Raw genomic sequence first — 122,139 nt, forward strand, 5'->3', positions numbered from 1 at the left:
GCTGTCCTCGCTGTGAAGGCCAGAAGCATTAAAAATGGCTAAAAGAATTACAGACATGAGACACATTCTTTCAAGTGGCTTTATTCCAATCCCTCATAGCTGCCAAACTGTCTGAGCGCTCCTCCTCTTCTCTTCTGCCTGCTTTTGTATTATTAATGCCTGCAGTGTGAATGACGACTGACAAGAGAGACAAAGGAAGATTGTGGGGTGTGCGAGTGTGTGTGTGCCTTGTGCAAACGGGGGTGGGGGGGGGGGGTGTTGTTGTTATGAAAACAGCACTCAAACTGCCCAATAAACCAAGATTGGTGGATTCACCCAATTTAGGAGAGTTTCGCCATTTGTCCCGACACCGCATAGATATTGCATGTCCATTGTTGGTCTTCCTTCCAAATTCTCTTTTGAACATCTCATGTCACACCGAGATCCCCGTGGCTCCATTCTTCACACATCCACATGCGCCTACTAGCTCAGATTATGGAAAACAACAAAATATGCTACATTAATTATGCAGATGACAGACAAATTTGCATAGGCATCTCTAAAGACGACTCTAATCCCATTCAACTGCTGAGCAACTGCAGCAAATGAAACAGTGATTAAATGTGCCAGATTTTTTTTCTCTCTCTCACTAAACAAAATCGAAAACTGAAGCCATTTTCTCTGGAGCAAAGAAAAGTGATTATAAATCAATGCCGTGCATTTTTTGCCACTGTGTTAAAGAACTTAAAAAAAAATAAATAAATACAAAATCCGGTCTTGGACGTAAAATTTGACACAGCTCTACATTATTACCACTTGAAGATTAGGATTTGCTTCTCAATAAGATTAAGAAAGGCTTGTTCATGTATTTTGAATCAGTAAGCTCAAACAGAAGCTTTTTTTTTTTTTTTTTTTTTTTGCTGTTAGAAATCAAGGCTAAAATATTGCCATGGCAATATGTTAAGTAATTTAGTGGCCAACTGAGAAACTTGGGGGCCGCCATAGCTTTATGTACAGTTCTGGTTCTGTCAAAAGCAATAATAATAATAATTATGGATGCGTGACTACTGATACCATGTATCGTTATCATGCCGATACCGGGCCTTATTTTGAGGTAATCGGTAGGTAACGGTATCGGTGACCACTCGAGTTGAGTACTTGTATTGGTATCGATCTGGGAAAAAAAAGTGGTATCTAACATTCCTAATAATAATAATAATAATAATAATAATAATTATAGGTAGAGACGGGCATGTCCCGATACCAGGTATGAGTATTGGGCTGATATCTAGCCTTATTTTAAGGTATCAATACTCACCAAGGCGGTCGATACCAGATATCAGCCATTTTAGTAGGAACTAGAAGAATAGAAAATTGCCATTAATTTCATGACAATTTATGAACATATGCTATATTGGAATACAGTATCTATATCTTTCCTTGAAATGATCTGCCATTGTTTTTTGTGGTCAATTTTATGTATCAGAAGTACTAGCAGTATCGCATCAGTGACTACTCAAGTTCAGCACTTGTATTTCTATCAGTCAGAAAAAGGTCATCGAACATCCCGAATTATATCCACATAAAAAAAAATAAAAAATCTTGTTTTGGGAAAACTGATTGTTCTGATGCTTGTTATACCCAAAACAAATATATTGAATGCTTTTTCTAGTCCCAAGCGTGTAACAGCAAAATGACTTATTTTGTGTGCTCACTGAAGTGTTCGTTTATTACTGAGCAAGCAGGAAAAAAAGGAAAAGTCAATCTGGTAATTGGGGTTTGTGTCATCAGGAAATTGCAGGGTATCAAATTGTTTTTAAAGCACTGCCAACAACACCAGCCCTGCGGTGCTAATAATACATCAATGGAAGACATTCACATGCTCCCGCACACCCACCAGCAAACTCGCACCCCACACACAGAAGAGGAAATGGAGGTGAATAATTGTCAGCATTTCACTTGCCAACATCATTTTCAAGATGTTAAAGTGGGACATGTTGGGACAACATGTTAAACTGGAGCCTGAGGGGACAAAACCCCGCATCACTTTCTATGAGTGCATGCCTGCTTGTTTTTTTCTTTTCTTTTCTTTCCTTTTTTTTTTTTTTTTTTTGAACAGAATGAAATAATATAGATTTCTACGCAGCTGTCAAACGGCACCTCCGTTGTGACACTGTTCTCATTGAGCATGCCCAGGAGAGTTGACCCACTTTCTGATGCAATTTGTCTCAGTGACATCCTCCTTCACGTCTGTTTTATCCTGCCAGTCACCACAAATGACTTCAGATGACCTTGAATGGAAGCAATAGTCAACTTTGGTGTCTCGTCAACATTGATTTTGTTCAAATGCAATTACATTCAGCGTGGATCAACAGGATTCAACTTAACGTTGGTTTGGTGCAAGTTATATACCGTGGGCTTGCAAACAAACTGGCTCAGTCATACTTGTGCTCTGAAATAACACAAGTTCCTTTGAGCATTTGAAATAAATGAGCAAATAAGCACAAAAGAATTCTATTAAACTTCAACCTCCATGTCAGGATGAATTCTAAAGACCAATCCTAAAAGACTCCATCTGTTTGGTGTATTGTATTTAGACTTTGACGATCGGGATTTCGGAGTCGATCACCAATCATAATAATAAAAATAACCGATCACGGATCCAATCAGTAGATGGACCAATATTTCTGTTTTTTAAAATGTTTATTTACATGTACACTCCACCCTCCTATTTGTGGGGGATTGGGACCAGCCCGGGCCACAAACAGCCAGAATTTGTGTGTAGTTGATGCTCATTGGGAAAAATAATCACAATTATACCCTTCAAATTTTCCCTAAAATGCTGATCAACATTCACGACACAGAAAATGGGAGGACCTCCTCGCTCTCCAAAAAAGGAATTGGGGGGGGGGGGGGGCGAGAGTATGTTCAAGTATTGCTGTGAAACCTTGGATGATTAACAATGGCAGCACAGAGCGTCCTTGGTGTGAACACAATTGTATTGTTTATTTTCGAAGATCCAATCATTGGCAACACTGATCAATTGGCAAATGATGTCATTACGACCGATCAATTTTGCAAAAAAAATGGAAGTAACTGCCAATCCAATCCAGTTGTTCAGATATGTGTAAAGTCATTTTTCCTTCAGAGGCTGCATACAGAAAAGGAAATTTTCTGACATTGTCCGACTTGATTAGACACGCTAAAACCAATCAATCAAGCAATTAGATTTTGTTGTTGTTGTTATTTTTAACACCTGTTAATGGTGATAAGACAAAAAGGGGATTTTTCAGGATTTTGGTGTGGACCACAGCTTCTGTCACTTCTGTCCTTAGCAAATCTCCACAGAGCTAATGCAAGACTAAGATGAACATTTGAGATGTTTTGTACAGCACTTTGGTTGACTGTGTTGTTTTTAAAGTAGGCTACTTTATTAAAAAGTTGGATTGGATGTTACATGTTATGCTAAGTGGTCTTCACTTGTATAGCGCTTTTCCACGTGCTAAGGCACTCAAAGCATTTCACAGTACTGACCTTGCATTCACCTACTGATGGCGTAGCATCAAGAGAAACTGGGGAGTTGAGTATCTCGCTCAAGGACACTTCAACATGGTCTCAAGGCCAGGAATCAAACCCACAACCTCCGGGTTGGGAGATGACAACGCTACCACTGAGCCATGCCGCCCCATGTTAGGTTAAATGAAGACTGTAAATTGTACTTATGGAGTGAATGTGATTGCCATGGGCTGCTTTTCTATCTCTCTCGGTGATTGGCTGGTGACCCGTTGAGGGTGTACCACACCTCTTGCACTAAATCAGCTGGGACAGGCTCCATAGGCACCCTGAAAGGGATTAGTGGTGTCGAAAATGATGAATAGAGGACTGATTGCTCAAGCAATTTCATTGTGAAGACTTGTGTATGCGCCGAGTTTGTATGGAAAGTATTATGGGTTGTTGTTTTTTTCTGAAGGCGGGATCGTGGTCCAACCTTGGTATAATACAAAACAGCATATTCATATAAATTGTTTGTCATTTCTGTAGGCATTTGTGTGGTTGATGCAAAGTGTATTTGATACTTTTAGTACTGAAGGAAGGATATTAAATGCCAATATGTTTTTCATGCTATATAGGAAATAAAAGGAGTTGTGTGTAGAGTTTCTTGAAGAGAAATAAAAAGCTGTTTAGTCAACATGGGCACAAGTTCATCTTAGGAGAAAAACACTGCCGCCCCTAGTACAGATCAACAGGAATCTATTTCAAATTGGATATGGGCACCGATGGACCAGTCCACACAGCCAAGAAAGGTGTAAATGTGTGAGAGACAAAACGATGCGGAAGATTCATCATCCTTGGGTCAAACGCAATTTCCGACATTCCTTATGAGAGCAGACACGACATATTGCTATTTCTGTGCAACCTCATTTAATCTGCAAGCAGAATCAGTTCACTCCAAAATCCAGAGATTTATGCTATGCAGAGAACATATCAGACGTTGTGTGCCTGCACACCTACACCTGCATCAATTCCAAGCTAATCCAGGATGCAATATGATTCCTCATAGGCGGTTTCCCAGACTAAAGAGTGCCAAAGCTGCCGTTTTCTTATTTTGCCTTTCCTCATTTTCCAGCATTCAGATTGAAAGACGTTCACACAATGCAGAGGTCATTTTTTTTGGAAAGCTTTGTGTTACCCGCAGGGCTCATGCAAATGTACTTCTGCTTGGATATCACCACACGACTCCAAAATCTCATATTCAGCCTTCAGCTCTGCTCAGTTATGGCAGCTTTCACACTCCTCCTGCATCTGCTGCATCTGTATGTACATAATAAATCAGCCACCACTAAATGGCCGCATCCACCACTGAGATACTAGAAACACATTTGCTCCCACTTCAATCAAATACTAATGAGCTGCCATTCAGGGTGCGGGACTCCAAGGAAACCTTTCGTACTGTCATATTAACTCGCCACATGAGCGCTGACTCACCTTTAGCATATTACTACATTTGGGAGAAAGGCTAAGTGATGCTTAGAGCTGAAGTCTCATTACCAGAAGGACGTGTTAGGGAGCGACCTCTTCTGTATGCACATCCCCGGCAGCCTTAAAGCCAGCTCCCAAGAATCCTTATGAAACAAAGGCAAGCGTGCAGCGTCCCAGCATCAAAAGCGCTCATCTGCATATGAATTGCTAGCAAGACATGCTCATTAGCATGCCAGTGAAGTGAAAAGCACAAGTAAATAGACGTGTTTAGACAAATCCTGGATGGAGTCGATATAAAGACAATCATGTTAAATGTTGTCACCAACACACAATGTGAGTTGATTTATTGGCTTCAACGCTGCCCTTCACGACGCAAATACAAACATTTCACATTTCTGTTACATGTCTTTAACATTTTTTGCATGGCCGTAGGTTAGAGCAACGCAGCACAGCGGGGCAATGTATCAAATCCGCCCGAAGACCGAATCATCCGATAAAGCCCAGATAAAGACAGAAAGTCTATGAGGAGCACCCAACGTGCATTTCACGACAAGAGATTCGTCTTACACAGTGAACACGTGCTTCAAGCAAGACAGCAACATCAGGGAAACAAGATGATGCATTTATCACAACAACTGACATTGTGTATACAGCTAGAGCTGGAAAGAAAATAGACACACAGCTTTGAGTACCAACTGTGATTATTAATATGGTAATGTGCGATCATTAAAAAAAAAATATATATATATATTTTACAATTTCTTACTGATTCAATACTACATGGCCCCATTAGGTTGCATTTTATGGTAATCTAAAAGTTTACTATGCTGCTTATTTCCATTTTCTTGCAGAGGTTAAGCTCTCATCATTCTAATCATTTCTCTTTCCAGTTAGCATCAGCATCATTTTGGAAAATCGACGCGGCTACAGCGCGGGTCATTTCATCACCACACTGGAACGTCCACAGTTGAATAAAGTTGTGCAAATTGAAACCACGGTCGCACAGGATGTCACTAAGACCTCAGCAGATCTGCTGAAAGCTCAGCAACTGATGTCAAAAGAGAGAAGAACATGAGAAGGGAAAATCTTCTCGAAAAAAGGATGCGAAGCAAGCAGACTTGCATTCAAAGCAGATGTCACCAGATGTGTCGCCACATGTAATCAAGGGATGGGATTAGATGCTTTTATCTTAAAATGTTGTGTTTTCACGGTAAAAAAAAAAAAAAAAAAAAAAAAAAAAAAAGACAAAATTACAAAGTTTTATTAATTAATCGTGTGGCTGGTTATTTCTTTAATTTCCTATGGCAAACATTTTTTTTTTTAAGGATTGGTGAGTGGTGAGTAACAGGCCTTATTTCAAGGTATCAGTGCTCCTGAGAGCAGCCGATACCAGTATCAGCCACCCTCTTGTGGCCGTTTTACCATCAGGAACTAGAAAATAGACATTTTAATTTGAAGGAAAATGCTATATTGGGATATATAGGCTATAGGTCTTGCTTTAAAACTATCTGTCATTGTTTTTGGGAGGAAGTTTATGTATTAAGAGTACTTGTGGTATCGGTATCGATGAATGCTCAGGAGTTGAGTCCTCGTACTGGTATGAAAGATATGGTATGAAATATTCCTCATGTTTTTAATAGAGCAACAATTTACCCAGGACCACACAAGGGCTTGTTGACCCTTAGAACTTACACTGTATATTATCCATCCATCCTTTTTCTGAACTGCTTATTTATCGCAAGGGTCGCGGGGGGCACTGGAACATATCCCAGCTGGCTTTGGGCAGTAGGTGTGGTCACTATGTATGAATGACTATTATTTTCGGTTGTTTTATTGATGAAGCACTTTCAAGAAACCATCACTGCATACAAAGTGCTGCGAAGCGCAATCGTTGGATCTCACTGTCTATCTGGAATAGCAGTGGAGATACGATCATAAGCGCACCTCCCTCTTAAACTGGAATGGGCAACTGGCAACCAAAAAAATCAAAAAAAAATCACTAATAAACATTAAAAAGAGAGGCAAACGGGGAGAAAAATCACATAAAAATATAGAATTAAAAAAATTTAATATAAGGGAAAAAAACAGAATTTGCAAATATGCATCAATTGTAGCTTTAAGTTGTAATATCACCATTGACTATTAGATGGCAGACATAGCTTAGTTGCACTTACACTGCCCTATTTTACATCATGAGGAGACCAAATCGTTTTTATGACGGGATTGGAATGATACACGGGACAAACATATGACCTCAAAATCTGTTATTGCACTTAACGTCGGTTTGCTATTCAGCAACTGGAGTTGCCCATCCCTGTTGTTGTCCAATATTTTAAACAGCTTCATGTTCCCTAGTTGACAAAGTGCTGCAGTGTGCTCGTCATGACGGATTCGTCATGTGAGTGCCAACATGAGTCAAACCCAATTAAGCGCTTTGTATTATTTTCAGCACCAAAGCTGTGACTTGACACGCACGCACGCCTGCGCTCATGAAATGTGATTGCATTCGCTTGATCTCCTTCACGGGGCACCAAAAGGAACAATAGAGCAAGTGAACATTTTGCCATCATACCAGAAGTAAAGCCAGTGACCCATACGACCATGCAAGCTCGTCAATTGCCGTGCAGAAGCATTTATTTAGTGCCTCCTGGCCTGGCCTGGCCTGGCCTGCGCTGTCCATGACTATATTGATCTGACAGCGCTCCATGCTCTGATTTAGAGGCAGTGATAGGTTTCGCCATCAGCCAAATAGGAAGGGACTATTGATGAACATGCCGCTCTGCTCAGGGCACTTGCACTCCTCTATGACGAGTCACCTAATTCACTTCCAAACCTCATGAGCATCGCATTCACATGTGTCGTGTTCCTGACTCTGCTCTCCTCCGTGCCCCAGCTGGGTCATCCGCTCTGACAATGCGGCCAATGTCGGGAAATCATCCACCCGCACCCCTACAATGCATCCCAATTGATTCGCAATAAGTGTGTGCCAGTGGTGCTTTCCTCAAACTCAGATTGAGTTATGCTATTGAGCGTGAGTGGGCATGTGTGCTTGCCCTGCACACTATATCAAATAAATGTGTGTCCAAAGACACACACGCACGCAAGATTTTCAATTTTGCAGATTTCTTTCGAGTTCTTTTCTGCTGCTATACTGCCACCAAGTGACGCCCACCTGCAAGGAAACAAATCATGAGTGCAACTTTTTTTTTTTTGACTAAGTTGACAGCACACATCCACTTCTCTATGATTGTGAAAAGTAATACAAACTACAATACAAAATGAATGATTTAATATACCTGCGATTGGCTGGCAACCAGTCCAGGGTGTCCCCCGCCTACTGGCCAGAGCCAGCTGAGATAGGCTCCAGCGACCCTTGTGGGAATAAGCGGTCAAGAAAATGGATGGATGGATGATTTCATATACGACGCTACATAAATGTGAATTTGCATGTAAATGGCATATCTGCTTCTAAAGGGCAAGTATTTGTTGCACATGATCATAAATAATGCAATGAGGTAATACAGTCATAAAAAATAATAAACACCACGTTGTTTGTGCAAAGGTACCCTCTGCTGTTAATTATTATCCATAACAATTACTTATGTGTCGTACCCACAATTTAAAATCCATGAAATAAACACCTGCATGAATATGTATTTATTGATTTATTTGTATTTGAAGCATATCAAAAAAATAATTCCGGATTTGGCAGGGCCCATTTTGATTATAGGGCGTTAAAAAAAAAACACAGAAATTCCTTTAGTTCCTTCAATGTTGTCAAGCTCTTTTTAGCTTTCTTCTCAACTTATCAATTTTCGATCCTTTTCTTGGTAATGTTACGGTTGTGCCATATTTTCTCGACTTGATAATGTAAGTTGTGACTACGAACGTGTAAGGAAAAGCCTATTAGAACATCTGAACTTTATTTGTGGGTAAATGGGGGGGGGGCAACGTGAGTTAGAATGTTACTGGTTAATTCTGGAAACATCCACAACTTCATAATTTGTTAGTTATGAGGCTGTGAATATTTGTGCAACTGTAAAATCTGCTATTTTTATTTCTCCTCTAAGTTTTTTTTTTCTTCAGTTTAACTTAACATCAATAAAGGAAAACGTTTTGAAATGATTTACATTGGTCTTTTTTTTTTATTTCACAAGGGGTGTGTAGACTTTTTTTAAAGCATAGATTTAGGTATTTATTTTATTTAGATTTAGAATTATAATTAATTGTGTGTGACGTGAATGAATTATCATAGAAAAGAAGTGAAATCTAAAATATGCATGAACAATACAGAAAAAAATATTGTTGTACTGGTATGAAATCAAAAACTAAATTAAATCTATTCGTAGTTGTTGGCAAAACAAAAATATATAATTTCAGAATTTTGTTTCAAGCTTTTGAGCATGTACATTCATTCGGTTTCAAAATAAAATATCTAAGCTATAAAAGCCTGTGCATGTGTCATTTTAGGTGACATGTTTGTGAATTTAGCAACACATTTAATTTCCTCCAAAAAAAAAAAAAAAAAAAGGCATTTTAACACAAATCTGTGTTCGTTAATCATGACTTGCAATTTGTCTTTCACAACGTACTGTATATGTTTAAGATGTATATGATATATATGGCTGCAGTATTGTATTTCTTTTTAACATATTCCTCCTACATTCGAGACAGCATCAGCATATTTTTGTTAGAAGATTCAGTTTTTGCATCACTATGAAGTCCTGTTTATGGGTGGCAGGTAAGGCATTTGAATGGATTTGCAGACATGTAAAAATATGAAAATGAAATGCAAAAAACATTTGCATTCACAAGCACTCACTTTCTAGTCAGGTTCAATAACACAATTTGGATTTCTAGACGACGAAATGTGCTTGTCACTTGATATGTCAAGTAAGATATTTCAGAATGTGTGTGGAGTTTAAACCTTGAGCTGCAATGACTAATTACATAATGACAAAAAAAAAAAAAGAGATGCACAGTTGTTAAATATCAGAGTGTTGTGTCCACGTGTTCAGTTGACGTTTCAAGCACGGTGTTGCCAAGTTTTTGTTTTTCAGGCAGAAGATCCTCAACAGCCAGCTCTACTGTGGTAGTCACAGCTGTTCTCAGTCTCTAAAAAGAAGAAAGCCAATATTGAAAATGCTGCTCCAGCTCAAGCGCTTGCGCTATGCGCTCCTCCGTCACATTGGATGCACCTGACACATCCTATCCATCCCTTTTCGATACTGCTTGTCCTCATCCCAGCTGATTATGGGCAAGAGGTGGCGTGTAAACCCTGAAGTGATTTCAGCAAATCTCAGAGCAACTAAAAAAGAAAAAAAAAACATCACACCCCTATGGACAATTTAGCGTCTTCATGGTCAATGAAGTTTTGTTTTGTTTTTTCTTTTGTCTCTCTTGAATGTGGGAGGAGTACCTGAAGAACCCCATGCAAGGACACGGAGAACATGCAAACTCCACAGAGGAAGGCCAATTCTGTAGCTGTATTCAAATTTCTGCCTTAACAGTGTGAACGTAACATGCAATCCAAGTGTAACGGTTCCACTTTGGCTCTGTAGGTGGCAGTGTCGCACATTACAAAGTGGAAGCCAACTCCAAATTGCATGCCTTCTTTCTTGACCCATAGGCCCGCTAACTCGACAAAGCTTGATTAAAGAACTTGTAGAGGCAAGTTATGATATGCAACACTTGATTTGCCCCCTTGTCAAAAAATATTAGCTGCAGACTGAGAAGTTTGATCTTTGTCAAGGCTCGCTTCCTTTGATCTGACTAGAATGGGCAGCTGCTGTCCTAAATCTCTGCAATGGGGAAATCATTTCCTGAGAAATGAGCTTGTCTTTCCTTGTCAGGAGCAAAGCAAAACAGGAAATACAGCACTGCTTCAAATACAACACTTTGTACTCAAGTCCCAGTGAAGTTACAATTCAACTCTTGTTATCTAGGTATGCTATGTGTACGCAACAGTATGTTGGAACATCAATATTATTAAACAAATCATGAAATTCTCACGACACTTTACGATCACGGTCAGACGATAAAACATTTGTCTGAAGAAATTGTGCATAGGCTGCTAAAACGAAAGTTTTAGCAACAACATATCAGTGAAACGGTTGATTTTTAGCAGGTGCACTTGCACTGAAAAGGGACAACAGTCAGACAGAAGAGCCAAATAAAGGCACAACTATTTTGCACAGTCATGATCCCAACCATACTCACCGTGTGAAAGGGGCCTTTGTTGTTCCAGATCTCGTGAATGGCTCCAATGGGAATCCATATCAGAGAGACCAGTGACACCCCCCAACCTACCCATTCGGCCCACAATGGGTACCGATAGGTCCCATATTTCACAGGAGTGTACTGGATGATACTGGCCACCAGTATGCACTGCGAATGGAAAACATCAGCTTTAGGTGGACAATCTTTTTGGACAATATTTCAAGATGCTATATGGAATTGTTTTTGCCTCAATTTTCTTTTTCTTTCTTTACAATAGTCTTTTTATTTGACCATTTATGACTGAAACATCTTCTCATTAGTAGATTAACATCTTAGCTGTGGGACTCCTGCAAGCCTCTGGCCAATAGTTTTCGGACTGGATTCGGGTTCGAATTGTGAAGAAGTGTATGTGCAGTTTCATTTGTCACCATTTGTCAGGTATTCTACGGTCTGTAGCTTTAAATAAATATTACACGATTGTGCTTAGTTTTTTGTTTGTTTGTGTGGTTGGGAGGAGCCAATCCTGTTTTTCAGGGAAAATGCTTATTGGTTGTATTGTTTATCCCCGTTTTTATTCCCAAGAATTTTTCGAGGGTGGGCCCAGCAACCTATTCTGCATGAATAATAGCGAGATCCACTGTATGCATTTAGATCGGATTAACAGACAGACAGAGAGAGAAAGAAATGAATGAAAGAATGTATTTATGTTCAACGAGAACCTCACCAGCACCAGCAAAGGGCAGATGATGAACCAGCAGATGCGAAAGTAGATGTTGGCAGGCTTCCCGAGCATCTTCTTAATCATATATGAGATGCGGCGGACCCCTAATGGAAAATGACAAGTTCTCATGACATAAATGACAAAGCAATAAATCTCTCCTCGTGCCGCCTGCTTGTCAGTTGAATGCGGCTCCCACAACAGCCAGTCGTAACCATTTCACATTCACATGACGACACATAACCGGGATCTTACCAAAAAACCAGCAGACTGCTACAACCTCAAAGAAAGCCAAGAACATGAGGGAGACAACAGCAGTGTAGTGGTCCATCAGCTGAAACACATAAATGCCTCCCTGAGAAAAGAAAACGAAAAAACAAAACTGTCACTGGCGGTACATTTGTAGGACAGCAATTGAAGAGACCAGAAATGGGACACATTTGTTTGTGCATGATTCAAAGCACATTTTCAATACCTTAGTAACGTGTGGAAGTCCAAGAAGAAAGCTGACAAAACAGACAACCAGGGCCAGCAGTTCTTCCCTCTTGAAAAAGTGCAGAACTTGGGCTCTAAATTCATCTTTTATGAACGTCAAAGCCACCTCGACAGTGGCAAACTGCAACAGAAAGTTACGTTGTCTTACTTTCTGGCGGGAGTGGGACTTTACCTTTAGTGACACAATCATCGTGCAAATATTTACGGGCCTTTGGAATGAATGACAACCTGTGAAAAGCAGGAAGTGCTATTTGCACATCTGGAAGTGTTATGTCGGCAATTATCGGGCCAAGAACGCAATTCGCGCAAGAGCTTGATTAGCATGATTGTAAGGGTGGGGAATGTTTACCTGGCTGTCCAGACCAAGACAAAGCAGCATAAAAAAGAAGAGAGGAACCCACAGCTGAAACGCGGGCATGGTGGAGAGGACTTCGGGGTACACAACAAACACAAGACCAGGACCTAAAACACAAAAGAAATACAACATTTAAAAGCACACTCAGAATTTTGTTTGTATTAGAAGACATTTAATTATTGATGCCATCAAATCTTTCCATTTTTGTTTCCGCAGGCAGCCATCTTTGATGCTAATGAGTGTATAAATACAATTTAAATACTGTACGATAATAATTTTTTCATTTGATTTCTTAATCCATCCAAAGGTACTTGAAGGATTAAATCACCTCCATCTGAGCAAGATCTGTGGCCATTTTCTTGGGGGTTATCAATGTCATGATTTGACCTCATTATTACAATTTAGTTCGAAGACATAACAGCCACCTGAGTAGCGCTTTAAGATCCATCTTCAGCCAGCCAGATCTGTGCACCATCTATACTAACTTTTGTAATCTTGGAAAAAAAAAAAGACTCACTCAGACACTGTGCCAACATGCAAACTCCACACAGGAAGGCCGGAGACCAGTTGCATACTCACAACCTCAGAACTGTGCTGTGATGTGCTCAGAGGTTTTCAGAAAGGTATCCTTGGTGCCTACCATCGGTAGATATGTTGTCCACGGGGAGGTTATGTATGTGTGCCATGTAGCCAATAGCTGAGAAGATCACAAAGCCAGCCAGAATGCTTGTGAAGGAGTTGATGAACGATACAATCAAAGCATCTCTGCAAGGGGGGTTCCAAAAAAAAAAGACAATTACTTGTGGCTGAAACGATGAAGGAGATGCACTGGCCTTGCTGGGGTTCTTTGCCCTACATTGTACTGGCCTAGATTCATGTTACAAGTTTAGAATATAACATTTCTATTGGGAGTAAAAGAGGAAAAACATTATTGAGAACTCCTACAATAGGCTTTACATTACCTCACAATGTTGTTGTTGAACTTGTTGTAACTTGCCATTGAAATCATGGAACCAAAAGCAATTCCCAGAGAATTGAACACTTGGGCAGCTGCGTTTACCCAAACCTGCGTGTGAAGCCAGGAGATTATTTTAGCTCACCAAAACTGATGAAATAACAAACATTGAACAAGGCATTTTTAAAATCAAAACAAAAATGTTTAAAATAAATAAATAAATAAATAAAATAGAATGAATTATAATTACAGCTAAAATGTCCTTCATTTTCATCTATGGAAAATTGGCAATTTTTTTTGAATACATGAGCCTTTGGGGTTCATTTTACACGTAATTTTAGATGCATTTATTTGAAATGTCAGTCATCTGGGACTTGTGGTCCTTTAAACAATGTGCTTCGCATTGAAACGACGCCATTAAAGCACCACCAGATGATGTCGCTCCCAGGCAACAGACGGAATTGCAGATGCGACACATGAAAATATATGTACAGTATATGTATATATATATATATGTATATGAAAAAATAGTAGAGAGTAAAAGGGGTTTGATACTTCAACAGGAATTCAAACCATAAATCCACTTAAGTTGTCAACATGACAAACAAGAGATGGAAAACGAGATCAGTTAAATCTTGCACACAAGAAATACACACTTAAAAAAACAAATACTAAATCTAATAAAAGTTAAAATATAACGAAGCATTTTTGAAAAATAAAAAACCTCATAAAAACTGCCAAACCCACTCTGTAAAATAATGAACACTAATTTAAATAAATAAATGAATAAAGGCTGACTACAGTATAATGAAAATGACAAACTATTAATTCACAACTGTCTTGATTGCTTCATAAGTTCATATTACTGTACACGTAATACTTAAGGAATGAATTAATAATGAACTTATGTAAGCAGTGTGTCGTGCGGTTATTTGAGCAGGGGACTTCGTGGAAGAACGCGTCATGGCGCTAACACGGTACTTCAAATCTTCTCAGCTCAACATTTTCAACCTTTTTTTTCTCTCTCCCAAACCTCACTTGTACAAACGATGTTATTTTCTAACATTAAATTGCTGATTTGCATGTTCATCTTGCAGCCAAAGATGATCTTCACCTTTATGAAACTATTTGGACATATACACCACCCACACACAGCCAAGTTACAGATAAGATCGAACTTTCTGAGGTCAAACATTCTAACTATGCAGTCAAATGAATTCACCTTAATTTCAAAAAGTTTCTTCCAGACAGGAGTCACAAAGTACAAGACGCCCTCCTTGGCACCGGGCAGCTGCATATTGTTAATAAGCAGGGCAAACAAGATGAAGTATGGAAATGTAGCTGTGAAATAAACAACCTGTAGGATGGAATCAACAGGGGAAGCATCAAAAAAGCTTTTATGGTAAGGTTGTAAACATTTGGAATTGAGAATTTTTGTTATTTTTTTTTTTTTCATCTACACTGCTTCTGAAAATACCTTCTTTTCTTTTCTTTTTTTTTATTTAATTTGTTCAACTTTTAAGTAAACAATTAAGCAGACCAGTTATCCAGCAAGGATAATCCTGCAAAACATATCTTGCTTGTTCTGACCTTGCCAGATGATTTGACGCCTTTAAAAATGCAAAAATACACAACGGCCCAGGCAAGGAACAGACAGCCAAAGAGTTCCCACTGAAGGCCACCGACATCTTCAATGCCGTCGGTTTTCTCCAGAAGCCTGTGACTGGTCAAAATACAAATGATTCCTTCATTCATCCATATTTACAACAACACTTTATGTACAGTATGTAACATCATATATGTGCAAAGAAGAATTCCCATTCAGCGCTTCACATTTTCCCGATTGCCGCGTCTTGACCTATGACTGTGGGAAATGTTTATCTTTCAGCAGAACAGCGAGCCCGAGTACAGGGCCAAAAAATAATAATATACTGTACAAGACTGGCTTTAGGACAACTCTGTGAATGTCCTTGAGTGGCCCAGCCAGAGGAAAAACTTGAATGGAACCCGTGGAGGGACCCGGAAATGCGCAGGCGCAGCCCATCCGACCAGCTGCTGTCAAGATATCGCAGGTGTGCTAATCATCTGATCGTATCACATTCCAAAAGACTTTTTTAAGGCTGTGATGATCGCCAAAGGTGCATAAATAATGTTGGAAATATTTATGTATATACTGTAATACTTCTTAGTTTTGTATTTGTAATCAATTTGCAAAAAAAAAAAAAAAAAAAATGTGTAGAATTTTAAAGAAAAATGTAAATGAATTCCATTTTGTGACATAACAAAATGTGCAAAAAGTGAAGCACTGTGGGTGACAGGCAAAACAAATGAAAATGCAATGAATGCCTCTCACTCAAAGTACTGTTGGCTGGCTGACTGCAGATCTGTGGCGTTGCCAGGGAAACCACTGGAACACTTCTCAAAGACATTCCAGCTGTTGTTGCACGTCTTCCAAGGAGGTGTTGCGCGAAAGGAGTTGAACAAATAGAAGAGTGCCCAGCTCATCAGCACGTTGTAGTAGGTGCTGAAGACGTAGGCGATAACCACAGTGGCAAGGCCGACACCTGCGCTCAAAGGTTGGTTGCCAAACAACAAACAGTATCATTGAACTTGTCACTTAAAGCCAAACGTACACCTGCCTCAGTCTTTAATGTACAGTGGATATATATATATATATACACACATATATATATGTCTTGTTTTAATAAAAGACGAGACCAAGTGAAATCATTTGAAAACTTGACTTCATGCAGTGCTTCTCAAATAGTAAAAAATGCAACATGACAAACGAAAACAAATCTGCACTTTTCCACAGAGGAACAACTCATATTTATGCATGTATGATTGAGGTCTTACTGGTTTGAAAACATGAAGTGTACAGTTGATAAATGTATTACAAGGAATGAATGTGCCCTTACTTGGATTTCAGGCAAAGCACTCTGATACAAATGATCATCCTGACCGCACTTGATATTTGGAAGCTAATTTTGCATGCATGCAACAGCATCAAGTGACAGTGCAGCTTGCTTTGCCAAACGCTGACGACATGCGGTTCGGTTCGCACTTTCTAGGTCAGAAGATGATCCCATCTAACACACTGACTCGGACTTGACGAGTAGACCAAATTCAAAGTCCGCACTGCATCACTTCACTCGAGGGCTCGAGAGAAATGAGTTTCGGCTCCTTAGTATTGCTCAGCTACTGAACATGAGACTTAATTCGTGCAAGCCAATCTCAATGTCACCTCCCAATAAGGTGACAGGCAGCAATGAGCAGTGGAGTCAATAAATGACTGGATGAATCTTCACACTGAGAAAAATGTTCAAGTCATAAAAAAACAAGTAGGGGACAGTAGGACAGAAAATCCTTCAAATGAGTAACTCACCTTTTAACAGAGGGCAGACTTTGGCTAGGACGTGCACTGGCCCCAGATGAGTGAACTGGCCAATCGCAAACTCCATGAGAAGCAGTGGGATGCCACACAAGAATAACATGAGGAGATAGGGAACCAAAAAAGCTCCTGGAAAAAAAGAAAAGAGAACAAAATTCGAGCTGATACTTCAGTCAGTGAGTTCACCACTTGCACTCTTGTGGTTTCTTTCATTTGAATGAAATGAATGAATTTTTTTTTTAAATTGATATAGCACATTTCAGGTCAATCAATATGGGGATTGGGGGGAGATGCAAATGACATCACGGTGCCTAAGAAGGGCTCATCTGATTTCTGCCTTTTGTCATGTGACATTGACAAGGAGAGCCCTGAGACACTGTGATGTCATTTTCAATTGACAGCAAGTGTCAAAATGGCCACCCCCTGGGATGCATAGAAAACAGACGGATTTTGCGGCTTAATTCATATTCCACAAACATAATATTCACCGAAATACAGTGTTTAGATTAGTAGGGGTGCATAGTAGGGACATTTTTTTACTTGGCTTTCCCTTTCAAAGCATTATCAAAGAAAAGAAATAAAGACATTCGAAAACAAAGTAAAGAAATAACAAGTAGCTTCAAATTACTAACAGAACATACAGTACAAGAAAAAGATTTGGGAAAATGTATTTTAAAAATGTCTCAATCATAGGCATGGGTGGGGGGGGAAAGGCACAGTTTTTAACCTGCATTTAAAAGTCTCACACTTGCCTTCACTTCATTTGTGTGCAGCATAACAGCTAAATGATGCTTCACCGTGTTTGCTTTGAACTCTGGGATCCACTAAGTGACCCACTTCTGCACATCTCAGAGCCTTACTTGGTTTATAGGGGCCATTTCTGGCTTGCATGATGATATTTTGAGGGTCCCACATTTTTATTTATGTATGTATTTATTTTTATTATTTATTTGTCATTGCCCTGGGCGTACAGTCAAGGATCCTCACAGATTTCGGAAAATCGCAATTCTGAAGTGACACCAAGTGGAACGAAAAGAAATCTTGTCACAGTTTCAGTCCATATCTTGTTCAAAACCTGCCATGAGGAGAAGCAACGAGAATTGCAAGAAAATTTATTGCGCACTGGGGCACCGTGACATGTCTTAAATGCACGAGATATTTGTGGTACTCGAGAAATCACATTTCTCAACTGTACTCAAGCAGACATGTCGAGGAGTATGCAAAGTCTCGGGGAAATGAGAAAGAGGACCAGCAGGCCATCCGCCAATCTTGTTGACGCTCGGAAGATCATTAATGTTCTCAACTGTTATTAATAAAGGTTGAGAAAATTGGATTACAGTAGTTGTATTTTTTTCATGCTTGAGCGAGCCCCTTTTTTGGGGCGTCATACTTGATGTGGGTCAGACACACCCACACTCTCTCCAGCGTCCCCACACAACTTGCGTTTGCGATGCACTGATTTCAATGCATTCAAGACCTCAAGCATTCGCTGATTGACGGTACAGACCAGGAACAGAACTTGAAAGACGCACGCTGGCATTCCATCAGTCTGCCCCAGGGCAGATCGTCGCCACCAGCGTGTCAATGCGTGAGTACGTGAATAGTAGGGGTGTGAAAAAAAAATCGATTCGGCAATATATCGCGATATTACAGGACGCAATTCTCGAATCGATTCAATAGGCGGCCAAATCGATTTTTAAACATTCATTTTTGGTGGAAAAATATTCAACAAAATGTCTTAGGGTTAGTCATGGAAGATGACTTGACTTGAAGTTTCAGATAAATAAATACATTTCCATGCAAATCTTACAGTGTACATGTACAAGTTTACTGATTAGTATTTTCTGAGTAAAAAAATCGCAACAATCGACTTATAATTTCGTATCGGGATTAATTGGTATCGAATCAAATCGTGACCTATGAATCGTGATGCGAATCGAATCGTCGGGTACTAGACAATTCACACCCCTAATTATTACTATTATTATTTCATGTCTATTCTACAACTGACAGAGATTTTATATGAACATATAGGCAAAGTAAACTACCGTTTATTATTATTATTATTATTATTATTATTTAATCTCTATTCTACAGCTGACAGAATTTTTTATGAACATATAGGCAAAGTAAACTAACACTCCTTATTATTATTATTATTATTATTATTATTATTACTTTATGTCTATTCTACAGCTGACAGAATTATTTTATGTACAGATAGGCAAAGTAAACTAAGGTTTTTTGTTTGTATGTTTGTTTGTTTTTTTAAACAATAATAACTAACTCAAATAAAATAAAATAAAACTCGTGAGTTCAATGTTTTGAGTCTACTCCGGTGCATTTTGTACTTAAATAAACAGTACATTAAAATTTGCGCTTATTGGTGAACTTTGTAGAATGGAAGCAAACTACAGTACAACCTGAAAAACAAAAACTGATTTTTTTTTTTCATTAGGGCCCGAGCAGCGACCGCTGCGAGGTCCCTATTGTTTTTGTAAAAATTATTATTATTATTATTATTATTATTATTATTATTATTATTATTATTCTTCTTCTTCTTCTTTATTCTCCGCAAACGATCCCGATTTTGGGTACCTGAACATTCACGAAAACTCACCGAACTTTGCACACTCCTCAGGCCCGGCGAAAAATTTGATATTATGAAGTCGTCATAACAACGCGACTCTATAGCGCCCCCTAGCGTAGAAAAATAAAAACCAAGCCCGGCACGTTTGAGCTAGAGCAACGAAAATTGGCAGGCACGTGTAGCACCCGGAGACGCACAAAAAAGTCTATTGGGACCATGTAGCTAAAATGTACAGGAAGTGAGCTATGAATTTTTTTATGTCCAATTCTGGCCTATTTTGGCACATTCACTGTGGTCATGCTTTTTCCCCCTTTGCAAACATTTTTCATCCAATTGACTTCAAACTTGGCATTTATCATCTCAAGACCTGAGAGAACAACTGGGCAAAACATCTTGCCTTTTTGAAATACTATATGACGGGGGCGGGGCATCAAATATTGCCTTTAAAATTTCATTTGTCCAGAAAGAGCAAATGCTTAATAACTCCCATGTTCAAGCTCCAAAAAATCTCAAACTTCTCAGGCAACGTAATAGTCACGGCCTGAAAACATCTATATGATAAAATTCAGTTATACATATAGCGCCACCTAGTGGTTACAATAAATGTCATACTTTACGTTTTTAGCTACTGTGCTGAGGTTGTTGAAGGGATCCATTTGAAAATTGGTCAGAAAAGCCTTAAGATGTTGATCATGCCCCACACCGAATATTGTAACTTTTCGCCAAAGGGCGTGGCCGCTACGGTGACGCAAAGTCTGAAGATTTTTCGTGAAAATAAAAGCTGCATTAACTTGACCGAGATGATCCTATCTTCTCAAAATTTCACACATTTGATGAGAGTCCAGCCCTAAAGACATCTACTGACTTATATTTCATCTAACTGATAGCGCCACCTAGTGGCAATTTTTTTTCTTACGAATTTTCTTCTACGTTTTTCTCCAAACACGTTAACTGGACCTACCTCATATTTGCTCAGATGAGGGTTTCGGCCTTCATGATGTCACAACACGAAGTTTGTGAGTTTTCGCGAATTGCTGTGGGTGTGGCTAAGCGCTGTTCGCCAAGAAAACAACGCCAGTTTTGAGGGTCTAAACATGCACAGAAACTCATGAAACTTGGCACACACATCTGGCCTGGTAAAATGAGCAATATTTTATTGTTGATTGTGCTATTTTTACAAAAATGACTCAATAGCGCCCCCTAGAAGTTTTTAACGAAGCAGCCCCGGTTGTACGTTTAAGCAAGAACGACGAATATTTTTAGGTGTATGAGGGAGCCCAAGACCTACAAAAAAGTCTCTTGGACCCATTTGCTAAAATGAACAGGAAGTGAGCTATGAATTTTTGAATGTCCCATTTTTGACAATTTTTGCACATTCACAGGGGGCAGACTTTTGCCCACTTCTCCTACACGTTTCATCTGACTGAGTTAAGACTTGACCTGGACCATGTCAAGACCTGAGCCAACGACAGGGGGAAAAATCTTGACTTTTCGAAATACTATATGATGAAGGCGGGGCATAAAAATTTGTGTTTCGCACTGAAAAAGGATATGCTTGATAACTCCCCGGTACATGCTCCAAAAAATCCCAAACTTGACATGTATGTTTATCGTCAAGGCCTGAAGCTATCTCTATGACAACATTCAGTTATATATGCAGCGCCACCTAGCCCTTGAGGCATGAAAAAAAAATACCCCACATACGGTATTTTGTACAAAAAATGTAAACTCATTCTAAGTGTGATAACTAAGTCATTTATGAATATTCTTTTAGTTTCCACCACTCAAAATGTTCACTGGCATCAGACTTATCCAAACATATATATATTTTTATTTATTTTTGATAGCCTCTATGGACATTAAAAGCAATATCGTGAATGAAGGATATGCTTAATAACTCCACGGTACATGCTCCAAAAAAAAATCCCACACTTGACATGTATGCTTATAATCAAGGCCTGAAGGTATCTCTATGACAACATTCAGTTATAAATACAGCGCCACCTAGCCCTTGAGGCTTATATATAAAAAAAAAATAAATACCCCACATACGGTATCTTGTACAAAAAAATGTACACTCATTCTAAGTGTGATAACTAAGTCATTTATGAATATTCTTTTAGTTTCCACCACTCAAATTGTTCACTGGCTTCACACCGATCCAAACGTATGTATGTTTCCATTTTGTTTTATTCATTTTTGATTGCCCCTTTGGACAATAAAAGTAACATTGTGCAATGAGTACAACGAGCGATGATGTGTATATACACTTTTACAAAAAAATACCAATCAGGGCAACTCATTGCCTAAAAATAAAAAAGGACGCTGATTTTTGCAGGTCTTAACAATCACCAAAACCCGTTGAGCTTGACACACACACTGGCAAAAAAATATTCTACATGTAAACGTTTATTATGCCATTTTCAAAGAAATTTTGCTTCCAATATGCCAGTACCCCAACGTGCCAGTACCCCAACGTGCAAGTACCCCAACGTGCAAGGACCCCAACGTGGCCCGGGCTGCGAGGGCCCTTTATAGCTGCTCGCAGCTCTAGTTTTATTTGTTTTTTATTTATTTTTTGTTTTTTTTATTTAAATGAATGAAGCACACGTTATTACAAAACGCGTTCTCGTTGAGGCCATCACGTTCTGATAGTTTAGAATTTATGTTTATGTTGCAAGTGAAAAACCACTAAAACAGCAACAACAACAAAATAATTGGAACACATTCCTCCCATCAGCGTGTGTAACATTTTGTCTATGAACTCTCCTCATATGATATCATTGGGCATAATTGTACCTCCACCGCTGCTGTAGCACAGGTAGGGGAACCTCCAGACATTGCCAAGTCCAACCGCGTAGCCCACCGTGGCCAGAATAAACTCGAGCCGCCCGCTCCATGTGGGTCTGGCCGCGTCCGATTCCCCGCGGTTCATTTGGTCATCAGAGGTTAACAAAGCTTTCGTTTTCTCGCAACTCATGGTCAACTCACCCGCGGCACCGATCGCTGCCCAGTGAGCTGATGAGAATCAATTATTTTTACGCGACTCAACTGTAATATCCACGGCCAAAAAAAACAACAAACAAGCAAACAAAAATTGATCCGGCGGTTACACACAAAAAGTAAAACCGGTTGTATTAATAGGATGTGGTCGTTATGGTCCAGTACGAAAAGGCGTGCATTTGGTAATGATCACATCTTTGTCAAGCTAGGGAGTTATGGTCAAGCTTAATTTCAAAATAAAATATGCCTGATGAGAATTTGGAATTTACACAGGTATACTGGCAACACTTAACAACCTGTGCTTTTGCTCTGAAAACATTAATTTTGTGCCGGAAAATTAAAATCCACTTTTGGTTGCTAACTTGTAGTCGAAGCTTGTTAACCTCGTGGAGACCGGGGAATAAACTTGTAGATATGCCACATTTCGCACTATAGAATCAACGCCATCGCCATATTGGATGTGGAATAGAGAAGCGATCGTTTCAGATCCAATTCTTTTGTTGCTTTCTAATGTCTACAACATCAGTTTGCGAATAGAATTTAATTAGATGACTTTGTGGCTCATACTAAGATGATCAGCGATTTCGCCGAGTTAATGTCCCAATTGTTAAATGCTTAGCAAACTTTTAACTCATTCAACAGGTTTGTAGTTACCAAAAAATAAATAAAAGGCTGAGATAGCAGTAGGAACCAACTGAGAAGGGAAAGCTTTTTTGCTGTTATCTGTCACCACTGCCTGCCATTATTTCGACACTAGTTAAATTGATTTAAATTTACTGAATGTAAAGCCATTCATTTAAAAATCAGTTATCTATTAACATTATTACATTTAATGGCGTGTCCTCTCCAGGTCGGGGGTGAGATCCTGCCCCAAGTGGAGGAGTTCAAGTATCTTGGTGTCTTGTTCACGAGTGAGGGCAGGATGGAGCGGGAGATCGGTGCAGCGTCTGCAGTGATGCGGACTCTGTATCGGCCCGTCGTGGTGAAGAAAGAGCTGAGCCAAAAGGCGAAGCTCTCCATTTACCGGTCGATCTATGTTCCAACCCTCACCTATGGTGACGAGCTGTGGGTGGTGACCGAAAGAACGAGATCCCGGATACAAGCGGCCCAAATGAGTTTCCTCCGCAGGGTGTCCGGGCTCTCCCCGAGACATAGGGTGAGAAGCTCGCTCATCCGGGAGGGACTCAGAGTCGAGCCGCTGCTCCTCCGCGTAGAGAAGGAGCCAGCTGAGGTGGCTCGGGCATCTGGTTCGGATGCCTCCTGATCGCCTCGCTGGGGAGGTGTTCCGGGCATGTCCCACCGGCGGGAGGCCCCGGGGACGACGACCCAGGACACGCTGGAGAGACGTCTGTCTCTCGGCTGGCCTGGGAACGCCTTGGGATCCCGCCGGAGGAGCTGGTCGAAGTGGCTGGGGAGTGGGAGCTCTGGGTTTCCCTCCTAAAGCTGCTGCCCCCGCGACCCGACCTCAGATAAGCGGAAGAAGATGGATGGATGGATTATTACATTTATTCAGAAAACCCAAATGCAATATCACATTTTCATTTTAGAATATGGTGATTATCGACACAGATTGAATATAATATAATATAATATAATATAATATAATATAACATAATATAATATAATATAATATAATATAATATAATATAATATATCACCACAGTAACATTGTTAGCGGTAATATTGCTTGTAGCTAACTAGTTAACTAAACTTTTTGTGCCCATGAGCGGAGGGGTTAGTGACCGACACGGCAGATGTGCCACATCCAATATGGCGGACGTACTAACGTACGATAACACTACAGTCAACAAGCTCAATGTGGCCGCAATATATATATGTCTATGCTCAAGCTGCTTAACACAAGTTGTTCACATATGCAAGAAGAAACGCCACAACTGCGAGAACATGCAGTTTAAACATAACGTACAAATAAATAAATACAAATAAATTTTCTTGACCGCTTATTCCTCACAAGGGTCGCGGGGGGTGCTGGCGCCTATCTCAGCTGGCTCTGGGCAGTAGGCGAGGGACACCCTGGACTGGTTGCCAGCCAATCGCAGGGCACACAGAGACAAACTACCATCCACACTCACAAGCACACCGACGGGACAATTCGGAGCGCCCAATTAACCTGCCATGCATGTCTTTGGAATGTGGGAGGAGACCGGAGTACCCGGAGAAGACCCACGCGGGCACGGGGAGAACATGCAAACTCCACCCAGGAAGGTCCGAGCCTGGACTCGAACCGGAGACCTCAGAACTGGGAAGCGGACGTGCTAACCACTCGACTACCGTGCCGCCCCGATTTGTGATTAATCAAAAAAAATAATGTATTCCGGTACAGTAACTAGTTACATGGAAATACAAGTAGCAATAACAATATTCATTTAATTTGATTATTCTCATGTGTCTATATGTGGAATGTAACTTTGGAATTGACTGAATAATGGCCTGCAACAATGTCCAAACATACATCAGTTTAAAAGAAATTTAAAATAAGTATTTTTGAGAAGTATAAGAAGGAAGAAGGGCTTGATTAATAGGTGTGGAAAATAATGGTTATATTATGGGAAATGCTTTGGTTACAATATAGTGGTGATGTCATTATTATATTACTATTGCTGTTATGTAAAAGCCTATATGGTATATTACTTATTTTATATATATATATAAAATTCTGACCATACCATACCCTTCCCTCCTCCACTGTGTGAATCTACACTTTTCAGCCACTGAGGGAAAAAAAAAAAACATAATTTGGAAGAGGGATTATTTTATTGTTACGGGTATTGCTAGACTTTGACTAAAATGTGATGTGCATGTGTAGTGGGGAGATGCACTGCTCAGTGGGAGACGAGACAGTGTGGACTGTGTGTGTCATAGTTTGTGTTTTGTTTGGTTTCCTTGTGACCCCCTTTGTTGTTGTTTTATCATGTCCGCGTGTGCTTGCTTTCCCGGTCCCGAGTGTCACCCAATCAGCTCCCTCAGTCACCTGTGTCTTGTTGTCCCAGCTTTCGTTCAGTCCTTGTCGGTTTGTTGTCCTGTCATAAGCCTTGCCAATTGCCATGTCTTGTTGTTGCTCTTAATCAAGTGTAGCACCTCCGCTTGCTCCCATTTGCGTTTGTCAAACATGACGGTGAGGGATGCCGTCAAGTCAAGCGCTTGCAAAGACAAACATTGGTCATCAACTGAAAATTGGTCATGCGAAGCAAAGGAACAGTTAAACCAGGGGTGGCAAACTGTGGTCCTCGAGGGCCGGTGTCCTGCAGGTTTTGCATATTTCCCTACTCGAAGTGCAGCTGGTTCCAATTAACAGGCTCGTTATCAGGTTTCTGCAGAGCTTGCTGATGAGCTGATCATGAATCAGCTGTGTTGAAGAAGAGAAATATCCAAAACCACTGCGGCCCTCGAGGACCGGATCTCGCCACCCCTGAGTTAAACTGTAAACTCTGGATGGTTGTTCATTAACTCGGAAAAAAAAAAAAAGATCACTGTGGAGTTGGCCACTTTTTTTTTTTTTTACTCACTACTGCCACCTTTGGCCTAAAGTGTAAAGCCGGGTTCATGCAGCGGGAGAAGTAGCCCAATTTGAGTGCTGAATTTCCCCTCCTGACAATCATAACGACACGTTGACATCACAAAGACAATTTTAACAGTTAATCCCGTCTTGTGTTGAGAGCGATCTCGGTCGCTTGGAAAGGTCGTTTGGGCCGCTCCGATTTCAAATTGGGAACATTCAACATGTTGTTTTGCACCATGTTTGGTGTGCCCCGAGGACAAACGAGTTCGCAGCCGGTTGACAAGAGAGCAAGGTGGGGAATCCAAAATGAGAAGAGTCATGGCGCAACAGAAAGTCCGTGCTTGTGCTGTTTACACTCCTTAAAACAACGCCTTTACTTTTAATGTCTTTTTTTTTCCTGATAAAAACAAACCACGAAGTATCGTGACTGGTCCTCCACGTTTGTTTACTCTCGAGAGGTTTTGCGAGATTTCCCGTCTAACCAGGAAACATTCATGAATGAAATCGGTTCGTGTGTGATGTGTTGATTGTGCCGTGTGGCTGCACACCACACACGGTACGCTCAAAACTGTTACTCCCCTGTTTGGTTTTGCTTTTCTTGTCAAAGTTTGTAAGTCAGCCAACAATTTGAAATCTTGCCGTGCGCGCTGTGTGAAGCTCGTGCATGGCGCCACTCCACCCTTCACCCACCCAAGAAACTGTGGCGTGCTTGGGGCGCCACTCCACACGAGCGTTCCAGGGCAAGCCTGGCCCTTTAAGTGTTGCAGTGCCGCACTTTGGCACTGGGGGGCGGTGTCGGTCCAGGGATTGAATGGGACCTGTGGAGCTCGGCTTAAAAAAAGAAATACAATTCTAACATTTCTGGAGCTGTAAAATACATTTTGTGCGAAAGCAATGAAAAGAAAACATGCCTGTTCAGTCTCTTCTACCACGTTTTAAGAGGTCATAGGGGAAGAGGATTTGAAGATACATACATGCTGATTAAAAAAAAAAAAAAGAAGAAGAAAAAGTCAGGGCGCGTTGTAATCATTTGGGCATTGGTGGAGCATGCATGATGTAGAAAATGCTTTAATATTCCCTTTTTGAACTGCACGATGCATCTTTGATTGAGCACTCTCGGGCACCTGTAACCTCGTTCTCCCGCTAAGGAGATTCTTTGGCTACATTTGACAAGAAAATGAAAAATCAGGATCAATTTCATTTTATGAGGGTTGTGTATCATCTCTGCCCTCTGTCCAGTAAGTGTAATTTATTCAGACAGACGGCGAGATGTTACGCTAATGTTACGCTTTTACATTGCGAAATGAACATTCCCTTAATGAGTAATGACTGAGATGCTCATTTTACTGAGACTTCCAAATGAGGGGGTGAGGGTGGGGCCGAATAAGAAATGATCTGACGTTGATGTAATTTACACGTTTCGCCAGCAAGGGGCGCTAATGTTGTTTTGATGTACTCCACTGGTGTTCTCCTGTTTTCAGGTGCTGCTATTCGAGCACTTCCGCTTTCAGGCACAGGAATTCGTGGCCAGCATGACGTCACTTATCCTGCATTTCTGGCTTATTTTTCACCGGCAGCGACGAGTCGCGGAGTGTAATTCCACACGGACGCGGCTTTTCGCAGTATGCAACGTGTGTAAAAGGACACCAACGACGCTCGCCCAATTGAGCAGATGGAAAGCACAGAAGGTGAGGATTTAGTTCAGGTTCAAGATGCCGAGAGATGATTTATTGCTAAAGCACGAACGCGTGTGAACGTTTGACACCGACGCAGCGTTGTTTAACCGGATCGACTCTCAAGTGCTAACTCGCAGCAGTCTACTTGAACAAACGGGATTTCTTTATTGCAGGTACAGACGAGTGTTACTGTGTGGGATGTGGAACGAGAGTCCATGAGCCGTCCCGCATGAAGGTCTTGCAGGATACTTGGCACGGCGCCTGCTTCCAGTAAGTCTCCCAGGTCGGGTCGGGACATCATACGCGTCTTGCTTGTGCTTGCTTGGCATGAAATGAAAGCTTCGTTTTGCACTGACTTTGACTCGATGCTCCTTCTTGGTCTACACGTCACTGTTTTGGTTTAGCCACAAATCGCCTTGACGATAATGCCAGAAGTTGTGTCATAGATGAAACACGAGTGGGGTTTGTTATATTGTGAACGTTTGAACTGACGTTACTGCAAAATAGCCAGTGGCGGATGAGGATCTGTACTTGAGCTTAGCTTTGAGTCCAGACTGGTCCATGTTGAAGTGGCAGTTGTAGATGACATGTGATAGTTTCATGGGGAGATGCAACAGTGAGACTTTATACATGTCAACAGAAGCAGTTTGCATTTTGGAGCTGTCTCCCGTTGTGAGATAGGTTGCCTCCGTTCATCAGAAAGTTATGACCTTTGCCTACCAAACGTGTGTGACAATTCATAATTGACTACTGTAGTATTTGGGAATATGTCCATGTGGCAAGGAATGGCATCATTGCAGTGAAACCTTAATGGTGGAGCTTTGTTTTTTCTTCTTGTTTTGTTTTTTAAATGTAACCGCAGAATGACATTTTCAACCGTTTTTTTTATTTGGCTCTTGAGGACATCTAGATTTTCCAAATCTGGAAGTCTAATAAGCGCACACTGTCCAACCCCAGATTTGCGTCTTGCCAAAGGTTGCCTCTTCAAGAGCGCGCACTCAAGGCAGCCTGTCCTCGTTCCTCTCACTGCTGCATTGCTTACCAGTGAAAAGCTCCTGCTGCTGCTTCATCACAATTCACGTTGTCATGTTGTCTGTAACTTCTCCACTTTCGCTGATAACGCTAACGCTAACGCTAGCTAAGATGTGTGTGGTGGCTGCAGTGTCACTTACCTACCGTAAATGGGCAGCATTGGACTTAACTGTTGGAATGGCACCATTGTGACAGTCATGACACACTTTATTGTAGGTTTGCAAACGAATTAGATGGACATCGCAAAGCAAGCCGAACGTCCTTTGCGTGCTGGTTGTTGTCCACACTCTGCCAGGAACGGACCACCTCCACCTTGTCTCACATTCTTACATGCTGATGTCACTTTGCTTCCAGTCAATGTGGCAGTGTTGAGGCCGATACGTAGCAGCGCCCTCCCGCGCTACGTCTGCATTTCCTCAGCAGCGATTCCCAGAGGCGAGTCTGCTGTCTCAGACGTCGGCGGCGCAAAAAACTTTTGTTTTGTTGCTGCAAAGGAAGCTTGCCAGTTCTTTTGTTTCTCATTGGGAATATGTGGAAGAGCTTTTGTTGTTGTTGTTGTTGCTACTTCCAACGAGGAGGTTTTCCTGCATGTGTGTTTGTGTTTTAATGTCCTGTTTTTACTTTTTGATTGAGCAATATGCATATTTTGGTCTTGTGAAAATATGTGAGAGAACTCGCATACGGGCCATGCCAAAATCAAGCCGCCTAAAATGGAGGATGAATCAGTCAAATGAATCAATCGTGGGAAGTTGAGCTCGTACGCCATAACCGAGCCAGCGCATTATTGTCCTCAATACAACGCTGGCATAGAATCATAACATACAAAAAAGGTTGTGTGGCTCCAGAAGAAACTCTCAACCAGATTTGGGCTTTTCCAGATTTTATGCTTGTGCCTCTCTTAGTGCTCAAGTTTCCTCCCATTGACTGTTATTCTGTGCACACCACAAAGGGCCAACTCGAGGCCTGAGAAGCAGATCCGGACCACCACATCATTTTACGTAACTCATGAAAGCAAATTTTACAAGTAGCTACTTCATGTTTCTTGCTCAAATGTGTTTCAGAATTGCAATTGACTTCATTAAATGTAGTTATTGCAAACATTTCCTGCAAGCAAATCCCTGTTGAAAATGACTTGGACAAAGTTGATAACTAGTATTTGGCTTGACTTCTTATTTTGGGAATGCTGAAAGCATTTTTATTCTCCTCACTTTTTGTTTTTGAAACAACTTCCACATAATACTTCTGATTTACACCGTTCAAATTTCAACTTGCTTCAAAAATTCACGTCTCCCGAGGTATATATCGTCTGATTGCACATTCCTTACAGAACTCACACAATTGAATGTTAAATATCAACGCTTCCCCATTCATTTTCAATGGGGCTGACATTGAACTTTTTCACGTCCCACTTTCAATGCATACAACTGATCATCATTACCAGATCTCTGACGGTCTCCATGGAGAACCCGGATTCAAACCCCACTTGGGGCTTATTTTGCTACATTTGATGGTTTGATACCAACTGACTATCTTATCAGGAAATGGATTATAATTTCGCTGCAGATATAAATCCCACTTTAGACAGATTGCAGTTCAAGTTTTCTTATTATTCATTTATCTTTTAATTTCAAGTAAAACTTGGCAATTTTCACATCATTTATCTTTTAATTTACTTCATAAGCATTCAGCTATTATAGCGTTCAACTTTCAGCATTCCCACACAGAAATTGCACTTAGTCTTGTTTCAAAGCTAGTAATTAACTAGTGACTAAGAGATTATACAATAAATTTATGTGGTTTCACAGTCGGCCCTCGGGGGGAGATCATAACCGTTGATATATATTTGAAGTGACACATACCCAATAAAAAATGACTGCTTACATTCATTGTACACATCAACAAAATCCATTTTCACATTTTAAAATGTTAATAAGCTTTCAAAGTTATGTTTTGTTTTGCACACTGCCCTTTAAAGGGGGCAAACAACCGCGTGAGACAGACTGTAAATAAATGACGCTTGCGCAAATCCGCCGCTGGCTCATCCTAAGTGTAGCCATATGTGTGCACGGAAACAATAAAGAATGCGGATCTACAGAAAAACCACAACCATTTCTGCAGTGGAGGGGGAAAAAAGGCAATTGGACCTGAAGTCCAGGTCTTCCTGACCGAAGACTCCAGTAGGAACAGCTAACACCAAGTGCTTGACTTGACACAAAGTCAAACCTTAAATATTGCCAACTTGTTTTGAATCCAGCCTTGTGAATATTGTCAGCACAAAATTGTGTAATATCACAGCGCTGACTACAAATAGCACTGAAGGTTAAGGAAATGTGTCTTTGCTAGATTTTTATTTTTTTTTAGTTTCTTGGCAGTCAATTCTTTTATCGGCGGAGAGCCCGTTTATTTCCCTTGGTGCAATTTTCAGAAAAATGCATTTGTGGGAGGGGCGGCAAAGTCGGAGGTATGTGGCCTGTGCCCGTGAAAAATCTGCAAAACCTCTGCCAGTGGCAGCCATTTTGTTTTGCTGTTGCCATTGACTCTATTCTGTCTACAGCAGGAGAATGATTTGTAGGGTTGATTAAGTGTGGGGAAGAAAGCTGTGCTGATTGTCGCACCAATAACGTGACGTTTTGAGGTGGAGACATTGTGACCACGTGGGGCCGGCCGCTTTGTCATATTTTGTCACATTGGAAGCAGCCTGAATGCGGTGAGATGTTTGGATGAGGAGATTCTGTCACCAGTGGCAATCCGTGTCGTCACAGTTTGAGACCCATTTCTGCAATGCTCCAAGATGGCAACGCTTGCCCTCGTCTGGTTGTCACGTCGGACTTCTTCAACTGTAGCTTAACCGCCATCTTCTCTGACTGACGTGCGGTGCGCGCACTCACGGTGGACAATGAGGCACTCTGAAGTGGCCGCACCAGCTGGAAGCCCCGAGTGGCACACTTTTGTCAAGTTGGAAAAAACACCTTTTCTCTGCATGCACACTCACAAGCGACAACGAGGCGCTCTAAAAAAGCCACATTTATTCCCACAAGTGTGTGCATGTAGCTTTCCATCGGTGATGTCATATTGCCAGTTGAGACCGCAAACTCGACTCAACAGGGCCTCGAGTAATTGCAGCCAAGTAGTTGATCACATTTCACCACAATTTTCTCTTCCTTGTTGATCAGCTTATTCAGCTTCATTTAAATGTGTCTACTGATAGCTGACGCTCTGATTTCTTGACTTGGATTGATCGTTAAATGACCACCTTTTTAATATCGCATAGCCTACAGTATTTCTGTCCCAAATTGAAATCATAAGTCACTTGTATGTATGCACACGAGACTAAACTGGATGAAATCAAGCCGTTTCCTGTTATACGAATAGAAACGTCATTTTATCACTCATCGCACGCAAGTTGTTATGCAGAACATTTGCAACAATCGAGGTAAGAATCCCGTGAAAGGTGAAACAATCCCTCTCAATGCCCTCGACGTCAAAACGAAAGGTCGCGCTACCGACCGCGCCGTAATCCAAAGAAAAGAAAACGCTCCAGCGGGAATGTGGCTTCAAGGAAATCAGGAATGTTTACTCGGCAGTGTTTTTACAGGCTGCGCCGATTCATTGTTTCATCGGAGAACCACCTGAGTTTGTTCTGAACACCTCCCAGGTGCAGAATAAGGATGGATTGAAGGATTTTTTTTGAATGGGCTGTAAGTGTCACACAGTTTAATAATGCAGTGTTCTATAATACCAATTTAATGGATTATCATTAGTTAAAAAGACATTTTTAACCACCACCTTGGATGTGCTAAAAATCGATTCATTTAGTAGTATTTGGTAAATTTCCCCCATAATTTGCTCATGCAAATAACTTTAATTTCCAAGGTTGGCAAAAATTTGGTGACTTTGGTGAACGTCCTTGCAAATAGTGTTAATTTTGTCTGCCATTTTTAAATTTAGTCTCAGTTTTAGTCCAATTTCAGTCAGCCTTGTTAGTTTTCATCACAGTTAGTCAACCTCATCCCATTTTAGTTTAGTCCATTTTTAGTCGTTTATAAATCGAATATTTTGGTCCAAGAAAACGTCATTTTATTCGTCTAGTTTTAGTCAACAAAAAGTGTCAACGTTTTAGTTTAGTTTTAGTCAGGACAACCATTTTACCCCTGTGTGTGTGTGTGTGTGTGTGTGTGTGTGTGTGTGTGTGTGTGTGTGTTATATATACATTTTATTTTATTTTTGTCAGCAGATCATATTGAACCCTTTTGCATCTAAAACTATTTCACATCAAATGTTCTCATCTTTTTGATGCAAAACTCAACAGTGGCTACTGGCTACTATCCGTGCTATGAGCTAGCAAGTTAGCCAGCATTAGTCCGCAGTCCCATGTAACATTATTTTTGGAACGTTATAGCCGTTGGATTAATATGTTAAGTTATAACTATAAATGACTTTTTTTTTTTTTTTTTTTTTACCTTTCAGAATAGCAGGGACAAGATTTTACAAAATGATATATATAATAAAATGTCCATCGATTTTAGTCCAGTTTTTATCACGTGAAGGACATTTTCGTCTCGTCTTCATTAGTTGACGAAAATTTAGTTTCGTCCCAGTTCTTGTTTATGAATGAGGGTTTTTAGTCAAGTCTATTGTAGTTTTAGTTTGGTGAAAAACGTGTGTTGACGGAATTATTTTTGTTTCGTTTTTTCAAAACAAAATGCGCTGTTTTCTGGGGTTGCATCATGTGCAAGTGTGATCCAAAGTTTCACTCTAATGGACCTTGGGATTTCATTCAGCACTTTTGGGTCCGATCTTGATGAGGCGCTGAAATGATTTCCACAACTTGCTTCACTTGTGTCCATTCTTAGCATTTGCAGCAGTTGCTTTGCACTCATTCTCTGTCCTAACGTAAGACGCAGACACGTTGAAGACGCAGGTGGACCTTCTCCACGTTTGTCTCCACAGTGCAGATGCGGACATGGTTGACATTTGCGTTGTGTTAAAAGGAGGCACTCGGCTTTGATTTCCTTCCTGGTTGTGTCATGATAGCCTTTTACCACAAAATTATTGTCGCCTGCTCGATGCCACAACTGACTAGTTTTCCACCACGGGAATTTATGCCAAAAAGCGGTCAAATGCTCAGTCATGAAAATGTCATGAACCTCCATCATCTTCACTGTACTACAGCAAGCGACATGAGGCAAGGAAAGGACGCTTGAATGCACCATTTCTGGTCTACATCAGATTTATCATGTCATGCGGCATACTTGCAAAGGTTCCATAGAAACGGGACGAGTCAATCAGAGATCAGTTTGAAAAACGCAGACGTATCATTTGTGGAAGAATGTTTCCAGAATCGGACATGAATGCAATTACAGAAGCTTGAAGAACCAAAGTCGAAACGGCTTCAGTCGCCGAATCGGACCGCTCTGCAGTCGATTGTTCTCCGGCATCCAAAGCCGCAGCCCAGTTTTGCTCAACCGGTAAATCTTGTTGAACGGATGTTCCCAGTCTGCACTCATTTGCATTTTCAAGATTTGGCCCTAAGTTTGTTTCTATTACGTCAGCCGACGATGCAACTTCCACTCATGAATTTTTCTACATTTGATTTGAGGCCTGGCTTGCGCTACTGCACTACTCGGTGACCAAGCGTTGGATTTATCTTGGATTACAAAAGATTTACACCTTTGACCGAAAGGCTAATGTGGTGACCCAGATAAGGAGGCGCCCTATAAACAGCCCGTTAGTTCCACTGACTTGAAATCACAATCGTGTCAACAACGGGAGACTTCCTTATCAACTATTGCGTCATCACTGACAGCACTATACAGTTAAGCATTTTGCTATGTCAATATCTCAGCAACAGTTTGAAGGCCACAAGGTTGGCAGCAACTCCTCCCACCTGCGCACGTTTTCTGTTTCATGACAAATAGTTTTTTGGGGGCTTGGAAAGCATTTGCAGACGCAAGCCAAAGTCTGACCCGACCTGTTTGTGTCCTCGCAGGTGCTCGGTGTGCTGTGACCACCTGACGAACTGGTATTATGAGAAGGATGGCAAGTTGTACTGTCGCAAACACTACTGGGAGAACTTTGGGGAGCTGTGTCACGGATGCGCTCTGCTCATGACCGGACCTGCAATGGTAAATCTGACATCCGTCCACCGGGCTTGATGAACTTCGAGTTGCAACTCTTTAAGATTTGACACCAACTCTTGTCATCTTATTGTAACTTGATTACTCTTGATGCTTTGTGTTCATTTTTATTCGGATAATGGATTTAAATAACATGTAAAGCAAGTCAAAGTAGTTTGTAAACATAAAGAAAGAAAGAAAAGGCTCTTTTGTTGCAATATGACAAATGCAGGACGTATTGTTTTGGAAACATTTTCAGTATTTAAATTTCAAGGACTTTAGCTAAAAGGACAACACAAAATGTCCTTCCTTCATACTGACATCTACGCGGCGTTTCCTTATTTTGTCGTGACTGGCAACTGGAACTACAATTAAAATTCTGCGCCAGTCAACTCGTGACTTAGTGGGCACTCGCCTGGAAGGTGATTGGTAAAAATACTGCTCTGTATATTGTTATTCGTTTCTTTATGAATGTGTTTTTTACTATGTTTAGAATTACTTGCAGTTAGTCAGGAGCTGTCAACAATCGTTTTTGTTTCACGTGTTTGAAGAATGGAACAGTTACTCTGAGTGTTAGTGTGAGTCTGGTAATGCCGATAACAATATTTTCGATGGCAAAACAAAAAGAAAACTTTGTGAAAAGAAAGAAAAGCGGGGCAAGGACCACACACAGTGCAGAACTCGCAGCCAAAAGCCAAAAGCCGGCAGCCGAGGCATCGCGTTAAAATAACCAACCTTACTCTAATCATGGTGAAATCGGCGTTCGCATCAGGCTAAGAATATATGGCTCCAGTGATTAACCAATCAGAGAGCTTCATGGCAAAACAAGGCTAGCAAGGCCCAAATAACATCAAGCCGGCATCTCCAGTCTGATGCTTGCGCACTCGTACTCGTCGTCGGTGACTTTCATGTTGCTCCCCTTTCATTTATTTCCAGCTTCACACATGTGCAGCAAGAACATCAAAAAACTCAAATGGCAACGTAATGAGCTGTTGTTTGTTTTAAGTATGATTGTGTTATTCAGATTATTATTATTTTTTTTTCAATGTTGTATGTACAACATTGTTACAGCTTCTGTTCTTGTTCAAGTGCTCTAGAAATAGTCGAGTACCCGTAACAAGGTCCACTTGTAGTCTGTTTCCCTCTTCTACTAGTTGTTATTGTGTGTAAAGTGTACAAGTAAAACTGTATTCCGTCTTCCAGTGCGCTTTGCCACCATCAAACAAGAGCCAACAATCCCCCTCTAATTAGATAATACCAGAACGCCCGCAGAGCGTGTCAAAGAACTCCGTGTTCCCGTTTCTCCCGTCCACTTTGGATGAATGCGAACACGCGTTCCACACGGGACCATTTTTGCGCTGATTCCGTTGACAGACCAGCGATACTTTTACATGGGCTGCAGCCGTCCGTCAACGCCATTTGGGAAGTGTTTGCCCCCCTTGAGGCCTCATTTCTGCACCAAAGTTCTCCACAGTTGACCTACTCCGGTACACAGAAGGTACTTTGGGGGCCCAAACAGTCTCCTGTAGTGAAGAGTCGAATACATTTGAAATGTACAATTTGAGGGGTTTTGTTGGCTTTTTTTTTTTTTTTTGGAGAAGTATGACAGCCTCAAGAACTGTTGAACTTACTTGTTGCTGTGCTGTCGAAGCCTGAGGCAAGTTGTGAGCGCGTCTCGTTCTTGGCAAGTGAACGAATGCCGACATCCTCGGCACCGACTCACAGCTCTACTCACGTTTGTCTTTTCTTTTTTTTTTTTTTTTAGTCATTTTTTCAATGATATTTTCATTTACAGTGGTGAAACTAATGAATGTGGTTGGAGGGAAAGGAGCAAACTTGGATTGCTCATGCAAACAGATGGAACGGAAGATGATCTGCAGGCTGTATTGCCTGCGCCAAATATGCAAAATTGTCATGCGGTTTAATTAGCGCAGTCTGGGAGGTGTAATATGCAAATACATAAATGTGATGGGCGATTTTGTGTCTTTTGATGGCGTGTCTGAAAGGCAGGCAGGCAGGCAGGAATGCATTTTGCGTAATTGTGATGAGGACGAGATGAGACACAGACACAAAAGACCTTTTGTGATCACATGTTGAAATGCCAAAGAATGATCACAACAACACAATCGTGGCCCTTCTTACGATCTAAGGTGACTGCCAGTCACAAGAAGGAGTCATGCCGTATTATCTATGACAAAAGGACTTTCAGCAATGCATTTCCTGCCATCTGGGTTATTTCAACACACTGTGGGAATTGTTTGGTGCTGGCCTCTCCCTGAGCACTTTTTCAGGTACTGTCCCAAGTTTCCAATGCAATGTGACGCAGGAACGGCACTTAAATCAATTAAATTCATTAGAAATCAATTATTCAAGTTCAATCAGACAAAAGACTTTTTTTTTTTTTCTTTTTTTTTTAATGCGTTGGCTGGCTTCAGCAAAATAGTCGGAACGGTAACTCAATAATCGTTTGTTTGTCTTCCAATTCCGTCACTTGAAACGGGCCAAAAGCATATTCAGGTAGACAAAATGAAGACGTGAAATGCTGCTAATGGGAAGAAAAGCTGATGCCAGTTGAGTACCGAGATTGTCAGTCTGCTTTCTTGGATGGATTGAAATGCAGTTTTAAACTTTCCACTGAATGTCTCTTAATGCGACCATTGAACAACCATATTTCATATTCAGACATGAAAGCACGACTTCTCCTGCTCGGGCATGCGACCATCTTCCTTTTCCGAGTGTACGCGGAAGCATGAGCTCATCTTGCATGAGAGCAAAGAACACTCCAGACAGACAGACAGACAGACAACAGCGGGAACAAGACGGCGCACGCTACCCGATCACTTTCAGGGTTGAAAAACGAGACGCGGCGTCTCAGTTGGTCACGTGTAGGTGACATCATGGCAGATTCCAGACCGGCTGAAAGGCGCACAGGTGTTGCGGAGCCCGTGTCAACAATGACGGCAGGAAGTGCCTAAGACGGAGAAACTCGTCTTTAATAGGAGGGAGCTCAACATTGTGTTTGTGATTCCAGGTGGCCGGAGAACACAAGTATCATCCCGAGTGCTTCGTGTGTCTCGGCTGCAAGGTGGTGATCGAGGACGGCCACACGTACGCCTTGGTGGAGCGCTCCAAACTCTACTGGTAAGTCACAAGATGGCCGATGCGTACCGCGACAGCTGTTTCTGCTACTCCTCGTTTAGTCACAAAAAATTCGGACTGCACTGGAATTACAACCCGCTTTATTTCTGTATATGGGCCATTGACGCATAGCCAATTTGGGACTTTTATTCTGAAAAACGTTGCTTTTTCACACTCTTGTTAGCATAAACATGGAAAATAATGTTAAACTAATAGAAATATGGCTGCATATATTTGTCATTTCATAACCATTCATAACATTGAGTTCAAATTTAAAAAGATGTACTGTACAGTCATAAAACTTTGTGTTGAGGTCATTTTTCTGCCAGTAGATGGCATAATTGCATTTGTAAGACATTGGTGACAGCTCTGTGCATTTTTCTTTTCCTATTAACATGGAGTCATTTGTGAAATTCTGACCATTTTGAAAATGATGAAATATATATATATATACATTCTTGTTCCCTCTATTACTGCTGTTGACATGATGTGCAATTCAGCGTCATGAAAAGAAACTTTGTCAATTGACTTCCCATCTGGCATTTCAACTCAAATTCGAAAAGATGGAAAAACAAATTCGTGCTGTCAGCCTCAATAAGCACATTTGGCGCGTTTCCACACCGAAGCGGCAATTTTTGTTGATTATTCGTGTCTCCACGGGACTTGGAACCCTTTCGACAGCGCCGGTCGTCGGGGGACTAGCGGGGCCGTGACGTCACCTGTCGTCTGATTGGCCGACACCTCAAGCACACGCCCATTTCCTTGTTTTAAGCGAGAGAGGAAGAAGCGCCCGCCGGTCTTCGCCAGTCATAAAAAAACAGTATACAGTACACAATTTCTATAATAATGTTTGACAACAACGCTTAACAATAGTTACAATTGAAAAGGTACTTGTGGATGTATTTGTAATGTTTGTGATTTAAAAAAAACATCGCGAGGCTGCTGGTGTGTTCACTTGAATGAGAAGCTCCAGCGGCACAAATAACCCAAATAGCGAGCCAGTCGCGAATCGCAATATTTCATCCACGGTGCTCTATATTAAAATTGTAAATATGGTTCAATGTTGGCGCCACTCGGCAAATGTTATTTTAGATCCGCGTGCAATGCGGAAGTGCAAGTTTGGCGTGGACGCTAGAAATGTTGCCGCCTTGCGCCAGTCGGAAAGGAAAACGGGCGGTGGCGGTCTGGTGCGCTCGCGTGAGGTTTGGCGCGGGAAGGAGGGAAAAGCGGCAATTGAGATGCTCTTCAAGAAGACTTTTCTCTCGCTCTCAAGAACTCCGAGGCCGTTTTTGAATGGGAAAATGTCAAGACGAAAAGTAGTAAGGCTCGGCGTTAAGTTCCAACATTTCCAATCTGGCGTGTGATTTGACATGCCTGCTTTGCCGTGTGTTGTTATCATTGTGGATACGACAGTGAAACGTTATCTGTAGTTGTATGTATTGATCTGTACAAAACCAAGATATCGCGACGTCAGTTCCTCACCACGGTGGCAATACGTCATTGTCAGTTGAAAGAAAACGATTGTGCGTGTTTTCCGAACAACGGATTGAGTTGAAAGTCCTTCTTGAGCGCGCGTCATCTCGCCGCCTCTGCTCTTGTGCGCAGCGGCAAGTGCTACAAGCAGGTGATCCTGGCGCCCATGTTGGAAAAGCGCTCGCATGACTCCATCCTGGACTCGCTGCCCCACACCGTCACGCTCGTCTCGATGCCCTCGGCGGCCAACGGCAAGAGAGGCTTGTCCGTGGCCGTTGTGCGGGACGCCGACGGCGAAGCCGCCACCGTCCAAGTCAAAGAGTGAGGATGGACAGACTTTGGAGTTTTGCTTTTGAGTTTCTCTCATGCTGTTGTGTCACCACCAGGGTCAGAGGGATGCTGATCAGTCCCGAGGTGCGGAACGCCATCCACGTGGGAGACCGGATCCTTGAGATGAACGGCGTTCCGGTGGCGGCGCTGCTGGAGGAGGAGGTGCTTTGCTTTTGCCGTCGTCTTCCCGTCCAATCCGGGCTGGACGGAAATCGCACTTGGCGGCGTCCTTTCATCTCGCCGCAGCCGCAGCAGAAATTCCTTTTGCTCTTTTCGGGCACCGACTTGGCAATTTTGACATTCCATTCATTCCGCAATCAGGAATGAATTCTTCAGCAGGGAAGGACGGCATGAGAAATGACTGCAGTGCTTTGCGACCGACCGCGTTCTCATCGTCCTTACGACATCAAAAAACAAAACAATCTTCTCACTATTCGCACCCTTTAGACTCGGGATGTTTCAGATCGATACCAGCACGAGTAGTCGCCGATGCCAAGTACGGATACAACTAGTATTTGATACATAAAATTTCCCCACCAAATAACTAAACTGAAAGATGATTTTCAAGAAAAACCTGTATACAGGATCCCAATGTAGCAATTTTTTCCCCTTAAAATTGCATGAAATTAATGGCAATGTTCTATTCTTCTAATTTCCCCAATTGATTCGCAAGATTCGATTTAGATTTTTCCCGATTTGATTCACTTCAGCATTAAATATCACGGACATTAAATTCCAAATGAAATTTTGCAGAGGAAGTAACTGCTTAAATAATTTAGCGTCATAATCACGTGTTACACAAACATTGCCATCAGCAAGGATGAGATGAAAATATTTTCATCATTCCCATTCAATGATTGTAAATATAAATTCAAAAGATTTCGAACTGTCTTTCATAAATGTAAGAACATATTTTTAAATTCATGTGAACAGTAATGTCAAGAAAACGGTAAAATACACACACAAAAAACAAACAAACTCGGCCTTTCAAATGTAATTTTCATATAAATTTATGGAAAAAGAGATATTAAAATAATCGATTGATCATTTTATGAATCTATATCAGGCTCAAAGGAAAATCGATTCAATATTGATTATTCCATTTTTTTTTTTTTTTTTTTTTAACCCAGTTGTAATTTTTTGGATTTGTAGTTTCGAGTTCCTGATCGTATAATGCCCACAAGAGGTATCGGCCATTGTCACGAGTACCAATACCTCGAAATACGGCCTCGTGTCACCTCAAGACCGATGCCTTGTATCGCCGATTCCTAATGTATGTATTATGCATATCAAATCGAGCCCAATGGCCGAGCGGAATGAAACACGTTTTCTACCGTAGCTCCATCCATCCGTTGATTTTCTATCCAAACGTGTGATTGTGTTCATCTAACACACGTGACTGCTGAGTCGCCGTGCTGTTAATAAAGTTGAACAAATTGTTTTGTTTTGTTTTGTTTTAGGTGGATGACCTGATTGATCGCACCAGTCAGACACTACAGCTGCTGATCGAATACGACCCGGTGAGGCAACGTTTGGACCGGCTCCGACTGGAATCGTCCAGGAACGTCCTGGGAGTGCCGGCGACCTCCCGCATGCGTCTGTCCTCGCCGTCAAACGCCGTCCTGGAGAGAACCGATGTGGACCGCGGCACGCTCAAGAGGAGATCCTTGAGGTCCGTCTTCAGCCAGAACCGCTCGTTGTCGCGTCTCGTTGATACGAGTGGCCATTTTGCCCGCTCGCAGGCGCAGTAACAGCATCTGCAAGTCCCCTGGGCCCAATTCCCCCGCCGAGCATCTTTTCGTGAGCCGACACATCGGACGATCCGAATCTTTGAGGGCGTCCAGTAGCTGCTCTCATCGCATCTTCAGGCCGTGTGACCTCATCCACGGCGAGGTTTTGGGGAAAGGCTTCTTTGGACAAGCTATCAAGGTCCCGCCTCCTTCCGAAGGAACAAGAAGACCCCTGCGGCTCTCCTGAAGTTGCTTTGCTTTGCTTTGTCTGTCAGGTGACTCATAAAGCCACGGGGGAGGTGATGGTGATGAAGGAGCTGCTGCGCTGTGACGAGGAGACGCAGAAAACCTTCCTCAAGGAGGTAATCGCTTGCAGGAGGCACGCCTGCGCTTCCTCGCCGACGTTCTGTGGCGACCTGTCATTTATTGGCTCTTCGGGTTCCAACAATCATCTCTTTGTTTTGGGCTGAGTTGCGCAACTGCAAATCGGCCATTTGGCCGTTTAACCCCGTCAAGCCCCACCCATGAAATATATGAAAGGAAATTTGGATTATTGGTCCTATTGAACAAACAATCTTTTGAAAATCAACTTCCACATGTGACTTTTGATTTGTGTCATATTTGATACATCCGGTCACAATGCTAAACCGACATAGCAAACGTATTAGTATTTCCATAAATCAGAAAGAACATTTTCCCACTATCCTTGACTTGACTTGATACTGCCCTCTAGTTAAGGGTGTTAAAAAAAAATCTCTTTGGCAATATATCGCAATATTACAGCGCGCAATTCTTGTATCGATTTCAGTACGAGGCCAAATCAATGTTTAAAAATAATCAACAAAAAGTCTTGCAAATGCAGTGTTGAACTTTCAGTTAAATACACTATCATACAAATCTTTGAGTGTAAACGTACAAGTTTACTGATCGGTATTTTCTAAATTTGTGTTTAAAAAAAAAAAATCACAATCATCGACTCAGGATTAATTGGCATACAATTGAATCATGATCTATGAATCGTGATATGGATCAAATCGCCAGCCTAGCACTAACAGGAAGTTAGCAAATGCTAACCGGATGTTAGCATCAACTTGGGGAGTATTTTTCCTTCAAATAACGAATATCCACACACAAATGTTGCGGGAAAACATACCCACAGATGACATAACACGACGCAAAGGCACAAATTCTTCCCAATGTGTAAAAAAACCCGAGTTCTTTGAATAGAATTCAATTCTTGCCATGGATGCACGGCACCACGCTGCCCCCAAGAGGCCAAAACGCACAGGAACAGTCAAGGCATCTTTTTTGATATACCGGTAGCTCTTTCAAACAGCCGTAGCTGTCAGTATTTCTATTATTTATTTATATATATATAGAGAGAGAGAGGAGAGAGATATGTTTAATAAATAAATGGCAGATTAATCGGTAATTGTTTTTTGTTTTTGTTTTTTTTTCCTGCCAAAAATCGGTATATCGGCCTCAAAAATTGCATCTCGGTCGGGTCCTAGTATTTAATATGTTTGCCATTCATGTTTGCTTTCTCATGAGTCAAATCTTACAATGATTTGCCTAAGATTATCCATCATCATTTATTTATTTTTATTTATTTTTCTTACCAATTTTCAGGTGAAAGTCATGCGAAGCCTGGACCATCCTCACGTGCTCAAGTTCATCGGTGTCCTGTACAAGGACAAGAGGCTGAATTTGATCACGGAGTTCATCGAAGGAGGAACCCTCAAAGACTTCATCGGAGACACGGTGAGCTTCCGTCCAAATCAATATCGCGACGTGCTCCAATGCGACTTTCAAAGGGCAAAGGTCACACGATGTCACGTGACGCAGCTCGGAGGTGAACAAATGAACGTTGACAGACGCAATGAATCTACTCTCAATTCTTGCCTAAGCTTGAAGAAGAAGAAGAAGAAGAAGAAGAAGAAGAAGAACGCTCATTGTTGTGAGAATGTCACACGCGTGATGGAAGAATAGCAAAATAGCTCAATAAACTTTCATTCCTATTCAACGGGAAGATTGTTTTTGGATAAGAATATGTTCTATGCAGCCCCTCCAAGTCTAAATATGGTCTTGAGGTTAATATTATGTTTGTGGAATATGAGTTCAGCAGCGAAATGCAGCCGTTTCTCTCCATCTCATGGGCGACCATTTTGCCGCTTGCTGTCGAGTGAAAATGACATCACAGTCGCTCAGGTAACAACCAATCAGAGCTCACCTTCGGTGAGTGACTTGGATGTCATCTTCGGTCGCACCCTGAAATGGATGGAAACGGTTGCGTTTTGCTTCATAACTCGGAATCGGAATGTCACGTTTACACTCGTGAGAGAAATGTTTCAGGTTGACTTCCACTTGAAGTGTTTTCAACCTAACATCTGAGACCAAGACGAAATCTGATATTCTTTATGGTAATAATATCAATGTTTTGCTTGTGTGATTGCACTTAACTTGTACTTGCAATATTGAGAGGGGGAAAAAATCAGAATGAGTTTGTTTTTTTCTTCTCTGAACTGTTCCTTGTTCTAACCTCCGATTTGCTTCCCTCTTAAACACGAAGAAGAACTTAGAAGAGAAGTGAGGAAGTCAAGCAGTTGACCTGAAGTCAACTCGTTCCTGTTAGAAGCTTGACGAGAGCTTAGCGGGCTGGCCGAGATGATGAAAGATAATAATTGTATTTGATTTATTTTTGTCATTTGAATGATATTCCAACTTTCTTTGACTCCGCCCTGGTCATTGCTATTTCTATTTTTTTTTCATCCGATTGGTCTTTTTCCTTTCCCAGGATCCGTTTCCATGGGAGCAAAGGGTGAGCTTTGCAAAAAGCATCGCGTCTGGCATGGTGAGTTGGCTCTTTGCACACTTGATGAGATATTATCAGTGGACTATTTGCAGCCCGTGTCATGGAAACGTAGCATGCGCTTAAAAGTACAGTGCAAAAGCAAACTGCTTATTTCAAGTCTTCATGTCTTCCTTTCAGTCTTACCTTCATTCGATGAGCATCATACACCGAGACCTCAACTCTCACAACTGCCTGGTTAAACTGGTAGGTGGCAAAAGTGCTTTCGAGTTGTCCAACACCAAAGTCGACCCCATTCTGTCGTCAGGACAACACTGTGGTGGTTGCCGACTTCGGACTGTCCCGACTCATCGTGGAAGAGAAAGTCAAGCCGTCGCCTGAAAAGAACTCGGCCAAGAAGCGGGTGTTCCGACGTAGCGACCGGAAAAAAAGGTACACCGTGGTCGGGAACCCCTACTGGATGGCCCCCGAGATGCTAAACGGTGAGTTGCGCAAGAAGCGACGGACGGAAGCGCGGCGAGAGCTTGCTCAATGGCATTTGATTGGCTTTCAGGTAAACGCTACGATGAAAAGGTGGACATTTTCTCCTTTGGAATTGTTCTTTGTGAGGTGAGAACGGCGACCAAACGAGATGAAATTTGAGCTCAAATCGATCCGTCCATGTCAATTGTGGATCCTGTCAACCAGATCATCGGAAAGGTCTACGCAGATCCAGAATGTCTCCCCAGAACTCTGGACTTCGGTCTGAATGTGGGCAAGTTCGTGGACAAGTTCCTCCCTGAAGATTGCCCGCCGGCGTTTTTCCCGCTGGCTGCGGCGTGCTGCGACCTCGCACCCGACAATCGGTGAGACACTTTTAGTGAGCGCAAATCGTCATCGGTGAAGTAGAAGAAATGCAAATATGCGCGAATCCCGCCTTCCTTCCAGACCGCCTCCATAAAAAAAAAACGGATCAAAGTCGTTAGCATCATAAAATTGGCCTTTTGTAACTCGCTAGCGATGTCATGAGATTGACAAAAATGCATTTTATTTATTATAAAAAAAATTTTTGCCTTTGCCTTTGTTACAAAACTTCACAGATTGAATGTACCAGAATTTGATTTGGAACTCATTTCTGATGAAAATGCTCATTTAAAGGCCCTAATTAGCATACACTGAGAACAAAAAGTTTCAATTCCTTTTGAAAGGGACGAACTAATAATGAAGCTCAGCTCTTCAAACTTTGACTTTCGTCATATCTTGTCATTTCAAATATACGGAACATTTGAATCATAAAAGCCGTGGCTGCCATGGCAACAGTAACCCTGTAATAGATTGACACGATTTTTCAGGAACTGCTGGCTGGATTTTGCTGAAACTTATGCCAGGGTCATGACCGTGAGGTCAAGTGTCGGTTTTGAACTGATGTAACAGCATCTAGCTTCAATACGCTGTGTGATGATGTCAGGGATTTTTCCTCTCTTTATCTAGTCAACAGCCAATCCGATCATTCCATGTCAGTCCTGTTACCCACATGTCTAGCCACAACCAATCAGAGCCATTCACTGTCTATATAAGCTGCCTGAGACGGTGTGTGTTTTTGTCAGATTATTACCTCTGTTCCTCTGTGCAACTCTCGTTGTTTCTCTTCTCGTCTCGTCTCGTCAAGTTTGTTCCACGCCTCTCGATGTGAATAAATAGTTCAAATCTGCCTTTTGGGATCCAAACTCAGCACATAACACTTGGAAAGCTGTTAAGTTTGTCTAATCAATGCTAGAGTATTTCAAAGACACTTTTGTTAGTGAAAGAAGCAAACATTACTGCGGTAGAGAAACTAAATCCATTCATGAATTGTTTTATGTTCAACGCCGGCCTGAAAACTTGGTAGGCGAGTCGGTCGTCGTGTATTTTGCTCTATCAATGTTCTGGGATTTTAGAGGTGTTTGAAGTGTAAAATACACATGAAAACAACTCTCCCAAGATGGTGGCTCATCACGTTGCTTCTCTCCCCACCCTGTGCGCTTTCCTTTGCAGTCCGCCTTTCCAGAAGCTGGAGGACTGCTTCCAAGCGCTGTCCCTCAACCAGGAGCTGGGCATCCCTCTCCCGTCCGAATTAGACGAACTCCATCAGAGTCTGAGTCGACTCCACTGGCCCAAAGACTGTTCTTCCTCCGCAGCGCCGAGCCCAGATGAGCCGCAGTCCTCCAACGCGACCTCCCCGGACCGTTCCGCCACATCGGACAGCTGCACTTAGGACCCATAGGTCCTCCATTTTGAGCCTCGTCAGCCCTGCGGCGAGACGACAACTGTGATGTGGCCACGTGGAGGCTGGAGAAAAACCTGCTGGGCCACGCGAGTTCGGAGTACAAGTGGAGGATGCGTTTCAGGACAACACTTTTATTTTATTGTCATGTTTACGGCAGAGAAATGCAAAGAAGCGTCTTGCTATGGTCTGGTTCCAAATATATTCCGAGTCAGGATGTAAAACATGCAATTGAAATTCAATGATGAGTGTTTGCCCAGCAGGGGGAGCTCTGCCTTTACGTCTGAGGAAACGTAATGCAGGCAGTAGCAGATTTTGATTTCACTGCTTCAAGGGTTGTTGCTAGGATGTTTGCACTTTTTTGTAGCAGTTTTTCCAATTGTTGCATTCATGTTTTTGTTTTTGCCAAACCACCAGCTACTAGGTCATGTTTTTCCATACACCTGCTGCTTTCATTTTCAAAAAGGGCTTGTTGAAACACTAGTCTATGATCTTAAACTGTTTTGTACAGAACTGGATTCATTTGTTATTTTCTCATTCATTTAAATGTGTGTGTGTATATATTAGTACATCTGAGGTATCTTTTTTTTTTTTTTTTTTAAGGGAAACTTTTAGATTTTAGACATTTCAATTCACTGTGGATGTTGATTTGCCATTTAATTCGCTGTTTCAGTAGCATCAAGGTACTGACAACTATTACCACTGATATTTAATAATTAGTATTTCCTAAATAAATCCCTCACACAACTGGTTAGCTCAGATATGGTCTAGTTTGATGATTGAATTCTAGCTTGTTGTGTTTGTTTTTAAGGGTAAGATACAACTTTCACAATGTGTTCAAATTTTGAGACTTTGTAGGCATATTTTACCTTCAGGAGTGATGTACTGTAATGCTCTTACTTTGTGGCTTTACGTGTTGGAGTAAAAAAAAAAAAGATAAAGCATAATTTTTGTTCCCCCCCAAAAAATCTTGCTTGTTTTAGTCACTCTTCTAGACAACTTACTGTTTTAGTTGGACTGTTGTTCTATCCACCTGCGCACTCCGTCCGCCAGGTGGCAGTAGGTGACTGTAAAGCCAGAATGGCAGCCATCTAACTGGTAGTAGAGGCAGACGAACGCCACAATGTGTGCCGTGTGTGAGGCGAATGTTACGGTAGCAATGTCGTCTTTTGATGAACTTCTGACAAGTCTGCGAAAGTGTGTCATCGCCGAGGATCAAACGTGTGTAAATGGAATTCAAAAACTCCAGCGCGTTTTCGATAAACTATCAGAATGCTTCAGGTTTGTTTGTTTTGGGTTTTTTTCCCTGCGAAGAGAGTCGCCGCCTTACTTGGGGATGGGTGACATTAACGTCGTTGTGATATGTGGACGAACAGGAGCGATGTTAAAAGGAGCAAGGAGCGCAGTTTGGAGGAGGCTGCCCAACTGTTGAAGACTGTAAAGCTGCATCTCCTGGAGCGTGATCACCTTCATCTTCTTGTCAGGCTTCTCGTCTCCTTGCAGCTGCAGTTGGTGCACATATCCACAGCCTGCAGAAAAGTGGACCAGGTCGACTCTCACAGTGTGCAGCTGCTTACTGTTCAAATTCAAGTGCCATCTCATGCTTCGGGTTTCTCTCCAGATGTTGCAACATCTGGCAAAGGTGGATCACCAGCTGGTGTTTGGAGAGACGCACGTATGTTTGGCAGCTATAGTTAACTCTGAGCAGGTACAAAGGAACATTTGCTGGCATTTCAAAAAAGCAGCAAGGTACAGTAATGCTGACCATTTTCTTTTTTCACCCAGATATTCACTCAGGAAGACCTTCAGAGAGGTTTGTATTGACTATGTTGGTAGTTGGTTCACTTTCCTGGCATCTTGTAATGGCAATAGTGATGTATAACTGCCAGAGGCAGCACATTTGATAAAGAAATGCAAATAAATTCAGAAATCAACAACTACAGATATTTGAGTCAATAAGACTGGCAAAAGATGAAATGCCGATTCATTATTATTTTGCCTCAGCATAAATAATAAGTACATATTCTGAAATTTAAGTACCAAAGTAAACTAAAAGTGAGTTCTAATTGTCAGTTAAATACTCATTGGATAACTTCATCACAACGGAAATAGAAACTGAATCCAACCATGATCTCTGCACACAAAATAGTTTTCCCCTTTTAATAACTTGCATAGTGCTCATAGCCTACTACTCAGAAAAACAAGTCATACTATGAAAAAAATGTGTTTGAAAAAAAATCTATAAAATAAGGCCGTACTGACTAAAAAAAAAGATGTACTTTTTTTTTTTTTTTTCAAATTGAACAGAACTTTACACGACAGTAACAAGACTATTTTGACAAAATAGTCACGAGGAAGTATACAGTAGTCATCTGTTTTCTGATGTAGGCATTAGAATTAGAAGTATGCAAACTAAATATACATGCCAAGTACAGATATCTGCATTGCATCATACTGAGTGCTGTTGTTGATACGGTATATTCACTCAAAGTAAACATTATCAGTATTTTATCTTGTAGAGACCAAGTGATTGATACAATTCTTGAATCTCATTAGATTGAGCAAGCGGTAGTAATGTTTATCTTCTATTTCCTCTTTTAGCTTGTACGTTCCTGGAAGTTAGCCTTGTGGGTCGTGATGTGTGGCGACAACTGTGGCCTTCCTTTCTGGACAAATTAGCCAAATTCTTTCCGTTCATTCTTCACCAAGAATTCCGACGAGATGGGCAGTCGTGTTATCTTGCTGTGAAGGTTCGTGCACATCTGGAAATTGTGCAGAATCCATGGCCACCATAATAGCTGCCCATCTCCACAGGTTTGTCTCCAGATATTTCAGCTCTTGTCTCGAGAGGTGTCTTGTGCAGTGTGGGATGAAAAAGAGAGGAGCCCAGCCATGAAGACAATCCTGCAGGCTCTCATAGAAATTGTGTTTGGACAGGTTAGTTGATAAATTCAACTTTGTGGCACTTCAAATATACTCGCCAAAATGTTGTCGGTGGTTTTCGTCCTTGAACCATCCTCAAACCCTTTACAAAGTTCGCTGAGAGTCAGAAAAACACAGACATTTTTGGGGATCTCATGAATGGTCTACTGTGTGTTGTGTTGCTTGCATTTGTTCCATCCCAGTCATGTGCGTCCCACAGAGCTGCAACAAAGACACTCGTCTTTTGGCGGGGACCGCCGTGGCCATGCTCATCAACACGGCATCAGAGAGCGGCGCAGGTGCAGCCGCTGCCGCTGCCTGGGGACTTTTACAGAGCTCTCGTTCAGGTACAGTGTCGCTGGGCAGCTAAATACTGTTTGGAAATCCACTCCCATTTGTTTTGAATATTCGTCTTGAAATTGTGCACTGCTCGGAGGTTTTCACGCAAGTTTTGTTTTTCAGAGCCATGGCTGTTGACTGTGGGGGCTCTTGAGGTGCACTGTTGCCCCCCAGTGGTGAGCGGGGTGGGGCGGCTGCTGATGAGCAGGGCTCTTCTCACGTGCTGTCAGTCACACATATTGCTCAGTTCCTGTGCAGAAGGTGCAGAGGTAAATATATAGGCCAGCAGATTTGACATAAAGCGATAGACATGTCAACTTTTAGATTTGTTGTCTTTGCAGGGCAGCTTACTGCTGGATGCTTTGTTTCCTCTCATTTGTGATTTGTGTGAGGAGAAGCTGAATTGTCACTACCTTGCCTTTGAGGGTGAGTCGTGTCAAAACGTTTCTTCATGTACTTCCATGCAAACGTCATCCGTTGAAACGTGACACGTGGTTGCAGTGTTCGCGCTATGGCTGAAGAAGGTCAAAGAATGTGCGCCTGATATCTGGAAGATGACGGGTGGCCGCTTGGTGCCTGATGGCAGCAACCTGCAGCAACAGCTCCTTTCAATTATTTGGACGAGTGCTGAAAGTCCAGTGAGTTAAGTTGTTTTCTTGGGATCATTTTAGATTATTTGTAGTGGTACCTTTTGTATTGAATTTTAGTGATGTGATTATTTCTTTGACATATACAAATATCAAATCATTCTTTGATTTCCACAATAATATTGCACCAAATCTACTGTAGTTGGAATTGTTAAATTTGAGGTTTAAGCCATAAGTCAATGTTCCCATTTATTGGACACAAATTCATACGTAACATTAGTTACTCCTGCAAAATATAACATAAGTAATAGAATGTACCCGTGCTTAATGCTGTCAGATACTGTAATATTTTGCTCAGTTTCAACATAAACACTGCACTAAATGAAAAAGGAACAGGGACTTCAGTAATCATAAGCTAAAAAGTACAGGGCTGCAGTATGGAAATTGAATAATGCAATATCGATATTGCATGTACCTAAAAAAAAAAACAAAAAAAAAAAAACATGTTTTATTATCGAATGAAAGAATTATATATATATTTTTTTCATTTGGCAAGTAATTCGTTGTCATAATGTACATTTTTCTATACTGTATATACATTTTTAAAGAGATGTAACGTTACATTTAGTTTTGATCGTGATGCCAGTAGATGCTGTTCACCTATCGGATGGTGATGCACATTTAAGGTTGTATCTGATTGGTCAAAGGCACACAAAAGCACGCAATTCCATATGAAACTAACAGCGCGTCTGTGATCCGCATATTCGTGATGACAATATTTTTAGATATATCGTACAACCATAATTTGGTATAAAGATGAAATAAAAGTCACACATGGATAAGACATGAAAACAAAACGGTTAGATTAAATTAAAGGATTAAATGCAAAATGTACTGTACTAATACTGTTCGTAATAGTTAAATACAAATAAAGAAAAATCAACCATAGATGAAGAGTAAAAAATAAATAAATAAAAAACACATGACACGATATCTTAGATTTTTAAACAAAAAGGTTCAAACAGGCCGTATGCATGCAGATGAGCTTTTATTCTGTTTACTTGTAATTCATGTTTTAAATGTGATCAATTTTATTTGTGATGCATCATGGGAAGTTCAGGGTTTGAGTCCAAACTGTATTGATGGATTCACTGATGAAAAGGTAAGCTTGTTTGTCACATTACCTTTTTCCCACCCTCCTCGTCTTCATGTGCACTGTTAGGTGGACGGCGTGTCCGACTGCGCCCGTCTTACCTTTCGCTCGCTGTTGGACCTCTATGACTTGGACTGTGAGCAATTTGGTGAGCCAAACAAGCCTCTTTATTTGACTTTACTGCATCGGACTCTCCAACTCCCTTGGGAATCCAAAGCCAAGTACCATCGCCTCTGCGCTCTACTTCCCTATTTGGGGACTGACACGGTGAGCGTGAATCCTTTTGCGATGTGAAAATGCCGCACTCTGTTTTTGTTTGTTTGTTTTTTAATGCACAACCCTTTGATCAAGCAGGTGCTGGATCATTATGCTGAAGTAGCAAATCACCTCCTGCAGAGCATGTCAAGCGATCACCTGTCTCCATGCGGGTTGGAACTTTACACGTGTCTGATCAAGCAGCAGAGAAGAGAGCTTTGCGCTGATTCTCCCAAGTCGGAGTCAGATCTGGCCGAGAAATGGGCACAACGTTGGCTTCCCGTCCTTCTTCAGGCGCTGACCTCAAACGGGGTCGTTCTTCAAAGCAACAGCTCAACACACTTGCTCCCTTGCACCTTTCAAGTCTTCCCGTCTGCTGTGGAGCCTCTGCTTGCCTCCCTGGATCCCTTCTCACCAGGCCACTTGTGTGCGTGGGCCTTCATCATGAGTAGCTACCGGGCCGTGACTGGGAGCTCTCCCAAGGCTCCGCAGGGGGGCTCTACCCTGAAAATCCTCCGTCTAGCCCTGAGCTCTGCAGATGACAAAGTTCGACTTGCCGCTCTCGACGGATTGTGTTGCAGCCCCAAGACCAAAGAGACTCCAACACCAGAAGAACTGTCAATAATGACAACCTTCATTCCGCAGAACTTCAACTCGGAGTCCTCCCTTTTTCGACAACATTTCCAAGCGGCAGTGAGGCGATTTTTGCTCCGGATAAGAGATGGATGCTTGCTGCACATCAAACAGCAAAAGGACAAGAGAGACGGCCAAGAGATGGAAAGCTCACAGCAAATACTGACCCTGGGAATAGGTGAGCTTTTTGTTGTTTGGAAGATGATTCTTTGCAGGCTGTCTAGAGTCCTTACAAAGATAACAATGTTCATTTTGGATTGAAACGATCTTTTTTGTTCCTTGGTTAAAGGTAGATTTAAAAAAAATAAAAAGATAATACTGATTTTTCAGTTGTTTAAATTGATATCATTTTCACCATTTTTAAATAACGAATTTCATATATTTTGTTTCGTCCACTGCGATTGGCTGGCAACCAGTCCAGGGTGTCCCCCGCCTACTGCCCAAAGCCAGCTGGGATAGGCTCCAGCACCCCCCGCGACCCTTGTGAGGAATAAGCGGTCAGGAAAATGGATGGATGGATGTTTCATCCAAAAGGATCATGCATAATTAGTGTGTCAAAGAATTTTATTTGGCTTAATATTTTGCATTTGTTTTTTACGTTTACATTTTTTTTTTTTCTTTTGTACCGAAACAAATCGTCCGATTGCACTGTGCACCGGCTGCACTCCAACTTCAAGTTTTGGCCAACATAAAATAATAAAAAATCAATATTCTAAACATATATTATTATAAATTCTGTTTGGTCCTAAAGGAACTTACATAATTATAGTGTTTCTATTTTTTTAATTGGTCTTAATATTTTTGAATGCTTAAACATTTTCTTGTTTTGTACCAAAAAAATAACCATCTCAATTATCGTGATTTCAATTATTGACTAAATAATCGTGATTATTATTTCTTCCATAATCAAGCAGTTCTACTTATATCGACTTCTATTGAATAATGTAAAATGAAGCTTAGCATTCATGGTAACGTGACAGTTGGATTTATTTAGGTTATTAATTTAAAAAAACAGATAGATGCATGAATGTCTTTGCAAACGAAATTCTTCAAATGATTTTGCTGCAACTCTTGCATTGGATCTGATTGGATTTTACAGGTCCGTCTGCCTAATTAAGTGATTTATTTTTATTTTTATTTTTTGAAATGTTTGCCATAGGTTTTGTGGACTGGTTGAGCCAACTGGTTTTCTGCAATTTGACACCAGATCACAGTTACCAGAGGAAGAAAACTGTCTTACTGTTACTGTCTGCACTTCTGGAAACCTGCACTGACACTTGGAGCCCCGACAAGAGGAAGGGACAACCACCTGGTCAGTTTGGGCACTGTGATCATGTGATTGTGTCAATATTATCCATAATTATTTGAGTTATTTCCTTTAGCTCTGTCTGACAGACAAACAGACAGACACTGATCGGAATATATGACTGGATAGCTGCTAGGCCAAGACTTTTGAGGCCGCCATATTGCTCCTCCCAAGAAACCTTTCTTGGCATACCATCATATACATTTACAGTATGGAAATTGGAGAACGTTTGAGTCAGTGCTTAGTAGAAACAGCATGATTTATGTTTTACGTTTGTCAGACATTTTACAACTTGCCTTAAAAACATGTATACATTATATGCTTAATGATGTCTACAGGAGGAAACTTGTATTATTATTTTTTTGATTAAATAATTAATTCAACAAAAGATGCCTCTGCCTAATATAATCTTGGGGTCTAAGGAACTGAGCGATACAAGAAAAAGGGGGTCTTCTTTTTCTAACTTGTTCAAATGAGTGCCCATGCCGCTCCCTGGCCCAAATAACTGCCTACGAGCTGCTTTTGTCTAATCTGTACGTGTGTTAGACTGCTCACGAAATGGGAGGAGCAAGATGGCCGCTTCAACGGCTTGCACAGCCAACTATGACCTAATGGCTATCCGGTCATATATTCAGATCACTGCTGTCAGATAGATAGCTAGCTGCTAGCTAGATAGCTAACTATCTATGTGAATATAAAAAAGAGGTATCGAACAAATGTGATACTAAATGTTTGCAATGTTATCACGGTTTATCTTTAAACAGCAAATGTTTTGGTCTCTATTTCACTATTTTAAAATTCTTGATTTATTTTCCTCAGTGAACATGGGCTCTCTCATTACCTATGCTAGATTGAGAGGACAATGGGACTTCTTCTCTAGGAAAAAACTGTTGGTTCTCATCAGCTGTTTGGAAGATTCCACAAATGAGGTCCAGCTGCCCGAGCCTAATTTCCATTTGTGTTTCTCAATTGAAGACGTGATATTTTACCTTTGCTTTTCAGATTCGTGAACTTTCAGCAGGATTATTGGTGAGATTTTTCCCTTCCGTTCTTCTTGCTGATGTCGCCGCGACTCTGCTCATTCGTGGCAAGCGGCTTATGTGCAGTCCTCGGGTCCAGCAGGCTCAGATGGGGGCGCTGATGATGAAAGTCCACCATCACAAGTAAGCCAAAGCACATTATGATGTCCACCTGCTCCCTAGAACGAAATGCCATTTTTGTATTATTATTATTTTTTTTAGAAGGCAAGGCCTTCCTGAATGGAATTTAAACTTTGACATCGATGTCAGTGGTGTCCATAACATCAAGGCCTCCAGCTTGGTTCGATTTCTTGTGAAGGAGCTTGAAGATCACTACCTCACAGCCAAGGCAGATGTGTTGCTTGCTGCCAGAACTAAGCCAATGCACGGTGAGTCCAAATGGAAATGTTTACCAATCCATTCGTTATTCCGTTTTGTTTGTTTTCTCCATCATGAATTGGGTTTCAGGTGTTGTGAGCGCCCTCCAGAAATGTTTGTTGGAGGACGTGTCCAGCATCTGTGATTCACTTGGTCCTACCCTGACCGCAGATCTGCTGAGCCTGCTGAAGAACATTTCGCTGCTCCTGCTTGGCATACTGCACGGACAGCGAGATCCTCCAAGTGGTAATTGGTGCTTAAAATGCTGAATTGAAAAGGCACACGACAATATGTGAAATGATTGCTCCGTTAGATGCTCCGCCTTCTTTCTGTGAAATGGGGAACGCCATCAGCTCTCTGGTAGCCAACTCAGCTGGAGGAAATCAAGAAGATGGAGGAGAGGAGTGTGTCTTGTTGTCTGAAGAGCACAGCCTTGTTCTCACCTGCTGCTGGGTGTCGCTTAAGGTACCAACACAACCTCGTGGTGATTTGACATCTTCGTTCTGTTGCTCATGCGTCATCTTGTCTTCCTCATTAGGAAACGGGGATTCTTTTAGGTTCTCTTGTGGAGAGAATTCTCTCTGAATCCGGGCCTGACGCAGGCTTTCTAACAAAACAACATCTCCAAACGGCGGCGGATATTTTTCAAAACATTCTCCTCAAATGCCGTCACTGGGTAGGTTCAAGGGTCAATCAAGTGCTCCACTTGAGTAAAAGTGAAAGTGAAAAAAAAGGATCAGACTTTATGACAAGAACTCACAGTAAAATGAAGTTACTTTATAATCACAATTTGTATTCATAGTTTATATGTAAAAGAATAATTATAACAAAAAAATAGTGTGACATCATTCAAGGTGACAATCCCATAAAAATTTGAACTGACATTTTCATTTTGGAAAGACAGTAATTGTCCTGCTATACATTTTGATATGTGAAAAATGTCACCCAGACAAATTTACATCATTATTATTTCTAATACTTCCATACATCCGTCCATTTTCTGAACCGCTTGGTCGTCACAAGGGTCACCAATGTAAATGGGAATATTGTACTAAATCTCCTCTTTCGTCACTAGGGGGCAGTAGAGGGGTGTTGTGTGGGCTTCACCAAGTTCTGTTCGGCTCTACTTGGCAGCAGTGATCCTGAACTCAAGAAGATCCCCTCTCACATGCTCCAACAAGTAAATTGCGGGTTCTCACGTCTATGCTGTCTGAATAAATGGAGAAGATTCTTGCTTACAATGAGTTCTCTCTCTCTCTTTTTGTTTCCTTGCTTTTCTCTGTCTCTCTTACGCTCCTTTCTCCTCTCTCTCTCTCTCTCTCTCTGTTGGCCTCTTCTTCTTTCTTCTCCATCGCTGCCTTTTTCTCCCTCTCTCTGGTTCTGTCTCCTCTTTCGCTTCCTCCTTCCTCTCCCCCCCCCTCTGCTTTTCTCTGTTCTCTTTCCCCTCGCTCTTTCTCTCTCTCTCTTCATCTGTCGCTCTATCTGCCTCTATTCGGCTGCCGCTTTCTCTGCCTTGCTCTCCCCTTTCTCTTCATCTCTCTGCCCTCACTCTCTCTTCATCTGTCGCTCTCTCGTGGCCCCGCCTCTGCCCAAGGCGTTACAAGTTGTGCAATCTCCGAGTTGCACCTCCGTAACGAGGCGGGCTGCAGGATTACCTGTGCTCATCCTGTGCGTGGTATCTGCAGAGGAGGCCAGTAAAGCACGGCCGCTTTTGGCACATAGCATCCAAACCTTACTGGACACAGCTGGAATCCCACTTCCTGAGAACTGGGACCAGACTGTCGACCTCCCACAGGTGCACAAGTCGAACGGCATGCGAGATCTCGTTGCGTAGGGACGCGCGTAACGCTCCGTGTCCGTCACAGGTGTGCGCTGTTCACACGCTGCAGGCTCTGCTGCGCGGGTCGGGCCTGGGTGTGGCCATCCTTCAGTTTGCGCCCAGGGTAGCCATTTTGGCTCTCACTCTGCTCCGTTCTCCGTGCTGGGCCATGAGGAATGCGGCCCTTCAGCTTTACAGTAGGACCGGAGCGCGGCGCTCTTCGCCCGGATGAGTGTCGGCCCGCTGACGCCAAATGTGTTCACCAGGTTCTCTTTGCTCTCGGATGCTCGGTCAGAGGCCCAACGGCGAGGGTGGGAGTAAACATGGCATGCCCCCCCACGCCTTCTTCCACCACTACTGCACACTCCAGCCCTTCCTCCTCGAGGAGCTCCGAGAGGCAGCTGGTGACCTTCAGCGTCCGCCTGAGGAGGCCAGGCTCCGCCTCCAGCCATCGCTCTACCCGATTCTTACTCTTTTAGGCCAACTGCAGCCTGGCGTCCAAGATTCAGCAGAGTATGCTTCAAATAGTCAACATCACAGCCGTCAAATTGGATGGCCGTTTGAATGTTTTCTCTCATCTTCCCGATTCAGAACCTTGTCAGACTTCCGGCCTCCTTTACTCCAGCTCTCTGCCAGTCCTATTTACAGTGTGCGCGTGATGGCCTCCAAGGCACTGGTCTCCATGACGCCGCCCTCGGAATACATGAACATCATCATCAATCTGACGGCCCGGTTGCCGCGCACGCCGGAGCGTTGCTGTCACAACTGGCTCCACGGGCAACTGCTGCACATAAAAGCTCTGGTGGACACAACTCTCATCCAAAACTGGTGAGTCATGAAACTCCGCCTCTTTCATTGACCGGAGCCTTCAGGCTTTGACTTGCCGGCTCATCTGTCTTGGCAGTGTGCCCGCAGCGGAGCTCCATGCAGCGGTGAGCGCTGTGGAGGCGTCAGTGTGGCTCGCCACGGATGCTCAGCGCTGCCCGCTGGTGAGAGCGACGTATGTTGCCGTGGTGGAGTCGCTCCAAAGATTTTGCCGCCAGACTTTTTTGTCAGAGCTCTTTGACGTTGTCATGCGTGAGCTCCTTACACCTCAGCAGGGGCTTCAGGTGTGTGATTGCGTTGGAACTGCAAAACACTCTCATAAAAAAAAAAAAGAAATAGTTTGTAAAAAAAAAAAAAATCTGGTAGTATGCAGGGGTTGTCTCCAGTCTGTACTCCCAAAATGGCACAAATTCCTTGACAGATACACAAACGGCCCCACAAAAAAATATGAGTTATATTTATTAGGGTTAGGGTATCGATTTGATTTAGATTCACAAGAGTTCACTTTCATTAGATTTAGATTATTATTATTTTTTTTCAATGCAATTCAATTCACTTAAATCCAATATTGGGTAGCCCGTTTTGGGCTTTTTGATGGTTTTGACCAACCCATTTCAAAATAAGATGCTACCTACAGATTAATTATGGAACATCAATTCTTCTTAAATATCAAAGACAGGATAAAAAGTCCACCAACATTTAAGTACCAAATTAAATTTTGCAGAGGCAGTAACTGATTCAATGATTCCATTTATCGTTGAAAGGAACACGTGTTATTATCACTTAAATGTGACAAACATTGAGACCAGCAAGGATACGATGAAAATATTTTCATAATTGTAAATATAAATTAAGATTCTGAATTGTGCAATAAGTCAGGTCTTTCCTAAATGTAAGAAATTAACCTATTTTCCGCACTATAAGGCGCACGCACGTAAAAGCCTTCTTGGATCGCTAGCTAATACTAATGCTTTACCTCAGAGTAAATAATAAAACGGCTATTTCTTCATTTTGGGAGTGAATGGAGTTGTCAGAAAGCTGCTTTGTAATCTATTCATAAAGTTTGACTGACCTATCGGACTGTTTTGTTGACATTCCTTTTAGCGCAGCACCATCTAATGGATGCATGATGTAACCCCAGCCTCTACTTTAGCGACTTTATATGGAAAAAGTTTGAAAATATGTCATTCATTGAAGGTGCGCCTTATAATGCGGAAAATACGGTACTTTTAAAATGGTGTGAACAGTAAATTTCAAGAAAATCGATGACAAGAAAATTTGGCCTTTCAAATTCTATTTTCTTATGAATTTATTGGAAAAAAAGATATTCATGGCTTTATGAATCAATATCAGACTCAAAAAGGAAAATTGATTTGATATTGATTATTATTATTATTATTATGATGATGATTAACCCAACCCTAATACAAGTAATCATACACTATCCTGTCCCTAAACAATGTTGATTTTCCAGAACCCTGACAGCTTTTTCCTTCATTTCAGCTTGGCTTGTCTTCCTTCCATCAAAGAGCAATCCAATTGCTCTGTAGCGACCCCAAGTGGGCGCGTGACCTCTTGGCAACTTTTCCAACTGCGAGCTATGATGTGAGGCTGGCGTTGGTCACTTGGGTGGTGGCGGATCAGGCTTCACTGAACGCCCGCTTGAAAGAATTGATCCAGAGTGTGCTGCAGGTCAGTTACAGGCGGAAAACTTTTAAAACGTTGTCTTCTAGCATATGGTTGAACAAAGAGGGCATTGTGAGGCATCCATCCAATAAAATGCCCTTTTCAAAGTGGGGTTATAGTTTTTTTTTGTTTTTTTTTTTGTTTTTTTACAATTAACATTCTTTAGACTGTAAATGTTGTCGTGCCTTTCTTACTCATTTCTTGCTGTATGTGACTGTCCACACATTATGCACCTCAGGATGTTATTTTGCATATCAGCAGATAGGGCTGCTCGATTATGGGGAAAAAAAAAAAATCCCGATTATTCAACCGCTTATTTATTTGTTTGGTACAAAACAATAAAATGTTTAAGTATTTAAAAATATTAAGACCAATTTAAAAAAAAATAGAAACACTATAAATATGTAAGTTCCTTTTGGACCAAACTGAATATATTTATAAGAATATTTATTTCTTTATGTTGGCAAAAACTTGAAGTTGGAGCGCAACCTGTGCACTGCACGATCATTTGTTTATTTATTTTTTTGGTATAAAACAAGAAAATATACACACATTTAAAATTATTAAGAACAATAGAAAAAAATAGAAACACTATAATTATGTAAGTTCCTTTTGGACCAAAGAGAATTTATAATAATATAATATATATTTATTTATTTATATTGGCGAAAACTTGAAATTGGAGGGCAGCATGTGCACTGTACATTAGGACGATCACTTATTTTTTTGATACAAAACAAGAAAATGTTTAAATGTAAAAAAAACAACATATAAAAAATATTAAGACAAAATAAAATTATTTGAAACACTAATTATGCAACTTTTGGATGAAAAAAACATTTAATTAGTTATTTAAAAAAAAAAGTGTTAATGTTATATATAAATATTTCTTTTTTTACAATTATTCTAATTTCTTAATTGTGGAGTGTAATAATTGTAATTGAATTTGGATTAATTGCCTAACCCTATCAGCAGACTACGTGATCAAATGGCAGTAAAAATTGATGTGATCCTTCGATTTTTTTATTTTATTTTTTTTTCTCAAAAAGAAAGACAAACTCCAGGTTGAGTTGAGGGTATGTTTATATCCCAACAATTCATTACGTTTCTCGTCCTTCATCCACTCTTCAGTTATGTAACATGGACCAACATTATTACCATGGTCAACAAAAATGAGTACACCGCTTTGAAAAGTAAGATTTTTTTTTTCCATTTCTTTCTCTCTCTCTTTTTTTGCAGCATTAACTTAGTATATGGTAAGAAACAAATGTCTTTGTATGCCCGTTATTGTGCGTTATGTTTAGCTGTGTACTACTATTAGTATGTCATAGAAAAAAAAGAATATTCTGAGAGAAAGGGATGTTGGATATCATTGAGTATCCCGAGTTTTCCGACAAATCTGTTGGGGTTGTACACTGTTATGTTAAGCACTGACTCTCCAGCAGTGACACTATTGATTGATCTTTTCTTAATATCTTAGGAATCGGGCGTTTTGATTATCTGTAGAAAAAAAAAGAAAATATATTTATGTCAATATAAACATTTTAAAAATGATTTTTTGCCAAATATAACAGGTAAAAATATGTATCCAATGCACACAAAAACGTATTTGTTTTTGTCCCATTCAAGCCCCAAGCATGAAGCAAGGTGCGTTTTATTTGCAGTCCAGCCTGAGGGAGGCGCTGTTGAGCCCCATTGAGGAGTACCGCAGGGCCCACCTGGCAGCCTTCGTAGCAGTGATGCCCACGGGGGATTCTCCTCCTCCAGCAGTCCCACTTGAGGAGTCAGTTCTTCTGGAGTGTCTGGACTTATTATTGAGTGGTCTTGAGGTTGGGAGAGGCGGGTCGGAGCTCCTGTCCCAGGCTCTGCATGGTGCAAGTTTCCTGCTTTCCCACTGGTTCGAATGCACTTTTACACGTTTTGTCGTCTCCCTGTTTAGTGCTGACTATTTTTGTCCGATCTTTTTCAAAAAAGTTGTCGGAATTCTCTAATCCAACGCTGGTGTGCTGTCTTGGATACTCACCGTTCCCCCGATGCCGCTGAAGTTCTGAGGGTAGCTTGTGCTGAAGCTCTGTGCATGGCTGGCCTTCCCCTCATCAGCCACCATCTCATTCCTCCAGCTGTCACCATCAAGTACTGTTGGAAGATGAGGAGCACACAGTTTTCCCCACTCACGCTTGAACGTAAATGTGTGAATGTCTCTTCATGCAGACTGCTGAGCACAGGCCTGCACCTGCTGCAGGACCAAAGCCGACAGGTGAGGACCAAAGCGGCCAGCTTCATCTCCAAGCTGCATCACGCCAGAGGAGGAGCCCAGCGGAGCGTCCGCCTCGTGCAGGTCAACCTGGCTGTCCCGCTTCTGCTGGATTTGCTGCTGGACGAGTGCTGGGACACGCCGAGTACACTGGAGGTGCTTCTGTGTCACGTTCCCCAGTCTGACCTGAGATCTGTGCTGAGTGGCATCGCAGACAGCGGGTGGGTCACTTTGCCGATTCAGCATCAGAACGGACTGAACTGGAGGTGGTTCACCATTACGGGGCCTTTTCAGCAGGTGCGGAAGCCTCTATGAGCAGGATGACGCCAACGTGTTTGCGGAGCCTTCGGTGATGTCTGCACTTGTGTTGCCTTACCTGCTGCTCATGATCGACAAGTCCCCGCAATCGTCAATAGTGGCGCAGAGCCTCACCAAATGGGCGGAGGAGAACGCTGCTCTGCTGTTACACAACCTCCAATTGTGCCAAGGCCTCCAGCCAGGTAGTACAAATGTCCAAAATAGAACTGGGCAAGTTGCGCAATATTCATTTCGTATGATTTCTTATATTACAACACGGTATTGGGTTGTATTTGTGATTATTTTCATCAATACAGCTGTAGTAGTAGTAGTAAGGGGTGTGCTCAAAAAATCGATACGGCAGTATATCGTTGTGGGCCTCATTACAATACATGTATCGATACGCAGGCGTCAGAATCGATATTGCTCGTTATTTCTAAATAGGCAATTAACGAAGCGTTGCTTGCGCAGGAACCGCAGCCTCTTTGAAGTGAAGGGGGAGCCTTTGCAGCTTGCATTGTACTTTTAAAAAACTAAAAAACACTCTCTTGCTAAGAAAATTTCAAACAGAAGAAGAATATCAACATTTATTGACTTATAAACTTAACATGGTACATGTTTCTTAATGTACCAAAGTTCCTTTATTTTGTTTCAAAACAATGTGTTACATGAAAAAAAATGTTGCTTTTATTTCTCCAAATATTTCAAATAAGCACATTTTATAGCTGTAATTGTATTTTTGCTCAATAGTTTCCCGGTGTGTCTGTGAAAGTTGCTCCTTGCTGACCTGGCGTGCCGCTCGCTGGTAACCCAGAAGAGCTGCGAACAAAAAAAAAATTGCCATCCAGCATAAAAAGCACATCATTTAGGTATACATATGACTGTTATAATACAAAATGCAAGTAAGTTAATGTCAAATGTTGCGATATGTATCGCCTTGAAGACCACGTATTGGGATATATATGCATGGCGAATCGACACGTATCGCATCATGGCGCCTGTATCGTATCATGAGCTTGTTGGCAATAGCCAGCTGTAGGAGTAGTAGTGGTCGTACTTGCTATTCGAAAGGATGGCCTTTAGTAAGATGACACTCATCAACTCAGAACAATGTCAAATGATAATCCTAATATATCTGTTTGGTTTTTTTAACATCTGTATTTTTTTTTCCCCCCGCCAGCTCACAAACTACTCTATTGTTTAGTAATGTTGTCTGTAATGAACTCTAAGTTCCAATGTTGTCTTTCTAGCTGAGACGCTGACGCTCCTCCCGGACCGCCGGTTTCACAGCACCATTAGCGGCTTGCTAACAAGAGCCGCCTTCCTTCTCCACCTTTGCAAAACTTGTGACCCTGTGCAACGCCTTTGTGACCCTTCAGCCCTGCAGATGACTTTAAATGACGTCTGCAGTCGGCTAAGTGAGCACGGTGTCCACTTGAGATCTTCTCTCACATCTGCTGTAGCTGGAGATGTCGCACGACGCAAGTCTCAATAATAAGCAACGATAGCTGAGGACATTTCGTGCGGATGTTTTGAGGTAGGCTGTGTTGAAGTGTGCAACGGAAGGATTCCAACGCCCAACTCTGACCTGTGAAGCATACATGCTAACCACGAGTCCTCTTTGCTGCACATAGAATTAAATGTACATGTAAAACATATTAGTAGGGGATCATTTTTAATTCTATTATATTTATACCACCAACAATTATCCCAAAGCTTTTTAGTGTCATTTCAAACCAAACTTACAACGTAACTTTAAAAGCAAAAATAACAGATTTGAAGTGCGCGTTTCCAAGAACATGCCGCAAAGACCAACATCCGAGGCAAAACTTAACTCCTCCTCGACAGACAAACCTGGTCTCTCAGTTGAGGTGTATCACTTCAGCGTAGTCTACCGTTACTTCCTTGATACCAACTGTATTAACAATTTAGACCTCATTGTGTAACATGATTCAAGGTGACTATTGAATATATTTACAACTTGTGAAAGGTTATTATAGTTGCTGTTTCACTATGACAGAGTGGACATGTTAGGCTTTCCAACATTCAATTATGCTTAATAGGATTTAAAAAAATGAAACATAGTATCAGCCTCAACAAAAAAAAAAAAAAAAAAAAAAAAAGAGACTCAGAAAACACTTTTATTAATGTTACTGAAAACATCAGATGATTTCTTAAAGGGAAAGTTACCCATATGACAGGGTGGACAACAATTTTAGGGGCCCATACAAAATGTTCAATATTACATGATTACATTGCCTTTTTTTTTTTTAAATCAAATAAATGATTGTGGACAATAAAACCATGTTAAAAAATGATCACTAATTGCAAAGCTCATTTCAGAGGATCTTTAAGTGAATCCAAAGTGAATATATCACTTTAATGAACTGATAATTGTTTCCTTATTTGCTACATTTTGCTACAAGATGACTGAATGTGAATTGTCTTTGGTATTTATGAAATTCTTCGATATGCTGTTTGTTTTCAGTGTCCGGGCATCCTCAATATCTGCAGTGCATCAATAGAGGTTGCCTGCTCGCTGCTCTTGTTTATATGCTCCATTAGAAGTGTCCATGTCCATTTCCCCAACCACATGAGAGTGCAAGATGATGGACTGGCTCGGAGTTGACCGAGGGTGGGCGCTCGATTGTTGACAACCCACACACTCGATGAGTCTTACATCATCACATGCCTCCTCTTGAGGTGGGTGTGATAAATGACTCACTCGCCGACACAGGCAGCATGTGTTGTACGCACTTGGTTTTGGTTTTTTGGTTTTCAAATAGAATGATATTTTTGACAATGACGCATAGTGATGAATCACAATATTTTTCTTTTCAGTAGGTTTAAAAACGAGTCATTACATTTAGGATGTCTTATTTCACTTCTACTCCCAGCAAAGTTTGTCTCAAAGAGCTCAAAGCTTCAACTTTGCTCCACAAGCAAGCAAGACGGGAACGCAATGTGAGAGTTCACCTGTTCCTTGTAGCTTGTTTCTCAAACACTTGAAAACAAATAGCCAGTTGGGATTCATCCATCAGGTTGTTTATGCATATACGGTCGTGAAACATTGTGCAGCTTGAAAGTGAATTGTCCTTCTGTCTTGGCTAAATGTGATTCTCTGACCTCTCCGCAGTCTGCCTGCTTCCTGTTTAATGAAGAGAGCGACTATGGCAACGAAGAACAATGCCAAGTAGGCCTTTTATTGGGCTTGTGTGCGCACGTTCAGGCACATGTTTACCATCTGGATTGCCAACGCGAGGGGGGGTTTAGCACCGTGTCGTCAGTTTATCTTTCCTCTTAAAGGGTCCATATGGGATTACTGTATAGTACGATTGTGCTGAAGGTGCTGTTGAGAGGCACTGCTAAACTTTCTGCGCACAGTTGCTGCTGCTCGAACAGGCCGTTGCCGGAAAATTAGCCTGGCTTGTGTGTTTAGTGACCTGATTCACGTTGAGCGTGTCACGACTCACGAGTTGGCTGCTCTCTTGATGCACACTGCCAACAATGCACTGACGAAGAGAGGGAAAATAAGCACGGGTGCTGCTGACCTTTCTTGGCCTCTGCAGTCTTCTTTCTGGCTGAGTGGAAAAACAGGCCTCGTGAGTTGCACTGCAGGGAAAAAACACAGACACATGAGCGAGAGCCACATTGGAGCCAGATAGGACTCACTGCACTTGGATTATAAATGGAAAGCAATGAGTCCATGTGGATCAGATGGGAAGCTATGTATAGACATGAAAAGTAATCCTACAGTTATGTACTAATTGTAAATACGTGTGTGAATGGGGCTACTTGCTAGCTTACATAGCACTGTAAGTGCATGCGCCTACATGTGTATGATTATGTGCAGGAGAGCCTTGGGATTTATGCACATGCTGAAATGTACACTATTCTGTCCTAGTTAAGTCCCGCTTAGGGTAAATATTAGTAAGCAATAAATAAACAATCACAGGATGGGTTGATGGGGGGCACTGGAACCACATCACAAAGTATTTTCACGCCTCTTCACATTCTAGTTCATTGCCAACAAATTCGTAACCTCAAAATGTCATATTTACAGTAAATATTGGATGGAATGGAAAACCACATACACAGCACAAGCAAGGCAGTCAGTGACTACAAGTTCCTTTATTTTGATTGCTTATGTTTATTTATAGTCGTGACTCGAGAATTGTGCTCAATGAACTAGTTTCATCATCCAGAACTCTACGACTGACTCTTTTTCTATTTTATTGTCTTACATGTATGTGGCCTGTAACTCATATAAAATAGGCTAGTTGTGACATTTTGAAGTTATAAATGGATTGAATAAACCTACTGCATGCAGCGCAAGCTTATTGAATAATATTCTTAATCTCAAGTTGTCATAATTACGATAAATATTTGTATGAAAAACATATCCCCCCCCTTTTTTTTCTTTTTTTTTTTCTTTTTGACCGTAATTTAACGTGCTTTGTTGTTCCCATGGCGACGTATTCTTCCGCCGCTGCGCAAATGAGCGACTTGCTTCCGTTTGTAACCACGAAACGGCGTATGTCGGGACCGTCGAATGGACGTACGTGAGAACACGTGAGGCTTTAGGACCTGGAGGTGTATTTTTTTCTTCTGCTGCTGTTGCTGCTTGTCGTCACAGCTCCTCCAACCGAAGGCTGTTTACTAGGAAAGGCGAGCTGGTCTTTTTGGCAAAAACAAGGGCTGAGACTTTCCTCGAGGAGGAAGAGCAGTGTGTCTGTCGCCCTCAGCACAGGCTCTTTCTCTTTTAATTGCGAAATCTAGATAGATAGATATATCTTGAGAAATGAATTCATTCCGTCGCCCGTACAGGATGTTTCTGTCTTTGCACGTTCTTTTCCTGAGCGCAGTCTTCGTGGACAGCAGCGTGTTAAATACAGACCAAAAAGGTAAATCGCCGACTCTCTCTCTCTCTCTCTCTCCCTTTTTTTCAAACACAATGCAGACATTTCTGTCTTATTGTATTGATTTCAAAAAAAGAAAAGAAAAAAAAGTCATTCTCAGCCCACAGCTTGTTTCTCATCTTGTTTTAATTGCAGCCTGTTCTCACATGTTAACTTGTTATTCTGCAGAATGCATTGAGTCCAATGGAGTGGGCTATAGAGGAGACGAGCAGAGTTCCTCCTCGGGGCTGACTTGTCGAAATTGGACCAACACGTCCACACAGTATGATGCACACACAGGTAAGTTCATCTCATGTTTATATGGGTCAATATGGAAAAATAATGCTTCCGATTGTTAACGTGCCTCAATGCACATTATGACGAAGAAAGTGCATAGAACGCCATTTCAGCATTTATCTGATATACTTGATGTTCTATTGCATTCTTTATCCTTATTAGTAAGACTAGGGCAGACTAGTATAACTGTCTTACTGGTTATATGGACAGTTTGCAGCTGTATGTTTTTTTCTGTAAACTTCAGCATACTAATGGATAAATTATTTTCCTAGTGATGCAAAATTATGTTACTAGTAGTACAGTGCATGGACCTTAAGATGGATCTGAAATAAATTCTCAAATGATTCATAACAGCATGAACATCCCTGTTTGTGTTTATGGTGTTAAATGGCCTCCTTTGCGCAGCAGCAGCAGCAGCAGCAGCAGCTGCTGCTTTTTCTTGTCTTTGTCCCCATGGCGGCTTGTTCATTGTTGTGTGATGAAGTTGTGTGAATGATTAATGAGTCCAGCGCTAGGCAGCCACAGCAGGACAAGTGCGTGCGTGTGCGTGCGTTTGAATGAGGGCATCAGAAAGAGACGTGTGCTGTTTTGCTCCTTCCTGGTGTAGGTGTGGGAGATCACAACTACTGCCGAAATCCGGACTCTTCGGAGAGGCCTTGGTGCTACATCACAGGCCCCGACGGGACGGTCCAGAAGCAGTTTTGTTCCATCCAGACATGCCAAGGTGACGTTTGACCGCTTTTCCTCGACAACTGGAAATCATGGAAAATTCCCTCAAAAAAAAAAAATCAAAACAGCTTGCTTGATTTGTTTTGAGTGCTTACAAGTGAGTTATGTTCTTGGAGATGACATTTTTGTGCAGCTTCCAAAACGTTTGTTTGTCAGCCCGGAAAAATTGGCAGCATGTTTTTCAACTTTGATGGATGGATGGTTCTCATCCGAAATCATCCAAGTGAAAGTAAAACAAGTAGTAGGTCAGTTGGTTAAATCACAGTTAAATCTAGACTCTTAATTTGCCTTTTGTTGCCTTCCTGTCTCAAACAATAACAGTTCTTATCGCCAAGTTCAGTTGCTAGACTTGTTTTTTTTTGTTTTTTTTGCCACACCTCACACTTCACCTATTGGCTGCTCCACTTGATGATGTAACATCCTTCTAAAAGTCAAGTTTGTAAACAACCGACTCGTGCTTGCAAAGGAAATGGGTGATGTGGGAAAAATGTTAAAGCGCAGATCTGAAAGCCAACCAAGCATATGAGCCTGCAGCGCCATTTTATGACCGCCGCTTCCTTCCCCAAGATCTTTGCCCAAACGTTTTGCAGTCGTACAGCTCAACAGGAGCAAGATTGCAACATTCTTCCAGCTCGGGCATCAGCGGTGTCATTATCGGAGCAACAGTAACCAGAAAGCACACGTTATGATATCAAGGCTTATTTTGCACTTGAAGGGCCTCGTTTCTATCTACACATTATAAACAAAATCAACATGTTAATTTCTATCATTCCCGTTTATCACAGAGGACACATTCCAAACCCACCCACAATAGGTGAAAATCTTGTGTAGAAAAAAGAAACTTTTTACTGTCATCCTGGCCAAATTAACTGTCAAAACTCATGACAACAATCGCTATAAAAAAAAAAGTCCGTTTTATAGTGTGGCTGCGAACAATGAACTGCGCTACGTTGGGGGAACACCAAACCACTTTCAGAAAATACTAAACTTCCTTTCTAATTTTCGCTTGAGGAGAAGGCGCTAAAAGGCATTGAGCAGTAATTGGCGGGAGAACGTTGGTCTATGCAGGCGGGCCTTGCTTTACGACAGACTTCCATCCCAATACTACGACGGCAACGTAAAGCCAATTTGTACGCAAGTCAGGACCTGCTCTTACACTATCCTAACACACTTGTAGGCTAGTTACAGTAAATATTTGGATGAAAAACACTTATAGGCGATAAAATAATTACATGAAAAATGGTGAGTGCCGGATTTTTCGGACTACAGGTCGCTCCTTAGTAAAGTCACACCAAGTCAAAAAATGCTTCACGAAGAAGAGAAACAAAACAAAAAAAACAATCAATCTTTTTTTGGGGGGGCGACTGTAACGCTTGAACTTGCAAAAAATCTCCGTTCCCGAATTGTGCTGACGGCAGCGAATGAGTTCTGGTTGGATTCAAAAGTTTTGCTTCCTATCTGTGGGGAAAAAATATTTTTAGTTCAAAATGGCGCACCGTAATTAGAATTCTACATCGCGTTGTGGTCAACCAGGGGTTTGTTTGTTTGTCTGTTTTGTGGCCACCTTTTGGTGCTGTAAATAGTAAAAAGTTGCGGCACGCGCCGCATGCTAAATTAGCAACAGAGAGCCTAGGCCACGCCCAACTCATTTTGTAAACAGAAGCACTTTGAATGGGGAGCCTTGGCCACGCCCACCAAAATCCGCCCGTTTGAAACTAGGCTTTCAGTTCGACCATCTTGTGTTTGTACAACACGGCATCATTTCACAAAACGTTGTTTTGATACAGTATTAGTCTGAAATGCTCCAGTGGCCCTTTTTCACCTGCGCAAACTATTTTGTGCCTTGAAAACCTTGTACGTTGGGACTAGCGGCCCATAAATGATCTGCAGGCTGGACTTTGAGCAGCCCTCTCGAAACTGTCCATGAATGTGAATGACTGCTGGTTTGTCTTCATGTCATTGAGTGGCAACCAGTCCGAGAGTTGACCCTGCTCCGCTCCCAGAAATCAGCTGTGTTCGTCTCCAACCTGCCCACAACCTCAATGAGGACAAATCTTATGGAAAATGGATCGAGTGATGGACTTGTGAGCTGCTTGCTAATGAATTCAATCACTCCCATGAAACTGTCTCCATATATTGACGAGATGTAGCTTGGATAATGGACACAAATAGAGTAACGATTGCTTTTGCTCACGTGATGATACGTTGGCAGCGCTCCAAACGTTCAAAGTCCTTAACGCTTATGCTGCTTTCTTGTGTTTCCAGAGCTCACTTCCACCGAGGCGGCAGAATCGGAGTCGGCCCGGGCAACGGCGGCCACGCCCTCCCCGGACGCTGATCTCCCCTTAAAGACGCGCTTGTTATCTTCGGGAGATGCCGCCGCCGTGCAGCCAGTGATGGGAATCAGCCAGCGGGTGCGCACCGGGCCCAAAAAGAAAAAAGATCTGGGCACGCTCGGTATGTCGACAGCCGTGGCAAAATGTACACCATGATGACTTTTACTTACTTGCTGTTTGCTGAACGTCCTTTCCAGGCTACGCCCTCGGCATCATCATGATGGTGGTTATCATCGTTCTTGGGGTGGGCATCACTTTTGGCTACTTCTACAAAAGGTCAGTGGCTGAGCAATTGTGGAAAAAGTACTTGGCCATTGAAAGGCACTGGGATTTCTGTATTTATCTTTTTACAAACCCAAACAATTCTGGGGAAAAACAAAAAAAAAAAATGCTGAAAAATGTGAGGAGAATTTGGGGGAAATCCGGGAAAAATTGAAAAAATAAATACATGTTCAAAGATAAATACATAAATCAAATTAATATACAATAAAATAATAACAATATAATATAAAATAAAGGAATTTAAAGATAAAAAAAATAAACAAATATAACATGACTATGCGAATCCGCTGGTACCGAACCGCGAGTATGCGGGACTCGACTGTTCTTAAAAGTACAAGTACAGTATACAAAGAAAAGAAAAGAAAATAGCTTCATCATCAGATGAGGTTGATCACGTATATTGATTGGCAAATTAAGGAGTAGAAAGTCTAGATGTCTGTTTTCAAATGTAGGGAGTGTAAGTCAAAAGTCATCAGAAAACGAAATAGTCAAAAATCTGTTAAATTCTCATCATTTGCATTTTACAATACATATGGATCGAATAAGAATTTTACTGACACACTCAAAGCAGTCGCGATGCGTTCTTTTAGATTTGAGATCACCCCAGTAAGGAAGGAAAATGGTCACACTTGCCAACAGATTTTATGTTGGACAAGTTTCGCCATTCAACACTCCAGTCAATGTATAAATGATGAATAATATTTGTAGAGTGTGGCTTGTATATGTGTATAATGAACATGAGCAAGTACACCGGACATCTTGGATGTATGATCTATGTATGTTAAGAGGTTTCATAAAAACATTAAAAAAATATATATTTTTTTTAAAATTAGTGTTCCGCTTGGTGTTTCTTTACACAAAAAGTTTTTTTGTTTGCATGTGTGTGCGTGCTCCACTGCTCGAGGCGACGGTTCAAGTTAGAGAAGCACAATGTCTTTTTTTTTTTTTTTTTTTTTTTTCAGCTTTAAACTTTGCAGAGGTCAGCGTCCGTTGCACGGCACGCGAACTTTAATGGCACCGTGTGTTGCACATTCCACACTTATTGTCCGTGTTTGTGCACATTTGCATTCAATGTCACAAAGAACATTTGTTTTTTTACAAGAGCTTTTTGATTTTCGATTCTTGAGAAAGAGGATCATGTAGAGGAGGCCGTTATGAGTTGCTCTTGTGTAGTTGTTGTCTATTTTTAGAGGCCGATTCATTAGGAGGAGAATGTTAACGTGATTGGTTTTAGGTCCAAGAACAGCATTTGCCGTTTGTCTTTCCGATCACACAGACACATGGACGCATGTGGTCAGCATATCAGTCAAGCTTTCTGGCTTCACTTCCTACATAGCATACAGGATCCATTTCTCACAGTACGTTAGCTTCATCCAAGGCTGAATAGTCCGCAGGCGTGAACGGGAGTTTGCATGTGACCTGCGATTGTGTGTGCTCATCCTCTTACTCAGTCAGCTGGGTAGAAAAGGAATGGACAGAAAACAGACAAGTTGAGTGCAACTGTACTTGTCGCGTTTGGATCCCGATCGGTACAAATATGGCTCATCCTCAAAATCGCTGAGTCGTGCCAGCTTGTCCCGGTCACCATCTGCCACCGTTTCCGCCCAAGTTGCGTCACAGCAGTTGATCCAAGGCTCGCAAATACGCAACATTCCGCCTTGGGCTGGACACGATTTAAACCAAACAGCTTTCAAATTCAGCACTGATTTTATTCTTGCTAATGGGCATAAATATTTCACCCTGAGAGAGCCGAGCTTTTGTGCAGAGCAATTCAAAAGAGTAGAATTATGTATCAGGCAATATGTGTGCCCCGGAAGAAAGAATGTACTTTCAAGGAGGAATTTGACTTCACCGTTCTTCTCCCTACTGTTGGGAAATCGATCGATCGATCGTCTACCTACAGTTATGTCTTGAGATACGAGTTGAGATGGTTGTTGGTCTCTGTGTGCCCTGCGATTGGCTGGCAACCAGTCCAGGGTGTCCCCCGCCTACTGCCCAGAGCCAGCTGAGATAGGCTCCAGCACCCCCCGCGATCCTTGTGAGGAAGAAGCGGTCAAGAAAATGGATACGAGTTGAGACAATCAAATGTTTGATCATCTTTTCCCATGGAAATTTATTATTATTATTATTATTTATTTATTTTTAGTAAGAATACAACTTACTTCATAAAAATAGTAATGCCACATTTAAATAGAATGTAAAAAAAACAAACACTTTTTGCTACATTTTATGCTTCAATTCAATGTCCATCTTGTTGCTCATTCTTTTTTTTTTTTTAAAAGAGCTCAGAATTGTTCATTCGGTAGTCTTACCGATTCAACGTCTTATCATCATTGCTCTTCTTTTTTTTTTTCTTTTTGTGTGTGTGTGTGTGTGTGCGTTTGCGTGCGTGTGTGCGAATACGTATAAATGTATACTCATGAATTCACCTAAAACCTTGTAAATATCCCATTTTGTTGACTATTTTTCCATCAAAAATGGATTTAAAAAAAATCGATTCGGCTGCCTATTGAATCGATTCGAGAATTGCGTGCTGTAGTATCGCGATATATTGCCGAATTGATTTTTTTTTAACACCCCTACTGATGTGCGTTCCTTGGCCACCTGGGGGCAGTATAATAGACATACTGTACGTGCATACAGTAATCAAATTGCTACTCGTGGTGAAGTCATTCGTGTTCACTGTTGCCATGAAAGTGTTTATATCTCAAGTCAGAGGAGCCCTTTAGTCAGGTCACTCATATCTGAAGGCACCAGCCAGCGTATTAAAATCAAACAAAAATGTCCTGAAAACTTGCATCACGATGGTTTAAGAAAATGGATCAAATAAGCACGTGTGCTTGCACAGGGGCCGAGACCTGAAGAAGCAGCACGAGCAGCGAGCGTCCGAGCGCCAGATGCAGAGGATCACCCTCCCCCTGTCGGCTTTCTCCAACCCCACGTGCGAACTGGTCGACGAGAACACCATCGTGGTGACCGCCGAGTGCGAGTGCGAGTGCGAGTGCGAGACCACCCCGGTCCAGGAGGAGGCGGTGGAGGGCGCCGACCCCCTCATGGGCCAGCAAGCGGGCACACCAGGAGCGTGAGTCAGGAGTTGAGGAATATGTTCTTCTCATCGAGTGGACCAAAATGCCGTTTGGAGCTGAAAACTGCTGCCCATGTCCTCTTTCTTTCCATTTTTGCCAACATCAGACAAAAGAGGACGTCTGTTTGCAAACAAGGAGGCATCCGATGTGTAGTTTGCTATATTTGATACGCAACAAAAAGTAAGCTGGTTGCCTGCCCTCTTTATTTGGAGTCGCATGGGCATCGTTTTGTACATACTACGCACAGGAAGTGAATGACGAATTGACCCACTGGCTGTGCCCACGGATAACCATGTATATAAATATACTGTATATAGATTTGTATAAAGGGGTGGATTTCCAGATCAACCTGGCAATCCATCTGGTACCGCTCCACAGTCATTTCGTCGGGAAAAGGCGGGACATTCGCGACAATAATTGGAGCTGATTGGACGATGCGACACTCTACATGTTTGTTTGAACCAATCACGGCCACGGATGAAAATGCGTTTGTGTCCGTTCGTCGTTCTTTTCCAAGGGGGGAAAAGCACAAACGTCTTACCAAGCTAGAAATGAACGAAGCGCCTCTCGCTGTTCAACATTCAACAAGGAAACGGTGAGTCATCCTGCGAGAACAGAATTCATAGTCGAGTCCATTCGTCCACGTTAGGTTTGTTTGTTAGCCCCGGCGTTGGCGCTTGCTTCCTGGTTTTGTCACAGCTGCGTATCCCGCCCTCAAACACAATGTTGCTCTGTGATTGGTCCGAACCACGGCAGTTATTTGCAGGAGCGGTACTCGATGGTATGGGGTAAATGCCACGGAAGAGGCGGGACTGCTTTTTGCACAACAGTTTGTGTCCGGTTCGGTTTGCGACGTGTCGGCTGCGTCAAAAATACGTGTGCTTCCGACTTTGTGTTCCTGGGTTGCGCGTTCGAAACCCGGACCGGAAATAAACTGATGTGCAAAATCACGTCCCGCCTCTTCCGTGGGATATGCCCCATTGTCCCGAGTTTGTGAACGCACAAATACCGCCAGAATTCATCTTGCGAGAGCAAGGTTACTTACAGATGGGCACGTGTGTAAAAATAGGCATCCCACCCTCCTCAAAGGCAGGATGAAGTGCAAAAAAAAAGCCTGCAGAAAAGAAAAACGCGTCCCCATCCCCAAATGCCTTAGCATGGTACTCTACTTGGGAATGTACTTTTGAGAAAGATGTGCTTTAGTCCCACAGGTTAAGGAGTGACAGGAAATGTGTTTCTCTCAGGAAGCATGAGAGGCAGTTAAATTGGTCCTCTGGATGACATAACACTGCCCGCAGCAGCGCACACAGCAGGCACGGGCGGAACGGGAAGTAAGCGAAAAGCTGCTGCAGGAGCCTGCTGGCATTTTATCCACACGCCGTTTGTGTGACATCAACAGTCCCCGCTAATGTTCTCTCCGAAGATGCATGTACGTATGTACGTATAGCGTTTGCGTCCTAAACACGCCAATCTGCTACATCACTGGAGTTTGATAACTGCTGTTCAATTGTTTTGTGTGCTGACTTGTTGTCTTCATATAACAGACAGTTGCATTGAAAATAAGTGCTTGTATTTGTTTGCTTTTCAGTGAAACTGAAATAAAAACAAACGTGGAAACTGGATTGTTTAATTTCATTCGACGAAATTGATACAGACTGGAAGATTACCCAACACGAAAACCTTGCGCTCCCCCTGCTGGTCATTCTGCAGTTATGAACACAAATATTGAATCATCACAAGAATCTAGAAACGCTGCGGATGGGCGCCACGTGTCTACCTCGGGACTACAAAAATGGCGGCGGTTTTGTAGTTTTCGCTTCTTTCGGTTGTTTTTGGAATAATGCTGTGCATTTGGCACGTTTTTCGGTTGTCATTTAACTTAATGATTCATTCTTTCAACTGTCTTTTGTGAAATAAACTCATCCAGGGAATTTTAATGGCTTATTTACGTCGTAGACTGCCGCGAACGGGATGAATGATGTCATCAAGCCCAAGCCACCCGCGACAGCAGAGGGCGCTGTCGCTGGGCGTGGGCGCCACGTGTCTACCTCGGGACTGCAAAAATGGAGGCGGTTTTGTAGTTTTCGCTTCTTTCGGTTGTTTTTGGAATAATGCTGTGCATTTGGCACGTTTTTCGGTTGTCAGTTGACTTAATGATTCATTCTTTCAACTGTCTTTTGTGAAATAAACTCATCCAGGGAATTTTAATGGCTTATTTACGTCGTAGACTGCCGCGAACGGGATGAACGACGTCATCAAGCCCAAGCCACCCGCGACAGCAGAGGGCGCTGTCGCTGGGCGTGGGCGCCACGTGTCTACCTCGGGACTACAAAAATGGCGGCGGTTTTGTAGTTTTCGCTTCTTTCGGTTGTTTTTGGAATAATTCTGTGCATTTGTCACGTTTTTCGGTTGTCATTTAACTTAATGATTCATTCTTTCAACTGTCTTTTGTGAAATAAACTCATCCAGGGTATTGTAATGGCTTATTTACGTCGTAGACTGCCGCGAACGGGATGAATGATGTCATCAAGCCCAAGCCACCCGCGACAGCAGAGGGCGCTGTAGCTGGGCGTGGGGGCCACGTGTCTACCTCGGGACTACAAAAATGGCGGCGGATTTGTAGTTTTCGCTTCTTTCGGTTGTTTTTGGAATAATGCTGTGCATTTGGCACGTTTTTCGGTTGTCAGTTGACTTAATGATTCATTCTTTCAACTGTCTTTTGTGAAATAAACTAATCCAGGGAATTGTAATGGCTTATTTACGTCGTAGACTGGCGTGAAAGGGGATGAATGATTTTATCAAGCCTGTCCACCTGTCTACTTTGGGACTACAAAAATGGCGGCGGTTTTGTAGTTTTCGCTTATTTCGGTTGTTTTTGGAATAATGCTGTGCATTTGGCACGTTTTTCGGTTGTCATATAACTTAATGATTCATTCTTTCAACTGTCTTTTGTGAAATAAACTCATCCAGGGAATTTTAATGGCTTATTTACGTCGTAGACTGCCGCGAACGGGATGAATGATGTCATCAAGCCCAAGCCACCCGCGACAGCAGAGGGCGCTGTCGCTGGGCGTTGGGGCCACGTGTCTACCTCGGGACTACATAAATGGCGGCGGATTTGTAGTTTTCGCTTCTTTCGGTTGTTTTTGGAATAATGCTGTGCATTTGGCACGTTTTTCGGTTGTCAGTTGACTTAATGATTCATTCTTTCAACTGTCGTTTGTGAAATAAACTCATCCAGGGAATTTTAATGGCTTATTTACGTCGTAGACTGCCGCGAACGGGATGAATGATTTTATCAAGCCCAAGCCACCCGCGACAGCAGAGGGCGCTGTCGCTGGACGTGGGCGCCACGTGTCTACCTCGGGACTACAAAAATGGCGGCGGTTTTGTAGTTTTCGCTTCTTTTGGTTGTTTTTGGAATAATGCTGTGCATTTGGCACGTTTTTCGGTTGTCAGTTGACTTAATGATTCATTATTTCAACTGTCTTTTGTGAAATTAACTCATCCAGGGAATTTTAATGGCTTATTTACGTCGTAGACTGCCGCGAACGGGATGAATGATGTCATCAACCCCAAGCCACCCGCGACAGCAGAGGGCGCTGTCGCTGGGCGTGGGCGCCACGTGTCTACCTCGGGACTACAAAAATGGAGGCGGTTTTGTAGTTTTCGCTTCTTTCGGTTGTTTTTGGAATAATGCTGTGCATTTGGCACGTTTTTCGGTTGTCAGTTGACTTAATGATTCATTCTTTCAACTGTCTTTTGTGAAATAAACTCATCCAGGGAATTTTAATGGCTTATTTACGTCGTAGACTGCCGCGAACGGGATGAACGACGTCATCAAGCCCAAGCCACCCGCGACAGCAGAGGGCGCTGTCGCTGGGCGTGGGCGCCACGTGTCTACCTCGGGACTACAAAAATGGCGGCGGTTTTGAAGTTTTCGCTTCTTTCGGTTGTTTTTGGAATAATGCTGTGCATTTGGCACGTTTTTCGGTTGTCATTTAACTTAATAATTCATTCTTTCAACTGTCTTTTGTGAAATTAACTCATCCAGGGAATTTTAATGGCTTATTTACGTCGTAGACTGCCGCGAACGGGATGAATGATGTCATCAACCCCAAGCCACCCGCGACAGCAGAGGGCGCTGTCGCTGGGCGTGGGCGCCACGTGTCTACCTCGGGACTACAAAAATGGCGGCGGTTTTGTAGTTTTCGCTTCTTTTGGTTGTTTTTGGAATAATGCTGTGCATTTGGCACGTTTTTCGGTTGTCAGTTGACTTAATGATTCATTATTTCAACTGTCTTTTGTGAAATTAACTCATCCAGGGAATTTTAATGGCTTATTTACGTCGTAGACTGCCGCGAACGGGATGAATGATGTCATCAACCCCAAGCCACCCGCGACAGCAGAGGGCGCTGTCGCTGGGCGTGGGCGCCACGTGTCTACCTCGGGACTACAAAAATGGAGGCGGTTTTGTAGTTTTCGCTTCTTTCGGTTGTTTTTGGAATAATGCTGTGCATTTGGCACGTTTTTCGGTTGTCATTTAACTTAATAATTCATTCTTTCAACTGTCTTTTGTGAAATAAACTAATCCAGGGAATTGAAATGGCTTATTTACGTCGTAGACTGCCGCGAACGGGATGAATGATGTCATCAATCCCAAGCCACCCGCGACAGCAGAGGGCGCTGTCGCTGGGCGTGGGGGCCACGTGTCTACCTCGGGACTACAAAAATGGCGGCGGATTTGTAGTTTTCGCTTATTTCGTTTTTTTGGGGAATAATTCTGTGCATTTGTCACGTTTTTCGGTTGTCATTTAACTTAATGATTCATTCTTTCAACTGTCTTTTGTGAAATAAACTAATCCAGGGAATTGTAATGGCTTATTTACGTCGAAGACTGCCGCGAACGGGATGAATGATGTCATCAAGCCCAAGCCACCCGCGACAGCAGAGGGCGCTGTAGCTGGGCGTGGGGGCCACGTGTCTACCTCGGGACTACAAAAATGGCGGCGGATTTGTAGTTTTCGCTTCTTTCGGTTGTTTTTGGAATAATGCTGTGCATTTGGCACGTTTTTTGGTTGTCAGTTGACTTAATGATTCATTCTTTCAACTGTCTTTTGTGAAATTAACTCATCCAGGGAATTGTAATGGCTTATTTACGTCGTAGACTGCCGCGAACGGGATGAATGATGTCATCAAGCCCAAGCCACCCGCGACAGCAGAGGGCGCTGTCGCTGGGCGTGGGGGCCACGTGTCTACCTCGGGACTACAAAAATGGCGGCGGATTTGTAGTTTTCGCTTCTTTCGGTTGTTTTTGGAATAATGCTGTGCATTTGGCACGTTTTTCGGTTGTCAGTTGACTTAATGATTCATTCTTTCAACTGTCTTTTGTGAAATAAACTAATCCAGGGAATTGTAATGGCTTATTTACGTCGTAGACTGGCGTGAAAGGGGATGAATGATTTTATCAAGCCTGTCCACCTGTCTACTTTGGGACTACAAAAATGGCGGCGGTTTTGTAGTTTTCGCTTATTTCGGTTGTTTTTGGAATAATGCTGTGCATTTGGCACGTTTTTCGGTTGTCATATAACTTAATGATTCATTCTTTCAACTGTCTTTTGTGAAATAAACTCATCCAGGGAATTTTAATGGCTTATTTACGTCGTAGACTGCCGCGCACGGGATGAATGATGTCATCAAGCCCAAGCCACCCGCGACAGCAGAGGGCGCTGTCGCTGGGCGTTGGGGCCACGTGTCTACCTCGGGACTACATAAATGGCGGCGGATTTGTAGTTTTCGCTTCTTTCGGTTGTTTTTGGAATAATGCTGTGCATTTGGCACGTTTTTCGGTTGTCAGTTGACTTAATGATTCATTCTTTCAACTGTCGTTTGTGAAATAAACTCATCCAGGGAATTTTAATGGCTTATTTACGTCGTAGACTGCCGCGAACGGGATGAATGATTTTATCAAGCCCAAGCCACCCGCGACAGCAGAGGGCGCTGTCGCTGGACGTGGGCGCCACGTGTCTACCTCGGGACTACAAAAATGGCGGCGGTTTTGTAGTTTTCGCTTCTTTTGGTTGTTTTTGGAATAATGCTGTGCATTTGGCACGTTTTTCGGTTGTCAGTTGACTTAATGATTCATTATTTCAACTGTCTTTTGTGAAATTAACTCATCCAGGGAATTTTAATGGCTTATTTACGTCGTAGACTGCCGCGAACGGGATGAATGATGTCATCAACCCCAAGCCACCCGCGACAGCAGAGGGCGCTGTCGCTGGGCGTGGGCGCCACGTGTCTACCTCGGGACTACAAAAATGGAGGCGGTTTTGTAGTTTTCGCTTCTTTCGGTTGTTTTTGGAATAATGCTGTGCATTTGGCACGTTTTTCGGTTGTCAGTTGACTTAATGATTCATTCTTTCAACTGTCTTTTGTGAAATAAACTCATCCAGGGAATTTTAATGGCTTATTTACGTCGTAGACTGCCGCGAACGGGATGAACGACGTCATCAAGCCCAAGCCACCCGCGACAGCAGAGGGCGCTGTCGCTGGGCGTGGGCGCCACGTGTCTACCTCGGGACTACAAAAATGGCGGCGGTTTTGAAGTTTTCGCTTCTTTCGGTTGTTTTTGGAATAATGCTGTGCATTTGGCACGTTTTTCGGTTGTCATTTAACTTAATAATTCATTCTTTCAACTGTCTTTTGTGAAATTAACTCATCCAGGGAATTTTAATGGCTTATTTACGTCGTAGACTGCCGCGAACGGGATGAATGATGTCATCAACCCCAAGCCACCCGCGACAGCAGAGGGCGCTGTCGCTGGGCGTGGGCGCCACGTGTCTACCTCGGGACTACAAAAATGGCGGCGGTTTTGTAGTTTTCGCTTCTTTTGGTTGTTTTTGGAATAATGCTGTGCATTTGGCACGTTTTTCGGTTGTCAGTTGACTTAATGATTCATTATTTCAACTGTCTTTTGTGAAATTAACTCATCCAGGGAATTTTAATGGCTTATTTACGTCGTAGACTGCCGCGAACGGGATGAATGATGTCATCAACCCCAAGCCACCCGCGACAGCAGAGGGCGCTGTCGCTGGGCGTGGGCGCCACGTGTCTACCTCGGGACTACAAAAATGGAGGCGGTTTTGTAGTTTTCGCTTCTTTCGGTTGTTTTTGGAATAATGCTGTGCATTTGGCACGTTTTTCGGTTGTCATTTAACTTAATAATTCATTCTTTCAACTGTCTTTTGTGAAATAAACTAATCCAGGGAATTGAAATGGCTTATTTACGTCGTAGACTGCCGCGAACGGGATGAATGATGTCATCAATCCCAAGCCACCCGCGACAGCAGAGGGCGCTGTCGCTGGGCGTGGGGGCCACGTGTCTACCTCGGGACTACAAAAATGGCGGCGGATTTGTAGTTTTCGCTTATTTCGTTTTTTTGGGGAATAATTCTGTGCATTTGTCACGTTTTTCGGTTGTCATTTAACTTAATGATTCATTCTTTCAACTGTCTTTTGTGAAATAAACTAATCCAGGGAATTGTAATGGCTTATTTACGTCGAAGACTGCCGCGAACGGGATGAATGATGTCATCAAGCCCAAGCCACCCGCGACAGCAGAGGGCGCTGTAGCTGGGCGTGGGGGCCACGTGTCTACCTCGGGACTACAAAAATGGCGGCGGATTTGTAGTTTTCGCTTCTTTCGGTTGTTTTTGGAATAATGCTGTGCATTTGGCACGTTTTTTGGTTGTCAGTTGACTTAATGATTCATTCTTTCAACTGTCTTTTGTGAAATTAACTCATCCAGGGAATTGTAATGGCTTATTTACGTCGTAGACTGCCGCGAACGGGATGAATGATGTCATCAAGCCCAAGCCACCCGCGACAGCAGAGGGCGCTGTCGCTGGGCGTGGGGGCCACGTGTCTACCTCGGGACTACAAAAATGGCGGCGGATTTGTAGTTTTCGCTTCTTTCGGTTGTTTTTGGAATAATGCTGTGCATTTGGCACGTTTTTCGGTTGTCAGTTGACTTAATGATTCATTCTTTCAACTGTCTTTTGTGAAATAAACTAATCCAGGGAATTGTAATGGCTTATTTACGTCGTAGACTGGCGTGAAAGGGGATGAATGATTTTATCAAGCCTGTCCACCTGTCTACTTTGGGACTACAAAAATGGCGGCGGTTTTGTAGTTTTCGCTTATTTCGGTTGTTTTTGGAATAATGCTGTGCATTTGGCACGTTTTTCGGTTGTCATATAACTTAATGATTCATTCTTTCAACTGTCTTTTGTGAAATAAACTCATCCAGGGAATTTTAATGGCTTATTTACGTCGTAGACTGCCGCGCACGGGATGAATGATGTCATCAAGCCCAAGCCACCCGCGACAGCAGAGGGCGCTGTCGCTGGGCGTTGGGGCCACGTGTCTACCTCGGGACTACATAAATGGCGGCGGATTTGTAGTTTTCGCTTCTTTCGGTTGTTTTTGGAATAATGCTGTGCATTTGGCACGTTTTTCGGTTGTCAGTTGACTTAATGATTCATTCTTTCAACTGTCGTTTGTGAAATAAACTCATCCAGGGAATTTTAATGGCTTATTTACGTCGTAGACTGCCGCGAACGGGATGAATGATTTTATCAAGCCCAAGCCACCCGCGACAGCAGAGGGCGCTGTCGCTGGACGTGGGCGCCACGTGTCTACCTCGGGACGACAAAAATGGCGGCGGTTTTGTAGTTTTCGCTTCTTTTGGTTGTTTTTGGAATAATGCTGTGCATTTGGCACGTTTTTCGGTTGTCAGTTGACTTAATGATTCATTATTTCAACTGTCTTTTGTGAAATTAACTCATCCAGGGAATTTTAATGGCTTATTTACGTCGTAGACTGCCGCGAACGGGATGAATGATGTCATCAACCCCAAGCCACCCGCGACAGCAGAGGGCGCTGTCGCTGGGCGTGGGCGCCACGTGTCTACCTCGGGACTACAAAAATGGCGGCGGATTTGTAGTTTTCGCTTATTTCGTTTTTTTTGGGAATAATTCTGTGCATTTGTCACGTTTTTCGGTTGTCATTTAACTTAATGATTCATTCTTTCAACTGTCTTTTGTGAAATAAACTCATCCAGGGAATTGTAATGGCTTATTTACGTCGTAGACTGCCGCGAACGGGATGAATGATGTCATCAACCCCAAGCCACCCGCGACAGCAGAGGGCGCTGTCGCTGGGCGTGGGCGCCACGTGTCTACCTCGGGACTACAAAAATGGCGGCGGATTTGTAGTTTTCGCTTATTTCGTTTTTTTGGGGAATAATTCTGTGCATTTGTCACGTTTTTCGGTTGTCATTTAACTTAATGATTCATTCTTTCAACTGTCTTTTGTGAAATAAACTCATCCAGGGAATTGTAATGGCTTATTTACGTCGTAGACTGCCGCGAACGGGATGAATGATGTCATCAAGCCCAAGCCACCCGCGACAGCAGAGGGCGCTGTAGCTGGGCGTGGGGGCCACGTGTCTACCTCGGGACTACAAAAATGGCGGCGGTTTTGTAGTTTTCGCTTCTTTCGGTTGTTTTTGGAATAATGCTGTGCATTTGGCACGTTTTTCGGTTGTCAGTTGACTTAATGATTCATTCTTTCAACTGTCTTTTGTGAAATAAACTCATCCAGGGAATTTTAATGGCTTATTTACGTCTTAGACTGCCGCGAACGGGATGAATGATGTCATCAAGCCCAAGCCACCCGCGACAGCAGAGGGCGCTGTCGCTGGGCGTGGGCGCCACGTGTCTACCTCGGGACTACAAAAATGGCGGCGGATTTGTAGTTTTCGCTTCTTTCGGTTGTTTTTGGAATAATGCTGTGCATTTGGCACGTTTTTCGGTTGTCAGTTGACTTAATGATTCATTCTTTCAACTGTCTTTTGTGAAATAAACTAATCCAGGGAATTGTAATGGCTTATTTACGTCGTAGACTGGCGTGAAAGGGGATGAATGATTTTATCAAGCCTGTCCACCTGTCTACTTTGGGACTACAAAAATGGCGGCGGTTTTGTAGTTTTCGCTTATTTCGGTTGTTTTTGGAATAATGCTGTGCATTTGGCACGTTTTTCGGTTGTCATATAACTTAATGATTCATTCTTTCAACTGTCTTTTGTGAAATAAACTCATCCAGGGAATTTTAATGGCTTATTTACGTCGTAGACTGCCGCGCACGGGATGAATGATGTCATCAAGCCCAAGCCACCCGCGACAGCAGAGGGCGCTGTCGCTGGGCGTTGGGGCCACGTGTCTACCTCGGGACTACATAAATGGCGGCGGATTTGTAGTTTTCGCTTCTTTCGGTTGTTTTTGGAATAATGCTGTGCATTTGGCACGTTTTTCGGTTGTCAGTTGACTTAATGATTCATTCTTTCAACTGTCGTTTGTGAAATAAACTCATCCAGGGAATTTTAATGGCTTATTTACGTCGTAGACTGCCGCGAACGGGATGAATGATTTTATCAAGCCCAAGCCACCCGCGACAGCAGAGGGCGCTGTCGCTGGACGTGGGCGCCACGTGTCTACCTCGGGACTACAAAAATGGCGGCGGTTTTGTAGTTTTCGCTTCTTTTGGTTGTTTTTGGAATAATGCTGTGCATTTGGCACGTTTTTCGGTTGTCAGTTGACTTAATGATTCATTATTTCAACTGTCTTTTGTGAAATTAACTCATCCAGGGAATTTTAATGGCTTATTTACGTCGTAGACTGCCGCGAACGGGATGAATGATGTCATCAACCCCAAGCCACCCGCGACAGCAGAGGGCGCTGTCGCTGGGCGTGGGCGCCACGTGTCTACCTCGGGACTACAAAAATGGAGGCGGTTTTGTAGTTTTCGCTTCTTTCGGTTGTTTTTGGAATAATGCTGTGCATTTGGCACGTTTTTCGGTTGTCAGTTGACTTAATGATTCATTCTTTCAACTGTCTTTTGTGAAATAAACTCATCCAGGGAATTTTAATGGCTTATTTACGTCGTAGACTGCCGCGAACGGGATGAACGACGTCATCAAGCCCAAGCCACCCGCGACAGCAGAGGGCGCTGTCGCTGGCCGTGGGCGCCACGTGTCTACCTCGGGACTACAAAAATGGCGGCGGTTTTGAAGTTTTCGCTTCTTTCGGTTGTTTTTGGAATAATGCTGTGCATTTGGCACGTTTTTCGGTTGTCATTTAACTTAATAATTCATTCTTTCAACTGTCTTTTGTGAAATTAACTCATCCAGGGAATTTTAATGGCTTATTTACGTCGTAGACTGCCGCGAACGGGATGAATGATGTCATCAACCCCAAGCCACCCGCGACAGCAGAGGGCGCTGTCGCTGGGCGTGGGCGCCACGTGTCTACCTCGGGACTACAAAAATGGCGGCGGTTTTGTAGTTTTCGCTTCTTTTGGTTGTTTTTGGAATAATGCTGTGCATTTGGCACGTTTTTCGGTTGTCATATAACTTAATGATTCATTCTTTCAACTGTCTTTTGTGAAATAAACTCATCCAGGGAATTTTAATGGCTTATTTACGTCGTAGACTGCCGCGCACGGGATGAATGATGTCATCAAGCCCAAGCCACCCGCGACAGCAGAGGGCGCTGTCGCTGGACGTGGGCGCCACGTGTCTACCTCGGGACTACAAAAATGGCGGCGGTTTTGTAGTTTTCGCTTCTTTTGGTTGTTTTTGGAATAATGCTGTGCATTTGGCACGTTTTTCGGTTGTCAGTTGACTTAATGATTCATTATTTCAACTGTCTTTTGTGAAATTAACTCATCCAGGGAATTTTAATGGCTTATTTACGTCGTAGACTGCCGCGAACGGGATGAATGATGTCATCAACCCCAAGCCACCCGCGACAGCAGAGGGCGCTGTCGCTGGGCGTGGGCGCCACGTGTCTACCTCGGGACTACAAAAATGGAGGCGGTTTTGTAGTTTTCGCTTCTTTCGGTTGTTTTTGGAATAATGCTGTGCATTTGGCACGTTTTTCGGTTGTCAGTTGACTTAATGATTCATTCTTTCAACTGTCTTTTGTGAAATAAACTCATCCAGGGAATTTTAATGGCTTATTTACGTCGTAGACTGCCGCGAACGGGATGAACGACGTCATCAAGCCCAAGCCACCCGCGACAGCAGAGGGCGCTGTCGCTGGGCGTGGGCGCCACGTGTCTACCTCGGGACTACAAAAATGGCGGCGGTTTTGAAGTTTTCGCTTCTTTCGGTTGTTTTTGGAATAATGCTGTGCATTTGGCACGTTTTTCGGTTGTCATTTAACTTAATAATTCATTCTTTCAACTGTCTTTTGTGAAATTAACTCATCCAGGGAATTTTAATGGCTTATTTACGTCGTAGACTGCCGCGAACGGGATGAATGATGTCATCAACCCCAAGCCACCCGCGACAGCAGAGGGCGCTGTCGCTGGGCGTGGGCGCCACGTGTCTACCTCGGGACTACAAAAATGGCGGCGGTTTTGTAGTTTTCGCTTCTTTTGGTTGTTTTTGGAATAATGCTGTGCATTTGGCACGTTTTTCGGTTGTCAGTTGACTTAATGATTCATTATTTCAACTGTCTTTTGTGAAATTAACTCATCCAGGGAATTTTAATGGCTTATTTACGTCGTAGACTGCCGCGAACGGGATGAATGATGTCATCAACCCCAAGCCACCCGCGACAGCAGAGGGCGCTGTCGCTGGGCGTGGGCGCCACGTGTCTACCTCGGGACTACAAAAATGGAGGCGGTTTTGTAGTTTTCGCTTCTTTCGGTTGTTTTTGGAATAATGCTGTGCATTTGGCACGTTTTTCGGTTGTCATTTAACTTAATAATTCATTCTTTCAACTGTCTTTTGTGAAATAAACTAATCCAGGGAATTGAAATGGCTTATTTACGTCGTAGACTGCCGCGAACGGGATGAATGATGTCATCAATCCCAAGCCACCCGCGACAGCAGAGGGCGCTGTCGCTGGGCGTGGGGGCCACGTGTCTACCTCGGGACTACAAAAATGGCGGCGGATTTGTAGTTTTCGCTTATTTCGTTTTTTTGGGGAATAATTCTGTGCATTTGTCACGTTTTTCGGTTGTCATTTAACTTAATGATTCATTCTTTCAACTGTCTTTTGTGAAATAAACTAATCCAGGGAATTGTAATGGCTTATTTACGTCGAAGACTGCCGCGAACGGGATGAATGATGTCATCAAGCCCAAGCCACCCGCGACAGCAGAGGGCGCTGTAGCTGGGCGTGGGGGCCACGTGTCTACCTCGGGACTACAAAAATGGCGGCGGATTTGTAGTTTTCGCTTCTTTCGGTTGTTTTTGGAATAATGCTGTGCATTTGGCACGTTTTTTGGTTGTCAGTTGACTTAATGATTCATTCTTTCAACTGTCTTTTGTGAAATTAACTCATCCAGGGAATTGTAATGGCTTATTTACGTCGTAGACTGCCGCGAACGGGATGAATGATGTCATCAAGCCCAAGCCACCCGCGACAGCAGAGGGCGCTGTCGCTGGGCGTGGGGGCCACGTGTCTACCTCGGGACTACAAAAATGGCGGCGGATTTGTAGTTTTCGCTTCTTTCGGTTGTTTTTGGAATAATGCTGTGCATTTGGCACGTTTTTCGGTTGTCAGTTGACTTAATGATTCATTCTTTCAACTGTCTTTTGTGAAATAAACTAATCCAGGGAATTGTAATGGCTTATTTACGTCGTAGACTGGCGTGAAAGGGGATGAATGATTTTATCAAGCCTGTCCACCTGTCTACTTTGGGACTACAAAAATGGCGGCGGTTTTGTAGTTTTCGCTTATTTCGGTTGTTTTTGGAATAATGCTGTGCATTTGGCACGTTTTTCGGTTGTCATATAACTTAATGATTCATTCTTTCAACTGTCTTTTGTGAAATAAACTCATCCAGGGAATTTTAATGGCTTATTTACGTCGTAGACTGCCGCGCACGGGATGAATGATGTCATCAAGCCCAAGCCACCCGCGACAGCAGAGGGCGCTGTCGCTGGGCGTTGGGGCCACGTGTCTACCTCGGGACTACATAAATGGCGGCGGATTTGTAGTTTTCGCTTCTTTCGGTTGTTTTTGGAATAATGCTGTGCATTTGGCACGTTTTTCGGTTGTCAGTTGACTTAATGATTCATTCTTTCAACTGTCGTTTGTGAAATAAACTCATCCAGGGAATTTTAATGGCTTATTTACGTCGTAGACTGCCGCGAACGGGATGAATGATTTTATCAAGCCCAAGCCACCCGCGACAGCAGAGGGCGCTGTCGCTGGACGTGGGCGCCACGTGTCTACCTCGGGACGACAAAAATGGCGGCGGTTTTGTAGTTTTCGCTTCTTTTGGTTGTTTTTGGAATAATGCTGTGCATTTGGCACGTTTTTCGGTTGTCAGTTGACTTAATGATTCATTATTTCAACTGTCTTTTGTGAAATTAACTCATCCAGGGAATTTTAATGGCTTATTTACGTCGTAGACTGCCGCGAACGGGATGAATGATGTCATCAACCCCAAGCCACCCGCGACAGCAGAGGGCGCTGTCGCTGGGCGTGGGCGCCACGTGTCTACCTCGGGACTACAAAAATGGCGGCGGATTTGTAGTTTTCGCTTATTTCGTTTTTTTTGGGAATAATTCTGTGCATTTGTCACGTTTTTCGGTTGTCATTTAACTTAATGATTCATTCTTTCAACTGTCTTTTGTGAAATAAACTCATCCAGGGAATTGTAATGGCTTATTTACGTCGTAGACTGCCGCGAACGGGATGAATGATGTCATCAACCCCAAGCCACCCGCGACAGCAGAGGGCGCTGTCGCTGGGCGTGGGCGCCACGTGTCTACCTCGGGACTACAAAAATGGCGGCGGATTTGTAGTTTTCGCTTATTTCGTTTTTTTGGGGAATAATTCTGTGCATTTGTCACGTTTTTCGGTTGTCATTTAACTTAATGATTCATTCTTTCAACTGTCTTTTGTGAAATAAACTCATCCAGGGAATTGTAATGGCTTATTTACGTCGTAGACTGCCGCGAACGGGATGAATGATGTCATCAAGCCCAAGCCACCCGCGACAGCAGAGGGCGCTGTAGCTGGGCGTGGGGGCCACGTGTCTACCTCGGGACTACAAAAATGGCGGCGGTTTTGTAGTTTTCGCTTCTTTCGGTTGTTTTTGGAATAATGCTGTGCATTTGGCACGTTTTTCGGTTGTCAGTTGACTTAATGATTCATTCTTTCAACTGTCTTTTGTGAAATAAACTCATCCAGGGAATTTTAATGGCTTATTTACGTCTTAGACTGCCGCGAACGGGATGAATGATGTCATCAAGCCCAAGCCACCCGCGACAGCAGAGGGCGCTGTCGCTGGGCGTGGGCGCCACGTGTCTACCTCGGGACTACAAAAATGGCGGCGGATTTGTAGTTTTCGCTTCTTTCGGTTGTTTTTGGAATAATGCTGTGCATTTGGCACGTTTTTCGGTTGTCAGTTGACTTAATGATTCATTCTTTCAACTGTCTTTTGTGAAATAAACTAATCCAGGGAATTGTAATGGCTTATTTACGTCGTAGACTGGCGTGAAAGGGGATGAATGATTTTATCAAGCCTGTCCACCTGTCTACTTTGGGACTACAAAAATGGCGGCGGTTTTGTAGTTTTCGCTTATTTCGGTTGTTTTTGGAATAATGCTGTGCATTTGGCACGTTTTTCGGTTGTCATATAACTTAATGATTCATTCTTTCAACTGTCTTTTGTGAAATAAACTCATCCAGGGAATTTTAATGGCTTATTTACGTCGTAGACTGCCGCGCACGGGATGAATGATGTCATCAAGCCCAAGCCACCCGCGACAGCAGAGGGCGCTGTCGCTGGGCGTTGGGGCCACGTGTCTACCTCGGGACTACATAAATGGCGGCGGATTTGTAGTTTTCGCTTCTTTCGGTTGTTTTTGGAATAATGCTGTGCATTTGGCACGTTTTTCGGTTGTCAGTTGACTTAATGATTCATTCTTTCAACTGTCGTTTGTGAAATAAACTCATCCAGGGAATTTTAATGGCTTATTTACGTCGTAGACTGCCGCGAACGGGATGAATGATTTTATCAAGCCCAAGCCACCCGCGACAGCAGAGGGCGCTGTCGCTGGACGTGGGCGCCACGTGTCTACCTCGGGACTACAAAAATGGCGGCGGTTTTGTAGTTTTCGCTTCTTTTGGTTGTTTTTGGAATAATGCTGTGCATTTGGCACGTTTTTCGGTTGTCAGTTGACTTAATGATTCATTATTTCAACTGTCTTTTGTGAAATTAACTCATCCAGGGAATTTTAATGGCTTATTTACGTCGTAGACTGCCGCGAACGGGATGAATGATGTCATCAACCCCAAGCCACCCGCGACAGCAGAGGGCGCTGTCGCTGGGCGTGGGCGCCACGTGTCTACCTCGGGACTACAAAAATGGAGGCGGTTTTGTAGTTTTCGCTTCTTTCGGTTGTTTTTGGAATAATGCTGTGCATTTGGCACGTTTTTCGGTTGTCAGTTGACTTAATGATTCATTCTTTCAACTGTCTTTTGTGAAATAAACTCATCCAGGGAATTTTAATGGCTTATTTACGTCGTAGACTGCCGCGAACGGGATGAACGACGTCATCAAGCCCAAGCCACCCGCGACAGCAGAGGGCGCTGTCGCTGGGCGTGGGCGCCACGTGTCTACCTCGGGACTACAAAAATGGCGGCGGTTTTGAAGTTTTCGCTTCTTTCGGTTGTTTTTGGAATAATGCTGTGCATTTGGCACGTTTTTCGGTTGTCATTTAACTTAATAATTCATTCTTTCAACTGTCTTTTGTGAAATTAACTCATCCAGGGAATTTTAATGGCTTATTTACGTCGTAGACTGCCGCGAACGGGATGAATGATGTCATCAACCCCAAGCCACCCGCGACAGCAGAGGGCGCTGTCGCTGGGCGTGGGCGCCACGTGTCTACCTCGGGACTACAAAAATGGCGGCGGTTTTGTAGTTTTCGCTTCTTTTGGTTGTTTTTGGAATAATGCTGTGCATTTGGCACGTTTTTCGGTTGTCAGTTGACTTAATGATTCATTATTTCAACTGTCTTTTGTGAAATTAACTCATCCAGGGAATTTTAATGGCTTATTTACGTCGTAGACTGCCGCGAACGGGATGAATGATGTCATCAACCCCAAGCCACCCGCGACAGCAGAGGGCGCTGTCGCTGGGCGTGGGCGCCACGTGTCTACCTCGGGACTACAAAAATGGAGGCGGTTTTGTAGTTTTCGCTTCTTTCGGTTGTTTTTGGAATAATGCTGTGCATTTGGCACGTTTTTCGGTTGTCATTTAACTTAATAATTCATTCTTTCAACTGTCTTTTGTGAAATAAACTAATCCAGGGAATTTTAATGGCTTATTTACGTCGTAGACTGCCGCGAACGGGATGAATGATGTCATCAAGCCCAAGCCACCCGCGACAGCAGAGGGCGCTGTAGCTGGGCGTTGGGGCCACGTGTCTACCTCGGGACTACATAAATGGGTTAGGGTTAGGGTTAGGGTTAGGGTAGGAAGCAGGATTCCTCCTTCCGTCAAAGCGGGAGGAGGGAAGTGCGCGGTCCATCCCCCAGTGCCCTCGTCCGCCCCGGCTCCGGAGTGGCCGGTCCCCACCCCTCTCCCTTTGCCAATTTTGTTGACCGTTACGTTGGCGACGTCTACCGTAACGCACCACGGTCCAATCATCATCATACTGTTCATACATAGTTATATGAGTATATATATATATATGAATTGAGTTATGAATATATATATAAATATATATATATATATGAATTCTTTTGTTATATATGTGATAAAACAAAAAATCAACAAAAAAAACTCAAAAAAGTAAAAATAATATATATAAAAAAAAGTTTTTCAAAAAAATTCAAAAAGTACAAAAAAACTTATGCCCGTCGCGACGTTTCGACCTTTAGGGGTCTTCTTCAGGCGTGGGCACAATGAAATACAAAAGAAAACAAAAACAAAACTAGCGAAACTGCTAATTAACAATGAATGGCTTCTGCAGACAGTAGGGAGATGTTGTCCCTCCGAGAGTCAGAGCAAGAATGAAGGCACGGTCTGCAAAATGCACTAAACTGACTTGTAAATGTCAGAATGTTTTTACCAAAATGATTCTACAAGAAAGCTACTATATGAACTGACTGTGATTACATTCCATTCATAATACACTATATATACATATATTATCATTAATAGATATATTTATATGTATATTTCAATATTATTATATAAATTATTATTTTTATATTTATATATAATTGTTTTATATATGAATTGTAATATTATTGTATATGACAATACTTATTGTATATAGTAATATTTATGTATATATTTTATATCTGAAAAAGTGTTTTTTTTTTTTTTTGAAGTTATTGTTAATGAATGTTTTATATGACTTAATATTATTGTATTAATGGGATTATTAAACTTTATTAGATATGATAATATTTTTAATAAATTTATGTATTTATTTATTTATCTATTTGTAACTATATTTCACATCCAAATTTTATTATCAGTGAATATAAATATATAGATATATTTTATATTTGGGCCAAATCTGAGGTTAGATTTAAGATCTCATTATAAGTAGGGTTACGTAATTGTATATACTTATTAGGGTTACATTTAACATTAAGGTTGGGTTTGGGATAACATTAGGACTAGGGTTACATCATTCAAACACATATTAGAGATAAGGTTAGGTTTAGGATAACATTAGGACTAGGGTTACGTCATTCAAACAACACATATTAGGGTTAAGGTTAGGGTTAGGATAACATTAGGACTAGGGTTACATCATTCAAACAAAACACATCATTAGGGTTAAGGTTGGGTTTAGGATAACATTAGGACTAGGGTTACATCATTCAAACTACACACATTAGGGTTAGGTTTAGGAGAACATTAGGACTAGGGTTACATCATTCAAACTAGACACAATAGGGTTAAGGTTGGGTTTAGGAAAACATTAGTACTAAGGTTACTTCATTCAAATTAAACACTACCCTAAGGTTGGGATTGGGATTGACTCTTATTTAGTCCATATTTTTAATGTAATACTTTTCATTTAAACCATCAGGTTCTCTAGTATTCAAAAGATATATCCATCTACTTTCCATCTTTCTCCGAACCCGATCAGTCCAAAATTTGTTACTTTCCAGGCCCGCCACTTTAAGTGCTAGTAATCCATGCACCAAAAAGTGACTCACCAGGGTAGTATGAGTCTTCTAGGGTTAGGGTTAGGGTTAGGGTTAGGGTTAGGGTTAGGGTTAGGGTTAGGGTTAGGGGTTAGGTGAGAGGAAAGAAACTCCCAATAAGGGAGGAAGTGCACGGTCCTGCCATTACTCGAGCCCTTCCGCGCCTCAGAGTCTTCAGTGCCACAAACACTCCTCCCAATTTGGTCTTTCTTCTATCTTTAATTTAAGTTCTTTCTCTTGCATGAGCTTCTTTCTACTTAACTTAGTCTTTTCTGTCTCCTTTGCTTGGCCTTTCTTTTTCTCTCGTATCTGAGCTTTGTATGGTATGTGTTTCGCCTTTGTTATTCTAAATTAATTACCACCCCAGAGCGCTTTGTTGAGATGGGGCCCGATCGCGACGTTTCGGAGGTATTTGTCCTTCTTCAGGCGGGACCCCATCTGTCCTTTTCGGCATCCCATGAACCTTGTTTGGCTTCTTCTTTTTCTTTTTGAGTCTTGCATGTGTTGTTATTTTGCTTTCTCTTTGGTTGCAGTTTAATGTCATACCCAGGACGGTTCCTTCTTCGTTTTGAGCTTTGCATGTGCTGTTACTTTGCTTTCTTTCTTTCCTTTTCCTTTGGCTTCTTCTCTTGTCTGAGTTTCACTTCTGCTCTGCATGGCTTTCATCCATCTTTTGGCTGCGGTTTCTTTTCTTCTTTTGGGTGTGGTATTCAATTCTGTATTTTCTCTTATGGCACCCCCTTATCCTTTCCTCCATCTGCTTCTCCTCTTTCATCCGTTTTCCATCCAACTCCCCCGGCTATGTTCTTTTCCAGACTTCCATCTCCTCCAAAGTTCGCACAAGCACTGACACTCCCATCCCATAATTTAGCAGGTTTTACGCAGGTTGTAGAGTCTTGCCACCTATCGCAGGTTTTACGCAGAGCACACACCGTGCCACCTATTACATAAGACTACTCTAGTTTGAGGTTAGTCATCCACCCATCCAATCTGGGTCAGGGTTGGCTGTCTTCAGATTTGAGGTAAGTACAGGTAAGTAGCATAGGCTCCCATCCCACAGGTAAGTACGACGGTAAGTATATCACAATTAGGGCTACATCTTAATTTAGGTTCCAATACTCCGCAATAAGGGTTACATCCAATTAGGGTTAGCAGATTGACAATTCGGGTTTTCGACACACAGTAATTTGGTTGAGTTTAGGGTTTTCATACAGTAGGGCATTAATACACATTAATAGGTAAGGGTCACCTAGGTCCTCCGAGGGTTGGGTTTAGGGCCGAGAAGGCGGCACAGGCTGGTTAGGTGAGAGGAAAGAAACTCCCAATAAGGGAGGAAGTGCACGGTCCTGCCATTACTCGAGCCCTTCCGCGCCTCAGAGTCTTCAGTGCCACAAACACTCCTCCCAATTTGGTCTTTCTTCTATCTTTAATTTAAGTTCTTTCTCTTGCATGAGCTTCTTTCTACTTAACTTAGTCTTTTCTGTCTCCTTTGCTTGGCCTTTCTTTTTCTCTCGTATCTGAGCTTTGTATGGTATGTGTTTCGCCTTTGTTATTCTAAATTAATTACCACCCCAGAGCGCTTTGTTGAGATGGGGCCCGATCGCGACGTTTCGGAGGTATTTGTCCTTCTTCAGGCGGGACCCCATCTGTCCTTTTCGGCATCCCATGAACCTTGTTTGGCTTCTTCTTTTTCTTTTTGAGTCTTGCATGTGTTGTTATTTTGCTTTCTCTTTGGTTGCAGTTTAATGTCATACCCAGGACGGTTCCTTCTTCGTTTTGAGCTTTGCATGTGCTGTTACTTTGCTTTCTTTCTTTCCTTTTCCTTTGGCTTCTTCTCTTGTCTGAGTTTCACTTCTGCTCTGCATGGCTTTCATCCATCTTTTGGCTGCGGTTTCTTTTCTTCTTTTGGGTGTGGTATTCAATTCTGTATTTTCTCTTATGGCACCCCCTTATCCTTTCCTCCATCTGCTTCTCCTCTTTCATCCGTTTTCCATCCAACTCCCCCGGCTATGTTCTTTTCCAGACTTCCATCTCCTCCAAAGTTCGCACAAGCACTGACACTCCCATCCCATAATTTAGCAGGTTTTACGCAGGTTGTAGAGTCTTGCCACCTATCGCAGGTTTTACGCAGAGCACACACCGTGCCACCTATTACATAAGACTACTCTAGTTTGAGGTTAGTCATCCACCCATCCAATCTGGGTCAGGGTTGGCTGTCTTCAGATTTGAGGTAAGTACAGGTAAGTAGCATAGGCTCCCATCCCACAGGTAAGTACGACGGTAAGTATATCACAATTAGGGCTACATCTTAATTTAGGTTCCAATACTCCGCAATAAGGGTTACATCCAATTAGGGTTAGCAGATTGACAATTCGGGTTTTCGACACACAGTAATTTGGTTGAGTTTAGGGTTTTCATACAGTAGGGCATTAATACACATTAATAGGTAAGGGTCACCTAGGTCCTCCGAGGGTTGGGTTTAGGGCCGAGAAGGCGGCACAGGCTGGTTAGGTGAGAGGAAAGAAACTCCCAATAAGGGAGGAAGTGCACGGTCCTGCCATTACTCGAGCCCTTCCGCGCCTCAGAGTCTTCAGTGCCACAAACACTCCTCCCAATTTGGTCTTTCTTCTATCTTTAATTTAAGTTCTTTCTCTTGCATGAGCTTCTTTCTACTTAACTTAGTCTTTTCTGTCTCCTTTGCTTGGCCTTTCTTTTTCTCTCGTATCTGAGCTTTGTATGGTATGTGTTTCGCCTTTGTTATTCTAAATTAATTACCACCCCAGAGCGCTTTGTTGAGATGGGGCCCGATCGCGACGTTTCGGAGGTATTTGTCCTTCTTCAGGCGGGACCCCATCTGTCCTTTTCGGCATCCCATGAACCTTGTTTGGCTTCTTCTTTTTCTTTTTGAGTCTTGCATGTGTTGTTATTTTGCTTTCTCTTTGGTTGCAGTTTAATGTCATACCCAGGACGGTTCCTTCTTCGTTTTGAGCTTTGCATGTGCTGTTACTTTGCTTTCTTTCTTTCCTTTTCCTTTGGCTTCTTCTCTTGTCTGAGTTTCACTTCTGCTCTGCATGGCTTTCATCCATCTTTTGGCTGCGGTTTCTTTTCTTCTTTTGGGTGTGGTATTCAATTCTGTATTTTCTCTTATGGCACCCCCTTATCCTTTCCTCCATCTGCTTCTCCTCTTTCATCCGTTTTCCATCCAACTCCCCCGGCTATGTTCTTTTCCAGACTTCCATCTCCTCCAAAGTTCGCACAAGCACTGACACTCCCATCCCATAATTTAGCAGGTTTTACGCAGGTTGTAGAGTCTTGCCACCTATCGCAGGTTTTACGCAGAGCACACACCGTGCCACCTATTACATAAGACTACTCTAGTTTGAGGTTAGTCATCCACCCATCCAATCTGGGTCAGGGTTGGCTGTCTTCAGATTTGAGGTAAGTACAGGTAAGTAGCATAGGCTCCCATCCCACAGGTAAGTACGACGGTAAGTATATCACAATTAGGGCTACATCTTAATTTAGGTTCCAATACTCCGCAATAAGGGTTACATCCAATTAGGGTTAGCAGATTGACAATTCGGGTTTTCGACACACAGTAATTTGGTTGAGTTTAGGGTTTTCATACAGTAGGGCATTAATACACATTAATAGGTAAGGGTCACCTAGGTCCTCCGAGGGTTGGGTTTAGGGCCGAGAAGGCGGCACAGGCTGGTTAGGTGAGAGGAAAGAAACTCCCAATAAGGGAGGAAGTGCACGGTCCTGCCATTACTCGAGCCCTTCCGCGCCTCAGAGTCTTCAGTGCCACAAACACTCCTCCCAATTTGGTCTTTCTTCTATCTTTAATTTAAGTTCTTTCTCTTGCATGAGCTTCTTTCTACTTAACTTAGTCTTTTCTGTCTCCTTTGCTTGGCCTTTCTTTTTCTCTCGTATCTGAGCTTTGTATGGTATGTGTTTCGCCTTTGTTATTCTAAATTAATTACCACCCCAGAGCGCTTTGTTGAGATGGGGCCCGATCGCGACGTTTCGGAGGTATTTGTCCTTCTTCAGGCGGGACCCCATCTGTCCTTTTCGGCATCCCATGAACCTTGTTTGGCTTCTTCTTTTTCTTTTTGAGTCTTGCATGTGTTGTTATTTTGCTTTCTCTTTGGTTGCAGTTTAATGTCATACCCAGGACGGTTCCTTCTTCGTTTTGAGCTTTGCATGTGCTGTTACTTTGCTTTCTTTCTTTCCTTTTCCTTTGGCTTCTTCTCTTGTCTGAGTTTCACTTCTGCTCTGCATGGCTTTCATCCATCTTTTGGCTGCGGTTTCTTTTCTTCTTTTGGGTGTGGTATTCAATTCTGTATTTTCTCTTATGGCACCCCCTTATCCTTTCCTCCATCTGCTTCTCCTCTTTCATCCGTTTTCCATCCAACTCCCCCGGCTATGTTCTTTTCCAGACTTCCATCTCCTCCAAAGTTCGCACAAGCACTGACACTCCCATCCCATAATTTAGCAGGTTTTACGCAGGTTGTAGAGTCTTGCCACCTATCGCAGGTTTTACGCAGAGCACACACCGTGCCACCTATTACATAAGACTACTCTAGTTTGAGGTTAGTCATCCACCCATCCAATCTGGGTCAGGGTTGGCTGTCTTCAGATTTGAGGTAAGTACAGGTAAGTAGCATAGGCTCCCATCCCACAGGTAAGTACGACGGTAAGTATATCACAATTAGGGCTACATCTTAATTTAGGTTCCAATACTCCGCAATAAGGGTTACATCCAATTAGGGTTAGCAGATTGACAATTCGGGTTTTCGACACACAGTAATTTGGTTGAGTTTAGGGTTTTCATACAGTAGGGCATTAATACACATTAATAGGTAAGGGTCACCTAGGTCCTCCGAGGGTTGGGTTTAGGGCCGAGAAGGCGGCACAGGCTGGTTAGGTGAGAGGAAAGAAACTCCCAATAAGGGAGGAAGTGCACGGTCCTGCCATTACTCGAGCCCTTCCGCGCCTCAGAGTCTTCAGTGCCACAAACACTCCTCCCAATTTGGTCTTTCTTCTATCTTTAATTTAAGTTCTTTCTCTTGCATGAGCTTCTTTCTACTTAACTTAGTCTTTTCTGTCTCCTTTGCTTGGCCTTTCTTTTTCTCTCGTATCTGAGCTTTGTATGGTATGTGTTTCGCCTTTGTTATTCTAAATTAATTACCACCCCAGAGCGCTTTGTTGAGATGGGGCCCGATCGCGACGTTTCGGAGGTATTTGTCCTTCTTCAGGCGGGACCCCATCTGTCCTTTTCGGCATCCCATGAACCTTGTTTGGCTTCTTCTTTTTCTTTTTGAGTCTTGCATGTGTTGTTATTTTGCTTTCTCTTTGGTTGCAGTTTAATGTCATACCCAGGACGGTTCCTTCTTCGTTTTGAGCTTTGCATGTGCTGTTACTTTGCTTTCTTTCTTTCCTTTTCCTTTGGCTTCTTCTCTTGTCTGAGTTTCACTTCTGCTCTGCATGGCTTTCATCCATCTTTTGGCTGCGGTTTCTTTTCTTCTTTTGGGTGTGGTATTCAATTCTGTATTTTCTCTTATGGCACCCCCTTATCCTTTCCTCCATCTGCTTCTCCTCTTTCATCCGTTTTCCATCCAACTCCCCCGGCTATGTTCTTTTCCAGACTTCCATCTCCTCCAAAGTTCGCACAAGCACTGACACTCCCATCCCATAATTTAGCAGGTTTTACGCAGGTTGTAGAGTCTTGCCACCTATCGCAGGTTTTACGCAGAGCACACACCGTGCCACCTATTACATAAGACTACTCTAGTTTGAGGTTAGTCATCCACCCATCCAATCTGGGTCAGGGTTGGCTGTCTTCAGATTTGAGGTAAGTACAGGTAAGTAGCATAGGCTCCCATCCCACAGGTAAGTACGACGGTAAGTATATCACAATTAGGGCTACATCTTAATTTAGGTTCCAATACTCCGCAATAAGGGTTACATCCAATTAGGGTTAGCAGATTGACAATTCGGGTTTTCGACACACAGTAATTTGGTTGAGTTTAGGGTTTTCATACAGTAGGGCATTAATACACATTAATAGGTAAGGGTCACCTAGGTCCTCCGAGGGTTGGGTTTAGGGCCGAGAAGGCGGCACAGGCTGGTTAGGTGAGAGGAAAGAAACTCCCAATAAGGGAGGAAGTGCACGGTCCTGCCATTACTCGAGCCCTTCCGCGCCTCAGAGTCTTCAGTGCCACAAACACTCCTCCCAATTTGGTCTTTCTTCTATCTTTAATTTAAGTTCTTTCTCTTGCATGAGCTTCTTTCTACTTAACTTAGTCTTTTCTGTCTCCTTTGCTTGGCCTTTCTTTTTCTCTCGTATCTGAGCTTTGTATGGTATGTGTTTCGCCTTTGTTATTCTAAATTAATTACCACCCCAGAGCGCTTTGTTGAGATGGGGCCCGATCGCGACGTTTCGGAGGTATTTGTCCTTCTTCAGGCGGGACCCCATCTGTCCTTTTCGGCATCCCATGAACCTTGTTTGGCTTCTTCTTTTTCTTTTTGAGTCTTGCATGTGTTGTTATTTTGCTTTCTCTTTGGTTGCAGTTTAATGTCATACCCAGGACGGTTCCTTCTTCGTTTTGAGCTTTGCATGTGCTGTTACTTTGCTTTCTTTCTTTCCTTTTCCTTTGGCTTCTTCTCTTGTCTGAGTTTCACTTCTGCTCTGCATGGCTTTCATCCATCTTTTGGCTGCGGTTTCTTTTCTTCTTTTGGGTGTGGTATTCAATTCTGTATTTTCTCTTATGGCACCCCCTTATCCTTTCCTCCATCTGCTTCTCCTCTTTCATCCGTTTTCCATCCAACTCCCCCGGCTATGTTCTTTTCCAGACTTCCATCTCCTCCAAAGTTCGCACAAGCACTGACACTCCCATCCCATAATTTAGCAGGTTTTACGCAGGTTGTAGAGTCTTGCCACCTATCGCAGGTTTTACGCAGAGCACACACCGTGCCACCTATTACATAAGACTACTCTAGTTTGAGGTTAGTCATCCACCCATCCAATCTGGGTCAGGGTTGGCTGTCTTCAGATTTGAGGTAAGTACAGGTAAGTAGCATAGGCTCCCATCCCACAGGTAAGTACGACGGTAAGTATATCACAATTAGGGCTACATCTTAATTTAGGTTCCAATACTCCGCAATAAGGGTTACATCCAATTAGGGTTAGCAGATTGACAATTCGGGTTTTCGACACACAGTAATTTGGTTGAGTTTAGGGTTTTCATACAGTAGGGCATTAATACACATTAATAGGTAAGGGTCACCTAGGTCCTCCGAGGGTTGGGTTTAGGGCCGAGAAGGCGGCACAGGCTGGTTAGGTGAGAGGAAAGAAACTCCCAATAAGGGAGGAAGTGCACGGTCCTGCCATTACTCGAGCCCTTCCGCGCCTCAGAGTCTTCAGTGCCACAAACACTCCTCCCAATTTGGTCTTTCTTCTATCTTTAATTTAAGTTCTTTCTCTTGCATGAGCTTCTTTCTACTTAACTTAGTCTTTTCTGTCTCCTTTGCTTGGCCTTTCTTTTTCTCTCGTATCTGAGCTTTGTATGGTATGTGTTTCGCCTTTGTTATTCTAAATTAATTACCACCCCAGAGCGCTTTGTTGAGATGGGGCCCGATCGCGACGTTTCGGAGGTATTTGTCCTTCTTCAGGCGGGACCCCATCTGTCCTTTTCGGCATCCCATGAACCTTGTTTGGCTTCTTCTTTTTCTTTTTGAGTCTTGCATGTGTTGTTATTTTGCTTTCTCTTTGGTTGCAGTTTAATGTCATACCCAGGACGGTTCCTTCTTCGTTTTGAGCTTTGCATGTGCTGTTACTTTGCTTTCTTTCTTTCCTTTTCCTTTGGCTTCTTCTCTTGTCTGAGTTTCACTTCTGCTCTGCATGGCTTTCATCCATCTTTTGGCTGCGGTTTCTTTTCTTCTTTTGGGTGTGGTATTCAATTCTGTATTTTCTCTTATGGCACCCCCTTATCCTTTCCTCCATCTGCTTCTCCTCTTTCATCCGTTTTCCATCCAACTCCCCCGGCTATGTTCTTTTCCAGACTTCCATCTCCTCCAAAGTTCGCACAAGCACTGACACTCCCATCCCATAATTTAGCAGGTTTTACGCAGGTTGTAGAGTCTTGCCACCTATCGCAGGTTTTACGCAGAGCACACACCGTGCCACCTATTACATAAGACTACTCTAGTTTGAGGTTAGTCATCCACCCATCCAATCTGGGTCAGGGTTGGCTGTCTTCAGATTTGAGGTAAGTACAGGTAAGTAGCATAGGCTCCCATCCCACAGGTAAGTACGACGGTAAGTATATCACAATTAGGGCTACATCTTAATTTAGGTTCCAATACTCCGCAATAAGGGTTACATCCAATTAGGGTTAGCAGATTGACAATTCGGGTTTTCGACACACAGTAATTTGGTTGAGTTTAGGGTTTTCATACAGTAGGGCATTAATACACATTAATAGGTAAGGGTCACCTAGGTCCTCCGAGGGTTGGGTTTAGGGCCGAGAAGGCGGCACAGGCTGGTTAGGTGAGAGGAAAGAAACTCCCAATAAGGGAGGAAGTGCACGGTCCTGCCATTACTCGAGCCCTTCCGCGCCTCAGAGTCTTCAGTGCCACAAACACTCCTCCCAATTTGGTCTTTCTTCTATCTTTAATTTAAGTTCTTTCTCTTGCATGAGCTTCTTTCTACTTAACTTAGTCTTTTCTGTCTCCTTTGCTTGGCCTTTCTTTTTCTCTCGTATCTGAGCTTTGTATGGTATGTGTTTCGCCTTTGTTATTCTAAATTAATTACCACCCCAGAGCGCTTTGTTGAGATGGGGCCCGATCGCGACGTTTCGGAGGTATTTGTCCTTCTTCAGGCGGGACCCCATCTGTCCTTTTCGGCATCCCATGAACCTTGTTTGGCTTCTTCTTTTTCTTTTTGAGTCTTGCATGTGTTGTTATTTTGCTTTCTCTTTGGTTGCAGTTTAATGTCATACCCAGGACGGTTCCTTCTTCGTTTTGAGCTTTGCATGTGCTGTTACTTTGCTTTCTTTCTTTCCTTTTCCTTTGGCTTCTTCTCTTGTCTGAGTTTCACTTCTGCTCTGCATGGCTTTCATCCATCTTTTGGCTGCGGTTTCTTTTCTTCTTTTGGGTGTGGTATTCAATTCTGTATTTTCTCTTATGGCACCCCCTTATCCTTTCCTCCATCTGCTTCTCCTCTTTCATCCGTTTTCCATCCAACTCCCCCGGCTATGTTCTTTTCCAGACTTCCATCTCCTCCAAAGTTCGCACAAGCACTGACACTCCCATCCCATAATTTAGCAGGTTTTACGCAGGTTGTAGAGTCTTGCCACCTATCGCAGGTTTTACGCAGAGCACACACCGTGCCACCTATTACATAAGACTACTCTAGTTTGAGGTTAGTCATCCACCCATCCAATCTGGGTCAGGGTTGGCTGTCTTCAGATTTGAGGTAAGTACAGGTAAGTAGCATAGGCTCCCATCCCACAGGTAAGTACGACGGTAAGTATATCACAATTAGGGCTACATCTTAATTTAGGTTCCAATACTCCGCAATAAGGGTTACATCCAATTAGGGTTAGCAGATTGACAATTCGGGTTTTCGACACACAGTAATTTGGTTGAGTTTAGGGTTTTCATACAGTAGGGCATTAATACACATTAATAGGTAAGGGTCACCTAGGTCCTCCGAGGGTTGGGTTTAGGGCCGAGAAGGCGGCACAGGCTGGTTAGGTGAGAGGAAAGAAACTCCCAATAAGGGAGGAAGTGCACGGTCCTGCCATTACTCGAGCCCTTCCGCGCCTCAGAGTCTTCAGTGCCACAAACACTCCTCCCAATTTGGTCTTTCTTCTATCTTTAATTTAAGTTCTTTCTCTTGCATGAGCTTCTTTCTACTTAACTTAGTCTTTTCTGTCTCCTTTGCTTGGCCTTTCTTTTTCTCTCGTATCTGAGCTTTGTATGGTATGTGTTTCGCCTTTGTTATTCTAAATTAATTACCACCCCAGAGCGCTTTGTTGAGATGGGGCCCGATCGCGACGTTTCGGAGGTATTTGTCCTTCTTCAGGCGGGACCCCATCTGTCCTTTTCGGCATCCCATGAACCTTGTTTGGCTTCTTCTTTTTCTTTTTGAGTCTTGCATGTGTTGTTATTTTGCTTTCTCTTTGGTTGCAGTTTAATGTCATACCCAGGACGGTTCCTTCTTCGTTTTGAGCTTTGCATGTGCTGTTACTTTGCTTTCTTTCTTTCCTTTTCCTTTGGCTTCTTCTCTTGTCTGAGTTTCACTTCTGCTCTGCATGGCTTTCATCCATCTTTTGGCTGCGGTTTCTTTTCTTCTTTTGGGTGTGGTATTCAATTCTGTATTTTCTCTTATGGCACCCCCTTATCCTTTCCTCCATCTGCTTCTCCTCTTTCATCCGTTTTCCATCCAACTCCCCCGGCTATGTTCTTTTCCAGACTTCCATCTCCTCCAAAGTTCGCACAAGCACTGACACTCCCATCCCATAATTTAGCAGGTTTTACGCAGGTTGTAGAGTCTTGCCACCTATCGCAGGTTTTACGCAGAGCACACACCGTGCCACCTATTACATAAGACTACTCTAGTTTGAGGTTAGTCATCCACCCATCCAATCTGGGTCAGGGTTGGCTGTCTTCAGATTTGAGGTAAGTACAGGTAAGTAGCATAGGCTCCCATCCCACAGGTAAGTACGACGGTAAGTATATCACAATTAGGGCTACATCTTAATTTAGGTTCCAATACTCCGCAATAAGGGTTACATCCAATTAGGGTTAGCAGATTGACAATTCGGGTTTTCGACACACAGTAATTTGGTTGAGTTTAGGGTTTTCATACAGTAGGGCATTAATACACATTAATAGGTAAGGGTCACCTAGGTCCTCCGAGGGTTGGGTTTAGGGCCGAGAAGGCGGCACAGGCTGGTTAGGTGAGAGGAAAGAAACTCCCAATAAGGGAGGAAGTGCACGGTCCTGCCATTACTCGAGCCCTTCCGCGCCTCAGAGTCTTCAGTGCCACAAACACTCCTCCCAATTTGGTCTTTCTTCTATCTTTAATTTAAGTTCTTTCTCTTGCATGAGCTTCTTTCTACTTAACTTAGTCTTTTCTGTCTCCTTTGCTTGGCCTTTCTTTTTCTCTCGTATCTGAGCTTTGTATGGTATGTGTTTCGCCTTTGTTATTCTAAATTAATTACCACCCCAGAGCGCTTTGTTGAGATGGGGCCCGATCGCGACGTTTCGGAGGTATTTGTCCTTCTTCAGGCGGGACCCCATCTGTCCTTTTCGGCATCCCATGAACCTTGTTTGGCTTCTTCTTTTTCTTTTTGAGTCTTGCATGTGTTGTTATTTTGCTTTCTCTTTGGTTGCAGTTTAATGTCATACCCAGGACGGTTCCTTCTTCGTTTTGAGCTTTGCATGTGCTGTTACTTTGCTTTCTTTCTTTCCTTTTCCTTTGGCTTCTTCTCTTGTCTGAGTTTCACTTCTGCTCTGCATGGCTTTCATCCATCTTTTGGCTGCGGTTTCTTTTCTTCTTTTGGGTGTGGTATTCAATTCTGTATTTTCTCTTATGGCACCCCCTTATCCTTTCCTCCATCTGCTTCTCCTCTTTCATCCGTTTTCCATCCAACTCCCCCGGCTATGTTCTTTTCCAGACTTCCATCTCCTCCAAAGTTCGCACAAGCACTGACACTCCCATCCCATAATTTAGCAGGTTTTACGCAGGTTGTAGAGTCTTGCCACCTATCGCAGGTTTTACGCAGAGCACACACCGTGCCACCTATTACATAAGACTACTCTAGTTTGAGGTTAGTCATCCACCCATCCAATCTGGGTCAGGGTTGGCTGTCTTCAGATTTGAGGTAAGTACAGGTAAGTAGCATAGGCTCCCATCCCACAGGTAAGTACGACGGTAAGTATATCACAATTAGGGCTACATCTTAATTTAGGTTCCAATACTCCGCAATAAGGGTTACATCCAATTAGGGTTAGCAGATTGACAATTCGGGTTTTCGACACACAGTAATTTGGTTGAGTTTAGGGTTTTCATACAGTAGGGCATTAATACACATTAATAGGTAAGGGTCACCTAGGTCCTCCGAGGGTTGGGTTTAGGGCCGAGAAGGCGGCACAGGCTGGTTAGGTGAGAGGAAAGAAACTCCCAATAAGGGAGGAAGTGCACGGTCCTGCCATTACTCGAGCCCTTCCGCGCCTCAGAGTCTTCAGTGCCACAAACACTCCTCCCAATTTGGTCTTTCTTCTATCTTTAATTTAAGTTCTTTCTCTTGCATGAGCTTCTTTCTACTTAACTTAGTCTTTTCTGTCTCCTTTGCTTGGCCTTTCTTTTTCTCTCGTATCTGAGCTTTGTATGGTATGTGTTTCGCCTTTGTTATTCTAAATTAATTACCACCCCAGAGCGCTTTGTTGAGATGGGGCCCGATCGCGACGTTTCGGAGGTATTTGTCCTTCTTCAGGCGGGACCCCATCTGTCCTTTTCGGCATCCCATGAACCTTGTTTGGCTTCTTCTTTTTCTTTTTGAGTCTTGCATGTGTTGTTATTTTGCTTTCTCTTTGGTTGCAGTTTAATGTCATACCCAGGACGGTTCCTTCTTCGTTTTGAGCTTTGCATGTGCTGTTACTTTGCTTTCTTTCTTTCCTTTTCCTTTGGCTTCTTCTCTTGTCTGAGTTTCACTTCTGCTCTGCATGGCTTTCATCCATCTTTTGGCTGCGGTTTCTTTTCTTCTTTTGGGTGTGGTATTCAATTCTGTATTTTCTCTTATGGCACCCCCTTATCCTTTCCTCCATCTGCTTCTCCTCTTTCATCCGTTTTCCATCCAACTCCCCCGGCTATGTTCTTTTCCAGACTTCCATCTCCTCCAAAGTTCGCACAAGCACTGACACTCCCATCCCATAATTTAGCAGGTTTTACGCAGGTTGTAGAGTCTTGCCACCTATCGCAGGTTTTACGCAGAGCACACACCGTGCCACCTATTACATAAGACTACTCTAGTTTGAGGTTAGTCATCCACCCATCCAATCTGGGTCAGGGTTGGCTGTCTTCAGATTTGAGGTAAGTACAGGTAAGTAGCATAGGCTCCCATCCCACAGGTAAGTACGACGGTAAGTATATCACAATTAGGGCTACATCTTAATTTAGGTTCCAATACTCCGCAATAAGGGTTACATCCAATTAGGGTTAGCAGATTGACAATTCGGGTTTTCGACACACAGTAATTTGGTTGAGTTTAGGGTTTTCATACAGTAGGGCATTAATACACATTAATAGGTAAGGGTCACCTAGGTCCTCCGAGGGTTGGGTTTAGGGCCGAGAAGGCGGCACAGGCTGGTTAGGTGAGAGGAAAGAAACTCCCAATAAGGGAGGAAGTGCACGGTCCTGCCATTACTCGAGCCCTTCCGCGCCTCAGAGTCTTCAGTGCCACAAACACTCCTCCCAATTTGGTCTTTCTTCTATCTTTAATTTAAGTTCTTTCTCTTGCATGAGCTTCTTTCTACTTAACTTAGTCTTTTCTGTCTCCTTTGCTTGGCCTTTCTTTTTCTCTCGTATCTGAGCTTTGTATGGTATGTGTTTCGCCTTTGTTATTCTAAATTAATTACCACCCCAGAGCGCTTTGTTGAGATGGGGCCCGATCGCGACGTTTCGGAGGTATTTGTCCTTCTTCAGGCGGGACCCCATCTGTCCTTTTCGGCATCCCATGAACCTTGTTTGGCTTCTTCTTTTTCTTTTTGAGTCTTGCATGTGTTGTTATTTTGCTTTCTCTTTGGTTGCAGTTTAATGTCATACCCAGGACGGTTCCTTCTTCGTTTTGAGCTTTGCATGTGCTGTTACTTTGCTTTCTTTCTTTCCTTTTCCTTTGGCTTCTTCTCTTGTCTGAGTTTCACTTCTGCTCTGCATGGCTTTCATCCATCTTTTGGCTGCGGTTTCTTTTCTTCTTTTGGGTGTGGTATTCAATTCTGTATTTTCTCTTATGGCACCCCCTTATCCTTTCCTCCATCTGCTTCTCCTCTTTCATCCGTTTTCCATCCAACTCCCCCGGCTATGTTCTTTTCCAGACTTCCATCTCCTCCAAAGTTCGCACAAGCACTGACACTCCCATCCCATAATTTAGCAGGTTTTACGCAGGTTGTAGAGTCTTGCCACCTATCGCAGGTTTTACGCAGAGCACACACCGTGCCACCTATTACATAAGACTACTCTAGTTTGAGGTTAGTCATCCACCCATCCAATCTGGGTCAGGGTTGGCTGTCTTCAGATTTGAGGTAAGTACAGGTAAGTAGCATAGGCTCCCATCCCACAGGTAAGTACGACGGTAAGTATATCACAATTAGGGCTACATCTTAATTTAGGTTCCAATACTCCGCAATAAGGGTTACATCCAATTAGGGTTAGCAGATTGACAATTCGGGTTTTCGACACACAGTAATTTGGTTGAGTTTAGGGTTTTCATACAGTAGGGCATTAATACACATTAATAGGTAAGGGTCACCTAGGTCCTCCGAGGGTTGGGTTTAGGGCCGAGAAGGCGGCACAGGCTGGTTAGGTGAGAGGAAAGAAACTCCCAATAAGGGAGGAAGTGCACGGTCCTGCCATTACTCGAGCCCTTCCGCGCCTCAGAGTCTTCAGTGCCACAAACACTCCTCCCAATTTGGTCTTTCTTCTATCTTTAATTTAAGTTCTTTCTCTTGCATGAGCTTCTTTCTACTTAACTTAGTCTTTTCTGTCTCCTTTGCTTGGCCTTTCTTTTTCTCTCGTATCTGAGCTTTGTATGGTATGTGTTTCGCCTTTGTTATTCTAAATTAATTACCACCCCAGAGCGCTTTGTTGAGATGGGGCCCGATCGCGACGTTTCGGAGGTATTTGTCCTTCTTCAGGCGGGACCCCATCTGTCCTTTTCGGCATCCCATGAACCTTGTTTGGCTTCTTCTTTTTCTTTTTGAGTCTTGCATGTGTTGTTATTTTGCTTTCTCTTTGGTTGCAGTTTAATGTCATACCCAGGACGGTTCCTTCTTCGTTTTGAGCTTTGCATGTGCTGTTACTTTGCTTTCTTTCTTTCCTTTTCCTTTGGCTTCTTCTCTTGTCTGAGTTTCACTTCTGCTCTGCATGGCTTTCATCCATCTTTTGGCTGCGGTTTCTTTTCTTCTTTTGGGTGTGGTATTCAATTCTGTATTTTCTCTTATGGCACCCCCTTATCCTTTCCTCCATCTGCTTCTCCTCTTTCATCCGTTTTCCATCCAACTCCCCCGGCTATGTTCTTTTCCAGACTTCCATCTCCTCCAAAGTTCGCACAAGCACTGACACTCCCATCCCATAATTTAGCAGGTTTTACGCAGGTTGTAGAGTCTTGCCACCTATCGCAGGTTTTACGCAGAGCACACACCGTGCCACCTATTACATAAGACTACTCTAGTTTGAGGTTAGTCATCCACCCATCCAATCTGGGTCAGGGTTGGCTGTCTTCAGATTTGAGGTAAGTACAGGTAAGTAGCATAGGCTCCCATCCCACAGGTAAGTACGACGGTAAGTATATCACAATTAGGGCTACATCTTAATTTAGGTTCCAATACTCCGCAATAAGGGTTACATCCAATTAGGGTTAGCAGATTGACAATTCGGGTTTTCGACACACAGTAATTTGGTTGAGTTTAGGGTTTTCATACAGTAGGGCATTAATACACATTAATAGGTAAGGGTCACCTAGGTCCTCCGAGGGTTGGGTTTAGGGCCGAGAAGGCGGCACAGGCTGGTTAGGTGAGAGGAAAGAAACTCCCAATAAGGGAGGAAGTGCACGGTCCTGCCATTACTCGAGCCCTTCCGCGCCTCAGAGTCTTCAGTGCCACAAACACTCCTCCCAATTTGGTCTTTCTTCTATCTTTAATTTAAGTTCTTTCTCTTGCATGAGCTTCTTTCTACTTAACTTAGTCTTTTCTGTCTCCTTTGCTTGGCCTTTCTTTTTCTCTCGTATCTGAGCTTTGTATGGTATGTGTTTCGCCTTTGTTATTCTAAATTAATTACCACCCCAGAGCGCTTTGTTGAGATGGGGCCCGATCGCGACGTTTCGGAGGTATTTGTCCTTCTTCAGGCGGGACCCCATCTGTCCTTTTCGGCATCCCATGAACCTTGTTTGGCTTCTTCTTTTTCTTTTTGAGTCTTGCATGTGTTGTTATTTTGCTTTCTCTTTGGTTGCAGTTTAATGTCATACCCAGGACGGTTCCTTCTTCGTTTTGAGCTTTGCATGTGCTGTTACTTTGCTTTCTTTCTTTCCTTTTCCTTTGGCTTCTTCTCTTGTCTGAGTTTCACTTCTGCTCTGCATGGCTTTCATCCATCTTTTGGCTGCGGTTTCTTTTCTTCTTTTGGGTGTGGTATTCAATTCTGTATTTTCTCTTATGGCACCCCCTTATCCTTTCCTCCATCTGCTTCTCCTCTTTCATCCGTTTTCCATCCAACTCCCCCGGCTATGTTCTTTTCCAGACTTCCATCTCCTCCAAAGTTCGCACAAGCACTGACACTCCCATCCCATAATTTAGCAGGTTTTACGCAGGTTGTAGAGTCTTGCCACCTATCGCAGGTTTTACGCAGAGCACACACCGTGCCACCTATTACATAAGACTACTCTAGTTTGAGGTTAGTCATCCACCCATCCAATCTGGGTCAGGGTTGGCTGTCTTCAGATTTGAGGTAAGTACAGGTAAGTAGCATAGGCTCCCATCCCACAGGTAAGTACGACGGTAAGTATATCACAATTAGGGCTACATCTTAATTTAGGTTCCAATACTCCGCAATAAGGGTTACATCCAATTAGGGTTAGCAGATTGACAATTCGGGTTTTCGACACACAGTAATTTGGTTGAGTTTAGGGTTTTCATACAGTAGGGCATTAATACACATTAATAGGTAAGGGTCACCTAGGTCCTCCGAGGGTTGGGTTTAGGGCCGAGAAGGCGGCACAGGCTGGTTAGGTGAGAGGAAAGAAACTCCCAATAAGGGAGGAAGTGCACGGTCCTGCCATTACTCGAGCCCTTCCGCGCCTCAGAGTCTTCAGTGCCACAAACACTCCTCCCAATTTGGTCTTTCTTCTATCTTTAATTTAAGTTCTTTCTCTTGCATGAGCTTCTTTCTACTTAACTTAGTCTTTTCTGTCTCCTTTGCTTGGCCTTTCTTTTTCTCTCGTATCTGAGCTTTGTATGGTATGTGTTTCGCCTTTGTTATTCTAAATTAATTACCACCCCAGAGCGCTTTGTTGAGATGGGGCCCGATCGCGACGTTTCGGAGGTATTTGTCCTTCTTCAGGCGGGACCCCATCTGTCCTTTTCGGCATCCCATGAACCTTGTTTGGCTTCTTCTTTTTCTTTTTGAGTCTTGCATGTGTTGTTATTTTGCTTTCTCTTTGGTTGCAGTTTAATGTCATACCCAGGACGGTTCCTTCTTCGTTTTGAGCTTTGCATGTGCTGTTACTTTGCTTTCTTTCTTTCCTTTTCCTTTGGCTTCTTCTCTTGTCTGAGTTTCACTTCTGCTCTGCATGGCTTTCATCCATCTTTTGGCTGCGGTTTCTTTTCTTCTTTTGGGTGTGGTATTCAATTCTGTATTTTCTCTTATGGCACCCCCTTATCCTTTCCTCCATCTGCTTCTCCTCTTTCATCCGTTTTCCATCCAACTCCCCCGGCTATGTTCTTTTCCAGACTTCCATCTCCTCCAAAGTTCGCACAAGCACTGACACTCCCATCCCATAATTTAGCAGGTTTTACGCAGGTTGTAGAGTCTTGCCACCTATCGCAGGTTTTACGCAGAGCACACACCGTGCCACCTATTACATAAGACTACTCTAGTTTGAGGTTAGTCATCCACCCATCCAATCTGGGTCAGGGTTGGCTGTCTTCAGATTTGAGGTAAGTACAGGTAAGTAGCATAGGCTCCCATCCCACAGGTAAGTACGACGGTAAGTATATCACAATTAGGGCTACATCTTAATTTAGGTTCCAATACTCCGCAATAAGGGTTACATCCAATTAGGGTTAGCAGATTGACAATTCGGGTTTTCGACACACAGTAATTTGGTTGAGTTTAGGGTTTTCATACAGTAGGGCATTAATACACATTAATAGGTAAGGGTCACCTAGGTCCTCCGAGGGTTGGGTTTAGGGCCGAGAAGGCGGCACAGGCTGGTTAGGTGAGAGGAAAGAAACTCCCAATAAGGGAGGAAGTGCACGGTCCTGCCATTACTCGAGCCCTTCCGCGCCTCAGAGTCTTCAGTGCCACAAACACTCCTCCCAATTTGGTCTTTCTTCTATCTTTAATTTAAGTTCTTTCTCTTGCATGAGCTTCTTTCTACTTAACTTAGTCTTTTCTGTCTCCTTTGCTTGGCCTTTCTTTTTCTCTCGTATCTGAGCTTTGTATGGTATGTGTTTCGCCTTTGTTATTCTAAATTAATTACCACCCCAGAGCGCTTTGTTGAGATGGGGCCCGATCGCGACGTTTCGGAGGTATTTGTCCTTCTTCAGGCGGGACCCCATCTGTCCTTTTCGGCATCCCATGAACCTTGTTTGGCTTCTTCTTTTTCTTTTTGAGTCTTGCATGTGTTGTTATTTTGCTTTCTCTTTGGTTGCAGTTTAATGTCATACCCAGGACGGTTCCTTCTTCGTTTTGAGCTTTGCATGTGCTGTTACTTTGCTTTCTTTCTTTCCTTTTCCTTTGGCTTCTTCTCTTGTCTGAGTTTCACTTCTGCTCTGCATGGCTTTCATCCATCTTTTGGCTGCGGTTTCTTTTCTTCTTTTGGGTGTGGTATTCAATTCTGTATTTTCTCTTATGGCACCCCCTTATCCTTTCCTCCATCTGCTTCTCCTCTTTCATCCGTTTTCCATCCAACTCCCCCGGCTATGTTCTTTTCCAGACTTCCATCTCCTCCAAAGTTCGCACAAGCACTGACACTCCCATCCCATAATTTAGCAGGTTTTACGCAGGTTGTAGAGTCTTGCCACCTATCGCAGGTTTTACGCAGAGCACACACCGTGCCACCTATTACATAAGACTACTCTAGTTTGAGGTTAGTCATCCACCCATCCAATCTGGGTCAGGGTTGGCTGTCTTCAGATTTGAGGTAAGTACAGGTAAGTAGCATAGGCTCCCATCCCACAGGTAAGTACGACGGTAAGTATATCACAATTAGGGCTACATCTTAATTTAGGTTCCAATACTCCGCAATAAGGGTTACATCCAATTAGGGTTAGCAGATTGACAATTCGGGTTTTCGACACACAGTAATTTGGTTGAGTTTAGGGTTTTCATACAGTAGGGCATTAATACACATTAATAGGTAAGGGTCACCTAGGTCCTCCGAGGGTTGGGTTTAGGGCCGAGAAGGCGGCACAGGCTGGTTAGGTGAGAGGAAAGAAACTCCCAATAAGGGAGGAAGTGCACGGTCCTGCCATTACTCGAGCCCTTCCGCGCCTCAGAGTCTTCAGTGCCACAAACACTCCTCCCAATTTGGTCTTTCTTCTATCTTTAATTTAAGTTCTTTCTCTTGCATGAGCTTCTTTCTACTTAACTTAGTCTTTTCTGTCTCCTTTGCTTGGCCTTTCTTTTTCTCTCGTATCTGAGCTTTGTATGGTATGTGTTTCGCCTTTGTTATTCTAAATTAATTACCACCCCAGAGCGCTTTGTTGAGATGGGGCCCGATCGCGACGTTTCGGAGGTATTTGTCCTTCTTCAGGCGGGACCCCATCTGTCCTTTTCGGCATCCCATGAACCTTGTTTGGCTTCTTCTTTTTCTTTTTGAGTCTTGCATGTGTTGTTATTTTGCTTTCTCTTTGGTTGCAGTTTAATGTCATACCCAGGACGGTTCCTTCTTCGTTTTGAGCTTTGCATGTGCTGTTACTTTGCTTTCTTTCTTTCCTTTTCCTTTGGCTTCTTCTCTTGTCTGAGTTTCACTTCTGCTCTGCATGGCTTTCATCCATCTTTTGGCTGCGGTTTCTTTTCTTCTTTTGGGTGTGGTATTCAATTCTGTATTTTCTCTTATGGCACCCCCTTATCCTTTCCTCCATCTGCTTCTCCTCTTTCATCCGTTTTCCATCCAACTCCCCCGGCTATGTTCTTTTCCAGACTTCCATCTCCTCCAAAGTTCGCACAAGCACTGACACTCCCATCCCATAATTTAGCAGGTTTTACGCAGGTTGTAGAGTCTTGCCACCTATCGCAGGTTTTACGCAGAGCACACACCGTGCCACCTATTACATAAGACTACTCTAGTTTGAGGTTAGTCATCCACCCATCCAATCTGGGTCAGGGTTGGCTGTCTTCAGATTTGAGGTAAGTACAGGTAAGTAGCATAGGCTCCCATCCCACAGGTAAGTACGACGGTAAGTATATCACAATTAGGGCTACATCTTAATTTAGGTTCCAATACTCCGCAATAAGGGTTACATCCAATTAGGGTTAGCAGATTGACAATTCGGGTTTTCGACACACAGTAATTTGGTTGAGTTTAGGGTTTTCATACAGTAGGGCATTAATACACATTAATAGGTAAGGGTCACCTAGGTCCTCCGAGGGTTGGGTTTAGGGCCGAGAAGGCGGCACAGGCTGGTTAGGTGAGAGGAAAGAAACTCCCAATAAGGGAGGAAGTGCACGGTCCTGCCATTACTCGAGCCCTTCCGCGCCTCAGAGTCTTCAGTGCCACAAACACTCCTCCCAATTTGGTCTTTCTTCTATCTTTAATTTAAGTTCTTTCTCTTGCATGAGCTTCTTTCTACTTAACTTAGTCTTTTCTGTCTCCTTTGCTTGGCCTTTCTTTTTCTCTCGTATCTGAGCTTTGTATGGTATGTGTTTCGCCTTTGTTATTCTAAATTAATTACCACCCCAGAGCGCTTTGTTGAGATGGGGCCCGATCGCGACGTTTCGGAGGTATTTGTCCTTCTTCAGGCGGGACCCCATCTGTCCTTTTCGGCATCCCATGAACCTTGTTTGGCTTCTTCTTTTTCTTTTTGAGTCTTGCATGTGTTGTTATTTTGCTTTCTCTTTGGTTGCAGTTTAATGTCATACCCAGGACGGTTCCTTCTTCGTTTTGAGCTTTGCATGTGCTGTTACTTTGCTTTCTTTCTTTCCTTTTCCTTTGGCTTCTTCTCTTGTCTGAGTTTCACTTCTGCTCTGCATGGCTTTCATCCATCTTTTGGCTGCGGTTTCTTTTCTTCTTTTGGGTGTGGTATTCAATTCTGTATTTTCTCTTATGGCACCCCCTTATCCTTTCCTCCATCTGCTTCTCCTCTTTCATCCGTTTTCCATCCAACTCCCCCGGCTATGTTCTTTTCCAGACTTCCATCTCCTCCAAAGTTCGCACAAGCACTGACACTCCCATCCCATAATTTAGCAGGTTTTACGCAGGTTGTAGAGTCTTGCCACCTATCGCAGGTTTTACGCAGAGCACACACCGTGCCACCTATTACATAAGACTACTCTAGTTTGAGGTTAGTCATCCACCCATCCAATCTGGGTCAGGGTTGGCTGTCTTCAGATTTGAGGTAAGTACAGGTAAGTAGCATAGGCTCCCATCCCACAGGTAAGTACGACGGTAAGTATATCACAATTAGGGCTACATCTTAATTTAGGTTCCAATACTCCGCAATAAGGGTTACATCCAATTAGGGTTAGCAGATTGACAATTCGGGTTTTCGACACACAGTAATTTGGTTGAGTTTAGGGTTTTCATACAGTAGGGCATTAATACACATTAATAGGTAAGGGTCACCTAGGTCCTCCGAGGGTTGGGTTTAGGGCCGAGAAGGCGGCACAGGCTGGTTAGGTGAGAGGAAAGAAACTCCCAATAAGGGAGGAAGTGCACGGTCCTGCCATTACTCGAGCCCTTCCGCGCCTCAGAGTCTTCAGTGCCACAAACACTCCTCCCAATTTGGTCTTTCTTCTATCTTTAATTTAAGTTCTTTCTCTTGCATGAGCTTCTTTCTACTTAACTTAGTCTTTTCTGTCTCCTTTGCTTGGCCTTTCTTTTTCTCTCGTATCTGAGCTTTGTATGGTATGTGTTTCGCCTTTGTTATTCTAAATTAATTACCACCCCAGAGCGCTTTGTTGAGATGGGGCCCGATCGCGACGTTTCGGAGGTATTTGTCCTTCTTCAGGCGGGACCCCATCTGTCCTTTTCGGCATCCCATGAACCTTGTTTGGCTTCTTCTTTTTCTTTTTGAGTCTTGCATGTGTTGTTATTTTGCTTTCTCTTTGGTTGCAGTTTAGTGTCATACCCAGGACGGTTCCTTCTTCGTTTTGAGCTTTGCATGTGCTGTTACTTTGCTTTCTTTCTTTCCTTTTCCTTTGGCTTCTTCTCTTGTCTGAGTTTCACTTCTGCTCTGCATGGCTTTCATCCATCTTTTGGCTGCGGTTTCTTTTCTTCTTTTGGGTGTGGTATTCAATTCTGTATTTTCTCTTATGGCACCCCCTTATCCTTTCCTCCATCTGCTTCTCCTCTTTCATCCGTTTTCCATCCAACTCCCCCGGCTATGTTCTTTTCCAGACTTCCATCTCCTCCAAAGTTCGCACAAGCACTGACACTCCCATCCCATAATTTAGCAGGTTTTACGCAGGTTGTAGAGTCTTGCCACCTATCGCAGGTTTTACGCAGAGCACACACCGTGCCACCTATTACATAAGACTACTCTAGTTTGAGGTTAGTCATCCACCCATCCAATCTGGGTCAGGGTTGGCTGTCTTCAGATTTGAGGTAAGTACAGGTAAGTAGCATAGGCTCCCATCCCACAGGTAAGTACGACGGTAAGTATATCACAATTAGGGCTACATCTTAATTTAGGTTCCAATACTCCGCAATAAGGGTTACATCCAATTAGGGTTAGCAGATTGACAATTCGGGTTTTCGACACACAGTAATTTGGTTGAGTTTAGGGTTTTCATACAGTAGGGCATTAATACACATTAATAGGTAAGGGTCACCTAGGTCCTCCGAGGGTTGGGTTTAGGGCCGAGAAGGCGGCACAGGCTGGTTAGGTGAGAGGAAAGAAACTCCCAATAAGGGAGGAAGTGCACGGTCCTGCCATTACTCGAGCCCTTCCGCGCCTCAGAGTCTTCAGTGCCACAAACACTCCTCCCAATTTGGTCTTTCTTCTATCTTTAATTTAAGTTCTTTCTCTTGCATGAGCTTCTTTCTACTTAACTTAGTCTTTTCTGTCTCCTTTGCTTGGCCTTTCTTTTTCTCTCGTATCTGAGCTTTGTATGGTATGTGTTTCGCCTTTGTTATTCTAAATTAATTACCACCCCAGAGCGCTTTGTTGAGATGGGGCCCGATCGCGACGTTTCGGAGGTATTTGTCCTTCTTCAGGCGGGACCCCATCTGTCCTTTTCGGCATCCCATGAACCTTGTTTGGCTTCTTCTTTTTCTTTTTGAGTCTTGCATGTGTTGTTATTTTGCTTTCTCTTTGGTTGCAGTTTAATGTCATACCCAGGACGGTTCCTTCTTCGTTTTGAGCTTTGCATGTGCTGTTACTTTGCTTTCTTTCTTTCCTTTTCCTTTGGCTTCTTCTCTTGTCTGAGTTTCACTTCTGCTCTGCATGGCTTTCATCCATCTTTTGGCTGCGGTTTCTTTTCTTCTTTTGGGTGTGGTATTCAATTCTGTATTTTCTCTTATGGCACCCCCTTATCCTTTCCTCCATCTGCTTCTCCTCTTTCATCCGTTTTCCATCCAACTCCCCCGGCTATGTTCTTTTCCAGACTTCCATCTCCTCCAAAGTTCGCACAAGCACTGACACTCCCATCCCATAATTTAGCAGGTTTTACGCAGGTTGTAGAGTCTTGCCACCTATCGCAGGTTTTACGCAGAGCACACACCGTGCCACCTATTACATAAGACTACTCTAGTTTGAGGTTAGTCATCCACCCATCCAATCTGGGTCAGGGTTGGCTGTCTTCAGATTTGAGGTAAGTACAGGTAAGTAGCATAGGCTCCCATCCCACAGGTAAGTACGACGGTAAGTATATCACAATTAGGGCTACATCTTAATTTAGGTTCCAATACTCCGCAATAAGGGTTACATCCAATTAGGGTTAGCAGATTGACAATTCGGGTTTTCGACACACAGTAATTTGGTTGAGTTTAGGGTTTTCATACAGTAGGGCATTAATACACATTAATAGGTAAGGGTCACCTAGGTCCTCCGAGGGTTGGGTTTAGGGCCGAGAAGGCGGCACAGGCTGGTTAGGTGAGAGGAAAGAAACTCCCAATAAGGGAGGAAGTGCACGGTCCTGCCATTACTCGAGCCCTTCCGCGCCTCAGAGTCTTCAGTGCCACAAACACTCCTCCCAATTTGGTCTTTCTTCTATCTTTAATTTAAGTTCTTTCTCTTGCATGAGCTTCTTTCTACTTAACTTAGTCTTTTCTGTCTCCTTTGCTTGGCCTTTCTTTTTCTCTCGTATCTGAGCTTTGTATGGTATGTGTTTCGCCTTTGTTATTCTAAATTAATTACCACCCCAGAGCGCTTTGTTGAGATGGGGCCCGATCGCGACGTTTCGGAGGTATTTGTCCTTCTTCAGGCGGGACCCCATCTGTCCTTTTCGGCATCCCATGAACCTTGTTTGGCTTCTTCTTTTTCTTTTTGAGTCTTGCATGTGTTGTTATTTTGCTTTCTCTTTGGTTGCAGTTTAATGTCATACCCAGGACGGTTCCTTCTTCGTTTTGAGCTTTGCATGTGCTGTTACTTTGCTTTCTTTCTTTCCTTTTCCTTTGGCTTCTTCTCTTGTCTGAGTTTCACTTCTGCTCTGCATGGCTTTCATCCATCTTTTGGCTGCGGTTTCTTTTCTTCTTTTGGGTGTGGTATTCAATTCTGTATTTTCTCTTATGGCACCCCCTTATCCTTTCCTCCATCTGCTTCTCCTCTTTCATCCGTTTTCCATCCAACTCCCCCGGCTATGTTCTTTTCCAGACTTCCATCTCCTCCAAAGTTCGCACAAGCACTGACACTCCCATCCCATAATTTAGCAGGTTTTACGCAGGTTGTAGAGTCTTGCCACCTATCGCAGGTTTTACGCAGAGCACACACCGTGCCACCTATTACATAAGACTACTCTAGTTTGAGGTTAGTCATCCACCCATCCAATCTGGGTCAGGGTTGGCTGTCTTCAGATTTGAGGTAAGTACAGGTAAGTAGCATAGGCTCCCATCCCACAGGTAAGTACGACGGTAAGTATATCACAATTAGGGCTACATCTTAATTTAGGTTCCAATACTCCGCAATAAGGGTTACATCCAATTAGGGTTAGCAGATTGACAATTCGGGTTTTCGACACACAGTAATTTGGTTGAGTTTAGGGTTTTCATACAGTAGGGCATTAATACACATTAATAGGTAAGGGTCACCTAGGTCCTCCGAGGGTTGGGTTTAGGGCCGAGAAGGCGGCACAGGCTGGTTAGGTGAGAGGAAAGAAACTCCCAATAAGGGAGGAAGTGCACGGTCCTGCCATTACTCGAGCCCTTCCGCGCCTCAGAGTCTTCAGTGCCACAAACACTCCTCCCAATTTGGTCTTTCTTCTATCTTTAATTTAAGTTCTTTCTCTTGCATGAGCTTCTTTCTACTTAACTTAGTCTTTTCTGTCTCCTTTGCTTGGCCTTTCTTTTTCTCTCGTATCTGAGCTTTGTATGGTATGTGTTTCGCCTTTGTTATTCTAAATTAATTACCACCCCAGAGCGCTTTGTTGAGATGGGGCCCGATCGCGACGTTTCGGAGGTATTTGTCCTTCTTCAGGCGGGACCCCATCTGTCCTTTTCGGCATCCCATGAACCTTGTTTGGCTTCTTCTTTTTCTTTTTGAGTCTTGCATGTGTTGTTATTTTGCTTTCTCTTTGGTTGCAGTTTAATGTCATACCCAGGACGGTTCCTTCTTCGTTTTGAGCTTTGCATGTGCTGTTACTTTGCTTTCTTTCTTTCCTTTTCCTTTGGCTTCTTCTCTTGTCTGAGTTTCACTTCTGCTCTGCATGGCTTTCATCCATCTTTTGGCTGCGGTTTCTTTTCTTCTTTTGGGTGTGGTATTCAATTCTGTATTTTCTCTTATGGCACCCCCTTATCCTTTCCTCCATCTGCTTCTCCTCTTTCATCCGTTTTCCATCCAACTCCCCCGGCTATGTTCTTTTCCAGACTTCCATCTCCTCCAAAGTTCGCACAAGCACTGACACTCCCATCCCATAATTTAGCAGGTTTTACGCAGGTTGTAGAGTCTTGCCACCTATCGCAGGTTTTACGCAGAGCACACACCGTGCCACCTATTACATAAGACTACTCTAGTTTGAGGTTAGTCATCCACCCATCCAATCTGGGTCAGGGTTGGCTGTCTTCAGATTTGAGGTAAGTACAGGTAAGTAGCATAGGCTCCCATCCCACAGGTAAGTACGACGGTAAGTATATCACAATTAGGGCTACATCTTAATTTAGGTTCCAATACTCCGCAATAAGGGTTACATCCAATTAGGGTTAGCAGATTGACAATTCGGGTTTTCGACACACAGTAATTTGGTTGAGTTTAGGGTTTTCATACAGTAGGGCATTAATACACATTAATAGGTAAGGGTCACCTAGGTCCTCCGAGGGTTGGGTTTAGGGCCGAGAAGGCGGCACAGGCTGGTTAGGTGAGAGGAAAGAAACTCCCAATAAGGGAGGAAGTGCACGGTCCTGCCATTACTCGAGCCCTTCCGCGCCTCAGAGTCTTCAGTGCCACAAACACTCCTCCCAATTTGGTCTTTCTTCTATCTTTAATTTAAGTTCTTTCTCTTGCATGAGCTTCTTTCTACTTAACTTAGTCTTTTCTGTCTCCTTTGCTTGGCCTTTCTTTTTCTCTCGTATCTGAGCTTTGTATGGTATGTGTTTCGCCTTTGTTATTCTAAATTAATTACCACCCCAGAGCGCTTTGTTGAGATGGGGCCCGATCGCGACGTTTCGGAGGTATTTGTCCTTCTTCAGGCGGGACCCCATCTGTCCTTTTCGGCATCCCATGAACCTTGTTTGGCTTCTTCTTTTTCTTTTTGAGTCTTGCATGTGTTGTTATTTTGCTTTCTCTTTGGTTGCAGTTTAATGTCATACCCAGGACGGTTCCTTCTTCGTTTTGAGCTTTGCATGTGCTGTTACTTTGCTTTCTTTCTTTCCTTTTCCTTTGGCTTCTTCTCTTGTCTGAGTTTCACTTCTGCTCTGCATGGCTTTCATCCATCTTTTGGCTGCGGTTTCTTTTCTTCTTTTGGGTGTGGTATTCAATTCTGTATTTTCTCTTATGGCACCCCCTTATCCTTTCCTCCATCTGCTTCTCCTCTTTCATCCGTTTTCCATCCAACTCCCCCGGCTATGTTCTTTTCCAGACTTCCATCTCCTCCAAAGTTCGCACAAGCACTGACACTCCCATCCCATAATTTAGCAGGTTTTACGCAGGTTGTAGAGTCTTGCCACCTATCGCAGGTTTTACGCAGAGCACACACCGTGCCACCTATTACATAAGACTACTCTAGTTTGAGGTTAGTCATCCACCCATCCAATCTGGGTCAGGGTTGGCTGTCTTCAGATTTGAGGTAAGTACAGGTAAGTAGCATAGGCTCCCATCCCACAGGTAAGTACGACGGTAAGTATATCACAATTAGGGCTACATCTTAATTTAGGTTCCAATACTCCGCAATAAGGGTTACATCCAATTAGGGTTAGCAGATTGACAATTCGGGTTTTCGACACACAGTAATTTGGTTGAGTTTAGGGTTTTCATACAGTAGGGCATTAATACACATTAATAGGTAAGGGTCACCTAGGTCCTCCGAGGGTTGGGTTTAGGGCCGAGAAGGCGGCACAGGCTGGTTAGGTGAGAGGAAAGAAACTCCCAATAAGGGAGGAAGTGCACGGTCCTGCCATTACTCGAGCCCTTCCGCGCCTCAGAGTCTTCAGTGCCACAAACACTCCTCCCAATTTGGTCTTTCTTCTATCTTTAATTTAAGTTCTTTCTCTTGCATGAGCTTCTTTCTACTTAACTTAGTCTTTTCTGTCTCCTTTGCTTGGCCTTTCTTTTTCTCTCGTATCTGAGCTTTGTATGGTATGTGTTTCGCCTTTGTTATTCTAAATTAATTACCACCCCAGAGCGCTTTGTTGAGATGGGGCCCGATCGCGACGTTTCGGAGGTATTTGTCCTTCTTCAGGCGGGACCCCATCTGTCCTTTTCGGCATCCCATGAACCTTGTTTGGCTTCTTCTTTTTCTTTTTGAGTCTTGCATGTGTTGTTATTTTGCTTTCTCTTTGGTTGCAGTTTAATGTCATACCCAGGACGGTTCCTTCTTCGTTTTGAGCTTTGCATGTGCTGTTACTTTGCTTTCTTTCTTTCCTTTTCCTTTGGCTTCTTCTCTTGTCTGAGTTTCACTTCTGCTCTGCATGGCTTTCATCCATCTTTTGGCTGCGGTTTCTTTTCTTCTTTTGGGTGTGGTATTCAATTCTGTATTTTCTCTTATGGCACCCCCTTATCCTTTCCTCCATCTGCTTCTCCTCTTTCATCCGTTTTCCATCCAACTCCCCCGGCTATGTTCTTTTCCAGACTTCCATCTCCTCCAAAGTTCGCACAAGCACTGACACTCCCATCCCATAATTTAGCAGGTTTTACGCAGGTTGTAGAGTCTTGCCACCTATCGCAGGTTTTACGCAGAGCACACACCGTGCCACCTATTACATAAGACTACTCTAGTTTGAGGTTAGTCATCCACCCATCCAATCTGGGTCAGGGTTGGCTGTCTTCAGATTTGAGGTAAGTACAGGTAAGTAGCATAGGCTCCCATCCCACAGGTAAGTACGACGGTAAGTATATCACAATTAGGGCTACATCTTAATTTAGGTTCCAATACTCCGCAATAAGGGTTACATCCAATTAGGGTTAGCAGATTGACAATTCGGGTTTTCGACACACAGTAATTTGGTTGAGTTTAGGGTTTTCATACAGTAGGGCATTAATACACATTAATAGGTAAGG

General features: G+C 42.9%; 4 protein-coding genes and 1 long non-coding RNA gene across 16 annotated transcripts; 4 read left to right on the top strand and 1 right to left on the bottom strand.

Annotated features, from left to right (window-relative positions):
- Positions 1-8,609: 8,609 nt before the first annotated feature.
- Positions 8,610-22,852, bottom strand: LOC144018897 (sodium- and chloride-dependent GABA transporter ine). Of its 2 annotated transcripts, XM_077521552.1 has the most exons (13): positions 22,482-22,852; positions 17,087-17,221; positions 16,055-16,265; positions 15,292-15,424; positions 14,924-15,058; positions 13,709-13,812; positions 13,387-13,511; positions 12,741-12,853; positions 12,372-12,512; positions 12,152-12,251; positions 11,903-12,003; positions 11,179-11,346; positions 8,610-10,074 (listed from the first exon to the last, which is right to left on the bottom strand). In XM_077521552.1, the coding sequence occupies exons 1-13, from the start codon at positions 22,660-22,662 to the stop codon at positions 9,952-9,954; spliced, it is 1,770 nt and encodes a 589-aa protein (XP_077377678.1). In that variant the 5' UTR covers positions 22,663-22,852; the 3' UTR covers positions 8,610-9,951. The 2 variants fall into 2 exon arrangements, with proteins under 2 accessions (XP_077377678.1, XP_077377679.1); XM_077521553.1 differs by lacking the exon at positions 22,482-22,852 and having other exon boundaries at positions 16,055-17,010; positions 17,087-17,223.
- LOC144018899 (uncharacterized) lies at positions 10,258-15,765 on the top strand. The gene is made up of 3 exons (XR_013283550.1): positions 10,258-15,103; positions 15,300-15,484; positions 15,590-15,765. It is a non-coding gene; the product is annotated as an uncharacterized LOC144018899 (long non-coding RNA).
- Positions 22,853-26,361: 3,509 nt separating the features above from the next.
- limk2 (LIM domain kinase 2) lies at positions 26,362-47,512 on the top strand. 5 transcript variants are annotated; one of them, XM_077521546.1, is made up of 18 exons: positions 26,362-26,497; positions 27,687-27,778; positions 27,831-27,893; positions 28,055-28,151; positions 34,903-35,038; positions 38,061-38,170; positions 39,773-39,961; positions 40,027-40,132; positions 41,431-41,642; positions 41,713-41,899; positions 41,976-42,062; positions 43,330-43,461; positions 44,495-44,551; positions 44,690-44,755; positions 44,817-44,991; positions 45,063-45,118; positions 45,197-45,354; positions 46,523-47,512. In XM_077521546.1, exons 3-18 carry the CDS (start codon positions 27,878-27,880, stop codon positions 46,740-46,742), a joined length of 2,004 nt encoding a protein of 667 aa, XP_077377672.1. In that variant the 5' UTR covers positions 26,362-26,497; positions 27,687-27,778; positions 27,831-27,877; the 3' UTR covers positions 46,743-47,512. The 5 variants fall into 5 exon arrangements, with proteins under 5 accessions (XP_077377672.1, XP_077377674.1, XP_077377677.1 ...); XM_077521548.1 differs by lacking the exon at positions 28,055-28,151 and having other exon boundaries at positions 26,363-26,497; positions 27,687-27,893; XM_077521551.1 differs by lacking the exon at positions 34,903-35,038 and having other exon boundaries at positions 26,364-26,497; positions 27,687-27,893.
- A 362-nt stretch (positions 47,513-47,874) lies between these two features.
- LOC144018895 (tRNA (32-2'-O)-methyltransferase regulator THADA) lies at positions 47,875-66,469 on the top strand. 7 transcript variants are annotated; one of them, XM_077521539.1, is made up of 30 exons: positions 47,875-48,032; positions 48,128-48,299; positions 48,373-48,459; positions 48,537-48,564; positions 49,353-49,501; positions 49,566-49,688; positions 49,894-50,020; positions 50,136-50,281; positions 50,354-50,438; positions 50,514-50,650; positions 51,822-52,019; positions 52,107-52,818; positions 53,800-53,952; positions 54,766-54,875; positions 54,949-55,109; positions 55,188-55,354; positions 55,434-55,589; positions 55,657-55,808; positions 55,882-56,019; positions 56,419-57,138; positions 57,209-57,359; positions 57,429-57,675; positions 57,754-57,990; positions 58,067-58,271; positions 59,491-59,679; positions 61,338-61,570; positions 61,648-62,148; positions 62,225-62,427; positions 63,475-63,761; positions 64,713-66,469. In XM_077521539.1, exons 1-29 carry the CDS (start codon positions 47,875-47,877, stop codon positions 63,717-63,719), a joined length of 6,090 nt encoding a protein of 2,029 aa, XP_077377665.1. In that variant the 3' UTR covers positions 63,720-63,761; positions 64,713-66,469. The 7 variants fall into 7 exon arrangements, with proteins under 7 accessions (XP_077377665.1, XP_077377668.1, XP_077377670.1 ...); XM_077521542.1 differs by lacking the exon at positions 64,713-66,469 and having other exon boundaries at positions 61,648-61,806; positions 61,885-62,148; positions 62,222-62,427; positions 63,475-64,542; XM_077521544.1 differs by lacking the exon at positions 64,713-66,469 and having other exon boundaries at positions 56,419-56,523; positions 56,938-57,138; positions 63,475-64,542.
- A 207-nt stretch (positions 66,470-66,676) lies between these two features.
- pik3ip1 (phosphoinositide-3-kinase interacting protein 1) lies at positions 66,677-75,472 on the top strand. Its single transcript, XM_077521554.1, has 6 exons — positions 66,677-67,128; positions 67,312-67,422; positions 68,027-68,143; positions 70,414-70,605; positions 70,682-70,760; positions 73,615-75,472. Exons 1-6 carry the CDS (start codon positions 67,026-67,028, stop codon positions 73,850-73,852), a joined length of 840 nt encoding a protein of 279 aa, XP_077377680.1. The 5' UTR covers positions 66,677-67,025; the 3' UTR covers positions 73,853-75,472.
- The last annotated feature ends 46,667 nt before the right edge of the window (positions 75,473-122,139 follow it).

This window comes from Festucalex cinctus, chromosome 5 (assembly GCF_051991245.1).
Source record: "Festucalex cinctus isolate MCC-2025b chromosome 5, RoL_Fcin_1.0, whole genome shotgun sequence".
Lineage (NCBI taxonomy): Eukaryota > Metazoa > Chordata > Actinopteri > Syngnathiformes > Syngnathidae > Festucalex > Festucalex cinctus.

What these genes read in the sequence shown, in the direction of transcription:
- LOC144018897 (XM_077521552.1), bottom strand. Translation starts at nt 22,662, where the DNA reads ATGAGTTGCGAGAAAACGAAAGCTTTGTTAACCTCTGATGACCAAATG. An exon ending in GACTTCCACACGTTACTAAG is followed by an intron (nt 12,252 to 12,371) that starts GTATTGAAAATG and finishes TTCTTTTCTCAG; the next exon opens with GGAGGCATTTATGTGTTTCA. An exon ending in AGCAGTCTGCTGGTTTTTTG is followed by an intron (nt 12,004 to 12,151) that starts GTAAGATCCCGG and finishes ATTTTCCATTAG; the next exon opens with GGGTCCGCCGCATCTCATAT.
- limk2 (XM_077521546.1), top strand. An exon ending in CGGCGCTGCTGGAGGAGGAG is followed by an intron (nt 40,133 to 41,430) that starts GTGCTTTGCTTT and finishes GTTTTGTTTTAG; the next exon opens with GTGGATGACCTGATTGATCG. An exon ending in AAGACTTCATCGGAGACACG is followed by an intron (nt 43,462 to 44,494) that starts GTGAGCTTCCGT and finishes TTCCTTTCCCAG; the next exon opens with GATCCGTTTCCATGGGAGCA.
- LOC144018895 (XM_077521539.1), top strand. Translation starts at nt 47,875, where the DNA reads ATGTGTGCCGTGTGTGAGGCGAATGTTACGGTAGCAATGTCGTCTTTT. An exon ending in CGTGTTATCTTGCTGTGAAG is followed by an intron (nt 49,502 to 49,565) that starts GTTCGTGCACAT and finishes CCATCTCCACAG; the next exon opens with GTTTGTCTCCAGATATTTCA. An exon ending in GGACGAGTGCTGAAAGTCCA is followed by an intron (nt 50,651 to 51,821) that starts GTGAGTTAAGTT and finishes GTGCACTGTTAG; the next exon opens with GTGGACGGCGTGTCCGACTG.
- pik3ip1 (XM_077521554.1), top strand. Translation starts at nt 67,026, where the DNA reads ATGAATTCATTCCGTCGCCCGTACAGGATGTTTCTGTCTTTGCACGTT. An exon ending in GTTAAATACAGACCAAAAAG is followed by an intron (nt 67,129 to 67,311) that starts GTAAATCGCCGA and finishes GTTATTCTGCAG; the next exon opens with AATGCATTGAGTCCAATGGA. An exon ending in TTCCATCCAGACATGCCAAG is followed by an intron (nt 68,144 to 70,413) that starts GTGACGTTTGAC and finishes TTGTGTTTCCAG; the next exon opens with AGCTCACTTCCACCGAGGCG.